Below are 144,179 nucleotides of genomic sequence, written 5' to 3'. Positions count from 1 at the left end.
TCAGCTGATCTAATAGTAAGATGATCTTTGTCCTCAGAGCAAAATGTTGAGAATACGAGAAAGCATGTTCAAGAATTGCTTGAACATCTCAGTTTTCTGAAGCTCTCTGTTGCTTGCCCATACTCTAACATCACTGCTGTATTCTTCGTATTCTGTAAAAGGGTCTGGATTTTTTTTTTTTTCTCTGTGACCCTGACCAGGAGTTAGCAGAATGAAATCATGACCATAGACCCCAAAATGGATGACCTTAACAATGAGCTAGATGTAGACACCCAAAACAAGAGAAAAGGTAATGAGCTCTTATCTTCTAGTGCTTTGCTTTATCTCTTGTTCGTGGGTATCTACATCTGGCTGGTATTTTATATTTTTCCTCTTTCCTCCTGAAGGACATTTTTCATATTCTCTGCTTTCAGTTTGCCTTGAATTACTGACCTTTAATAGAAAAAAATATATTTCAAGAGGAATTTTCTGAAACCTAGATATTGAGAGAGAAGTCTTCTACTGTCAATGTCCTTGATGATGCAGAACTGAGACCCAGGTTATGAGAGTAAAACCTGCTTTTTATGGAGACAATAGCTTTTTTGACTGTATATCCAGTATTTAAACTTGGAGTAAGCTAATTTAAGGTCGCAACCTTTTTAAAAGAGTCTCTCAATGTCATGAGTTTCTCTATTCTTACTTGGGGCTGATGGGATGCTTTGGCCTGCTGTAGATTCCATGTCTGTTTTCAGAAATTCCATCGACCTTCAGTTATGTATTGTGGAAAAGAGGATGCCTCAGGAAGATACAGCACAGTGATCAACACCATTCATCATCATCAGTAATTACCACAAAACAGGCAAAATGTAAAAGAGGAAGAATACTTTTGCTTAGATTCTTGATAATTGAAGTTTCATTACTAAGCCTTTTAAAATTTATTCTCCCTGGAGAACTGATTATCTAAATGCTCTGTACTCCTTGTCTTCCTTTCTCTTGAATTTTTTCCCAGTTGTTACATGGCACTAAAAACTTGACTCACAGATTGAAATCTGGGAATTCCAAAGAACTGGGAATCTGTCTATGCATTATTAGGTATTTATAAGCTAACAGTAAACATTTTATATATATTTGGAGATTAGGAAAAGAGGAGGAATGCCCCGGGTTCCATCTCGTTATAATCCACATTTGAAGGCTTCTTTTGATATACATAAAGTTTTAGTAGATGTGTCTGAGTATAGAATTGGGCAACATATTTCACATTATTTTACACTCCTTTCCCCAGAAAAGTGAAAAAACACACTGAACCATCTTTGCATCTATAAAAAGACACTGAGGGAATCATTGATAAGGTTCCACTGCTAATGACTACACTGTATTAGGGAACAAACTTGGCAAGTTTGTTTTTTCAGTTTATGCAATGTTGCAAATTAGTGCATTTCTTAACTGTGCTGAGGAACATAATTATGAGAAAATGAAAAGAGAGAGAAGGATTTTAAAAGAGGATTCAGTAGCCCAAGTCCCTAGTCTATGCTGTACCCACTGGTGATATTAGAAAGCATCTAACCCAGAGTGGAACATTGATGAGGTTTTTAGCCTTGGATAATTTAGGCACTATTTGCAAATCCTATTATGGGAACCTTTCTACTTGCTTTGAGTCAACTGCAGGTTTAAGTTGCAGCTGTTCAACAAAAGAGTATGAAATATTCAATTCTTAAGAGTTTACAGAAAAACGTTCTAGCTTCTGTCCGTTGCTCGGGAAGTTTATAATTCAGATGATTCTTTTGTAAACATTATTGGAACATATATCAAATTTGAGTGTATCAAAGTTTTTGTTGGTACTTTTTTATTGAGGGATATGACTATAAGTTTTGAAATTATCACTTTTGATGAATAATGAAAATGTTCCCATGTTATTCATCATTGAACCATAAGTACTGCTGCAGTTTTTGCTGTGGTTGTGTAGTCACGGAGATGATCATAGCTGATCAGGCAGCTAAAATCTTTGGGTTGGATATGATCTTACACAGTGAAAGCACTAAATCTGGGAACACCTTACTTTTGCTTTCTGATTCATATTTAAAGCTGTGGGGTGTGATCAAAACCTGCACAGATTTTGACCCTTGGTACTGGACAGTGAGTTAAAAATCTGCCAATTTTGTTGGCAGATGGGGAATCCCTCTCCATTTGGGGGTACTGCGATCAAGTGGTTTTTTAACTGGTGCAGCACATCTTTATTTACAACTGTTATGTACTCAGCACAACTTGTAAAGTGTGTTTTTTCTAAAACTTTCCATGTGATACAGCTCTATATATTATATTACACTTATAAAATCCCACCAAACCCTTATGAATTAAAAGATAATTAGTGGTTCAAAACACATAAGACATTAGGCCAGAAGTGTCAAAAATGTCATGAAAGGCCATATATCATAGTATACTTGCATTGATCCCTTATATAGTTAGTTTTTAAATCATCTCTTTAACACCTTGTAAATGTACAAACAACTATGAACCCAAGGGAAACTTTAATATGTTTTTCATACATATTTTAATTTCATCTCAAAGTACTGGCTGCATAAAAATTAAGTCAGACTCACAAAAACTCATTGATTTCCTCTGGATAAAACCCATCTGTCCAAACTAATTTAGAACCTTTTTGAAGCTGTAAAGTTAGTCATGCAACACTGAGGTCATTATGGACATCCTGTACTGTAGGAACTCTAGTGTAATTTTAAGAAGGTAATTTTGTTATATTTACTGTATTTAAATACAGTGCTACTTTTAAGGAACAAAAGCCTTACTGTGTAACTGTATTGAAAGTAAACCAGAAGCTGTGAAAAGTGAGATCTGTTCTTTTCCTTGTGATTAATGCACCTTTCTGCCAAAATTGAAACTTCTTAACCGAGCTCATTTAATACAAAGTAAACGAATTCTGCTCTTTGGATTTGATCCGCTGGCTAAGCTCTATAGATAAGGGTCTAACAGTGAATAGCTTTCATTCTAAACAAAGGATGTTTTGATAGAAAGGTCAGAGCTAAGGTCTTTTATATTGTGATAACAGGAAAGGGAAATGACATATTAATGGCAATTCATGCCATGGTGGTCTGCTGAACATGGTGGATCCAAAAGAAAAAAAAAAGTCTGCAGTGTTATTTTTTTAAGGGCATCAGTTTTTAATTGGTCTTATTTTGAATGACAATTTCTTTCATTACAGTTGGCAAGACAGAGATGCCAAAATGTACAGCACTACTACCACAGGGAAGATTGAAAAAAAAAATTGTGTGTATTGATCTGGATTCTGCTCTCGAACATTTTGCTGCCAACCGGAATATTAAGCAGGCTTAGCCCCTGTGAGTCACTCTTGTAACAAATGGTGATCTGCAGCTAATTTTTATACAGCAATGGACTTTAATTACATTCTGAATCACTTGAATAGGGCAAATATGTTTAAATTAAGAGGTTCTCACTATGGTCTAGGACACATACATCATGTTGCGTGCTTTATGTGCAGTGTTTGTGATTTTGGGAACAGAATTTGTCATAGCAGAAGCTTCATAGCTTCTGCAATAGAAAGCACAGGGACTTTTAAAACATTTCTGCACATTATAAAAATAAAAGCTATCATGCAGTTGCAGGACTAATTCTACCACAGAAATCTTTATTCTGAGATAAACAAAACAATGTGATTAGGCGAGTCAGTCACTTCAGTGAAGATACACAAAACAGTTATTCCACTCCCCTTCCCAACCTCCCAACCCCTTCCCTTGGGGCAGGCTGCTTTATCTAGAGCCAGCTGATGTTATCTATAATGCCAGCAGCTTCTTACATATCCACATTGAGTCCAACAGTTTCATGACATAGTATGATAGCGTAGATTCCCATGTTACCTAATGAAGTCTGAATTGAATAGCATTTCTTTTATCCTTAGTAGAGAATCAACACAGAAAACAGCAGGATCAAGTATTCCAGAAGCAGTGTAGGATGACAGGAGAACAGTACGCTTTTTCTGTTCATGTCTCGCATCTCCAGAGAAAACTTCCCCTTGCCTGCTTCCCTCCCTTCTCCGTTGAGATGCTTTCCCCAGTAGTCAGTCACTTTGCATGTCAGACAGCAACTGCTGAATTGGCGATGTTAACAGAAGATGCTATCCCTTGCTACTATATCCAAACACTGTAAGCTGCACTCTCCTTTTCTAAACTACCACAGCACAAATAATTCCATTATATTTGCTTATGAAGGCCTGCCAAGCACTTCGATGACACCAGATAAATCTGAAAAGCATCATGTAGGAAAGACACCAGAAAACAAACAACCCCCACCACACTCATGTCTGCTATTTAAATGACCTCCCACCCCCAGACAGATCAGAACCAAACTCATTACTTACAAATTGGGATATTGCATGCCATCTCTCTGGATAATCTTTGAGAGTACACATGCCCACCTTAGCAATGCTTTGTCATGCCATTTGGAAGCAGCTCTGGGAAAGAGTTCTTTTAAAAAAAATTAAAAATTAGCTGCACACAACTGATTTAAGCTCCAGCAGAGAGAAATGCAGGAACTCTAAAAATGCTGCTTACTCAGGAGAGAAGTGTGTGCCTCGAAGCCATGTAGTGTGAAGATAGTTACACACCTGAGGTGCACACCAGGTTGATATAAGCCAGCTGTTAAGCAAGAGGCAACAGGAATTCAAATAATTAAATCCCCCTTTCAGTACATTAGTATATCCCTTTGTCCAGTGTCCATTCCCTTGCCTTAGTGCAGTCCAGCAGGATGGCTGTGCTATTCCTGCAGGGAGTGAAAATGTAGGACCTAGAACCAATAGCTTTTCCTGAATCTTGATGGAATCCCAGATCAAACTCTAGTCATGATGAACCTCCTCTCCACATCTCCTCTCTTCCCAGTTAATAATTCTCAGAGATCTCAAATAGCAGGCACTACTATCTGTTCACACAATTTGCCAGCTATCCTGCTTATTCTACTATATTTCCTACTATTTGCCCATAGTACCTGGTGTCTCCCTCAGTCTTTCTTACTATACCCTCCAGTGGTGTGAAAAACTTATTTCAAATGGTTCTTACTTGGGTAGCCATACACTCTTATTTTACTAAAGTGTGATTGTAACATAAATGTTTATGTTTTTACTCAATCACATTAAATGGTATCTGAAAAAATAAGATATCAGCTAACATTTTGTTTTAGAGAAAGCTTTCAAATGAAGAACAATCTGCATAGTAGCAAAATATACGCTAGTGAAAAAATGTGATATCTGCAAATTTTTTTTAGTTATAAAATAATAAACAGCTCTTTATGAGATAGTTAAATTTTGTCAGATTTTAATCTAGTCATGGAATGAAAACCGTTTCCCATTTTGTAGTCTGTTACCAAGTAGTAGTAACTTCTTTCAAAATCGGATTTCTTCCTTTTAATAGGTAGCTATTTAAGCACCATAGGAACAAGGCAGTAGTGTTTTCTAAAATGTTTTAAGAGTCTTCTGGATTTTTTTTCAGCTCTCATTACAGATATGTAATTTAGCTCCTGCATCTGACCAATCATGCTACAAAAAAATAAACCTGATATGCAAAGTTTTTACTAGTGCCAAAGTTCATGAAAGTAAATGAAACTGCATTTATTTATTTGCTACTTAAAAAAATTAAGAGAACAGAATACTCAGGAAACATGATTTAAGATATGACTTGATTGTGAAATAACTTCTTGAATAACTGTCACAATTACAAATGATTGTGCAGTTGTAGGTGACATCAAAGATGAGATCGCTGTGAAAGTCAGTGTGTATGTGCATGCAGCACTTCTATAACTGTATTCTAGAAGACAGAAGAGGTATCTTTTGAAACCACACTCCTCTTGACTGAGCAACTAATTATACAAGACTGATTTGGATCAATATGCTTAAATGATGGACAATTTGTTCTTCCATGGTTCCCACTTCACTCTGTAAACTGGGAAGAGAGCAAGCAGAGCTCAAGGGATATGTAAGTAATATTGTGCTACATAGAAGGGTGAATTTAATCCTCAGAGCTGACCCTGTCACTTAGAGACAGCATTGCAATCTTCACTCATCAAATCACTTTGCAAGTACAAACTAAGTAGAATTTTCTTTAGCAGTCTTTTCCACTAGCAAAGATTTCACTCTTAAGCTCTAAAAAAAAAAAAAAATCCAGTAGTAAAATTAATAATGAAAGAGTAATGTGCTTGTAGCAAATGTGTCAAAAAATGCCAACATTTTTACTGAATGGTGAAAAAAAGGTGGATTCATTTACCCCATCTTATTTTTCCTGCTGTCATACTTTTTACAGCAGTCACAAAAATTCCTGCCTTATGCTGTCCTATTCAGTGTTTCTTTGTCTCTATCTTTAAGGGGATAGTTCATCATAAAAAAAGGGGAACAGATTGGAACAATACAATTGTTCCTTATATCTCCAAAAAGAGTCTTCTTATGCAAGGTCCTCTTTAAATGTGCATCTGTCACACTCTATGAAACGTTTTATATGACCTCTGTTTTCATATCTCATAGTCCTAACGTTTCCCAAGACATAACTGTGATATAAGAAGGTACTACTGTCTCTGTTACAGTGAGGGGAAATTAAAGTACAAAGTGGCTATGCGAATTGGCAAAATCACAAAAGAGGCCTATGGGGGAGCAGGAAATTGAATACCAGCCTTGTAGCTTAACCAGCATGTCAGCCTTCTCTTTGAAAAGAATAAATGGTCCTGGAACTACTGAATGGTTATTGAAATCAATATGCAAGAAATAAAAAATAGATGTTTGTTAGTTTTTGCAATATTTTTGCTCCCAAGCTAAGGTTTGTATTTCAAAATTGATGTACTTTGAAATGACAAAAATAGGCAGATCTTCAAGCAGAAAAAGCAAAAGATATTAAAACTATATAATTCCAAAGAAATCAATGTAAATCACAGTCAGATACATATATTTATGTAATTTGTATGTGTGTGTGTGTATACACGCAGATTCTATTCCATAAGAGTTGTCCTCCTTCCATCACTTCTGACTTTATTGTTAAAACCATTTTCTGTCAAGGCAAGATATGTTATTAAAAGTAACTTCAGAATTTTGTACAATGCCTTCATGACAAAATATGCCCTCTTGTTCCATGTTAGTCAATACTTCATGCGTATCTTACATAACTTTATTAATATTCATGACAGATTAATTTCTATTTTTGATGGATAGGATTATAACAATTGAAAAGTAACCATAGTTTTTAGAAACAGATTCAGTATCAAATATCTTTCTAGTTATAAATTCCAAATGTACACACTTGCTAATATTGCATGTTCTTCTGGATCTTAATTTAACAACCTTATTTTAGTACATCATGGTTCTGAAATGCCACGACTGAAACAGAAATCAAGAGGCCAGAACATGGCATATTTCTGTATGACATTCAATGCTAATTATTAGCTATGTCGAGGAGGTCTAGAGCTTTTTATAATACTGAAGTCATTAGCCTGACTGTTTATAACCTATTATTTAACTACAGCGTAGCATTAAAGAGTCAGCTAGCTACATTTGCTACTCGGGGAGAGACATTTATCACCAAACAGAAATTCATACACTGTGGTTTTCCTGATGTTTTGCTCAGCTGTTCGCTACATATTGGAAACCATGATTACTAAATAATTTGTTAAATTCAACATAAAGTTTAATGAATTAGAGAAATATACTTTACTAAGAATTATATTGAACAGGGATAAGCCTATGTTCTAACAGTAATATTTATGCTCAGAAGGAAAGAGAATTTAGCAGTAGACAGCTTCCTACTATGAAATGAAATGGCTAAATACAAAATAAAAGAAAAAACCTTCTACTTTTTCTTACCCTGATTTTATTTTTATGGCTAAAATCAGAAATACAGATAGATAAAATCTTAATGTCTTTGCAATGAAAATGTTTTGAAACTTTATTAGAATTTCATCTTCTTCTCTCTTTGGGCCATTTCTCATCCAGTTCATTTCAGAAAATGGCAGCCCTATAGTGATCTTCTGCTGACATTCAAAGAACTTTTTTCCATTGTCCTGTCATTCAATCCATCCATTTTTATGATTCCAAGGATTTGTTTACTAAAATCTAACAATTTTAAGGCTCTTCAAAAGAATTTGCATCTTTCTGAATCAATTTGTTCTGTTCTCATACATCTTCAGTTTTCAGACATTATGAGAAAATTTTACAATATGTCATGAGTTAAAGCTGTAAATTGAGGATTAGATTTCCATCTGAGCAGAACCATCTGGGTGTTGCAAAATACCAGTAAGTTTTGTAGCTACATTTATTTGATGTCAGGAAGAAGGAAGAAGGATTACAAGTTGCAATAATTAGTATTGGAAACTAATCTTCATGTTAAACTCTAATGGAAATGAATGGGGGAGTTTTTGAGAGAGACTTTTAATCACCACTTTTATAAATAGTGAGCCTCTTATCACTGTCTCTTAAACCCTTCATTATTTTTTCTTTTCAGACTTTGAACTGGTTCTTCTAGTACTAACAATGGACAGTTTAAACACACAAATAAAATCTAACATCTTTGAAAAAATAACTGGAAGGGAAAAGATCATACTTAGTACAATACACGTTAAACTCACTATAACCTTGAGAACAAAATTAGTATGTGCAATGGCCATCACCCCAGCCCAGTTACCAGTGAATGAACTGTAATCCCTGGAGTTAAACTCATGACTTTCTAAAGAACTTTAGCTAAGTGCTATTACAAATCGGTATCTTCTCTGAATTAGGGTTGTAAAGGATACATCAAAGTTGCCTGAAACTTAGAGCTCAGTAAGAAGTTCAGTTCCATGATAAGCCACTTTGGCAGAGGATAAGAAGAATATGATAGACCCTTGCAAATTTAAGTACCTTGAGAAGCTATCAAATTTGGATGAGTTAAAGTACATATTAATGCACCCCAGTGGTAGCTATTGAAGTAGGTATTATTTAGATATTCCATTCAATTACATTTTATCTTAAAAAGGTAACACATTTCTGATGCCAGAAACTTGGCATGATAACTGGTAATACATTGATCTATACAGAGTGAGAATTTAACACAAAAGATTTAATGCCTTTGACACAAACATGAGGAAGTATCAAAGCTTTTAGAAATGTATGTAAATTTTGTGCTACCCAATTTTTAATCTACAAACATTTTGATTTACAGGAATACTTGCGTCCTCCCATGTGTTAGAGGAATGGTTACTTTTTTTCTTCAGTGCTATTTATCTCATTGTAATAAAACAGTACATCCTCCCCTACTGATCAACATTGATATCATATCACTGGTAATAGAAGCTACTTCTGAAGTGTATGGAAGATCAGTATAATCGAAAATCAATGATCTAAACTGAGGCTGGTTGTTCTATAATGTGGTTTATGTAATTTGATAATGCCAATCCTAATGGAGTTAAATATAATCCATCGAAATTTCAGGATGCAAGGGTCAATAGGGAGTGCAATGCCTCACTTCCCAGCAATTACCACTTATTACTGGGGCAGTGCTTTTTCTTTGCTGTTCTGCTTGCCTCAATAAATAATATTTGGAGACCCTGCAGCTGCAGTCAATAGAGTACAGTTTTATTGTCACAGCTTCATAGTCAGATCAATACCAACTCTTCTGAGACACAGGAGAGAACCACCACACGCCAATCTAATGAAACCATGTGTTTTTATGATTCTGAAATTATACATTTTATTCATTGCTCATGCTTAATGTCACTGTTGCTTTTAATAGGGCCCTTTTGACTAAACTTTTATGTGCCCCTCACATGACATTTATGCGTACAAAGAAAGAGAATTTGTGTTCTGAAAGTGAGTTATAGTGAACCAAAATTACAAACATTTCCTGATTTTTTTCCTGATGCTGTCTTCAGTTACAAGATTTCTCTATGTTGCTGTTGCAGAGTTTGAGAATAAGCTAGAAAATAACCAAAGTGTCTAAGTGGACCTCATGCTGCAATTCAAAATCCATTAAAGAACAATGTAAGCTTCACTCTCTCAGGAGTGTGATGCTGGGCCTCAGAACAAAAACTGCTTAAAAAAAATTGATGATTTTCAAACATGTCCAAAAAGATATCTGCATCTTTATGAAATTTTACATGTGACAGCTTGCCCTGCAAACACTGGACTCAGAGGTTGGCTATACAACTCTAAAAGTTTACATAATTTAAAGGAACAAGTTCCATCAAAGAAAGCTGGTCTCAATTCAGGAACTGCTTTTAAGATGCAAGTTAAATTCTATTGTGCAAACATCAGTAGTGATGTGAATAAGCATCAAGGAGTGTGAGCTGGTGTAAGGAGTTCTGATTTAAATCAAGAAGGTATTGATTGTGAACTCATTCAAGAGTATGGAATCTTTTTCTTCTTAAGTAGGACGTAGACTTTCCTACTATGCTGTCTAAGTAGATATAAGTAGCAATGGACAATATTTATATTCTGACATTTGCACAAACAAGACAAGTTTTCTTTTTACCAGCCTCCTTTTTATCCTGCTTTTCACCACAATTGTGTATAAGGTGCACAAAAAAAAATGCATTGACAGCTCAAAATTAAGCCATCAAAGAGGTTCTGGAAGTATCAGAAGAAAAGTAGAGCCCTTCTAGGTTAATGACATATACAACATACAAAAAGAGTCAATACAAAAGGAAAGGTACAGAAAATATCTTTACATTGCAGCTGTTTTCACTACGTTTGCTTTTAAATTACATGACCATTTTCCAGGAAATACATTATACCATGGAAGCAATTTTCTTTACAATTATTTTTCAACTATTACTTGTATTTTTTACATCTCGTGCCAGTGATGATTCATCACAGGATTACAGAAATAAGGTGATCAGTCATTTCCATTGGGTTAACATAGACGTGCTTTCAGTGAATGCTTTGGGAACACCAAAAGCTCAATTTTTGCTGCTGGTAAAAATCCCACAAGATGTGTAGACACTGAAAGTCTGTTCGATGATTTAAAGTCAGGTAAAAAAGGTGAGGAAGGATTTCAGCATTTTTTTAAAACAGAGACCCTCTTTCCACCACCTTCAGGAGGGAGTTTTCCTTTGCAGTAGCATAAATATTTATAACACTCACCACCACCTGCACAATCATCCCCATAAACTGATATGCTCTCATAACTACTGGCAATGAAACGTGTTTTACGCTACAACCCTTTGGCAATGTGTCTATACAGTGCAGACGTTATCAAAACAAGAGCAGTAGCAAGCTTACTACTGTGGCACAGCTATCGGCTATTTTAAGGTGTTTTCTTTCCCAGACAGACATCTCACATGCACATATGTATGTATACAAAACTACAGGAAGCAGTGTTGCCTAGAAGCTAGGGCAGAGTCTTGGGATTCAGGTTCCATTCCCTTTTTTTTCTGCTGATTTACTGGTAAATTTGGGGGAATCTTTTCATAACTCAAGTGGCTACTTGTAAAATAGAATACTGATACCTGATTATTTTATGTGCTTTGAAATTAACGAATGAAAAATAGCATGTATGACTTAAAGACTCTATGAATAATGTATTTATATTTGTATGTAGCTAGGTTTTTAAATGACCAGTTTGGGGTAGACAAAATATAGTTACTTCATTGTAGAATAACTATGCCCATTCTCTTTGGGACACCTAGAATATAATTGTTACCAAAGCAAAGTTACTTTACTTCAGCAACAATTTGGGACAGCTAACAGTTTTTAAGGCATCTAGCATAATTTTGAGTTTGAATAGTAATGTCAAAACAGAAAAATGAAAATTAATAAATGTCTTAATTTCAAATCTTTCTAGAAGGTATCATTATTTAAAATCATGGCTAAGACTCAAAATTATCTCTGTAACATATGAGTGGTCTTTGCGGGTTTGTTAGTCATCAGCCAGTTTATATAGTTTCAAAATTTTTATAATAGAACAAGTAGGATAAAATTCCATGTTTGCAATAAAATTTTGGCAGAGCAGACATTCACCTTTATGTTCAACTGTAAAAATCTTCTCACTGTACACAAAAAATAAAAAGCAACTAGTTATGTACAATGAGAAAAGAATCTGGATAAAGACCATACAATAATAAAAGTTGATCCAAAGCTCACTGAAGACAATAGAAGTCTCTTCCACTGATTACAATGGATATTGGATAGGATCCTAAATGGGAAAGTTAAGGCATTCATCCAGTGAAGCACTTAAACATGAGAGTAATCTCACTTAAATCTCATTGAAAACCTCTTAGTTTTTATTTCAGCAGGATTAATTGCAGGGTGAGAAATGACTCAGTATGAGGAGGGGTAAGAGAACACAGGCTCTGGTGTCATATACCTAGACCAGATCTTTGTGTCAAGGAATGCAGAGTCTGTATCCACATCTTTAAATAGCCATAGAGGCTACTTTAGCCTAGCTGAAGTACAGTTGATGAAGTGTTGCCAAGCTGAAGAATGGAGTAAGTCTCGTAGCATGCCATTGCTGCCTTCACAGAAAGAGGTTGATCACTATCCTATGTCATGCACAAGGCATAGCTGTTCCCAGCCCTCCACTACCATGTTAATTCTGCTGCTAAGTTTGCTAGATCACTCATATAGATGTTTGTTTCATGATGAAGAGCAACCAAGAAATTTGCAGGGACTTTCCCCATGAGTAGACCTTTTGACCATCTTTGTACCTTATTTCTTCTCTGAGAATATGATAGGGAAGTTTTGTATGATAGAAAAAGTTGTATTTTAGCAAGATCACACGTGACGGCAGCAGGGAGGCTATTATTTAGATATGCATTACTGAAGGTGAACAAGAAAGCATGGCTTATTCCTACATAAAAATAATCTGTACCATAAAAACTGAGGCCAAGATTAGGATATTGCTGTAAATATAAAATCCTCCACTTACTAAAGAATATACCAGTGTAAGTTCACTCCTTGGTTGTCAACAGAAGTACACACAATACATGTAGACATTAGAGTTGTGTAGTATTTTCTCTTTAAACTGTCATATATAGGCATAGGTTATTCAGTGAAAACAGGACAGCTAGAAAAGCTCTGCTCTGCCAATCTTTGTATCTCTGACATGCAAAACTTAAAGGTGGAAGTAACATAAAATGAAGGGACTATACATTAATTGTTGAGAAAAGTAGAATCCAAGAGCAGAAGAGATACATTTTAGTGGTTTTTTTAATGAATCACAGGGCAAATGAGATTACTGTTGCATATGGAAGTGTTCTGTTGTACTGATACTTTTTCCTAACAAAAACATTTTTAGGTGGAGAAATGCTTGTATATTTTACAATGAAGTGTTATTGAAAATGTCTATGTCTTGGGAAATGAATGGGACCTTATATTGTCACTGAACATATTGAAAGGGACTAAAGACCATAAGTTAACTCCTTATGGTTCTCATTTTAAATGTTTCAAAGCATCACTAGAACTAGATAATTCATTACAATCCAGTGCAGTTAAGCACCTCATAAAGTTAATATTCAACACTTGTATTTACAGCACTTTCACTTAAGTAGGTTTTTAGGCATGTTGTTTAAACCAAACTAGTGTTGACACAATTATTTCATTTTGCCTTGTGTCAGTATGAGATAATCATATTTTTCTTTATTGAATGCTTTCCCAAAGTCAGACCAATTAGTCGTGTTATAACACAATAGAGCAACAACTGAAACACCCCATTCCCACTGGAGAGGACATGGCACATATGAAAGGACCAGAACTTTCCGTCCTCTTTCTTAGTCCTCCAAGAAATAATGTCTCCCTTCCACTTTATAAAAAAGCACAGTATGGGACTGGGGCACAATTCCTTTTTTTTCTTGAAAGTTATACAAATTCTGTTTTGCTATACAAGGGATTTAAAAATTTTCTATGCTTTTTATAATGAACACCAGAAAATAGGCTGCCGTTTTCATCTTCCTTACCCATGCAATACACAGAAGATGAGAAAATATAGTCACACCAGTAGATGTATAAAATATTTGCTATTGTCTTACCTTTCTCCCCCAAAATGAAAATATTTTGATAATGAAGTGATATCCAGGTTGCCTAGATTCATCTCTTAGTTATTCCAGAGTCCTACTGCAACCCACTTCATCATTTTGCCTGTAAAATTGTAAAAAAATATATATATTAAAAAATCTTCCTTGTAAAAACAGGCAATAGTTCTGATCTTTATACTGTTTTTTAATGATGTAAACATTCCAGAAAAAGAATATCTTGATATTCTTTAAAATGCTAGCACATTATCTTGGTTTGGATGCAAATAATAATTTTTTTTTAGTACTTTTTTTTTTTTAAACTACTCTGTTGTTTTCAACTTTATCCATTGGCCTAAGAAAAGATATTGCTACTCCTTAAATATCCTATTGTGAAAAATGAATAGTAATAATGATGATAAAGTATCATTGAAATGCTTCTATCTAGGATTGTGTAAAATTATGATGTCAGAAAAGAAATAGAATGAAAATATTATCTATAGTCCATTGCAATTGTCGCTCCAAACCACAGACAATTACATATGATTTGAGGGTGTGCAATTATACTAGTTCTGGAATTAATTCACGCGTTGGGTTTTTTTATGTATACTTTGTGATTCTGTTCAGTGTCACAAAATATATTGAAAACTCTTAACACCTTTTAAAACTCGATTCACTTCTGATGCAATAATAGAGATTGGTCCAATAAAGTAGAACGAAAATCCATTTGTGAACCTTTTCACTGAAGTATATTAAAAAAAATCTCCTGTTATTTGAGCTTACCTTATAAAATGTTTACATGCCATTAAATAGTACTAACATCTCCTGTGTAAATTAAATGGGCTGTGATGTTCCCTATGTCCTAAAGAGCGGTAGTACTTGAGGCTATAAAAATACCTTCATGTAATAAATCAAATGCTCTGCTCCTAAAACTGGAATTATAAAAATAAAAGGACATAATCCCTGCCTAATTAGCTTGTCTGTACCTGCATTGCTCTGCAAGCACTATAAACAAAAGCATGTTTAAACTACAGTAGCTCCTACAACTCAGCATATTTTAAGAGCTAGTACCTGGTGCAGGAGGAAGAATTTACTTTTCAGAATAATTTTGAGAAAAAATTTTAAAGTGTGTGTGCTAGTTAGTTAAAGATTTTTCCATCCGTATAAAAGGTAGCGAGTAGCACTGTTTGACAGCATGGAAGTCTGACACAACAGTATAAACTCAGAGAGGCAGGGAGTGAAGTAAGTTGATCCTTTTCATGCTCACTTAAAATATTTGCTTTCATCCATTTACTGATGTGTAAGTGGAAGGCAGCCTAACCTGGCATGAAGGCAGGTACAAATGTTAAGCTGAACTAGAAACCTTTTTTCCCCTCAGTTTACATGTTTCTGCATGCCCTGCTGGTTGCTTGCTTTGTTACATTCCTCTCCACTGAACCTTCTGCACATAAAGTTTGCCAATGTGAGAGTTTGCCAAACCTTTCTGTTTCCATTTAGTTTCGCGTTTGGAAATATTTTTTTCTCTAGTTGCATAGACAAGTAGTATCTTTAGATAAGCCTATTCTACAAAGAATAAAAAGTATGTTGTAGTGTCTGAGGGGAGCTTACCTGAGCCATTTTACCTGCTAGAGCCGCTTTTCTGTCTCTTACAAAATTGAGCGTTACTGAAATTTAGCTAAGAGCTGAAAGAATTACTCCTGTCAGGAAAAGTTTTTGTATAGTGCATATTTTTTACATTAAAATATAATTTGACATTAATTAGATCAATATACAGTAGTTACCCATGCCAGTGGGCACTATGGAGGCACCTGCAGCCCCACACACTGCCGGTGCTGTGCATGACTCTGACCCCAACCCTCCCTGTCCTTTCCATGGACTTCCCTCACAGGCCTTAAGTGTTTGGGGGGGGGGTTGTTTCCACAGAACAAACAATAAATTACAGACAAATAGAGCCTGAGCGAATGTTTTTGCCACCTAATCGCGTGAAGATGACATGGTGAAGATGACGGTCTTTTCGGTGACATTTTTGCAGTGTTTTCCTGACAGCATTAGTGAAGCTGTTCTGTGGTCAAACACCATCACAGCACTTCTCGGCCACTCATTTTTCTAAAGAGAGCTTTAAAACCGTTAGTGAGAGGCAGCTCACCTGATCTACCAGGTGCAGAGAAGAGAGGCAGGCCCACCTGCCATTAAAGTCTTGGGCAAGCCTCTTGGTGCCCCCCCCACCAGCTGCAGCTCCGCAAAGTGGTGAATTTGCCCTGCTGGGTGGTAGTTGGTGGTGTAGCTGGAGCGTGGAGGAGGAACGCAGCCTGAAAGAAGTAGCTTCTCTGCTACGGTGAGTGTGGGGCTAAGCTGGTTTTCTTCCCATTGAGGCTTCTGGTTTGAGCAGCTTAGGGGCTGCTGTTGTGGAGGTGGTATGTGATGGGGGCTGTCTGCTGGCTTTGCCCCTCCTTAGCACAAAAGCTGAAGGAAATGCTTTGGTGACAAGGTGGTCCCTTCTGTCCTCTGGCTGACCATGGTGTGCAGGGTGGCTGCTAGTTACTGGGGCTGGGCTTGGTGCTCCCAGTGGGGAAGCCTGAGGGAGCAGACAGGAGGGTGCAGCTGGAGGCTGTGGGAGGAAGCTCCTGGAACACCGCTGGCCTTGGGCAGAGCTGTGTCTGCCAGTGGTTACTCCTTTGTGCCGTAGTGAGAGAGAACCACCATGGTTATTTGCTGTGCTTGGTATTCTCTTCTTGCTGTGTTTTGTACCTCTCGGGCAGCCTGTCTGTGACAGGGTGTGTGGGCAGGGCCCCCGCGAGTCCTCCGCGGTGAGGCCTGAGGGGCCGTCCTACAGTCCGCCCTGGTGCACTGCTGTCAGGGCCCCATCCCTGCTGTGTGGCTGCCCTGGCGGGCCCTGTCCTGCTCCAGGTGATGTGCCCAGGGTTTTTTGTGTGTGTATTCAGTGTAGGAGTTCAACAGGGGAAGCAACCTGCCTTGAAGTTTGACAAGTGCCAGGTGAAAGTAGCTGGCTTGTTCCTGTTTGAAATGCATCATTTTGCATTTTGTTTGGTACGTAAACTTTGTGTGAGTTGTGCACTGCTGTTTACTTCCATGCCAAAAGGTGTCTGTGTTTCTAAAACAAAAAAAAAAGTGAATGGCCTTTTGGGGTCTGTGCTAACATGTTTTTACAAGGCAGTTACTAGTGTTTTTCTACTGCCAGCCCAGTTTGAAGGTCAAATTAATTCTATGACACTCCCTTCCCAAAATAGGGCGCAAGAACAGATATATATGTTTTTCAGATTTAATTTGCTGTTTCTATAAAAGGTACTGTTAATAACATACATGAATAAATGAATTTACAACTATAAATTAATACTAGGGTGCAATGGAAAGTTTGAGGCCTTAATATCTTTTACATGTAAAAAACCCTAATTTTACCAGCAACGAGTACTAATTTACTTGTAAGTAAGCTGTGTTTATCTTTGCATATTGATGTTATTTGTCAAATAGCCTGCAAAATGTATATCCTTGATGCCCTAGCCCAAATTTGCCTGTGAGACTGCAAGTGGCAGGAGGGGCTGCAGTGGTGTTTAGGTAGAAGCTTGTATGGGCAGGTAGGGAGAGAGGAAAAGGCCAGGCCTTTTGGCAGCAGATCAAGTCTGACTGGATTAATTGTATCATGAAACTTTAACACATAATTTAATTGTACCTTTGTAAGGGAACAAGAAAACTGCTGTAGCTATGTTCTGAGTAGTACTCTTGGTGTGGCAGAACTTTGAATTCATTGATATTTTCAAAAAAATCTGAGAGGAATAATGTGCTCTTCTAAGATATTTAAGTTCCTTTTAGCTTAGAAATCATTATATGAGAAAAGAGATAGTCTTAACTACTGAGGTAACTTCAGAACTGCTTTCTTGCCCTGCGTGGCCTGATGTACGTGTGTATAATGATAAATACAGTTGGTGAAAGGCATTATTAAATTTCAGAAATGAAATCTGTGTCTTGGATTACCTGCATAACAGAAAACAGAGGAATTGGCATGTAGAAAAGCATGGGAGAAGTTCAAGAGGCCTTTGAGTATGAAAGAGGTGGAGAAGAGGCAGAGGCATGGTTCTCTGTGTTATGACTTGGCAGCAGCTGGGTATCTGAGAGCAAAGCTAGGCTCTGTGGCAGCACACTTCTGCTGCTGTACGTTGATAATGTTTTTGCTGTCTGCCTGGATATACAGTGATAATTTTAATGACTTGTTACATGATGCTTCAAACGTGATTCTTGATTAACTTACATGCCCCAGAGTTGAGTTGTTGTTACAGTCTTTCCTGCATGTTTTCCATTGGAGCAAAGCTGAGTATTTGGGTTGAATTATGGATGAGATGTTAGTAGCCAGTTCATTTCTAGTTCACTATAGGAAACCTGAGATGTCATCAAATTTGTATTTCTTAATGGGAAGTCATGTATTATTTTCAGGCAGATTTAATTTTTATGTTGCTGAAAAACTTGACCTGTCCTCTATAGAAAGTTATAGTATTGTATCACTGAGTGGATTGTGGAAATGTGTATTGATGCATGGATCACAATTATTTTAATTCCATAACGTTATCAGCAACAGACATATGACTATAATAATGCAATTCTCTTTAACGCAGTCTGTAAAAACACATTGATTTTTATAGCTCCCCAAACTGATTACATTAATATCTGTGCATAATTAGTTTACACATTACTAAATTACTGACAGATTAAAAGTGAAATAGTGCAGTTCATACATGGCTGCATAACTGCCAGAAAGGAAATTAATATGGATTCAAATGGTCCTTGGAGACCTGCACTGAAATAGCAGAAATCTATAAAGACTGCTTGCGTTAGGAAATTTCCATCACCAACATGTTTGTGGTTGATGCTTTGCTAAGTCTGTTAATATGGGTAAAATTTAGTACAGGAAATGATGTTTGAATGATGCTTTTACTGTTACCAGCTCAAGAATGTGTTTATTAAAAGTAAATTCCTGACTTAAATGGCAATTACATTGGATGTGAATATGAATTTTTAAATACCTTTTTAAGTGTTCCTAATGAAGTGGTAGTAGCATAAAGTAGCTACTACTTAAGATGCATTTGAAAATTATATTGTTTTTAGATACCATAAAAATTGAGAACTTACTATTGGTGCTTCTCTCTCAGGCCAAACACACATTATTAGAGATCACCCCATACCAAAACTTGATCTGTTTATACAACCTCAAATGCTTCCAGACAATTTTCTATCTTTAGAAGAATTTTGACATAAACTATTGTCGTGGTTTAACCCCAGCCAGCAACTAAACACCACGCAGCCGCTCACTCACTCCCCCCCACCCAGTGGGATGGGGGAGAAAATCGGGAAAAGAAGCAAAACCCGTGGGTTGAGATAAGAACGGTTTAATAGAACAGAAAAGAAGAAACTAATAATGATAACGATAACACTCATAAAATGACAACAGCAATAATGAAAGGATTGGAATGTACAAATGATGCGCAGTGCAATTGCTCACCACCCGCCGACCGACACCCAGCCAGTCCCCGAGCCGCGAATCCCTGCCCCCCACTTCCCCATTCCTATACTGGATGGGATGTCACATGGTATGGAATACCCTGTTGGCCAGTTTGGGTCAGGTGCCCTGGCTGTGTCCTGTGCCAACTTCTTGTGCCCCTCCAGCTTTCTCACTGGCTGGGCATGAGAAGCTGAAAAATCCTTGACTTTAGTCTAAACACTACTGAGCAACAACTGAAAACATCAGTGTTATCAACATTCTTCGCTCTGAACTCAAAACATAGCACTGTGCCAGCTACTAGGAAGACAGTTAACTCTATCCCAGCTGAAACCAGGACAACTATATGAACCAACTTTATGCACAATTCATCAACTGTCTTATATGGCTTTCGCATACTGGATACATCTTGATAAAGACTGGGCTATTTGGATCACCAGTCCAAGCTATCATTAAGGAAAGCATTGTAAAAGGAATTGGTTGTTGTTCTTACAGGTTGGTTGTAGCAGAAAGTTGTGCTAATGTATTTATTTTCTTTTTTTTTTCTTTTTTTTTTTCCTTCTTAATCTCATTAGACCTATGTGGACCATGTCATTGAAAGAAAAATTAGAAGAGAATTGAGAGGCGATGCAGCCAATACTTCTTGCTATAGGCTTTGGTGAAGGCTGGAGGATGTGATCTCAGTGAGTGGGTAGTGTTGGTTAGTTGAACACGACGGCAAGTGTGAATTGTGTTAAGCAAAGAGCCGCATCCAGATTTGCTATTCATAACTGAATACAAAATGGAAATGTTAGCTGAATTTAGTCTCAGTTGTGTCTCTTGAGGCAAAATACCCTCCGAGGTCAACCGGTGTGATGTGCATAAGGATCTGGTTTCTTGGAAGTCTCAGTATTTATAGCTCCCATCGCCTCTAGCAGAAGCTGTGGATGTTGGTGGCTGACAGCTCTAAAAGTCATATTACAAAAGCAGAGCAAATCTTTTATTTTGGGGAAAGATTGCTGCTGCTTACCTACCTTACTCCTTTATGCTAGTTCTAGTTAACCCTTTCTTACTAAGCCTCAAAAAAAAAAAATTTGTCTATATATAAAACATTTGGGAAGACTCATAGTACTAAATATGCCTCTTTTTTAGCATTCCTGTAGTTCTTCAAGCAGATTCATTTTTTTTCTTTTAGAGAGGGCTTGTTGGTTCTTTTAGAAATGTGCTTTCTTTAAAATTAAACTTATAGAATTGTGGAATGGTTTGGGTTGGAAGGGACTTTCAAGATCATGTAGTTCCAACCCCCCTGCCATGAGCAGGGACACCTTCCACTAGACCAGGTTGCTCAAAGTCCCATCCAACCTGGCCTTGAACACTTCCAGGGATGGGGCAACCACAACCTCTCTGGGCAACCTGTTCCAGTGCCTCACTGCCCTCTCAGTGAAGAACTTTTTCCTTACACTAATCTAAATCTACCCTCTCTCAGTTTAAAGCCATTACCCCTTGTCCTATCGCTACATGCCCTTGTAAAAAGTCCCTCTCTGGCTTTCCTGTAGGCCCCCTTTAGGTACTGGAAGGCTGCTGTAAGGTGTCCCCAGAGCCTTCTCTTCTCCAGGCTGAACAACCCCAACTCTCTCAGCCTGTCTTTATAGGAGAGGTGCTTCAGCCCCCTGATCATCTTCATGGCCCTCCTTTGGACTCTCTCCAACAGGTCCATGTCCTTCTTATGTCAGGGGCCACAGAGCTCAGTGCAGTACTCCAGGTGGGGTCTTACAAGAGCAGAGCAGAGGGGGAGAATCACCTCCCTTGACCTGCTGGTCATGCTTCTTTTGACATGGCCCAGGGTATGGTTGGCTATCTGGGCTGCAAATGCCCATTGCTGGGTCACGTTGAGCTTCTCGTCAACCAACACCCCCAAGTCATCCTCCTCAGGGCTGCTCTCAATCCACTCATCACCCAACCTGTATTTGTGCTTGGGATTCCCCCAAACCATGTGCAGGACCTTGCACTTGGCCTTGTTGAACTTCATGAGGTTCACACAGGCCCACCTCTCAAGTCTCTCCAGGTCCCTCTGGATGGCATCCCTTCCCTCCAGCTCATTGACTGCATCACACAGCTTGGTGTCATCAACAAACCTGCTGAGGGTGCACTCAATCCACTGTTTGTGTCACCAACAAAGATGTTAAACAGTGCCGGTCCCAATACCAACCCCTGAGCAACACCACTTGTCACTAGTCTCCACTTGAACATTGAGCTGTTGACCACGACTCTTTGAGTGTGACCATCCAGCCAATTCCTTATCCACCGAGTGGTCCATCCATCAAATCCATGTATTGTGGCTTAACCCCAGCTGGCAACTAAGACCTACACAGCTGCTCACTCACTCCCCCCTGGTGGGATAGGGGAGAGATTTAGAAGGGTAAAAGTGAGAAAACTCATGGGGTCAGATAAAGACAGTTTAATAGGTAAAGCAAAACAAGGAATTCATTCACCACTTCCCACGGACAGGCAGGTTTTCAGCCATCTCCAGAAAAGCAGGGGTCCATCACACGTAACGGTTACCTGGGAAGACAAATACCATCACTCCAAATGTCCCTCCCTTCCTTCTCTTTCCCCCAGCTTTATATGCTGAGCATGATGTCATATGGTCTGGAATATCCCTTGGGTCAGTTGGGGTCAGCTGTCCCAGCTGTGTCCCCTCCCAAATTCTTGTGCCCCCTCCCAGCCTACTTGCTGGTGGGGTGGGGTGAGGAGCAGAAAAGGCCTTGGCTCTGTGTGAGCACTGCTCAGCAGTAACGAAAACATCCCTGTTATTATCAACACAGTTTTCAGCACAAATCCAAAACATAGCCCCATACTAGCTACTATGAAGAAAATTAACTCAATCCCAGCCAAAACCAGCATACCATGTCCCTCCAATTTAGAGACAAGGTTGATGTCTCTAAATTGTGTGTGACAGTGTCAAATGCTTTGTACAAGTCCAGGTAGATGACATCAGCTGGTCTTCCCTTATCCGCTTCAATAGAGGGGACAAACTTGTTGAGCTTACTTTCTGGATGTCAGATTCAGCATGTGACCTTTTTTACTATGAGCTTAGAGTAAAAATAAAGGTCTGAAGAAAAGTTGTTAATGTGTATTTCACCTGTTTGTAGCTGGTGAGAAAATCAGTTTATTGGTCTGTTGTGAATGAAAAGGGAGAGAAAGGGAGAAGGGCTAAAAGTAGACTGTGCTGCGACTCTTCAAGTAGCAACATGGTAAAGAGGGTCACATTTCAGATGAAGCACAATAAAAACAAAGTTCAAATGACAGCCACTTAGGTATCAAAAGATTTCATTGTGGATGTGTTACTTTCTTTCACTTAAATGGTAACAAATATGTGGATTTGCTAGATAGGGATGATGTCTAGGTTCATAATTTCACATGGAATTGCCTGGACATTGCACTCTGGGAGGAGATAGGTTTCATGTTTAAGATAACAATTTTAACGTCAGGATCCATTTCACTGAAGTAGTCACTCTGACTCGTTAGAACTGTATTTATGATTGTATAATAAGTACTTCAAATTCAGTAGTCGTTGCTGGAATTAATCACATGTACATGCCAATTTACTTTCTGGATTTTGGAATTAAGATGGATCTGTGTGAAACATGACTATTTTGTTTGTAAGTATTTTTTTGTAAATGTTTCCATCAGTTATAACTCAAGCAGTGAAATGCCATATGGGAGGTCTGCCAGATTTCACATAGACCATATGAAATGTGATTGGCAGACCTGTTCTATATTACTGCTGGACTGTTATATGTCTAGCTGAACTATCATGAAGTGCTTCTCTTTTTGCTAGCCAATGGAAGCTACTGTTGCACTTATTGTCACATTGGCCTTGTGGAGAAAGCAGTAGCCAAAATTTCTAGGAGGAAGCAAGGACTGTACATGGACCTAAGCGAACCAAAGATATGGAGCTAGGTTTTTACTATTGGAGAGATATTAGGAAGCAGAATGAAGATGAACTGTAGTTTTGTTTGCTTCTTGATGTTTTTAAATTAGTTTAAAGAATAGTATCTTCAGCTTTCATGGATAGCAAACTTATGCAAGGTAGAGCTGTTATCATTTGCTGTATTAACAAATACAACGTTATTCACCTTTGCTATTGGCACCAAATCAGCACTGTATTCGCATGGTATTTCAAGTGGGAAGGGACAAACTATGTTACAAATGTTGTAACTTCCTTGTTTTAAGCAGAATTTTGAAACACCTGTAATGCTTAATGTGGTCTAGATATAGTTTGAATTATATTGTCAAATAAATGAAGATCTTTGTTCATGCAGGTGCACTTAATGCATAAAATATTTAATGTGACCAACTATCCTGTTTAAAACTACTTTGTGGGTTTTGAATGCTTTGTTTTGACAATGAGTATACCTTGGTAGTGTTACTAAGAATTGAGTAATTCCTACTTTGTGATCATGTCCAGTAAATCACTCTAAATGTTATGTTTGGTATATTTTTTCAGAGTTCCTTTGATTTTTAGTGATATGGGGCTCCTGGAATTATTTTTTTGGCAAAGAGGAAAGTTTTGTTTACATATATTACATATTTTAGTAGCAAGTATAGTGAAATAGGAGACAAGATCAGATTAGTAGCGTTTTGCTGCTTATGTTATCCATCTAAGGCTCTATAGGTCTGGAAGTTATATTTTTTGTACTAATAACATGGTTCTAAGAAGAAGGTATATAAAAAAAATAAAAACAGAACAGCCCCCCCTGCCCCCCCCCCCAAAAAAAAACCAAAATAATTTTCCACTTTTCATTTATTATGAGCTTTATGCTGCTAAAGCAGAGTTAAGCTTGCTCAGGAGCTGGTCACAAAGACTGTTTCTGTTTAATGAGGTATGTGAATGTTGGAAAAATTGTGAAACATTAGACTGCAGGTTCCATAGAAGTTAATCTGACATTTTTACAGGAGTATTCTCTTCACTTGTCTGTATCAAACAGGTCTGTAACTAAGTTATTATTTTGTTTTAGAATTTCATTTGCTTCAGTACATTCTTGTTTTCATATAGTCTCTTGCAGTTCTCCATGTAAAGCTCCCTGCATTCAGATAGTTTGAGCATCATTGTTTTACCAGCTCTGCTGGTTTATTCACAAGTCTTACAACTTTGTGGGTTTTCTTCCTTGTATTAACTCCAGGAAACCTAAGATCATGAAAGGAGTTTCTTGCCATAAGAGGGCAAATTAACTTGGCAAATCAGTATTTCCTGCTAAGGTTGCAAAACTTTCCCACATGAGATATGATTAACATTCTCATGGATGTCTTGGACTTCCAATTTTCTAATGTGCATGATCTTGAAAAGTGTGATGGTTAGCAATTGGATCAATAGTTGAACAATTTTTCCCATAAGAGTTAAGTCCATGCATATAGCCCCCATCTAATACATTAAGAAGTATGCACAGTTGAAATACATATGTGAAATGTATGCAGTGTGAAGGATGAAGGTGCAGTAGTAGACTGTCAGGCTTGTCAAGTGGAGGAGAGAGTTGCCTTTTAGTGGTTGAATTTTTGGTGCCTGGAGGTGCTGAATGCTTTCTAAAATAAAAATCAAGAGGTGATGTTCAATATTCTGTAAAATAATAATACAGAACCCTGAAATTTGGGTGGAGATAATGGTGGAAATTAGTGCTCTTTCATGAGAGCTGCTATTATAAAATGTATGAAATCTTGATTCTTGTTAAATTGTCACTGAATTCAACATAGTCAATTTGAAATACTGATTGCTCCTTTTGAAAATTTATCAACAAAATTTTTTTTCTTAATGACTTTTAGCCTTTTTTTTTTTTAAAAATGGGGGGGGTTGTTGTGTGGTTTGTGTGTGGTTTTTTTTTTTTTTTTTTTTTTAGAAAAAGCAATTCTGCTCCTTAGAAAATCTCTCGCACTGGCAGTAACTGTAGCTGCAGATCCACTTTAGTGGAAGCAATCTTGTTACATTGTAATAGCTGCATTTCATTGCTGCTATCTTCCTCAGGTGGCCTGAATGTGAAAATTCACCATTTTTGCCTAAATCACCTGCCACACTGCAAGATTCTTGAGCATGTTGTTAGTTCTAGGTGCTTTTTTTAAATATGGGAATGCAAATAGTCAGAAAGGAGCAATGCTTCTATTGGTATTGGCTTATCTTGCCTGGATAATTGTACATATAGGCTACTGGGCATTTTGGTCTTTTTGGAGACAGCCTTTTTTTCCTCTTTAACTATTGCTATTTGAAAGGAAGTCAAACTGGGAGATACCATTTGAAATGTGAATTCCTATATAATTTATTTGCCTTTCAGTAGTATTTTAGCTTTTTCATTACACATCCAAAATTCAAAAGTGCTAAAAGTTTACAGAATAGGAACATTTCTTCACTATTACACTATTTTGGGAGACAGCCATTGTACATAATAGCCTTGATGTGAAGATGTTAAGCAGGTGTGCGGTTGTTGTCATGAGTTGCGAAGTATTTTAAGGCTTTGTTTGTCTTCCATATTGGATATGGACAGAAACAAGGACCATCATTAAAACACTCAAAGCTCTCTAATTGGGCACCCATTGAATAATCTAAGAGTGTGAAGAGTTTTCCAAGGGGAGGTCAGAGGAAACACTTTTTACTAACACACTAACTAGAAGTTCATTTTTCCTAGGAAAGGACGTAGGAGGACATAGGCGTAAAAGGTTGATAGTGTGACTAAGATGATTCTTTGTTTTAAGTGGGATATAAAGTGGGACAATACTTTCTTAACCTGTTTTAGGAGAATGGTTATCTTTATTTTTTTTTCTTCTTGTTATGCTATAAAGAGCAAATGTTTGGTATTTACAGGTTTCTTTCCCCCCTGACTTGAAAAGAATTACATCAGTGATTTCACAGTCTCTTTGAAAGTTAATCTTCTAAGGCAAAGGAACAGTTCTAAAAAAAAAAAAGTTTTTCTTATTTCTGCTGTTACTTAAGAATGGTGAGAGTGGTTTTCTGGCTTCTATGAAATAAATGTAGAATATCCCTGCCTTACCAAATGTAGTTAATCTTTGTTACATGATAGTTTCATCATTTTTTGTTTATATTGGGGAAAGAGGACTTCTGATTAGAGAACTAAAAAAACTTATACGATGATGTCAGGATGGAAGCATGTTTTATGGATGAAAATTTTTAAAATTAAGTTGTAGGTACATTCTTATTTTTCAGGAATTTCTGAAAGGGATGAACACTGAATATCAGGAAGTCGTTATGTTTACAAGTAGTAAGTTTTCTTTAATTGTTGGAGTAAACTTTAAAAATCTATTTCACTTTTTTAAAAGTAATTACCAACTTACTGTTTGGATTCTTCAAAGAAGAAGGGTCAGGTGAAGATAGTAAAATAAATGTGACCCAAGGGTTAGCTGGTTGGCAAAGCTTTGACTTTAATGAGGAAATTTCATAACTTTATCTATGAATGGATTACTGGGTTGCCTGTAAATATTTGTATAGTTACATGCAAAAATAAATAAGGAGTAGGGGAAATGTTTTGGTTCCCCCCCCAGCCCCCTCTTGACCCTGCTTCATAATTGATACTTTGTGGGACTTATTTCAAAATTTCTTCTCTCTTGTATTATGTGTGAGATGAAGGGGCCTGATATTTTTCTTACCAAAAAAAAATTAACACAGAAGCGTGCTTCTGTTTATTCAGTTATCAAAATTGCATAATATGGTCTGTGTAGAAGTATATTGACAGCTGTTTGGCAAACAGATGAAGCAAGTTTGCAGCCTAAGTAACAAACTGCACAGACATAGCCCTCCATTAAGAATTGCTTGTGTAAGCATATCACATTTCCTGGAATGTAAACTACATTAAAAAAATATATTTTATATGCTGTAAATCTCATTAAAGCCCTGAAATTAACCCAGGTATTTTTTTATATTTGCTTCTACTTAGCAGCATTTGTAGCAGCACTTTCAAATATATAGTTGCTTTCCATGTGTTTCTGCATGGTAATGAGCAAACATGAATACTTGTTATTGTACTTTTTTTCTTGCAACAATGTACTTAAAAGTTGTTGTGCAATTCAGACTAGTTCTCCTAATTATGCTATATATGCATCAGTAAACAACCTGAAGATGCAAAATGTAATTTTAGGGGAACTAATTAAATTTTGAATGCAAAGCACAAAAATTATTTGAATGTTTTCAATAAAGTTGAAAATCCTACAAGCTGTTCCAGTTCTACTAAATCCCTACCCCTCTGAAACCAAGGAAATGAATATTCAATATTTTTTCCATTTGAGTCCCTTGACATGCTATTGATTCACTTTATTTTCCCAACAATTTCTGACAGATTTCCCAATGTGGATTACTTATGTGCTTTGATATTCATTTTGTGACTGCCTTTGAAAAGCACATAAAAATTAAAGCTGCAGCAAACTGTTCACTACAGCTAGAAACTAGTGAACATGACCCTTGGAATTAGTGTGTTCGCTGCTCCTGGCATGTCCAGTATACTATTTTCAGCATCCAACATACTGAGTATTAACTGAAGGTAGAAAGTGTCAAGGACGTAGGAATTAAAGACTGTTTCATTGGCCCATGACAACATTACTGAAAGAAGTTTAACATTCCGAAAGGCATGTTCCTTCCATGTTCTGTCTCTGCATGGTATATTTCAGTTATGTTTAGTCAATACACTTTATGTAAGTTTTAGGTACGTAAAAGATAAATGAGAGAGTAGTAATAGACTTTCGGGTAATAGAGTGGTACTCACATGAATGCAGGCTGAAAAACATAGCATAAATCTGAAAGCAAAGACCTAATGCTGAATGAGTTGCTTGTAGAATTTCTGTGTTTAGAAGGTGGCTTTCTGAAGCATATTTGTTGTTCTCAGTAACTGGTCTGAACAACCTTGTTAAGTGACATTGAAGGGGACAGAGTGCATTTTTGTTTTACTGTATGAGCACACACATGTCTAAGATGTTTTAAAAAACAAACAAACAAATCCCCCAAATCTCCCAAAATACCCACGAAGTTTGGAACTACAACTCTCTCGACCCTGGGGTTAAGAGGGAGAATGCATGGTCTAGGCAAAATTTGAGGGTCACTGTTCCCTTCTCACAAAGTCTAAACACCTTTTTTTCTGCTGTGGGCTGTCCATAGCTTTATGTTCCCATTTGCTAAGGGATCCCTTTCATGTGGAAGTAGGTCTTTTGCTGGCTCACTTTGCTAGTCATTGAAAGGTGCAGCAGCACATAAATTCTTAAAATTCATGAAGCTGGCCTGTTCTTGTCTTGCTACCAATGCTGGGGGTGGGGGAGAAGGTTGACCTCAACACGTATGGTAACCTTACAAATGTCTGTCTTGAAATTTCTGCTGCTGGAGATTATTAGGTTTACTATAATAAAGGCCTGGACTAGATACTTGGTGTTTTCTGCTCTGGGTTCAAATAAAATGGCTTTTTACCAAGAGAATTCTGACTCTTAGACCCAACCCTGTTTTTACTTAAGATCTCTGGAAATAAATGATGCAGTTAATCGCCAAGAACAGTCAAATCCCATACCTCCACAACAACTGGCAGCACTTGAATTGTTTGTAATTTTTTTTTACCTGGGTGACTTCATAAACCTTTAGCAATTTTCTTAATCTGAGATTAGCCTGGTATGATGCATGACATTTTGCTTGATTGGATAAATGTGTGCAAGCAGTTGAGGTAAGAATGAGATTTAAGAACTGAGATAATTTCTACTTATATGCTTTTTGAGTTATTTTTCAAACTATTTTTTTACAGATATGGTAGTGTTTGTGAAACCACTGGAAAGGAAAGATGCTCTGAAGTTGAAGAACACTTATTAAGAAGATAGCAAAGCAGTAAGTCATGTACTTAATTTGTAGTGTTTTAATAACCACATCAAATTAGCATGCCTAAAGTAGTACCTGATGACCCAGGTCCACAGTTCTGGGTGTACACATTAAAGGAACACCATTTCAAATACAAACCAAGATTTAATACCTGCAGCATTGTACTAGTTAAAAAACAAACAAACAAAAAGAAAGGCCCCAAAATACACAATAAAACCAATCACAGAATGTGAAGACAGTGTTTGTGTGAATATCAGGCTAGAATAACATTAAGCAGTTCTGTTTGATCCTTATTTCTTTAAGGCTTTTTAAGCTTCATCCTTACTGGGTTTGTGAACTTGGATTTTTAAAAATCTTTTTCTAGGTAGTTCCTTCAATTTTGGAACCAAACTCATTGAAGCAAATTAGGCCTTTGAAACTTGCTAATTCTCTTTAAGCTTCTTTATGAAGGAGGATCCAAACTGCATTCATTCAAATTATTACCTTGGCAATATCTAAGAACCTAATAGTAGTGTCACTATTGAGAGTTCTACCTTGCATGTAATCTGTATCACAGTTATGCTTAGGTAAAATTTAGCTCCCAAGATATCATGATGATCATCTTGCTATATTCTCCATTTAGTATTCTAATTCATGACATATTCTAAATCAAAGAAGGAATAGTTTAACAACAGACACTTAGGTTTTAATCTATAAAATACACTGTTATTAAATTGAGAAAAGGGGAAGACCTGTAGGAATTCAAGGAGGGGAAGCAAATCAATTAGGATTGATATTTAATTTTGAAATTGAAATACCATTTCTTTTCTGAAGAAATACATTGAATAATTCCATTTTTACAGTTTCTGGACTAGATCAGGAAAACAATCTCTTAATTTAATAAAGTTCCTTAAAACATTCACTTCACTTAACAGTTTCATAGAAACAAACTCTTTGTCCTCTTTATAATAAGACTTTTCTGATTCATGATGAGAATTTTCTGGCAAGCCATCCTTTAAAGTCGTTTTAGTTTTCTAGACATCTAGATCAACTGATATTGACCAATAGCAGTTACTACTCTGAACTGGAAATTACTAAAAATGCATACAGAACTTCCAAGTTACATGGCTCATTAATATTTTCTAGATTGAAGACATAGTGATGACTTCTTTTGGGCTGCCATGTTGATTGTGTGTGAGGGTGTCTGTGCATCTACTCCTAAATACATTTTGAGTTTGGTCATTCCAGAGTAAATGTGATGGAGAGCTAGAAATCTTAAAGATATTTCAGTTCTGTGAGTCCTAGGAAAATAAGCAATGATTAGAATAAAAAGGTTGTATTCCACTGAGAGGAAAGGGTATAATGTAATGTCAGCCATTATTAGAAATCAGGGAAGACACATGAGCTATAAACCTTGGGACAAAACTCTGCAGGAAAGGAGGATTCATTAGTTTTGCTCCTCCAGAAACTGGTTGGCTTGGTCTGGAGTCACATTTACCTAAAGCAAAACCTCCTATTACTGTGGGAAAAGCCCACACAAGCAGCACAGAAACTGACCAGTTCATTTAGAAAACTTGACTATAAATAATACTGTCAAATGTGCATGCTATTTTGGAAAAAAGATGAAAATATTTTGTCTAGCGTTTCTCTCTCTCACCTGTATGTTCACAACTGGTTATTCACAAACAAGCTACACTTTTGGGGAGTAAATTCCTCATTGATGGTGTCAGAAAGTAGTTCACTTCCATGAATCCTGTGCTGGTGCTGTTGGGTTATATCTGAGAAAGTTTATCTAGTCCAACCTCCTGCTCAGGGCAGGAGTGATTTCCCAGTTAGATGAGGTTGCTCAGGGCTTATCCAATTGAATTCAGTAAATCTCAGAAGCTGAGATAACAATCTCTTTGAGTGGCTGTTCTAATGATTAAAAACTTACTTCTTCTAAGGCCTTCGAGACTTTTTTTCTGCAGAACTGCTACCTACCTACTTGGTCCTTAGCCTGCACTCCTGCATGGAACTGTTGTATTCCAAAAGAGGTCCTTTTCTCTGTGAGGGTTCTGTTGTCCCATTTTTCTGGCTTGATGAAATCCATTTGAATATAAACTGCTTCCATCCATGAGCAATCTAGCATCGTCTGCAAACTTTCTGAAGGTACGTTACACCATGCAGGTCATAGATGACATTGTTAGTTTTTTGAACCACTTCACATTCCTCACCAGTTTCAACCCTAGTCAAACTTTGGTCATCCCAGTTCCATTCCTGCTCGCTCAGATGAAATATCACTTGGATATATCACTTTATTTGAGAACTATTAATACTAAATTATTTTTGTGTGCTGATCTAAAACCAGAAAAATATTCAAAACCATATTATTATTTCTGTATTTATACCAAAGCATTTTGCTGGCATGCTGTCAGAATTTTCTTTGAAGAAAATATTTTGAAAAGGCAAAGGTCTTTAGAGGCACTAACATGGATGGAACTGTTAAGCCTCTTATTTTCATGAAATAAAGTATCTTCAGAGCTCTTGCAGTAATAATCTTCGATTAGGTGAAAGCTTAAAATAGGCAAGGCATGAATGCTTTAAAATGCTGTTCCATCAAATGACTAAACAATGTAATATATTTATCCTAAAAATGTCATTAGATTACCTAATAAGTTATTGCAGTTTATGCCTGCTTATGATTGTTTGCATAGATTTTGGTAGGCCTGCTAATATGCTTAGACAACTGCTCATATATAACCTTTGCACAATTGTGGCAGTAGTTACATGAAAAATCAATATACTATGCTAAGATATTGAAAAATAGGATTTTCTACCAGTTAGATGCACACCATTAAGGTATAGTAAGAATTTAAGCTATTGAGCTTGCTGGGTAGGCCTCCAAGTGCAATCCTTGTTACTTTGCCAGGTTTTTCACTTTGTAATAAATGCTCATAGAAACTTGTGACAATTCTTCTAGTTCTCTATGTAAATCTATTTTTCAATTTGAGGGGCTTTGGTTTTGTGAGTGTTTGTGTGGTTTTGGGGGGTTGGTTTTTTTGTTTGTTTGTTTTTATAAAAGAAGGTAGGGATGTAATGAGTCCTATGGCTTGATCCTTTCAGGATGCTTTAGTAGCAAATTTTGCTGACTCTGTGGCCTGTAATGGCAGCTCCTTCTGCAAACAGGCAAGGTGTCTGTAAACTTGAGGGCATAGAACAGAAATAACAAGTATAGCAGCAGATATCACAGTGTTATTAATACTGTAAAATATAGTAGTGCAGTAGTGCTAACCAAGAGTAACGCCCTGTTGAGTGGAGACATGTTCAAAGTGAAACATGAATTATCACCTGAAGTCCATCCTAGTCCCTAACTTCTGTGACCAGTGCTGAGTGCTTTGGAAACTGCAGCGAGTGCTGTAAAACATGCTGTGGTGGAACTACCTGTGGACTTCAGAATTCTAGATTTTCTTTTCCTATACCCTTTTATCTAATAATTGCACTGTGTGTCAGCTCTAAGTTTGCGTTTATAATGATTATGCAAATTTAGTATATGAAAATCAAGGCATTCTCAAAAATTTCTAAGCTGCAGGCACAATACACATGTATTAGTTGAGGTTATTCTTGCAAATTCTTTAATTGGTTGCAGAAGTCAGTATTCATAGTACTGTGTTAGTGGAAAAATTACATGTCGCTATTTTGAAACAACAAAGATCTGTTTGTGTTTATCTGTGATAGATATTTACATCTGTAGCTGTCCATAAGCAAGCAATGATTCAAACTCATTCTATATCAGGATGCAGTGATCTCAAATATTCAATAGTCCTTGGGCAATCATATTCATGCACTAATATGCTTGAACCAGAATTTTGAATTGTTTTTGTCATCTCCAGTTTTAACTTCAGTTTCTTGTGGCCATGGGTGGTAGCTTGAAAATTTTCTGTTGTAGAATGTTAATCTTTGATAAATGCATGTTATGGGTAAGTACTTCCACATTAGTTCAAAGCATATGTATCTAATTTCCATGCAATTAAATGATACTTGGATCCTAATAAGTGATACCTTGCTGTGCATGTATCATAGTGCAGGTATCTTGTTTTCAGTGAAGCTGTTAAAGAACTGGGATTTCTCTACTGGTTTAGCCTGAATAGTATTTAATTAAAATAGTTTGTGACAGGACTGTCTTGGCTACCACTAAGATTTTTTTAAGTGCCCTGTTTGTTAGGGCAAATATGTGGAAGAAATGTTTCCTGTCCCACAGATTCTGTAAAACAAATGTCTAATCCAAATTCCCTTGAGATTAGTGAAAAATAATCTCTTTTCTGGTTAGTTATTTATATGAGAGGTTTCATGTTGTTTTCAGATGTTGTGTTGAAATTTAAAAAAAAAAAAAAACCATTGAAAAATGAAGTTATATTTAAAGGTGATTGAAAGTAAAGTCAGTTATCCCTGCAACATTATGCCTTTATTGAACTCGGGAGAAAGTATCCAACTCTACTGTTATCTGTGATCCTTGAGATTTCATCTGGGTTACTGGATTCTTGGCACATTGATATTCAGTGTATTTGCAAGATGGTAGGTATATAGAAGTGTCTACTTACAAGTTTAAGCTGATGTGTTTTGTATAGTTTAAAACCTCTATGAATGCTAGGAATTAGCAAGAATGCAGACATTTTGATAAGAACAAAAGTCAACTGTAAGTAAGGCTTGAAATAGCTAGCTGGACATCTCTTGGTATTGGTGACTCAATATTTTGTAGTTTTCTGATATATTAAACTTATTCCTTTACAATGTTAGGAAGGAATTAAAATAAAAAGTTGTGCTATGTGTCGATGTGGTAAAGATGCTGACACAAGAATTGGGCTTTAGGTAGGCTGTGCCAAGTAGGTAATATAGTTCAGCTGGAGATACCACTTTGGATCACTTTTTCTCATCCTTTTTTGTTGTTGTTTTGTTTCTTTCTTTTCTTTGTTGTTGTTTAACAACTATTGTCGTCTTAAAACTGGTGCAAGAAACTTTCATGTGACATCACACCGAGGAGATTGCATATCACTACAGTGACAAATAAAATTATGCTTAGTACATACTAACTACCGAGTCACTGAAGTTTAGCAACAGTTTTCTGTTATAATTTGAAATAGAAGCATATTGTGGGATGAACAATACCAAATAAAGCTTTTTATAAATATACTTAATGGGTAGAGAGTATTCTAAACTAAAGGCATTTTGTATTTTTGAGGTTAGACTGTTCTGACACATGGTGCTGCTGCCAGAGGAATCTGATAATCCTGCTCAAGGCTTTTTCTTATCTGTTACTGGACCACCTTAATCTTTTCCTATTTATACCAATGCTAACCAGGATTATTGTATGTCTCCATATCTTCAGTTCTATGGTATAGAGAAGGTAGTGATGCATTGTCCTTTGGATTTGCAGAGCCTCATAGAATCTTATGCTAGCTGCAGGAGAAGACAGTCACACTAGTTTGATTCCTAGTTCACTGAATGGAAAAATAGGCTGCTCTGAATATTTTTTTTTATCTCAAATGTTACACTGGCTTAAATATGAAGTACTAAATCTGCTAATTGGAGTTATTTGTAGATGTAACAAAGGCATTTGACTACGAGTAGTTGGGAGGAAGAGGGAGAGGGATTCTTCTGACTCTTAATTTTTTTTCCCTTGAAGATGTGAGCTAGCTCTTGCTGAATTTGGTAAGAGTATACTTATTTTACCAGGCATTGAACTGAGTTCTAACCACACTCTTAGCTTGGACAGCTCAGCAATAGGATTTCAAAGTAGCCTGTCCTATTATTTTGAAATGTGAGTTCTGCTAACATTGCTTACCTGTTTCTTGCTCATGTTGCCCAGTGTGCTCTGCATGTTTCACAAGCAGGCCAGCTGTTTATCGTCAAGCTGTCACAGAGCACACTGTGGCCAGGACCCCACAGTGGGTACTAAATGTGTAATATTTTTGGTATGCACATGTACCAGCTAAGGCCTCTACGCACCTCATGAAACAGGCATCAAGTAAACAAATTAATTTACAGGGAGCAGTCAGAGGTGTGAGCAGAATCTGGGTTTCCCATCTATAGAATCCTGCTACCACAGTTTGAGTGGTGTCACTGAGGAAGGACTGTCAGACCTAGTCCTATCGTTTGTACTCTTACAGTGTGAGGGTGGTGCTTATACAAGCAGCTCTGCTAATGCTACAGTATTTGTCTTTAATTTTTACATCAGGTCTATGGCTAATGCTCATACATTAACTGCGTAGGAAAAAAGTTAACAATTCGGAGGTCTGGATAGTCCCATTTTTGGGGGGAAAAAAATGTTATTTTTTTGTGTTGATGTGGTAAACAATTCCAGTTAAAGTGAGACTGGTTGTATTTTCCTTTTAAATAGCAATAAAAGAATAAAAAAGTAAATTTAAACAGCTTCCCGACTTGCTCACCAGTCATTTCTCAGAAAATATTCCTAAGGCTGTTTTAGCTTGTAACGACAGCATTCCAAATAAAATTTCTTTTTAATCTGCTTGCATATATGAAGCCTGGACAAAATAAAAATATATTCTTCATCAGTTATGTTTATACAATTTTTAATGTCCTTATTCATTATAACCTAAACTAAAATAACTGTTTCTGAATTTAGCATTTATTAAGTAAGGATTAATCTAGGATAGAAACTGTTGTGATGTTCTTGCTTAAGAAAAAAATTATTTCTACATCCAACAACCTCCTAAATTTCCTTCCAAAAGGAAAGGTATCTGGATTGAAGCAAGAAAATAATGTCCATGAAGCAGTTTAAAATAAGCGCTTCCCTGGACTGGGACAAAGGAAATTCAGCTTTCTCTTTTTTCTTTTGAATAAGGCCCTCCTGCTCAGATTTCATCTCTGTATGATTTTCAGATGTCTTTAAGTACACATCTGATTCTCTCTGTGTGTGTGTCTCATTCTCTTTCAGTTTGTACAGTGAATCTATGCAGAATTCTACAAATCCTGTGGAACTAAGGTGAGTGGAATGTCGTCTTTTTAGATTTCAGATAAGAGGAAGAATAGTTGGACATGCTGTCTCCAAAGCCCATTGTTGACACCAGCAGATGGTGCTATGCAGCATCTTATGACTCCACATATCAACTAGAGTAATTTTTGAACAAGAAAACTACTTAAAGTTTCTAGTGCAATTCCTGAGCTGAGACAAATGTTTGTGGAATTAAGTAGTGATTTCCTTTAAGTCTGGGGGCCTATTTTACTGGGTATGTTTTCAGTCTTTAGATGTTAACATATGCCATATATTGTTTTGGTTTTTTCCTGATGGAATCAGGGGTACCCAACCACACTTAAACCAACTGTAACTGTTCATGTCACTTAGTAAAGGTTTGAATTTTCTGACAGAATAACTAATAAAACTTACATATTAAGACCTAAAATGGTTTAGAAGAGAAGGAAATTCTGGGAACTGTAAGTAAAAACAGCAGCTAAGCATTTTATTTATGGAATACAGATGAGGGAAAGTTTGGAGTTTTTTTTTCTTTCAACAATAACCCTAGCTGTGTGAATAGCACAAAACAGTTGAAATATTCAATTCAATTATATACTGCATACTAACTGAGAGCCTAAAAAATATACAGTGAGGTAATGTACTCTGGATGTATCTTTTAGATAAAAAGTATTTGTAACAAATGAAATTATCTTGTATTTAGTTTTAAACTGTAGTATAGCTGTACATTGCTCTGAGATTCAGTTATTTAACAAAAGGGTTAAGCAAAAATTCTGATGCAAGAATCAAATATGGAGCACTTGAATTGTAAATAAGATCGTTCTAAGGTTTCAATTTGTTATATTAGTCAGTGACAAGTACAACATTTTTAATGCATGCCATAAGATTAGTCTAGCCAAAGCAAACAAGCAGTAGTCTGTGTGCATCTCCAGCAATTGGTTAGGGTTATATGTATGCAGCTTTGTTTCTGATAATGGATTCAAGTTCACCATAAATAAAAACAGTGTACATTAAGGAGGATAAATATCTAATTGCCATAATCTGCATCTAGAATTGAATGGATGTAAACATGCGAACCATAGAAACAATTCCTCAGAACAGAAAATAGCTAGTTGGATGATTGTTAGCAAAGTATCTGTACTACTTTTGTCTATTAAGCCTTTCCTCTTCAAAGATGGAAAATGTAATTTTTAGAACACTTTTTGGAAGTCATAGCGTTTGAGCCTTTTAAATATGAGATGGAATTGTATTATGTGGGCTATATACATTTTGTGACTCTGTAGTAAAATTCATCCTTTGTAGATTTTAAGATCAGTAGAGAGCAGACCTACACTGTTAAAAGTTTTGATATAATTTAAAATAGTTTTCATATGCAGAATTTAATTTTAGTTCAGAAACTATATTGCTTTTTATCTTAACACTTTAAAGAATGAAATAATATTTTTGTATCAATATGCATGAACAAGGTACAAATAGTATTTTATATTTTTTTTGGTTATAAGCGATGTTTAAAAATGTACTGTACTTGCTTAGTTTGAGGGAAAAAAAAAAAAAGCAGAGTATTTGCTTTCAAAGTACATGATGCAGACCCAGGCAGAATTATGTTTCTGCAGAGGATCCTGATTATTGAAACATATCTAACAGAATTCAAAACTATTAATATTTGGGCAAGCTGTTTGTAGGTGAATATATTGGTTTAGAAAACTACTAGGAAAATGTGACTTTGATTTGACTAACACAGACTGTTTTCTCAAGAACCAGGGGTTTTTTTTAGATAACTGGATTACACATTTAAGTAGCTGCACTAACCTGTTTACTTTTTTTTTTTAAAAAAAGCTGTTTGACAAAAAAATTCGCTAATGATTTTTTTAAACAGCTTATACTGAAATGTATTTGGCTTTCAATAAATATACTGAAACATGTTTCTACCTTCTAAAAATGTGGGAGTCTTAGATTTACTTTGAAACATGTAAGACACTGAAACTATGTGTCTTGTGTATTGAAAAGAATGAATGTGATAAGAAGAATGTATTATTGATAAGTTACCAAAGACAAGTATAGATTTGAAAAGACAGTTAAGCATAGTGAAAATGTTCAGATTTAGTATCTTCATGTCAGTGCTTTAATTGTCTCTTATGAAGCTGATAATTTTTTTTAAAGAAAATCTATCATTTAAACAGACATTTCAGAATTTGCAGCCTCTTTTTGAAATTACTGTAAAACTGTGATATTCACCACAAGTTTTAACAGTTTAAAAACTTCTAAAAGAAGAAAATGCTGACAAGTATATGGGTTAAGTTACTTTTGTCAGCTGAGTTATGTTTCTGTATAATTAAGCACTAGATTTTAAAAAATTAACAGTAGGTTTGCAGTATTATTGCTGTGAGATTAATGGATGAAAAATTGTAGTTAGGAGCTAAGAATCAGTATCACATCTTCAACATTGTAGTGATGCAGATGAAAATGTATTTCCAATATACTAATATAGGCCTGCTATCACTGGACTGGAAAAATATATTTGCTGCCCACATGAAATTAAAACTGTCCATAGGGAGTGTTAAACCTTGTAAAGATTTCACTGCATTTATAAAAGAGAGATATTTCTAATGTTTCTTTTAGGGGAAGTAAACTATCTTCCATAAGGCAAACTTTTTAGTACATCTTTAAAACATTAATATTTCAGGAATATGTATAAATAACTTGTAAATATAAATTATTATTTTTGTGATAAACTCTGGTCTCATTTCTTCGTGTATTTCCTATTTAATATCTTGAAAATGAGTATTGAAATGACTAACTTGCTTGTCCTTGAACTCATTGCATTACTACACTTCATCTCACTTCATCATTTAGTTTGTATCGTTTCCAAATCGTAGTGATTATCATCTATTAGTACCCCTGGTGACAGAGGGCAGGACACTCTTGTATCAGAGTTAATAAAGCAGAAACACAAGCCTAATTACTATGGGAGGTAAGCCATGCTGGCAAGATTTACCTTTCACATAAGGTTTATATGTGATTAATACTTACAAATAAAGATGGATAGATGGGCATCTATGTGTGTGTGTTTCTTTCTCAGGTTGAAATAATTCATTTTTGTATTACAATTTTTGATATATTATCCTTTTTTTGTAGGCTTCTGTGCATGTATTACCGTAATAGTTTTCAGATGCTTTATGTTCAGTTTTGAAAACTTAGCTATATATGGAACCTTTCATCTGAGTTAACTTAAATGATTATGCAAATACAGTGTAGATGCTCTCAGGCATTGCTTCTACCTCTGCAAATTTATATTAAAAAGTATGCATACTGTATATATTAGCTTAAGATTTATTCAAAACTGGTTGGTTCATAACAAACTGAAAATACTTGTCATGATAGTATTAAATATAATGTGTACAGAATATTAAACATCATTTTATATGGATTTTTGATAGAGGGGTCTGTATGTATATATTTAAATACAAGTATGTGCATGCACATATATGTAGAGAAATCAGTGTTGCAAACACTTTTTTTATTTTGCTGCCATTGTCTTATTACTCATCACTCAGATATACAGTGTTGGCCCACAGCTCTTATAAATCATAGTGATTTTAAAGATGAAATGGTTTAATCAGGTACTTCAAATCTCTACAGCTAATACACATATTTTTAAAGAGAAATAAATCTCACATCTGCAAATATAGGTGTATTTAATTTGCTGGATATTATGTGAATCTGGAAACTTTTAAGTCTTTTGTCCGAGTGGTATTTATGGTGATTTGTTCTGAAGTGATGCAGTCTTTATTCAATAAAAAGAAATACTCAGTCAGGTTTTTATGCTATGAGATTGAAAAATGTTGTGGTAGTTTATACAAGACTTTATATAAAATGTTTTATTGATTGACTGTATGTCAATTTTAATTTAAGCTTTATGATTCAATCTGTGTCTATTTTTAATTTAAGTGGATTACATTCCGTAAAGATCCTTTTACTGTATTGACTTGGATGTACCATATTATTAGGTACTATGAGTTCAGCTTCTACAAATCTGTTAATACATAAAACCATAAGAAGCCTCTTATGTTCAAACCAGGTTAGAGTGAAGACATCAGATTATATTTGATCATGTAGAAGTGCCCTTAATCAGATTTACTTATTTCTCAGAGTGTTTCTGCAATTATCATAATTGTTGTGCTAAATATGTTTGTCTTTATATCTGGCTTTGGGCATAATCTTCTCTCTTGAAACCCTCTCATTGTGGGACTCAGATTCCTGCACAAAACCCAATTAATATTAAGATGACAGTCCCTGATGAGTTCCCAAGGAGCCAGCAGCTGAGCAGACTCTGTAACGTTCTTAAGTACAGACTACTTGAATGATCAAGAGCATCTGAGGGAGACATACAATTCAATAATCCCTTTCTCAGGAAAGTCAAGAGTCCTGTGAGATAAGAGTGAAATCAAAGGAACACATCAGAAAGAAAATGACTGGTATAGTCTTGTAGTGTCTCTATTAAAATGCAAAAGTTATGGATTTTTTTAGGGGTGATGGGAACCTTTTCTGTTTTATTGATTTCTTTTTATAGTTTGATGATTTCTCTAAGATTATCTTAAAAGCTTAAAGAAAAAAGAGACTTCATCAAAAGGTATTTTGTGTGACAGAAGCATACATACTTTTTGTTTCCATTATATTAACTAATACAACACATTTCAATGGTTCTTGTTTTTGAGACTTAAACTTATGCACTTTATGTATATGATATATTTGTTGTGGTTTTTATTCTGATGGTGACCCACAAATGATAAACAGGCATCATGTGACATACTCTGTAAGAATTGTTCCTTGGAAAAATGGAGTTGCAGAAAAGCAATACCGTTTACTGGGTTTTGTATGCATCAGAATGGCAACATGTGGTCTTTCCTGATGTTCTCTTCTATGGTCTCATATCAACATCTAAATTTACTATCTGATGGTAGCATGCTAACCTATTGATTTGTAATCAGAAATTGGTTTCCTGTCACTTTAAAAGGGAAGCACTAAGGGGCAGTAAAAACAAGCCTGTCAGTTCTAGATGGAGCTCTGGTTCAGGCTCCATGATGTACATTTTCTTTTAAAGAGTTCACATTTTTTTGAAAAGAAGATTCTACAGTTAGGCTGAAAAGGCCTATTACTTCTTATTTTATTATATTGTGTAGGGTTTGTGTTTAAATTGTTTTTGAAGTCCTTCTTAAATACCTGTAATTAAGAGGGGGGGTTTTGTTTTTGTTTTTTTTATGATTATATGGCTGAAGCTGATATTTCTAGAGGTAAAAAACACAAAACCAAACAAAACATCTCAATGCTGGTAAGTGTTCTTTCACTATAGATTTACATCATTAACAAAGTTTCATTATCTGAAACTTGTTAGACAGTAAGATAGTAAATGTTACTAAGTGATCAAAAATGCTCTTCTGTTCAAAAATGCTCTTTTATATCTTTGTTAGTGTTCCTGCATTGTCCCTTAGGTTTAAGTCTTATGTATTTCACTGAATAGACTTATTCAAATAGTTACATAAAGATATTATTCAAAACCAGTGAGACTGTAATGGAATGCAGCACAAGCGCTTTCTAAATGCAGATTTTTTAAGTCTTGCTCATCCTCTGTTTTTAGTTCAGTTTATTGTAAATTATGGTAAACTTTGCAGCTGAGGACGTTATCCTAAGAAAGTCTGATATTACACTAGAAGTACGACCTGCCAACATAAGCATTTTTGTTCGCTTTCCCATGCCAAACTAGACTAAATGATGAAGGATGTGGAATAAAATGTGCCTTCTAGTTTTTTTTCTACCTAATTAATATTCAAAAGAATCAAAGAGGAAAAAAATGAATACCTAAATCATACATATGTATACGCCTTTTGAGCTTTATAAGAAAGGCAAAATAACCCCTTACTTGGTTAAAATCCAACTTAAGAGTCAACATACAAAGGTGACTGCTGTATATTATTAGACATATCTGTATTATGTGGGCATGTTACTGCTCCACCAGAATCTCTCAATAGTAATTATTATGCCAAGCACCCTGTTGGCACAATTACACTAAAGCTTTAATTAGTAGCAGTAAGATTAGAACCCCTACATGTTAAATCTGCAGAAGCAAAGCTGAGTGAAGGATTTAAAACAGTTTCAAAACATTGTATTGTCTTTATTACAGTCTTTATATTTCAGTAAAGAAGGGTTTTCTGTAAAATGCACTTAAAATAATCTGGTCCTGTCACTAAAAATAGGAAAGATAAGGTAATTGCAGTCAAACCTCAGTACTCTGCTTCTATCTAGGTGCTTTATATCTGAAGAGACAAATCCAGTGAACTCTAGTGGAAGTTGTATGCTTCGAAGTTTTTCCTTCCATGAACTGATGTTTTTTTGGATGGATGAAAGTTTCCTGATGCCTTCAGTTAGTTATTAGTGACCATTGAGTATTCTGTGCCGGAACTTTCCGTCATGTGGCAAGTCTTATGTCAGAACTTTATCGGTAGCTAAACATGATCCTTGTTAATTCTCGCCTTTCTCAATTACACTCTTCACCGTTCTTCCTGTAAAGTAATGAAAACACAAAGTTCATTCTCCGGCTATAGCTTTCTGGACAGTACACAAACACTGGGCAATGCCAGTGTGAATCTGTTCCCTTAGCAGGGAAGAAACAGTCAGAAGCCAGCAAAAACAATGTCAAAGGATTGACTTCACTATTTTAAAAGTTGTGGTCTTGCCACCTGTTCAATAGAAAGGAGATTTTAGCAGTTTTGAAATGACTAATGATGCATCTTCACCTAGATTTAGTATCTACTAAAATAGAGTTAAAAATATCTGCTTCTGTAGAACACTTTGTATATAAGATAAGATTTCCCCCCCACACCCCCAGTGTTGGATCTTAGATACAGTATATTCAAGTAATGCATCAACCATTCACACTTAAAATAAGAAGAGAAGATTTGCATGCCTAAGGTTTTTTCCTCTACTTCTGGTTCTTAGTATACTTTGTGTTTGAGGGGGGAAAAAGCTGATATTTTCTGGATTCTCTGTTTTAGGAACAATTTTTTTAACTGTACTGAATTGTAATAATGACTCCTCTCATCAATTTAATTATTCTTATTTATACCATATGCCAATTTCTCACTGAGAAAATGATTGTATGATTGCTTTGTCTTAATGTTTATTGATTGTATAGTGCCACTGCCATTAATGAAGAAAGCTGGATGCAAAGCTAACTGAACCTGGTAAATATATTCCCACTGGTTCCAGTGAGATTTGAATTATGCCTCCAGTGGAAACAGATTTTATGGAGCTCTCCTCAGGCTTCTCCTGAGGGAAGGAGCACACCTTTTGTGGTTCTTATCTAGGTTACTTTAGAGGCAGAGTTATAAGCAAAACAGGAAGGTGGGGACCCAGGTATTAATTTTGAGGGATTTTGCACTTCAGCCCTTCTTTTTTAGGATACTCTATTACTATTGCACATCTCACTAATTTGGTCTGACAAAAAAAGCATAAAGACAAAATTGGGAGAGAAGGGGTTGCCTACATTTAAAGGTTTCTACTACTGTGTTTTTCCACAGTAGAAGAGGGAGTCTTACATGACAGTACTATTGTGTTTTGTCAGCCCAGGAAGAGACATTAAGGTAGTTTTCAGGATAGCTTCAGGCTGGTTCAGTGACTTGTGCTGCTGCAGAGAGAAGCACAGTCTCCATTACATTGCACTAACTCAGACAGTCTCATATAATCAATCTAGTTAAATACCTTTCTTTGTAAATGCCTAGATGTTGAGGGCACAGGTGAAAATCATCAGTGCTCCAAAGGTATTGGGTTTTTATATGCATTATTCAGACTTAATTTATATACAGTCATTGCTATCTAAAATATGTGGCAGACTCAAGAGCCTGCTGTCTTAGTTTCAATATTTACCCTGATTTTTTTTTTTTTTTCATTTTTAGTCTCAACTTCAGGGAATAAAGCTTGTAATGAAAAATGAAAGTTATTTATGAATAATAAAATAGCTGTCATGAAATAACAAGTTTCATGATTTTAAAGAATTTTAAAACTGTTGAAGTTCATGTTTTTCGCATTGTTAGTACTATTAAATGCATATTAGCATGGTCATTTTTGTTTAATGGAAACAAATAACAGTTAATCTTATTGGGAGGTTAAGTGGGTTTACTCTGTAAAGGGCAAATCCCAGATGAATGTTTTCTTTTTTAAAGAATAGCTTTAGTCACTGACAGATGGTCTCTGTCTGAGTCTGCTTGTAGACAGACACAGTTTCTTTTTACACGTTTATGAAAGTTGTAGATACAGATATTCAGTAGTATGCTGTTGTGTAGGACAAAGAGCAAACCTGGTGGATTGATAGGATTAGATTTCAGCACAGTGACATATGGTTGGTTTACCAAAGTGGACAAAATTTGAAAGGAAAAAAAATCTACAGTTGCATCTACTCACGTAATGGAAGAATTTATATTTGGCCAATTGCCTCTTACAAAAGGCAGTATGATAGCTCTTATTTAACTCTGCACAGAGTTGGGTCTATCATTATTATGTCCCGAATGTGTGCATTTCTGGCTTTCAGATAACTCTACAAACAAATTGCCATGTGATCTTAAGTGCAGAAAAACAGTGATGCCCTAATTTAGAATATTGATTTTTTGGTCCCTGACCCTAACCAATCAGATGTCAATATCACTTACATCTGTATTGCAAATTTATTTTATAAATACAACAAACAGCCTCCATAATCCTGCATGATAAGCCTGCATTTTGCTTACCCTGTATGCTACATGTAAAGTTATAACATCATTATAAACTTAGTCAAATAACTATACGACATATTTAGTGGTAATTTGTCACACTAAAATTATTCATAGGTGTCTTGAGTAAGTCCGGTTATATTTATGTGTTATGCCATACCATGTTTTTTGGCAATAGAGTTTGCTGGATTTCATAGATTTACTGTGTCTGCTTTTTTTTTTATGACTGACACAGCAATAACCAGATTGCAAGGATATTTATGTTGTTTGTGGCTTAGCAAGATAATTAAAGGATATAAATTAATCAAGTGCAATTAATTAGAAACTTTATGTTCACAGCAGTCCTTCTTTGCATGTATAATTTATATGTATTGATTTCCTGGCTTTCATTAGCCTATAAGATAACAGCAAAAATGCATTAGAGAAGAAAATGTACAATTAGTGTGAGAGTGAACCCTGGCATAATTGATAGATCAGCACATGTTTGGGGCAAATATAAAGCTTTGTTAACTGTCATAAGCAGTTAGAATTGATAAGTGGTATTTCACTACATATCTCTCAGCTGATTAATGGTGTTTTTAAAGAGTCCTCTTAATGGGAAGCTGATAGGTTGGTTGAATTTACATTTTAATCAGAGTATTTATGATGGAGGCAGCCATAAGAAATTCATTGGCACAGTGGTAAGGACCTTCCCCTGAGGGATTCGGGGGAAGTGAAAGCATTTTAATATGGCTACTCACCTTCCCCTTCTTTGTGTGACCTGGTCAGCACATAGGAAGGGCAAGCTTATTTGCTATCAACTAAACTTGTTGTCATTAAGGAGAATTTCAGTTTCTAATGTGCTAGGTAGTAAGGTAAAATGAGAAAGACAACCTACAGAATACTTGCAAACTTATTCAGGAAAGACTAGCTCTGTTATCAACAGAAATCTTTAACGACTACTTGTGGATCCTTGCTGTGTGAGCTGCTGTGTTTTAGTTGCACTTTTGTTTAAACAACACATTTCTTCTAGACCTCTAGGCCCTTCTACTGTAGTAGAACTCTTGATCGAAACTTGTCTCTGATTATCTGTTGAACAAAGATTTAGAGTAGGTAGGTATGTTGGAATAGCCTCAGCCAATTTACAAGTGGGGCTTATGCTTCATTGTTCAGGTGTCCTTTGTTAAAACAGCTGTTTATATGTTCCTTAAAAAACCCACGTACATTTGTTACTTGCAGATATTTCATTGCTTGAAACTAGAAGCTTTCATATAAAAATGTTTTCAAGCCATACTTTCTATTTTAGATTATTTTCTGTTTTATGTATGCACAAATTGCTTTAATACAAATATCTAGCTAATGCACATATTCTCATTGTACCAAGCTTCTGTCTGGCAAATAAGCTGTTTATCTCACCTAGTTAAACTAGTCATTCATATGGAATAGGAGAGCTAGACTACAAAGTATCTTGCTTTACTGTTTTTATTGACATGTCTCAGAAGTGAATTGGCTTACACACCACCTTCTGTCTTGATTAATTCTATTTGATATTATTTTGTACACCTGTTCCACAAAATGAACAGTAGCTGGGTCTATTTTGTTCATAGTACGTTAAATAAAGTTTTGTAGTTTAGGTGTTTGGTGGGGGTTTTTTTGTTTGTTTAACACTGCTAAATTAGAGTAACTGATCGATAAGACTAATTCATAGAATATTAAATATTTGGTACAAAAAAGGAAATGACATCTAACAGTGAAAATAAATTAAGCAACCCATGCTAAAAATGCTAACTTATTTGTATGTCACATTAGCCATATTGGATAAGAATTTTAGGCCATATATAGACGCATTAGGTTTGTGTTATAAATGTCTTAATTATTCAGAGTTCATTACTTTCCTTTTTTTCACAACTCAAAATAAATGAACGTTGGATGGGTTTTGCTATTCAGTAGCAGTAGCTATGCAGCATCACCGAATGACTGTTTCACAGACAGGGTGGAAATGGCTTATTCCTTTAGAAAGAAGGAGACAAAGTGATTATTATATCACTTATTATTTTAATACAGAAATGAGGGTTTCCTACATTTGTGATTTAGATTGCCACCTGAATGCAAAGTTGTCTTTTTCATTGCGTCCTTGCTCAAGTCACATTGTGCCTGTTGCTTTACACTGTGTTAGGTTGGCTTTGGCATTGCAAAGGTGAGAACTATTGTTTCATATCTCTGGTGGCCACCAGGGAAGAGTAGTAGCAAGCACTGCCTACAAAATAATTCCTTTTTTTTTTTTTTTTTATATTTCTAGCAACTAGAAATCTAAAACTGGAACAAAATTACTTTTATATAATTTGGAATGAATAACATTTCTAAACTAAAGTGACTTGGTTGTAACCCTGCAGGTTTCTTTGTCCACAATCAGGAAAATGAATGCATTTGAGAGAGAGATCTAAACAGTACTCACGTGATCTATGCTTGCTTTCATTTAAACTAGAGATTTCTTGTACTGGAACAATTCTCTTCCCTTCACCTCTTTGCCATTTTCTTTGATACATTCCATGCCCTTGTACCCATTAGTGACTGGTAGCAGTCTGAAATGGCAGGTGCTTGCTCCAGATTTTTGTATACTAGCCCTTTTCTCACATGTTTACCACTTGCCAGTTGTTCAGGGTCTAGGCAGCTCCTCTGCCATCCCTTGGTGGAAGCAGACCTCTGCAATGGCTGCCTGAGCCCACTCATAGTGGCCCCAAGAAAGACTCTTTCTGGAAGACCACATGCTGGAGACTCTTGTTTCCCTTTTTTCCTCTTAAGAAACATTCTGCATATGAAATTTGTGGACGTTGCAGTGTAGAATTGCACGCTTCATACTGAGAACTCGCTTCCAAATGAACCAGGTTTATATGTAAAATATAAGTTACTATGGTAGTTAAAACTGAAGGTAAAAAAATATTTAAATCTCTCTATATGTAATTCTAAAATGAGTCAAATGAAAAAACTAAGCTATGGAATCTTATGGGGAATAATAAATGTTGCTTTGATTCTCAGTTTACTTTGAAAGTCAGATGTAAAATAAGATGGTTGTTGCATGGCAGGTATGTTGAATACATAATGATGTAATCTTGTTTGTTTTGGTATACTCCATGTCATCTTAAGAATAAAAACAAAATCTACTCAGAAAAAATATTCTAAGATTTTTGTACCAAACTACGATGACATGTTCTTTTGAAAATGTTTGACTGGATAGTTTTCCAGCTACATATGTATCTGTTTTATTTAAAATATTAGACAGGTAAGCTATGAGTAGACAGCTCCAGAAATACAATTATCTGTTCACAACTGCTATGTTGTCAATGGATTGAATAAGCAAAGGTGGGGATAATAACTTTACTTGAGCAAAATACAGAAAATATCTATAATTCCCACTAAGTTGTTGCACATGTACTTTAGCATTTTTAACTGAAAGGTCAGGCACCTTCATTTTATAATGGTTCAGGTTCTCTCCAGTTTAATGCCAAGAACTCTCTGCAAGTGAAAATGTGACAGTATTCCAATAGAAAAGATGGAGTGGCAGTGGTGTGATAAGGATGTGGTATATAAGTTGTTGATGTGAATGTATTAAATTAGTTTATATACACCAGGAGAAGAGCTATTTGAGCAAGGTATTACTGTCTACTAACCACTATAAATTCTCCAGTCAATGGGAGCATGCTCAGGATTTTACATGAGATTTTTTGTTGTAGGATCTCCATCAGTGGCTGACTCAAGTGCAGCTTTATTCAGAGCCTTATACTGTAAAAGCAGTTTGAGAATGCTGCACTAGGCAGTTTGTTAGGTATGGGATACTGCAAGCAGTACCTAAAGAAATATCTACCCGAATGTGATGGCTATATTACGAATGTTGGTGGTGTTTTTTGCACAGACCAAAATTTGCTAAAATCTGTCTCCTATGCGGTAAATAGCAGCCTAACACTCATTTCTGAGACGCCGGACATTGTTCTAGAAGTTTTACTGGAATTTCAGTGTAGAATATGCTTCTGCTATGCCCTCTGCAAATAAACATATTTTGCCCAGAATTAACTGTCCAGTTTAATAGCTTACATAGGTGTTGGCTTCCTCAGAGTTTTTATGTAAAGTCTGTGTTCTCTCTAAAACAAAATATAATGAATGTTTCTGATCAAAGCTGCTTCCCGCACCTTTTATTTTTATGATAGCTGATTTAAATTCACAGGTTAAAGGAAGTAATAAGGATAGCACAACTCCATTGCTCAGGAAAACAGGCCATTTATTCTCAAAGAAAGAGGGATGCTCCGTTATAAATACCTAATGTTTTTGTAATACAGAATTTGGTAAGTGAAAAAGCAGCCAATCTAATTGGCCTGAATGATTGATTGAGCCAAACTTTCTGAGATTTTGGAAGACAAGGAAAAAAACAACCAAAAAACCCAAAACCAAACATGCAAAAGAGAAAAGTATGTACTAACATGCAATGGAAAGGGATGTGGTATTTCAGGAAAACAGAAATATTAAGATGCACACTTAAAAAAAATCATAATTACTATTAGCTTTTTGTAAACAACCCTCTTCTAATACTGATTAGTTCTACAGATCTTGGTGAGATTGCTGGCAGTGGGCTTATGCTTTTATTTCTGCATATTAAGCTGTCACTTTAATACCACCTGGCCATTTTCATCACACAAGAACAATAAAACATTTTGTTTGAAAAATATGACATGAAATGCAAAGTTGTTCTATTCTTCAGTTTGGATGTGTATGAAATGCATTGTCATGAGACAAAAATAGCAAAGTTTCCATGTGTATTTAGCTTACGTTTCTCTCATCTTGGTTAGTTCCAGTTCACAATGGAAAGTAAGAAATGGACAGTACTTACTTGAAATACCCAAGTATGAACTTAATCCCATTAAGGAGGTTCCTTAATTCATCAGGGTGCCTGTGAGTGCTTCCGTGTGTGACTACTACTTGAATATGTTTGATGAGGTTATGAAATTTTTGGCTTCAGTGAACTTTACAGCATTGGAATTCAAGTGTTGAATGCTTTATATAAAACTGTAATGTTTTAAAGAAAATTGTCAAGTATTGTGCAAGTTAGGACTGTGTGTTTTGCCCTTTAATGTGAATATCATTAAGTTTTAATTTTTTTGTAGAATATGTTGAACATGACTGCAAGAGAAGATAATATCAAGATCTGCTTGTGCAAAGGTGAAATCCAAAATCTATTTGCCTTTGGATGATGAACTCAAATTTTGAAGAAATATCTGCAAAATGCTTGGCTATCATTATCAGATGTGGTAATTACATCTTAATTTCTTTTTTGCAATGGTCATTCCCCTTTAATAAGGACGGAATTTTTTTTTTTTAGCAACAGTTTTGTCTGGCTTGCTTTATATTTCCATCTATTTTTGTTTCTGGATTGCACCTGCTCAGTAGTTATCTAATCTTTCTTAGAAGTTTACACTCTCAAGTAAAAGCTTTGAAGTTTACACTGATTAGTGTTTTATGGCATAAGAGATATGTATAGATCCTTCTTTTGCAGTGTTAAATCTATTATGCACCTGGTGAAAAGATAGGCATTAAAGTGCAGATGACAAACCTTTAAAATATTTAGTAGATTAAAATACTGAATTACTCCCTGCTCCTTGTTCAAGGTCCTTAATATTACAAAAAAATTCTGCTAGTTTGGGTTTTGAAGACAAAGGCCTTTCATTTGTAGTTGTATGCTGGCAGACATCAGACATTTTGCAAAAAGGTAGCAGATAGCTATAGAAAACCACTTTTTGACGAGAACTGTATTAAAATATTGCTGATTCTAGTTCTCTACCATAGTATTGCTTTCTGCCTTTTTTTAACAATTTGCATGACCATTATTCATCAGATACTCAGGGGGTTTTGTTGGCAGAGAGCACTGTATTCAACAAACATCTTTGCAAGGTAGATCTGGTGTAATTTTGAATGTATAAGTCTGTGGAAGGGAGATGCTGTTTAAGCAGTTATTTGCATGCACTGAGAAAATAGAGAAATACAGAAATATAGGTTACCTGAAAACAACCGTTTTTTCCTAATATTTAAAGGTTGAGAGAGATATATATATATATATATAAAAGCAAGCATCTTACTAGTACATAAGTTTGATTTTTGTTGTGCTGCCTCCTCTGACAGCTAAGAATAATGAACTGCTTTTGTGGAGAACTGGGTATAACAAATACGAAAAACAAAATTATTATGTGTAAAAAGCATTAGGAAACTTAGTATTTGTTGTCATGAGACTTAGAATATACTAGAGGACAGCAAGTGTGCTATTTTAAAGAATCAGTGCTGACTTTTTAGAACTCGGATTTATGTTACTAGAAGAAGAATGTGAGGGGGAAGTAGATAAATATTTTCAGGTGCAAAAAAGGTCTTGAATGTATGTGAAATTAAAGGTGTGGAAAAAATTATCTGTGAAATTGGGATTCATTAATCACTAGAATCCATTGGAGAAAGATAGGTAATTTAAACATCAAAACATTCACTGTAAAGATTTTTTTTACTCTATTTTATTTATGTTTTAGGATAGCACAAAAATTGTATCCTTACCAAAGAAAAGATGACAAAAAGGCTGCAAAGACTCCACAGTTAATAAAGAATAACACGCCCTTAGAAAAGCTTGTTGTTAAAAATCAGGTGAATTTAAAAATAGATATGGATCTATATGCAATCATTTCATTGGCTACATTTGACTATTATTTATCACATTTTAATTATAGGATGCATAATTAAGTTGCGAATTTGAAAGATGTGCAGATGTTAGAATTCTCCTTTCATTAAGAAAAACTCAGTAAGCCAGCCCTGACTGTATGGAGCACTTCAGAACCTGGTCTATTTTACGTTAAGCTGAATACAGTTCTACAAGCTTCTACCTGTTCCCACGAGGTATGTTTGCTTCAGAAGTTGAGAGCATTGTGCTGAGAGTACTCCAGAGAACATTGTGGTTAAGTGAGTGCTTTTAGTGGAATCAGTCTAGATACCACCTTAGATTCCTTTTTAAATCATTCTGTCTTCATTACACTACTTTTTTTCTTTTCTGCCAGACAGGTAATTCTAAAATCACTTTCTTAGGCATCTTCTGAATTAAGAAGATTTGGTTTGAAAGCTGAGCTCTGTGTGATATTATAACAGTAGCTGGAAATGACAAGAATCTTTTTGTTATTCAACATAGCAACAATGAAGCTCTAGTAAACAGTGAATGAGCAATACTAATTGTGTTCACTCTAAAAATCCTAGTCCTTTCCAACCCAAATGTAACATTTGAAACTTGTATCCTTTACCTGCTTTGTTCTGGAGATGAAGACAGATGTATTATTTTTTAACTTTTTTTTTTTCCCCCAGCACAAGCATTTTTTCTGCACTTTTTCAGTACATCATTTGAAATGGTTTGATCAGACCACCTCAGATCAGAGCTTTTCTTTTTTTAGTCCTAAATTTATGTGTACCTATATGTGCCTTGGAACTGTCAGCACTGCAATGATTGTATAGTTGTTTTCTATGAATTTTGTAACATCTTATGCAAAATAGTAATAATGTTTTAGAATGATAAAATAGTTTTTCCTTGTATCCAGAGGCACACTTTATTACAGAGGATGATCAGTCACTGATGCCTGCAGACCTAAGTTTTCTTATGAAAGTCCCAGAAGAACAAGAAAAGCCTCTTAAAAAAACCAAACCAAAACAACCAAAAAAAAACCAAACAAAAAACCCCAACCAACTCAAAACAAAACCACCACCCCCAAAAAAACCAAAACACCCCCCCCCCCAAACCAACAACAAAACATGACCACCACCCCCTGCCCCCCCAAAAAACCCCACCAACCAGACAACAAAACCCCACCCCCAAACTCCCCACCATGTTTTCACATAATCTGGCAATCTGTGGAGATGAAGTTTTAGGGAAAACATCAAATACTGGGAAAGTGTTTGAACTCAGGATATCAGCAAGAAGAGATTTTTAGTCCTGAGGCACTTAATTGGCCAAGAAGAATGAGAATGAAACAGGCTAGTGAGTTTTCATCAGGCTGGAGCTCTTGTGGAGCTAACTCTGATGGAAAAGGAGGATGACTGGCTCATGGGGGTCAGATAGCAGTGAGAAGCTCAGTTAAAAAAGCTAAGAATTAAATGAGTTCAGGAAAGTAGCAAAGATTAAAGTCAAAGTAAAAGCTAAGATACTGTTCTATGAATGCCAGCTACCATAAGATTAAAGAAGAGATGAAGCAGCTGAAAACCTGCATATTGTTATGCTAGTGGGTGGTAAAAAGTGAAATAATCATATTGTTCTCGAAAAGTTCATAACAGGAGAAGGGCTTGAGGGAAGGGGTTCCTGTGGTGTGAAATGAGAAACCTTTTCAGGTCACTTGAATAAGAGATTTACCCTAGTGATGGGAATTCTGAAATATTTTTGATACTCTCTTGAGTTTATTAGTAAAGATGCTCTTAACTTAAAATGCAGTTTTGGGCTTCCTTAACCAAGTCTAAACCGAAGGCCACAAATTTCTGTGGAATCTTGAAGCCCAGCACGCTGAGCTCACAGAGTCTAGGTGCACAGACACAGGTTGTCCTTTGTACTTTAGTTGGGGTCCCACATATTTTGTTTTTCTTGTTTCTCAAACAGGACTTTAAGAACTGTTGCTTCTTTAGAGTCTCCTGTGCTTTGCTTTAAAAATTGAGAATCTGTCTCAATGTTTGTGCTATTGTAGAAACAGTAAGGAATGTTAATGTGCCTTCTGGAATAAGCAGAGCAGGGCTTTCTGGAAACACTTGAATAGCATTAATTTGCAGTAATAAACAGACTAGAAACCAATGTGGAATTGTTGACTGTTTCCTGTCAATCCTGGAATATGTTTTGGAGGTAAATAAATTTTGTTGCTGAAAGTATTGCTTGATAGTATTGCTATGAATATTTGTGGCAAAACCACAGGAAGCTGTATTATTACGAGATTAAAAAAAAAATCTGAAAAAATACTATTGTATGTGATAGCTTATACATTTAAAAGACTCAGTACCTTGGTATGTTTTCTTTGAATTATATTACTATTTTGATAATTCATTTAGAATAGAAAATACTCTCTATATCTGATGATTAAATTCACATTTATGTCTTCTGTAATAGGGGCAGCAGCAACAGATCAGTAGAAATTTTAGATGATACCACTGTTCCATATATTTCAATGTAGAAAGCATATATATGGATATAAACTGTTTAGAATTCTGTCATGGAAGTCTGTGTAAGTTGTCAGCTTCTCAAAACAGCTTGTTTATGACAGTTTTCCTGGTCTTGATTGTCATCTCTACCGTGGTGCTTTAGTAGTTATGGAAGTGGGGTATTGTGTTTTCTATCATAGTTGCTGAAAGTGCTTGAAATAATTAAGCTCAATGGAATGATGTTTTGAAAGCAACTTTGACCTTTGCATGTACATTGTAGCTGGGCAAATATTTATATTAGCTTATTTGTGATGGCCTAAGACTGACTGAAATCTGACATTGATGTTAATGGAAGCATTCATATGCTCAAGGTAGAAAAACTCCAGATATTTTGCTGAGTTGAAATGGGGGGGAGGGCAGAAGTCACATCTACAATATCTATGCAATTCAGTGTGAAAAAGTAATTTTTTTTGCACAAATCTTCAAATTTGCATGAAGAAATATTTTGGTACATTAAACTTGTGCAGGTGTTTTTTAAAGATCACATTGGTTTCTTTGTAGATTGACTTTTAAAGGTGATCTGTATCTTGAAAAGCTTAGCTGATAACTTAAATGTACAGTCTCTTTGGAAGCAATTTATATATGCATGGCAAAGTGAAAATGGGTGTTTGATCTTCAGTATTAGGAAAGTGGGCTAAAATTAGGATGTAGGTCAGATTTCACTGCAAAGTCTCTCTAACTTGCAAATAAATCCATATCAGTGAAAATATTTAGTAGACAAATTAAGACCTAAATGCAATAATTTCTATTTTAAGACCATGTATACAATTTTTGCTTAATAAAGCTAATAAAATTCAAATGTGAAAACATCCAAAATGCCTGGGATTAAATGGAAGAAATTGAGACAGTTCACTGAAATACATGATTCCTGCCTTCTGTTTTGGGGTGTTACTATTAGATGTCATTTTGTATCTCAATTCCATTTATCCTAACATTAGTGGAGTGAGATTTTTCACTGACTTCAGAGCTTTACTGATGCTTGGAATTCCTCCAAATTCCACTAGTTTAAGGTAAGACTTTCTAGGAAAAATCCCATAGGTAAATATTCTTAAGTAATGGATTTTCTGTTGGGGTAGAACACCTTTCCCTAAGTATTGACAAATCAGGAGACAAACATGCTTTGAAAAGGAATGTACTGGAGAAACTTAGTTTCGTGTTTTGGGGTGAGGGTGGTTCTGATTTTGTTTTGGGTTTGGGGTTTTTTTTATATATGATAGTGTTCACTGGAAATTGAAGTGAGGTATATTCAGTGTGCTCAGAAAGACTGCAGTTTGATCTAATCAGGGCTTGGACTAAGAATGTAGTAAATTGTCAATGCAGGACTTTTGCTTTCATTTACACTAATATAGAGTGTCTCATTTCTGAGAAGTAAATCACAGTGGCTTCAATACTTTATTTTCCATCTTGTATGTAAGTAAACTGCAGGATCAACTGGGAGGTTGAATCAATCTGCTATTTATTACCTCGAAATGTGACACCCTATTTTAAGTGCCTTATTCCCTTATGATTTAGACCAAGTAGTGCATTACGTTTAAACAATATAGAAACCAGCTTTACTGTTAGGGGATTTTTCACTGTAGATGTGATGGATTTACATTTGTAGAAAACTTTCAGTGCATCATTATGTTATTACATAAAATGGAGTTTCAGACTGATATAGAGAGAACAAGGAAAGTAATTTCAATTACTTTTTCCTGTCATCTAATAAGTATTAATAATTCTATAGGGTTTTTTCTAGGACTTTATTTAAATACACAACTATTGATCAGTTGTTTCATTTTCATTTTTTTGTCTAGAACAGTTAGACATTTCTTAGGTAATTATTTTCCAAGAAAGCCGTGGCTTCTTGCAGAGCATAGGGCATTTCAAACACCTTCCCCCAACTGGTTCTTGTGTTTTAATACCACTTTTCTCCATTAATTTATGCAAGTAAAAAGGTAAGGTTTTTTGAATTATTATTGTTTTTCATGGAGGTTATGCAATGAGAACCAACACTTTCCTGTTCTTCCAACATTATATTCTGGGGCCATATACTGCTGTGATATCTAATAATGTTAACTTGACTTTTTCATTATATCTTTAAACTGAATTTTCACGTGTTGACCTACTTTTTAAGGTACTGATGGCAACAGATAGGGAGATTATTGTCACATTAAAAATCTTACAGATTTATACAGAATAAGAAGAGAGTAAAACCCATAGTAATGAATGGCTGAAGAATTTTGACTTCTTGGTCAAAATCCACGTGACTTAGTTGGGATGAAAGTCTTTCTAATTTTTTTTTAATGTCTCTGCTCTGATTTTTCCACTAGCAAATTCTATTTAAGTTCCATCAGGTCTTGCTTACAAAATCAGTGTTATATCTTTGAAAATATTAAACTGGTCAAATTAAGGAAAGATGTTGAGAATCTCATGCAAATGGAAAAATAACCCATTTTTTCAACTTAAGCCTTGGGACCCCAAGTCACAATAACACTTGAACATATACTTTTTATTTCAGCATGTTAATGTGAAGTTTTAGTGAAGTTTTGACAAGTCACAATGACCTTTTTTTTTACTACGTACTACTTAAGAATAACTTCTTTCTTATGCTTTCCATTTGTAAACCTTAAGAAAGTTCTTATGCATGCACTGTTTGCAGCTGTGATCTTTGGTGGCCTCTGTTGTCTTGGAAGTATATCTTATTATGTGGAGTAGAAATTTAATGTAAGGAGGAAATATACCCCCACTACCAATTTCTTTCATGTATTTAGCACTCAAGAAATACCTGCTATATGGGAATAGTGGCAAAGGGCTAACTATTTTATTCTACAAATGACCACAGCTGATTAAAATTTTAGCATAGAGGTCAAATGACTAGATAAACTATATTCAGGCACACAAAATTGTAAAGGTATCTTGAATCATTACCTGGTACTTGAATCGGTTTGCTTTGACTAGCTTTTTTCCCCTCCCTGTTTTATTACAGGCATACTGTATGCTCAATAGTAAAGAGAGAGGAAAGCATATGGCCTCCTGTTTGAACTTCTGTAATTAATCCTTCCAAATACTATTTCCTTGGAAAGTTATTTTTAATTTTATTACAGTCTGTTCTTGTATTCTCCCACACAATCACTTGGGCAACATTTGTATCGATGAAAACGACATAAAGCAGCTCTTAACTAAAAGGAGACTGCTGTTTTACACAACATGTAAATGATTAAGTGATAGATTTTTATTACTGTTTGTGTGTAGAGTGCACTACAGCATTTGAGCATTAACCCTCCCCCCTGCCCCAAATCTGTGCAGTCCTGCAGGATGTGTTTAGGATTTTTTTTTCTGTTTAAATTCTGATGGCTTTTTTTTTTTTATAAAGCCTTTTAAAATGCTAGTTATTCCCTTAGAGGTATATTCATATTTCTGTATATGTTGTGTGGGTTCTTGCATTCATGCAAAATAAATTCCTGCAATGTGGAATTGGTAAGAAAGAAGCTAAATGAAAATTATAGACATGTGATGGAGAAATACTGGCAAATGTCGTAATAAAAGCTGATCAGGTTGGTTCCATCCCAGTCAGCAGCTTATATAAGAAAAAGAATAAAAGAAAAAAAAGTCTGTCCATTCTTAAAGCTTCCATTGTTGCTTGCCTACTTACAGAATTACAGATGTGTGCACTGAGCATGGTGCTCTATTTATGGGCAAGATAGTGGATGCTGCAACCCTTTAAGGCAATGTAGGGGAGTAACATTGCAAATGAGACCATATGATGAGAGAGAGCAGCAAGGATTATACTTCTGAATATCTTAAAATATTTTCTAGAAGTGCATGCAATGCAACCAAGTTGAATTCTGTGGTATTTTTTCATGTAACAGAGAACGTATCAAATAATCTTGATTACAAATACCTATGAAGCATGGAATGGTGACAAATTAATAATTCACTTTACAATGCTTTCTAGATATTTTCTGAGATTGTCTTTAAATGCAGGTTGAGAGTAAATATTCCTTCAATTTAGTCTTGAAAATAATTAGTGTTATTCTAAATTTCATGCTTTTGGAAAACTTATAGTAAAAATCCACCCTTTTAAGATATCCCACTGAATGTTCCTTTTGTCTCTTCCCTTCCTCATCCCTATTCATTTCTCATAAGATTAAGTAAGGGAGCTTTCTACAGCTCTATTTGCTTGAATGCTGTTGATTTTAAAAGTTGTAATTTGGAGCATAATTTCAGTTAAGAGGTCTACTGGCAAAAAATAAGACTGAGTAGAAACAGTGGACATAAAATGTGGTTTTATTCAGATAAACTAAAGGGTGAAAGCAATGTTTAAAAGATACCTCTTAGCAACTTAATTCTTATTCAAGGATCACAGTAAGATCACATTTCCAGAAGTGTGATCAAGGTCTGCCTCTTGGGAATGTCCAGTTGTTTTTGTTCCTTGAAACTGAAATTGCTGCATTGTACCAGAGAGGACAACACAAGCTTGATTTACATAGGCACAGTCCTCGTTAATTCAGGTGGAGTATTAGGTCAGCAGCTCTGCAAAACCAGGATTAGATAGTGCCATGTCTGCAAATTCAGTTACTGTTTTTCTTCGAAGATACGCTTTTCAATTCTGTCACATATAAACACTAGGTTTAAGTGGAGCACTTCTTTGTGGCTAAAAGAAGTTATGCTTTTGCTGAATAGTAACACTTTTTTTTAGCCTACATATATGAATTATAGATGTGAAATGGAGCTATCTAAATGTCAACTTTAAAGTCATGTGCTTAAATAATATTAGTTAGCAAGATTAGTTCATATATTTTTAAGTAACATTGATTAAATTGCATAATAGTTTTACAAAATTATTATAACTACTTTTCTATAAAATATCCATGTGAACTAGCTAAGAAATTTTATCTTCCTTAGTTATGGAAAAATAATTCTTTTAGCTTTAGTTTTGCATCGTTCCACAAGATTGTGGTGTCCTTGCAAAAGTCTGTTAAATGTCTGCCATAGCAGAAAACTTTACAGCATTTCAAAGCAATATTCCATTTATTTAGGATACACAGATGTCCCCAATTATCACACTTACTGAGAGCCCTAGTCTTTGATGTCATTCATGTCAAAGCATATGATGTTGTCACAGTCTGTACTCTAACCAGAAGTAGATATCAAGTTAGCTTCTGGAATTGTCAGGCAATAGTAAGATTTTGTTAACGCTCTAAACTGTCTAAATTCTTTTCATTACATTTCATGAATATTCCTTTAAAATGGGATTCATTATAGCTATAGTGTTGTAGATTTATGGTACATTCGCTTGTCAAACAGCAAGCTAGATCTTATTGCCCCAAGAGAGGTGATCTGAAGGGCATTGAGGAGAAATGTTCTAGATCTTATAAATTATCAACTGCTTGATCCCTTAGACAAAGGAAGCACTGCTAATTCTCTGCACTATTAAATAAGTGAGAGTCTCAAACTTTTAGAGAATGCGAAGTGTAACTGGGGACTTCATTACTACTGTGGATACTAAAACTCTACAAAAACTCAGAAGACAAATAGATAAATTTGCAGAAGAAAAAACACTCCCCCATCAAGGAGTGCTGATGGAATTAAATTGATTTTGAAGATTACTGGCATTAAAAAAAAAAAATGTATCTTTTTATGCTTTCCAAGAGACAGTCCTCATTGAATGCTTTCTGCTGGTAACTGTTGCAGAAAGGATCAGTCATTTTTTTGGGTGGCAATTTGTATGTGGTAGCTGATTTATTTGGATGGAAACAAAACCCAAGCAAACAAAAACCCCATGGCTCTTCAGCTTGTATAGGATCAGTGCTTGTCTTTCAGTGAAACAAAAGTACATACATAAAACTAGAAAAGAGTTTCTTAGCATTAGCATTCCCTTTGTGTTTGAAGTGCAGATGGGTAAATATTCGTCAGCTCTGAGGCCTGACCTCAAAACTAGTTTAATAACTAACTATAACTTTAGTAAATTCCATCACAGTGATCTCTCTAGCCTGCTATGTCACAGAAGCAAGTCTAGCATTTCTTTATTATCTGTCCTTCAGGATAACTTTGTTATTGCTCTCCATGACACTTCTGTCTCTTGAAAAGGTTTTTTCTTTTCTTGTGCTTGGATTCAGTTTAACTCGCACCTAATTTTCACACTTCAAGAATAAGAAAGAGATAATCTTCATACACTAGTTGCCTTCTGTGACTTGTAATTTGCTAGAGAAATTAGATGAAGGGAAATAAGTCTTTAGATTCAGATCTTGAGAAGCTATGTGCCCCGTTCCTAACACTCACCAAGAAGATTTTTAACTGACAGCAGAAATAGAAGACAGCACTGCATAACCTTTCATGCATATGTGTTTTGCTTGTGCTCTCACAAATTTAATCTACCTACAAAATAGATGATGAATCTGGCTCTAGTTACAAGCAGTGGGAGGCTTTACCTTTAGCAGGTGAGTCATTACAACATAACATTCCACTTTAATGCTGTTATGCACAACCTTTTTTGATGTTTTCTTATGATGTATGGATTGTGCAGAATTTATGAAAGAAGCAATTAAGTGTGTCATACCTGTGAATCAGGATTATATTTAAAAGCATGCTTGTTTACTGGAGTAGTACTATAATTATTTTGAGCACTCCCACCTCTAAGACCTTAACATATAGATAGAAGATGTTCTTTTGCCTTTTAATAGTTCTTTGCCCTTTCTTTCTGCTAGTAAACTTTTTCTTTCTATTATAAGCTAGCAGGAGTAAAACACTGAATTCAGCTGACTCTTGTAGCCTGAGACAATGTTGCAGGATGACACTTCTTTACCCGTCTTAATATTGATTCTTTAATATGCTTAGGTTAAAGTGAACTGATTACAGGAAGCTGATGGGTGCTCATTGGTGAGATATTTTAGTAGTAAAACAGCTTCAGTGGCTTGTGAGCTAACAACCTTACAGGAGATAAGGCATAGGTATATATTGAATGCAAAAATGTAATCCTGTATTAAAGCATTCTGGAGACAGAGGATTCTTGTGGCTTTGCTTTTAAAATACTTCCTCCAGCCCACCTAATACACTTAGTGTTGTTCTGTATCGAAAGACTGTTTTCTGTAAATTGTGGGTTGTACTATGCCATCTTGAAATGAGCTGTCAAGTGTATGATATAGAAACTTATTGTCATTCAGGGAATAGTGCTTAACTTGTTTAATAAAAAATGACCATTGTTGGTTGAAGAGCACAATATATTTCTTAATCATTTACTCTAAAATATTATAATTTGTAGCTCTAGTCTGCAGTGCAGTTGCAAGATTTGCATTATAAAGTAAAACATTCCAGTTAAAATAAGATTTGCTCATAAATGATTCATTTGGCAGTTATTAAATCACATTCGAACTCCCACCTGCCGTAAGGAGTTTATCAGAGTACTTTAATGGCATGGCAAACAGCTGGCTGTCTATTAGCCATTCAAAGTTGGAAAGCCACTGGCCAGTTTTACTATGTTAGATTTGTTCTTTACAGGGAGTTATTTTACAAGCTGGATGGTGTTGGAAGGCATTTTGTTTTTAGTTTATGAATACTTTATTTCTGTGGTAAAGGAAGGATAAACGAGGTTTGCATACCAGGAAAAGTTTTAGTACCACATAACTAGATGAAGTGGCAGTTAGATGGCCAAAGGCCACTTCAGAATTAATGTGCTGTTTGCTCTTGCCGTAAACAAAATCCTAATCTGCTTGTCCTTCCAAAGCTAAAAAAATGAGTTTTTTACTTGGGAGTTCAGCATAGGATTGGAAGGTTGCTCTGAAGCCATCAGATGTGAATCCCCCTAGAACTATGCTTTGTCCTCCTTTAGTCTGGTGCATATGGTGCATAGTTATGTCTACACTACCACTGTGGGGGTTTTTTTTTTACATATGTCTGAGTACAAACTGAATGTCAACAACAATTTTGAGAAGTACATGAAGCATGTGCACTAGCATCTCTGTATAGTGCATGTAGATGTCCCGTGATAAGACAACAGTATCTTTGCCACTGAAATGAAGAGTAAAGTAATTGTCCTAAAAAGCAGTCTGTAGCTGAATAATGCAGCGTATTTTGGTTTAGGAGTTGTTGCTTTCCTGGATAAAAGACAGACAGGAGCACATATCTAAATGTTGGTTCTGATCAGTACCAGGGTTGATCATATGGTTAAACAGAGCAAAGATGTAGAGTATTTCCTAACACTTCAGCTCTTGGTTGGCTTGTAACTGGATGTTTTTTCTCTTTATGCATAATGTCTGGGGTTTTTTTATGGGAACGCCAGAAAATTGGTGGGTATGTGTGCCATCAAGGCAGTTCACAGAGCCCTGGGATTATAACTGTACTGCTTGTAATTTTGCAGGTGTTTAAGAAATGGAGTTTACCTCAGTGTACTTTGCAGGTAATTTGTATTGGTCTGGAGTTCACAATATACTATAAATAAGAGATCTAGCTTATATATTAATTCCTCAGATAGTATCTGCACATGTGATTTACATTGTTGCTCCCCTGGGTGCAGGCAGAGTCCCTAAAGAAATTGCTAGGGCTCTGCAGGGATGCAATGTGCTATGTAAAGAGATTTAGATTAAAAAGTAGATTCCAAACAGACTGAAGAAAACAGATGCTTGATAAAGTTGAAATAGTTTTTAGATAATACAGATTTTCAAGTGTTATAGAAATATAGACATTTATGTTTGCATTTCTGGGACAATTCTTCAATGCTATTCTGAACTAAGAATTTTTCAGAACAACAGGAGAGCTGTATATGACCAACTCTTAACTTTTCTTCCTTGATGAAATTCTTTGATATCAGGAAGAATGTATTGCTGCTTCTCTCTGTCCCTATATATAGATATTGTGCTTCATTCCATTGTGGATTATTTTGACTTTTTTTGTGCTCAGACAAGTATTTTTTTCTTTTTTGTCTTTTGGGTTTGCTGTTTTACTACTTGTTATATTCTTGAGGGGAACTTGATCTGAATTCTGGAATACTGTTTACATAAGCATGCAGTCAAAACTACGTACCTGTATGTCAGGCATGTGGCTTTTAAGTATATGTTAGGTAATAAATAGCATGAATACAATAAACAATTTGAGATAGATTGAGATACTGTCTTTATAATCATGATCCTTTCCAGATGTAATCCTTAGGTAAGATTCACACTTCTGTGACTTGACCACTGATAAGATAATAAGGAGAATTACACTCAAAGGGCCTACCAATGTCACTTAAATCAGTCACTTGTTTTTAGCATAAGCTCTGTGGAAACAGAAACAGAAGGACTCTTACATAAGAGTCATTGCTAAACACAGTATTTAGTTATACATGAGACACATTCAGGGAAAATCTCAGGTGACAAAGGAAGATGCTTCAGAGCATTAATCCCAATATAGTAACATGCCATATACTGACAAATATATCCAAGCTTAAGTAATTAAATCTTTTTTTGAAGACACACTATGATAAGGAGTAAGTGTCCTGCGCAGATTAAATTTCTTTTTCCTCTCACATACTACAGTTCAGCAGTGATCATTTGAAAGCTGGTCTTTCCTTTCCCCCTTCTGCTGCTTTTTTCTTTTAAGACCACTGGGGATTGCTTGAACACTTATAGTGCCCTGGGTATAAAAAATAGACACTACATTCTCTGTTCTCTTAAATACAAATTTAGCACCTACCATTACTTGTATGCCACATTATCACCATTATTTAATCTTGTTATCTTGTTTTCCTTTCTGTATATCCAGTTTCTTCAGGATGACAGTCTAAATATACCTTTATTTAAAACAATAGTATCCCATCCCCTATATCCAAAATCTTTAGTTCAAAGAAATTAAAAGGAATTATCACTGAAACTGTTGAATGCCTCTGTCTCACCAATGGAATAATTCCATCAGTATTTGTATTTAAAAGAGTACTGAGACTAGTTTAAAACCCAGGAAGTTCTGTTTCATTCCATCTAATTCATTTTGGTTTACTCTTGTATAAGTCAAAAGATCAAGCCCAGATCAGTGTCAGTGCAGCTCTGACGTTTTGTGTCTAGCTGTGTTCATGCATTTATTACAGGACAGACTTTCAGTTGAGCCAAGCAGGCTCTGGAGAATTCTTGTTGCATTGACTTTGTGAGAAAGAGTTAGCTATGGGGTTTGGGGTTTTTTCTACTCTTTTTTCCTACTTCTGGGTAATGGCTTCTTCTCCTCTGCCTGAAAAAGTAGTTGCTTCCATTTTTAAGAGGTGCTTAAGGGCAAAACTCTGCATCTGATTGCACATACACATTTGTGTTCAATTTAGTGTTCCTTGCTTTTTACATCCTGCATTAGACAGGTGAAGGAATACTGAAAGGCAGCAATTCTGTACTGCTAAAAGAAATCTGATTTTTAACACAGGCATTGATGTCTTTATGGAGAAATAGTCAATAGTTTAGATTCCACTCCTTTTCTGTAAAGATTGTGAAATGATTGCTGGAAGCATTGGTGTTTAAATATTCTTAAAAGTGTTGTTTCTCAGTCCTTACAAGTAACTGGGAAATGACAATGTTTTAACACAAGCCTCTGCTTAACCTGCAAGCTGAAATGTAAATTTAATGAAGAGATGAAAATGGGGGACTGTTTCCCTTTTAAGTGGTGTAAGGTATCCTACCAATTGCACCTGCTTAAATCGCTTCTTTTCAAGGTGGACACCAGATGAAGTAGAGTACAGTCTAAATTTGGGGGGGGTGGGAGAAAGTGTTGCAAAATGTGTGATAGGCTTTTCACGAAGGTGCATAACCTGGTTCATGAGGTTTTCAAACTTTTTTGTTATTTCTGTCAGATGAATAAATGTTAAAACCACTATGTGATACAAGTAACATAATACTTGTCATTATTCCCAACTGTTTGGCTAGGTTAGCTCTACACAAAACTAAAAGGTGAGAAAAGACTTTTTAATTTATCCATTGAAGGTCATGCTTCTTTGAGACCTTGCATGTATCATGCTATCTAATATATTGCTAATTGCCACATGTAATATGGTGAATTAAATTCTACTTACGCTTGTATTGGGGTTTTTTTGTGTGTTAAAATTGTAATTTTAGTATGTTGTTTCTATAGCTTTCCCAGAACGAGACAAATACTGGAGATTGTGGAGTCTGCCTCCTTGGAGATATTCAAAAGCAGTCTAGACATTATCCTGGGCAGCTAGGTCTGCATGGCCCTGCTTGAGCTAGGGGACCAGATGACCTCCAGAGGTCCCTTCCAAACTCAGCCATTCTGTGATTCTGTCATTTACCTTGAAAGTTAGTTAGATGGAGCTAGAGTATACAACTATAAGCTGCTGTATATAGGTACATGGCTGTTTACAGTATAGCTTTATTTTTTTTCTGTGCACTGTGGGGGGAAGTAGTGTTCAGTGGTCATAAAGAAGCTCATAAAAGGCAGTACTGCAGTTGATCCTCAATACAGTTGAATGATTTGATACTACTATGAGTTTCTCCTACTGAGAAGTAGGAGAAAATATCACAGATGAAGACATTGATTTTTAAAGATGGAATGGCATGCTTAGAGCTGTTACAGGTAAGAGATCAAAAATAGCCCCAGTTGAAGATGCTCCACTGGATGCATGAAACTCTTTTTCTTCAGTTTTAATAGCATGGAACCTAGATTGTCAAAAAAGATCTCAATCAAAACTAGAAGTAATGTATTGTCATGTTTTGAAACAGGACATTAGACAGGACCTATTTTAAAAACAAACCCACAACAATTCTGCGATGCGTAATGCTATTTTCAAATGCACCTTTTTTTTTTCCTTTCTTCTGCTAGCTAAGATCTCATGTCTCCTAATAATTTCCCATGATGTAGTCAAAGAACAGATTTAATCCAAAATCGTAGCTAGCACAAATAATTTCTCAATTTGAAACCAGTACATTACTACTGTGGAATGGAAAAATAAAATATCTAATTGAATTAATGTAGGCACTGTGTCAATGATACAGCCATTGTGATTAATGAAGATTAATTTCCTTCAGAATGATTAGTCTATGTAACAGCCTACTCTTATCAAAGATGAAAAATATCAATAAATTCAGATTTTGTAGAGCAATATACAGTCTGAATAAAGTACTTGAAAGTGTAAATTGCCATTTGTTATTTACATTTTTGCTACTTGGCTTAGGTTGTACCTCTAAATGCCCTTCTGCATAGGCTGCTGTAACTGTGGTTCTAGGTATGCAAGACTGAATTAAGCTATTACTCAAATTATTCCACTGTAATTGAAGGAAATGACTGATGAAAATGACTGATGAAATGGGAGGGATGTCCCATCTCTTCCTGTTTGTGAACACAAATGTATGCTCCTTGTCAGAACACTCTGCATGCTTTTGGGAAGGCAGCCAACAGTGTGTTCCTTTGCTAAAAAGAGCTATTCTACCACTACAGACTGATTTCAAAGTGTATTATCAGTTAGGCTGAGATGTTGTTGAGAAAGCAGTGAGAAGACTGATTTATGTTTTATGCTAACATAAATGATAGGAAATGGACGTAAGTTATTTGCCTCAGTGTATTGTGCTATGAAGGTATTTGAGCAAATGTTTCTATAAAATACATATTTGTGCCAAGTAAAAAGCAGCAAATGTTTATAAAAAGAACTTTATAAACACTTTATCTTATTTTTAAATTTTAATTTCTCATTGTAGTTTATCATATAATTATATAGTAAAAAAATTCTTCCGTAAGGGTCTTGCAAACTTTTTGAGTCAATGATATTAACCTTTAATTAAGAAAACCTAACAGATTATTAGATTAAGTATAAGATACTAAACATTTATTATATATATTTATAAACCCTTTTATAAACATTTTGAGATTATTTTTTTGAAGAGACAGTCACACTATGCAAGTTGGTACTTTAAATTATACCTTTTTAATTTATCTTTCATCACTATTAATAGCTGCAAAAGGAAGAGTATGTCTAATAAGATGACCCGCTTCCCATTCTTGCACAACAGTACTCCATAGAATTTCACAACAAAAATCAGTCAATGTATTACTGAATTTGACTTACTACATTAAAGAAATGATGAGCATGTTAAGAAGCTTAAAGATTTAGAACCTGTATCTTGAGATACTTTGTTTTCCATCTAAAATTTCTTAATCAAATATGAAGTTGCTATCTGCAGCTAACTAGATTTAGATTGCTAGTTGCTGAAGAGCCATTAAAGGAAAACAACTTTGGTATCAATTTTAACTTCCTGGGTTTGCAAAAGGTGATGAAACAGTACCTGTTCTTCCTGCTAGTTTCAGCAAGAATAAGCAATTATCCTGTTCTGCATTAAGAATATTATTAAATCCATCGATCCTCTTAGCGATTCAATAATCTGGATAATCATTTTGAATTTAATCTTTCATGTCATAAAGAGATGTCTAAGCTTTCCAGGTAATATCAGTATACAAGGTTTTTCTCTGATATACTGACGTAAGATGCAAAGGGAGATGGATGTTGAGCTTGCATAACCAAAAGGATTATTTTGCAAAACAACAACAACAACAAAATCACCTTGGAAAATAATTAGGACTTGCTGCTGGGTATTTGTAGGATTCTTTTCCTTTCCCCTCATCCCTCTACATACCATTCAAAAATAAACTTTGGAACTTAAAATACAAAGAAAACAGTCAACAACAACAAACCCCCCCGTTATGCTATACATTACCATATGCAGTCTTAGTCATGGTGCTAAAATGAAGAACTGCTTATCTTTCCATAAATACTTCATTGTTGTTATATTTTTTTTTTTAAAGGTGCAATTAGGAAATATTTTTTTAAAATATTCAATTTGTATTTAATGGATGAAATTACTTCCATCTAAAATATGTTTTGTTTGTATCTTTAGCTGAAAGGAATACCCAGAGTGCTCCTACTGTATCTTCTAGCCTACAGATTGTCCAATTTAAATAAATTCATTAGTTAGAAATAATAATAAAAAAGTTGATATATTATTCATAGCAGTTTCCATTGCTGTTCTATGATGCCAGAAATTATAAATGTTTGAAAATTGCTGGGGGAAAAAAAAATCTGACAAGGATTAGAATGATAAATTCTCTTGTCTTAGTTAATGTTGTCTACATTAGGTATACATACATGGATTAAAATGCTCTGTATGAATTTATGTCTCTGTGTTGGGAAACCTAGGCTTATTTTGCACATCAAACAGTATATACTCACAGGGTGAAAAAGATGTTGATGATCCTAATCCTGTTTTATGGCTTGTTAACTGGAAGACTTAATATGATTAGCTCAGGGGTTTCCATAAGGATTCAGTGGTGAAGGAGCCATTTTATGTATACAATGTTAGAAAATAATGCCTCACTTCTGCTAGGAAAAGGCTTAAGAGTAGAACAAAAGCAGTATTGTGAGACAAAGTATTGGGAAAAATAATAAGAGACTAAAATTTATGCTGATAAATGTAGAGAAATTATATGCACTGGACCAGGTTCAGACTATGGGTCCAGTTCTCATGTGCTGCTCTCAAGTGTGAAGGGGCTGTACCGGCATGGAGCTAAGGGCAGGTTAAGAATAAAAGTGTTTACTCTCTCCAGAAGTCCTAGAGCATAGGTTGTACTCACACCAGGCTGTTCTGAGACAAGGCATAGGAGCAAAGCTTTTGGCAGTGGGAAAGGCTCACTGAATTCAATGGTATGGGAATTCAGTAGTGTTACTGAATGATACTTAAAAAAAAATTGGTTAGGAAGCTCATCAATTACAATTGTAAACAACTGAAAAATGTTGTAAAATCAGCAGTGAAAGCTGCCTGGTTCTTTTATCTATACTTGAAACATGGGTATGAAAGAAGAATCTTCTCTCCTGTGCTTCAGGACTTCAGTACCACAACTCAACCTGGGTTGGTTTGTTTTCCTCCAAGAATCTATTGCAAGCGCTGCTGCAAAAGAGCTTTAATTTTGGAATTGTCTTCTCATGTTGTTCTGAAAGAGTGTCTCCTTCCCAGAACATCAAAATGCACATTGACTTTCCAATGGCCTTGTTCTTGAGGCGTGTAATCTAGTTTCTTTTGTGCAAATCTCACTTTTGACTGTTCGCTTCACAAGCTGTGCTTGTCTTTTTTAAAGTATGTCTTTTTTATTAAAAAGATAAAAAGCTCAGATGAGACAGTGGTTATTTCATGTGTAATGAGAGGAGGGATGAAAGGCCTGTGCTTTTATCTTGAAAAAAATTAGCAGATAAATTTTTGGTTTTTCAGCTCTTTTGCAGATACAATGAAATCCAGAGCTCAGTTAAGAGTTCGTGTTACCTTATGGAGAAAATATCTTGTCTTCTTTCTCTGATGAGTTAACTGGAAATAGATTTTGTTGTGTGAATACCTTAGCATTCAAAGGGTTGCTTTATTTTTAATCCAAAGCCAGGAATATGTTGTTGATATGGAAAACGTTATCCAAACTACAAAATATGGTCACCAAAATTGCAGTTTTTTTCTAATTAAATTGTAGATGAAGTAGAGAATAATACCATGAAAATGTTTGGAACGCTAGAAAAGAATGTTCAGTTTCAGAATGAGGGACAGAGTGGGAACAGAAAGAATGAAGAAGTGAAAGTAAGTGAAGTTGCCTCAAAAAAGGCAAACGTCTTTTCTGTACTAATTGTGTTTGGGTATTGAGGAGATGGAATTTTGTGGCTCTCTGTTGACTTCCACTATTAGGTGAAAGGGAGCCAGGGATTTTTTTTAATAGAGACTCTCCTGTAAAGAAAGAGTGAAACAATAGCTAGCTGTCACAACAAGCTGATATATACCTTTGATCAGCCAAATGAATGTTGCAGGCATTTCTTATAGAAAGGAGATTGCTTATCGATCTATATCAAAATATGCATGCTAATCCCAGGCAGCAGAGAGTATTTTCAAGTGGAGTTAATAATCTGATTGCTGTCCTGTCTGGTGCAATTCACTGAACTCGGAGCTCTAATCAGTCTGGGGTCTTGCAGTCAAATGTATTTTGCTGTTTAAATTTGGATTTGTGACATTGATTGAGGAGTCCTTGTAAAGGTGTTGACAAATCAAATTGTTTGTTCCAGTAGTGTTTTGCTAGAGATCAAGTCCAAAGTAATAAGCAGTGAATTTGTTCATTACTAGTAGGGTGAAAGGAATGATAAAATTCACCTGCATCATTATCACAGACACAGTATCAATAAAAGATATGTTTTGAGTGAAGAAAAAGTACTAGTATTTGTGGTTAAATGTGATGAATGATGAAAACTAAAATACAGCACTGTAATTCAAGAGTTAATAATAGCTTGGAGGAAAATAATACTTTTTTATAACAGCTTTTATAAAAGGAGAAGAGATAAGAAAATAACAAATTTTAAAACTTTTTTTTGTTTGGTATTTAAATGAGTTTCTCAGATTAAAAAAAAGAATTAGTGAAAATATACAGTTTACAATGCAAGTGTTTGAATCAGTCTTATTCATGTACTGTAGCTGTGACTATTCTCCATGCATGTTAATCTTGGTTTAGTTCAAATACTGAGATGTATACACTGAGATTTGTACAGCGTTCATTCAAAATGTAAGATTTTGCACAACATTCCTTGAAAAAGGATTTTGGAGCAAAGGATAACAAACTTGTCCTTTTTGCCAAGTCATTAAGTGGGATTCTCAAATACTATATCATTCAGTTAATTTATATAGTATTAATTGTGCTTTGTTATTTGATTATTTTCTTCAACAGTTTCTGCAAAAACATGTTTGCCTAAAATATTATTCCTATGGCTATTAGATTTTCTTATCTTCTAAAAACTGAAATTCACTTCAAAGAAGGGAAACCATTTAAGCTTCACATCTTCCATGTGTATGTGGCAAATACCCAATTAATTTGGTTATTTTGATTCTTATTTTGAGTAATGTGAATTAAGTTTACATGTGACACTTCTGGGTTGTTCTATATTAAGTATCAAACAAGTGAATCTAGACAGCGCAATAAAATTAATGTTCACGAACTTAAGCATCAGAACTTGTGAGTATGAGAATAGCTTCACATGTTCTGTATTTGTCCCAATCAACTGTAATACCTCATGCATGGAAACTGAGTTTGTGTCTTCCTGCTTAGGTCTTGGCAAAAAGAATATCTAAATGAACATTTTTCTGGCAGTGGTAAAGCACTGCAGTTTCCCGAATGTGTCCTTTTTGTCTCCACTTGGAGCTTTTGTCTGAGCAAAATATAAGGTGTTTTAGATTAGTCCAGATTTGATCACTTGACCAAACCAGAGCTGACGTAATAGTTCTCACTATGTTCAATTGGATGGTCTCTATCTGCAAATCCCGGCATGTGTGCACTTAGTTCTCCATTGTACACATCCTTGGATGCCCTACACTTGCTATGCATTTGTGGTTTACTTGTGTGGAGCATTGTCTCTATTGTAATGCCTTATAACTAAGATGTATGATGTGCAACAGCCTTACTGGAATTACATATTTCTTTCTAGTATAGCCTAGACAAAAGAATAGTAATGCTTTTTTCAGTGAAATAAAATATTTATAAAGCTTAGTGAAATGGTTAATTTTACCAAAGGTGAAGGGGGAAAAAGGTAGATTTTGCTAGGAAAAAAGATGTGAAAATGTTTTAAACTTTTTTTATAAGAAGAATTTTTTTAATTGGCTCTTTAAGTTTTTATCTTTGACATTAGAATTAAACATTGTCATATAAACATTAAAGTAACTCACTAAAACTTGCTAAAGAAACCTGATGGGAGATTTTTTATTTCATATCATCAACATAAAAATGTTTCTTAATTCTTATTTTAAAAGAAATTTTGAACTAGAGTTGTTCAGAAATTTTCCTTTGGTGGCAGATTTGGAGTGTTGAGATTTATCCATGTTCTGTGATGGAAAAAAAAAAAGTCAAAACTTTTTTTTTTAATTGGGTTTATATACACTAAAATAAAAACTAACCTTTTGAGAAAGTAAAGGATTTGTGCTTTAGAGATGGTGGAAGCCAAGCTCAAGGTTTGCTTTTCTAGAGCAAAAGTCTCTGGTACAGAATTGGATTGAAAAGTATTTAAATGTTGCTCACGTCTGACCAGGTTCTTAGTGTGTCAGTCTGTCTGTGCCATGAACCTTTTTAGCTAAACATTTTGTCAAAATATCTGCCAAATACTCATGCTCTGATTAAAGAAAAAAAAAAAATAAAACACCAACAAAAAACCCCAACCCAAACATCACACTGTGTTTCAGCTTATTTTAATCAAATTGTTTCATCCACATGTTTGTTAGCTGTCCAGTAGGCCATCTGCTGATGGTGTCACAAAAATAGACTGGCTTAAGAAATTAGTGTTATTGGGAACTTTTATGGTGTCTGAGTAATCACAGGATCATCCAGGTTGGAAGGGACCTCCAGGGTCTCTATGCCAACCTCCTGTTCAAAGGAGAATCAGCTACAAGGTCAGGCCAGGTTACTCTGGGCTTTGTCCTATGCATCTTAAACTTTCAAGGATGGAGACTGCACAACCCCTCTAGGCACTGTCCTCATGGGAACAATATTTTCCTTATATTCAGTCAGAAGCACCCCTGTTTCTATGCATGTTCACTGTCTCTTGTTCTTCCACCACATGTGCTGGCTAAGTGCCTGGCTTGTAATCTCAGCAACCTCCAGTGTCAGACTTGGTATAAATTTGTGTCAGTGTCAGGTGGGTTATTAGCAGCTTAGAAGCAGACTGTATAAGCAAGGGTATACCACAGGACTGGCACTGGGGTTTTTTAAGGTGGGGGTGGTGTATAACCAGAATCCCCAGGTGAGGGAGAGACAGAGAGGCATACTGGGATGTGGTTATAAAAGAATGCTGGCACCTGGCTTGCATGTCCCCCTTGCTAGGTCAGGAAGATTGGCCATCCCAATCCCAGAGGCTATCCAAGTTCTCAACTGCCTCTTTTTCTCTATGAAAACAGTGTCCTAGGAATGAAATACTTTAAAAATATCTTTTTTTTCTGCTCCAAACCAAAAGACCATGATAGAAAATGGCATGACAAACAGCAAATATACAAAATACTGGAGTTAGTAATGGATTATTTTTCTTGCATTTTCTAATCTTCCCTGTAATTGGGCTTTGAGCCCTTTTTATATTTGGGCTTTTCTCCTACTGTGCATTGATTTAATGACTAGCCAAATGTTATTAAACATATTTTCTTTTGGAATATGATTACGTTCAGTTTGATAGACTGACCTTTTTCTTTTTTCCTATTGACATGCATGTAATTCATCCCATCAAACATATTTCTTCTGATGTTTCACTATTCTTTCTGTTCCCCTATTTAATTTCAGTGTCTAGGGCCCCCTTCTGTTTCAGAGAATGGCAGTGAAATGCTGAAGACTCTGCAGTCTGAAAGCATTTTTTTTCTTTATAGTGGTAACTTTTATTTTTGTTGTTGTAGCCAAAATGTTTCTCTTCTCTTATATGAAGGTCTCCTAGTTTCAGTGACATGGCTAATTTTGTTTTCTTTTTGTATCTTCAAGTAGTCCCTCACTCTCCCACCCACATACCCCTTGTGGTTTTTTTTTTTTTTAGGCGTTTTGTGTCTGAGAATCATGCCACATCCCACACAGTCCTTTATGAAAAAGAAAAAATGTAAACCTATAACCCTTCCAGAACATGTTTCAAAACCACAGCAGCCATCTGGTTTTCCAGAAGGCCTGCTGTTCTTTTCATGTTTGGAGGAATAGTTTGATAACAAACTTGTCTAATAAATATAGAGCTGAAAGACAACAAATAAGTGTTTGCTGTCTCCTGACATTTTTGATGTTTTCCTAATTTATAACATTAAAAACTGTTAAAACAGATGGGGTTTAATATATTCCCCTGTACAAACACATGGCTTAAGTTGTGTACAATATCAGCGTGTTGGATTATGCATACTCTATCAGATTTCACTTCATCCGTTTATTCTGAGTTTCTCTACAAGAACAATGTTTAACTACTAGCAAGCATTTTTTTGTAAAGGTAATCTGTTAACCGTCATAAAAAAGATGAATTTGCATGTAGTGTAGTGTAATCATTAATCATCTGCATAAGCAAATTGGTTTATGATTGAATTAATGCTAGAAGATAACTTTGATCAAGTTGCAAATATTTCTTTGATGGTATTTTGTATTAACTGGATTGTAGGAACTTCTCCTTAAATCCAACATTGCCTGATCTGATTAAATGCTGAGCTGAAATTTGTTTTGAAATTAACAATAGTGCATCAGTTTGAAAGCCCATATCCGTCACTGGGGAGTAGGAATATGTTAAAAGATGTGGCTAGTTCACAAAACTAATTTGGTGCAAATTCCATATGTGCCTATGCACCTTACTGTTCTCCTCAACTTCGACTCATTGAATGCATGGTTTTCCTAACAGCTCACAAAATGTTGGAATGAGGAGATTCATCATCTATTAGTCTGAGTGAAGGCTGCTGTCAGAGATAAAGGGAAAAGAGTAGATGTTATGAAATTAAATTCAAATAGTCTTTCCAGCCATTAAGATAACAACATTCACCTATATTTTTATGAACGTTCCACCCATATAATATTGTGGCTTATAATGTTGGAGAGCTATTAACATATTTAATAGTTCTAAGCAAACTTGAGATCAGCAGTGGAACACAAGAAAAGGTGTCTATGCCTCCCTACTGAACTTCATGTTAAAACATGGGGTAGGTGCTCTCCTAATTTGAAAATATCAATGTGTAGAGTCATACTGTAGCTTGCTTTATTTCTGCATAGGAAAAAACCAATAAAATCTCTGATTCTTGAATTTGCCTCATTTTTTAGTTTTACCATGGGTAGAGCATTTTAAATGACTGCTACCTTCTAGAAGGTGATCTGTTAAGTTCTGTAAATATGAAAAGAATTTTCCTACTTTAGGGTGAGGGGCGGCACTCCTATGGTGCTGAAAATTCTGGCTGTGATCCAGCAAGACACTTAAACCACCTGCCTAACTGCTTGTATGTTTAATGTTAATGAAGTACTGAGTGAGTTTGTGATCAGAGCAGTCAGCATCTATTGAAATCATCAGAAGGTTTGTGTAATCTAAAATAATAATTAATCTAGTCTGATTTTTTCAAAAAGATGTGTTCTAGATCAACTTTGCAAAAATTAGGACTATATAAAATGGCTGTTTTCAGCCTCATTTATTTTGCCTAAAAATGAGGTTTTCAAACAATTTGCTCTCTTAACTTTAGCAGTTTGACTCTTTTGTGTGCTAACAAAAAGAAATATGCAAATGAACTACCACTTTGCTTTCTAACAAAATATATTTCTGCAAACACTTGACTTTATAATGTACTTCACAGTTTGTTCTTGTAATTAGATGTTAGATCTGTATTTCACTTTGACTTAATTGTTGGATTGTGTGAGGCTGTTTATATTTGCATTTCCATTTAATATATCTCTGTGTCCACCTAGATATTCACTTACTGTACATTAAAATTAGTGTGGTTTATTTTACAGGAAGAAAAGTTTTCATATATATAAAAACTTGACCTTCTTCCAGTATCCTTAAAAATCTGTATGTACAGATATTATTTTGTTACTTAGATGATGATTAAAGAATGGTAGGTAAGAAATTTGCCTATGTAGCCTAAAGAATCAGAGTTTATGGAACTTCTGTTATTCCTGATCTCAAGTTGGTTTAGTGAATTAACTTTGAATGCACCAAAATGCCTTTCAGAAGGAGAATACCCAGGATTGTACTTGTAATTTTCTTTTCTGAATTATTTTGTTTTTATTTAAAGCTCCTGTGGAAGGCCTGATTTAAGGAAAGTGCTTAAATATGTGTTACTAAATCTTAACTATAAAACAATTCCAAAGGAACTGTGGTTTATGGGTATGTAGATGGCTTTTTTTGGAACAAAACTGCATCAAGATTTTTCAGTCACAGTAGGCACCTCATGTAGTTAATGCTTGTCAGGAGAGTTTGAGAGTTTGGGATTAGCACTGACATAATCTCTGACATGGAGTTTCTAGCTGTGGAGGGTTGGAGAGGGACTTCCCATATGACACATTTAATGTGCTTAAGTATTTTGCTCTATTGTGTCTATAGTACGATGGACACAACTGAAGTCTGCAAAGTGAAAGGTGCCTAATTTTTGAAGGTAAACTTTGACATAACAATTTATGCAAGATGTAGATTGTATTGGAATTTAATTTTTCATGACATTGGCGCACAACTCAGTTATCTACTTATGCTTATGCGTGTTTTAAAAAGTCTTGTCACTTCTAAGACCTTGTCCCTCAGCCTGTACCCATGCAAAATTGCAGTAAGTATCAAAAGGAAGCTTCTCAGGACTGCAAGTTTTGTGATCTTAAACTTTATTTTCTCTCTTCTGCTATACTCTTTAAAAAAAAAAACAAAAAACCACACAACCACAACCAAAAAAACAACCAAACAAACAAACAAAAAAAACCCCAAACACCAAACAAACACAAACAACCAAAAAACCCAAACCCAAGCAAATGAACACCCCACCCACCCACCCACCCAACAAAAAGGTGCACATATTTAAATCATGCGTTGGGGTTGAAATAGGTCAAGCTGTGAAAGTTTGAGTTTTAATTTGCCTTCTAACCTTAAATGTAACATTAATATTTAAATGTTACATGATTGGATACCTATTCATATTCACGTATGGGAAACTGTGGATTGATACTAAATTTCAGATTCTGAATGTTTGGGAAAAGGTAATGCTTATGTTTTCATTGTGATGGGAGGGGTTTTAATTTTCTTGTGTGCCTTTTTTTCTCTCATGTTTTGAAATATTGTCAACTGCACAGTCCAATGGATGCTTAAAGTTATGCTGTGGGTTGGAGTTTTGCTAGGTCTGTGTTTACCACATTTATACTTAATGTGACCATATCTTTTGTGTGCACAAAGGTCTGGTTTGTATGTTCTTTGCACATTTTCTTTTTTTTGTGGGAAAATGTGTAATTATCAATCCATAAGTAGCAGAAAGAATATATTAATTCCTAAGCAGTGTAGCTTTGATTTTAAATTATTCTGTAAGTTTTCATAGTTTGCTTTGAAATAAACTGTGAATGTTTTTCTCAAATCTTACTCTTTACTTTCAGTTGAGTACAAAATTGTAACTGTTCTTAATTGTTGTATGCAGAACAACAAATCTATAAGCTGTAAGCTGGCTCAACTGGGGTTTACATTATGGACCACCAGCAAATGTAATTGTATGCTGTACACTTGATGAAAAGTACAATATATATCCTCTCAGTAAGGGTTCTTTATTATAAAAGGGCTAGGTATTGCTTGGGTATTAACTATACTGTACTAAAACCTATAAACACCTTTTTACACATAGAGTGCACACTTCAATGCAACAATCAAATGCTTTTCTATAAATAACAAACTTATGGAAAAAGAGGCCTTTGATTGCTTTCCAAGAATGCATTGAAACCTTAGAAGGACTTTATTTGATTCCAGGAGTTGAGTGCTAGTTGGTGTGTATCAATATCAGATCTCTCATAATTATTAAAAAATAAGCTTTTATTTTAATATTGGAATCAGTATCGCTTACAAATGGGAGTTTATCATACTCTGAAAAACTTGAATAATTTTCAGGTAATGCTCAATATTTTAATATTGTTAGTACACCAGAGGCAAGTTTTTCTGAAAATGTAATATACCTACTAAACACACAACTAGAAGTAGTGTGTCAAATGAGGGGGTGAGGGTTGGAGGGCAACTTTTCTCTGGCAGTTACTTGAAGTCTCTTCTGTGCTGAGCTTTGGTGAAGTGTCAGACTTTTTCCTCTACAAATAATTACTGTGGAAAAAAGCCTGTTTTGTTTTATGCCTGGAACAGGTGATGCCTAAATGCTAAGTGCACATTTGGTTGAATGTTAGATGGTAGATGCCTGTGACATCAATCATTTAATTTCATTGTCAGTCTGAGTAAACAGCAGTTGTTTTGTCTAAAGGTGGGACTGAGTTATGTGTGGCCTAACTGCATGGCAGATGGAATGTGGTTGATAGTATGAATACTATCATCTAGCTATTAACATACATGGTACAGATGGTAATTTGTAACCAAGTACATAAAGCTGAAAACTACAGCAAAGTAGTGTAGTCCCTGAAAAGCAGTTTGCTTGCTTTGCACTGCCATATACATGCTCTTTGTGTTTATATGAATGAATGAAAGGTGGCTAGCAATGATACGTTTCTTTATAGGAATCCTACTCATACCCAAATTCTAAAGCTAAAGGAAAGTAGTGTAATTATTTCTTTAAAGGAGATGTAGAAATCTTTTGCATAGTAAAATATAAACTATTTATTTATCCTTGAGAGCTCACGTTTTTGAAAGAGCATCTGTTTTTCATTGAAAATGTATTTTTGCCAAACTGTACATCTGGGAAGCTTGAGGCACAAGGAAGTTAGCAACTCACATAAAATGATAGCTTGACTTAGATTAGGAGTCTTGATTTCATAGTCTTGGTGGTTTGCTCTGGTTAATCAATCACATTGCTTGCTTCTGGTTTTGTAAAGCATATAACTGAGAAATAAATTTATATTTTTGTGTTTCATATCCTTATTAAGGAGTACCACTGGCTGGAAGAACTAGTTTGGCTGATTTGTATTTTACAAAAACATACTGGCTTCCATGTACTTTTGGCTGACTACAGGAAAACCTTTATGGTTTTCCAGCAGCTGATTTGGAGGGTGAAGGAAGCATCAGCTTCTCTGCCTTTTCCTTGAGGAATGCCTTTGAGCATGGAAGATGTGGGATTTCTGTTTTCTGTGTTCTCAGAATTTCTTGTGTCCTTGTTGTAGTGTCTCAATAATGAAATAGGCTTTGGGGCATATATACATATATTGTATCACTACTTGGAAATGTGCAGGTTTCCAAATTGCTTCAAGGTAACGATTAGCTTCTTAAAAGCACCTATAGGCAGTCATTTTATTAAAGACCTAACTCCCCTGGGATACAAGATGTTGTTGTCAAAAATAGAATAAAATTGTTTTGTTACAGTGATTTCACTTCAAATTCTTTCGTTGTATGTACTGTGACTTCATTTGCAAAGAGCTGACCACGGTATTTATTTTAGTACACGAATCCATTCCCGAGAGAATTGGGTTTTTTAAGGTTTTTGTAGCTTCAACAGCTTTGCTAGATGTCTAACACTTGTTAAGATATTTGAATAGATGATTGATTTGCAGAGAATGACACTGGATTATGGTATTACTTTGGCCAAAGAAAATAACTTCCTGTCTGTCTCTCCTCTTACTATCTTCAATGTTCTATAGTGAGATTATAAACTCCTTCAAGCATAACGAACTCATTTGAAATCTGTTCTTGACTGGGACTTCTAATTGGTCAGTCTACTTTTCTGCATTATAGGAACTTTTCTAGAACCAAAATTCTGTTCTCAGGTCCATGGACTTCCATGGAAAAATTTTCTTTCTAAGGCCATTCTAATAAGGAGTGAGCATCTGAATGCTCATTTAGTACCTGAAGTAATTTGAAAGCTATGAATATACTGTATGGATTATTTGTAAGGAGGCAGCTGAGAAAAGCAAACTTTTTTTCTAATGGGCTTATGTTCATTACCCTGAAGGACAATAAAAGAAGTCTGAGAATCTAAAACAAAAGTGAAAATTCTTGATTGATAGGTAGATGTCCAAAAGAAGCCTTTAAACTCCAGAAGAAATATAAGGAGAATGGGGAAAAAAAAATACATATTATCTCTCAAATGTCTCAGTCCTTAAAATGAAAATATTGGTTTTAGGAAGCATAAGCATATTTAGTACTGTTTTTTCCTTGATAAGTAGGTGGAATCAGGCACACACACGATAAAGATTACAAAATCTTGTATATCTGAATTTAGCTTTTGTATTTGTTTCTAATAATGTTAAAAATTGTGAGTTTTCATAAGCTACCATAAACATCATTTGATGCAATCAAGTCAGGGTGGAGCTTTCTGATTTTCAGTCTTGTGTTACTGTAAATATTTAAGCAAGTTTTAAACATTAAAGGAGCACTTGGGCTTTTCTTATACTGTTTTCCCTGTAGAATTGCAGGTCTTATTAAAAACATTCGTTATGTTGGTAGGGCACTTTTAAATGAATCAGTCTTATTACCCTAGTTCTTCACCTTTGAAGGAATGGGTTCAAAAATCTAGCTCAGGTCACAAGGTAAATTAGCTTGGTAACCCTAGCACAGCCCCTTGTGGATGGACAAACTGCTCCTTGCAATTCTCACCCCCAATAAAAAAAAAAAGTCAGTGTTTTCATCTTTACCCAGCACTTAAAAAGACATTGGGTTTGCAAGGTACAGACATGTTTTGGCATTAAAGATAATTCTGTAATTGTATGTTCTGTCTTAAGGATCCAATTTTTATACAGGCTTTTTAAAAACAAAAACAGACTTGAAAGTTTTGCAAAATCCTGTAGTCATTCATGTTCTGCTTATAGCCTTATTTATTCTGATAGAATTCTCAGTCTTTATAGCAGACTGCAAATCTCTTCAGTCTGATGATAGCATAGGGTAGAGTATCATTGCAGTCAACCTCTATTAGTTTTTAATTTTTTAAGTTTCCTATACTTCTGGGTAGATAAACTTTAATTAAATCTAAAGTAAAAATAAAATGCTATGCAGAAAGCTATATAATTTTGCTTTTTTTTTTTTACACATTATTGCAGGTATATTTGTAAATGATCAAAACTCACCCACCTGGAAAAAGTAACTAGTAATTCATATGTTTTTGAAGACTTCAGTGAGGTTTTTTTCCCATATTAGCAGTTTACTCTAAATGCATTCTTTTGATTTATTTTAATCTTTCAGTCTTTATACTTTCTGCACTACTGCTGTTTAAACTCTCTGATCAGTTTTGTCATTTCCTGTTTGATTATTTTCAGTGGTAATTTTTTTTTTGTTTTGCATATTGGGTATATGTTGGTGTAGTCACGTAAGGGTTTTTTTCGTTTTTGGTTTTTTTTTTCTGTGGGTGTTGGGTTTTTTCCCCAAAATACTTTTTATAAATACATATACATACACACAAGCACACATACACACAAGCATGTAAATCCTTCATGTGGGTTCTAATAATAACAAATGTTGACTAGCCAACCTCCTGTCTGTGCTTGGTAAATCACAACTTGCCCTACTTCAAGTCATTCAAAATACTGCTATAAGCATAATTTTTCTGGCTCATAGCCTTAACATTGTGTTTGCCTGCACTTCTGTTTAACAGTATTCACACACCAATAACTGTTGTGTTCAACAGAAATTTCTTGTTTTTCTGTTGAAGGACCCCTTAAGTTTTTCTGCTTTACCAGTGGTTTCTTGTAGAGTTGTCATCCCTGACTTTATCAGGGAATGGTGATACCCTGTTTTGTTGCAAACTTGATGCCAATAAGTTCTTTTATCCTTTCCCTTAATTCTTCTTTTCATACTTCCTGTTTTTCTCAGAAAAATCTCCAAATACTAGCTACTATGTTGTCTGACTTTCCTCCTACCTGTAAAAAAAAGGAAGCTTTGAAGCTTTCTTCTATTATGAGATTGAGGGACAGTCAAAAGTGTGTTCCTCGGTTGGAAATTAAATGGTAGATAAAGGCATTAGGGGAGACTCAGTTCAGCTAACTGCACTGGAAAGTAAGTATTTCTGTCCTTGGCCCACTAAATAAAACTATGGAACCACCTCTGAAAATGATATTTTGAGATAAATTTTAATGGTCATCCTGTTACCTTTTGTGCTGTTATCCACAGTACACGCCTGTCATCCTGAAGTTTGAAAGCCCTCATAAGAAGGGGAAGTTCTCTTTGCTTGTTTCTACAGTGCTAAGCGCATGCGAGTTCTTGCCTATAGATTCTGCTCTAATACTTCATGCTAAGTTTTTATTCATTTGGAGTTTTCTTTGTTGCAAAACGGCTGTAAAATAAGCTATAATAAATGTGAGTTATTTGGATGGATTCTTGACCTTAACATCTAGTCATGGTCTCAAGAGAAAAACCATATGGAGAAAATGTAGGCATACCTGTAAAATTGTACCAATAACAGAAAATTAAACTGGTAGTATATTCATTTGCAGTTTATTTCTAGCTTTCTTTGAAGTTCTTAATTTTATGTAGTTGATGTAAAGACCTTTTTTTTTTTTTCCTTTTCAATTGTGTAACTCTTGAAGGAATGCAGAAGAAATAATTGGCTTGTATCTATTCTGTACTGTAAACCACAACAGGGTCTAATAATATTCACAGCCAATAAATAATGCGAGAGTGGCAGGCTGTACTGCCCTGTTTAACAGCAAAGATTTTGGGAAAGCACACAGAATCTTAAGTTCTTTCATTATTTTTGACATTGATTTGTCATTAAGAAAATATATTAGTTCAGGTTAAATTGATCTGAAACATCCATTAATATAGGTGATAGATTCCTTGTTTTTTTGTTTCACTTCCTTGATATCTCAAATTAAGCAATGCAGAAAAAGCTAATTGTACTGAATATTTTTCTGTGATAAATTTTCTTCTGAAAATAGGACTGGAGATCTACGGTGACACATAGATACAAGTCTGTATTAGGCTTGCTGCTAGTAAGGTTGGGTACAGTTGACATCATCTGTCTATAAAATGGATTAAACATTACTTACCAATATGTACTAGAATACAGTCACAACTATGTCTAGAGAATTAATGACCCCAAACTGCAGAGAGGTGCTTGGATGGAAGGGGATATTTCTTCTCATCCTTTTTGATATCCCACATAGATTTATTTCTTATACTGTTACTTATCCATATAATTTGTGCCAGCTAAAACTACTTTGTGTAGTTGAGAATCTTCAATCTTGAGTTTGTGTGGTTGAGAATCTTCAAATACCCTCATTTTTACAGCTGAAAGCAGTTTTGAAGTTCACCATTTTCCCAGAGTAGATTTCTTTCTCTGTCCTTTCACTGAACTCTTGTTCTGCTCCTTACCTGCTTTCCTCAAAGAAACAATTCAAAACAATCATGCTGTCCTGAGATACAAGACATGCTTAGCTCTTTCACATGGGGATGCAAGTCTTACATTTCATATGCTTCATTTTGTTCTTTGCAAAATGGTTATTTGGGGTTTTTATTTTTATTTTTAAGCTATTGTTAAAGCTATATTGGTCATTTATTTTGCTCCCCACAAGAAGTTGTCTCAATGAAATGGCACAGAAAGATGAGGCAGTAAGTTATAGTGAGTTATGTAAAATGTATGGTATTAGTGTTATATACAAGTATGTCTATATGCTGTCCAACATGTCTGTATTTGAGGTACAGATTTCTAAAAAGGGATTCTTTGAACAAGTCCTTTTCAGTGTCTACTTTTATATATAATTTGCCTGTTCTAGGTTCAGTTCTGTAGATGGCTTTGTTTTTTGCTGAATGTAAAGCAGACATGAGAAAGTGAGAAATATTCCTAATAACTATCAGTCTTGGAAGAATTCTGTACTAGCTGTGAACAAGAGCTCTGTCAACATCTGAAGAAAAAAATGGATACAATGAAAGTGAAGTAAAGGCAATAATATTTTCTGCTAAGGGTATTTTTCTATTGATACCTTTAGCCCTGCTTGTTTTGATTATAGTGTTATGGTTCAAGCATCAGCAGTAGAACACAGAGAGATACTGTAAGGGGCATTCTTTGGATCTTAATAACTTCCACACTTAATGGGTGGAAATCAAGATGGGAGAAGGAATATGCTTTTATCAACCCCAGGCAGGTTGTGCTTATCAGCCATAGTTAAGTTCAAAAAAACCCCAAAACCCCCAAAACAAACAAACAAAAACAACAAAAAACAACAACAACAACAAAACATGTAGGGCAATCTTTGTTACTCTTAACTGCTGTTCTTAGTAACCAGAGCTAGCAGTTCTTTTAGAGCTAAGAGCTGTGTCTTATTCAGTTGCATGGTAAATAACATCACACTCAAACATATATCTTCTTTCATTGTTTTATGGTTTTCTTAGTATATTTCTAGGTATAAATCTTCATTTGGTAGGAATCTTCTTGAGGTTTGTCCAATGGTTCTAAAGTAAATCTGTTGGCACTATTTTATTCAAGTATGTAAGGTAGACTTCCTGCAGAAAATATTCCTCCGTAAACCCAAAGATGTAAACAGGAGGATCTCAGACTCCAGTTATACCAAGCTAATGTTTGCATGTTGAATTTAGCTGTAGGTTAAAAATGGCTGCTTTTTATTTTACTCAGCTTAATGCATTCTAAAAGCCTCTAAGGAAAAAAAGTAAGGAAGGAAGCACCATGCTTACTAATAACTTCCCTTAAACTCTACCTGAGTGTTGAGAGGATACAGCCATGAATTTTGGACTGGGAGAGTGAAGTCCTATACTTGACATCCTGGACCATGTTATAAGCGGTTTTAATAGGCCTTTCATACTATGGAGGATATTTGTGCAATGTCAAAATTTCTAGATGTTTCATCGTAATTATTTAACATCTGGGCATAAAAAGCTATCAAACTTCATAGTTCATATTTCATGTTCATATTTCAAACTTATCAGACATGGAGATGATCCATATAAGCCTATTCAGATTCCTTGTACTTCTGCCAGGTAAGACATAGAAGGAGGAACACTCAGCAAGTTTAGAGTTCTTTCTGACACTCATCAACTACAGTTACAGTAAGACTGGAAGCATGGCATAGCAACTTATTAACTTTGATTTAAATTAATTTTGGTACCAGTAGGACTGTGTATGCATTATGCATATACTCAAGTTCCTCCCTGAATGAGTGGTTTTGATATTGCAAAGGTAGACAGGGAGTAACTAGTTACAGCAAGAAGAAAGAAGACAGAGAAAGAAGTGGTCTGTCAAAATAATGTAGCTGTTTAACTTATGGCAAAAATTTGCAGAATTTGTTGAATTTTCATTGGTATACAAAGATGTAGAAATTTGCTTAATCTTGACTAAACAGATCTTACTATACCAGTGCCGAATTTTTTTATGTTTTAGTGTGATTAGCAAAAAAAAAAACAAAACCAACCCAACCAAAACCCAAAATAAAACACCTCCCCCACCACCCCCCCAAATCCCTAAACCACCACCACCACTCCCCCACTCCCCCTGCAAAACCCCAACACACTTATACCTGGAAAGTGACCGTATTTCCTAATTATTTTTCTAGATAATACATAGAGGACTTTTTTGTACTAGAAAAAATTTCCAGTGGATTTTCAAGACGTTAGGAAATATTTGTAAAACCATCCATAGTACTGTAAAAGCTATGGAAAACATTTCCCAACATCAGCAAGCTTTCATAGAGCAGATTTTTCAAGTACACTTTTGAAATGAAATAATTAAAATGCATCTCTCCATTCTGTTACCATTTTATTTTAAATCAAAGAATGTCATATTGACACTTCATGATTTTTTTTTTAATAATCTACCATTTATAATGACCATGTTTAATTGCTCTAATTTAAAAAGGCGCTATCTGATTGCCTGCATGCATATAACAAAAAACGTAATTGTCTTGTGCAAACCACTGAATAGATTTAGGAATCTTCAATAACAAAATTACATTAATAGCATATGCTATTAAAGATGATTGATGGCAAAATTGGAAGCATACTGGTTTTACACCACACAAAAGAGTACCGTGCTTTGAAGATGGTTCTGAGAGTGTCAACAACAGTACAAAGAAGAAAAACAGTGTAATACTAAAAGTCCCACTTACTAAAAAACAAAATTGATTGGTAGTGGAGTAGATCAAGTTTTATTTTACTTGAGATGACAATATTTCTCTACTTTTTCTGAATTTTTCTTGTATATGGGAATACATATTTCAATATATATTGTGTTTAAACCTGTTTAAATACCTACTTTATCTCACAGAAGACTAAGAAGCTTAACTTATAGCCAGGTTTTCAGACCACCACCACTGCGCTTCCCCCCCCCCCCCCCCCCCCAAAAATATCTCAATTCCATATTACCTCTCAGTTGGTTTAATCCATCTTTTACTGCATTTCCTACTGTGAACATATAAGTGAATATGAGTTCCATTAATCAGTTTGCAACCTTCTGTGCTTTGAATGCCTGATTCTGAATTTAGAAGAAATCAAAACTCTTTAGAAAGAAGAATATGGGGAAAGTGACGAAGAATGTAACATTCTTAATGTGCAAGTTGGTTTGAGAATAGCTTCTGGTTTTATTGGTAGCATGGTTGTAATGTGAAGATCTCTAAAAACCTAAGGTTTAACAGCAGGCACATTTTTAATACATATATTACTTCTGCAAGGACATGAATATAAACTATATCTACCCTACTGCAGTTTCACATTATGCTTCTGATTTTTTTTTCTAATGCCTTTTAAAGTAGCATTTATTTTTCCATGTCCTTCTGAGATTTACACTGTACGTTTTAAAGGACATTCGATATCCATCAGTTTTCTAAACATTAGCACGTATTAATTTTATAATCATATCTAAAGTAATTCCTGGAAATGGAGATGGCTTATTTATCAGGTGCCTTAACCCCCCCTCTTTTTTTTTTAATCACTTTGCTTAGTAATAGTGTAGTCAGGAATACTACAACTCTGTGAATGGATTCCTTCATGATCACAATTATTCTTATATTGCTCATTTTTCAGATTAATAACTTTTGAAAATTATTTAACTAATCTCTTCTTGTTGTAAAAATATTTTGTATGTATCGTACATATACTCTTTGCATATGAAAATATGTTTATGTGGAGGGGGAACTATTAGAGAATGGCTGAAATGCATTTGTTTTTTTTTTTTTTCCAAAGCTGTATAAATATTTCCGCTTTCTCACACAATACTTATACTAGTGAAACATCCCTTTGCCAGTTTAGTGTTGGTATCTGCATCAATGGTGGTGGGAATATAAAGACAGTTTGAAAAAGAAGCACTATTGCGATAAAATATTCGTGTTAAAGCTTCTGAAGGGTTCTTTTGATGCCTTCTACAAACATTTTAGTTACAAACTTTTGTTCATGATTGCTAGAGGAAATTCCTCAGGGTTTCTAGTTCTGACATATAAAAGTTGTGGGAAGTGGCAATATAGGTCAGAGCCACACTAAAACCAACTTCAATACAACTGACTACCTAAAGCTACCTCCAAGTTCCTCCTCTAAGGATTATATCATCTTTCAACTTTGCAGACATCTCTTCCTCTCTGCCCATCTCTTGTGTCTGGAGTTTATCGATGAGAGAATTTATCTTGTTCCCTTGTGGGCCATCCTTATGGGGAAGTCCACCCTGACTTCTCTCTTTTTCTGCCTACTTGAACTGATTAATAACTGGTTAATGGTATCTTGATAAACACAGAGTATGGTTATTAAGGATATCTGATTCCTATTATATACTGGCTGTTTGTCATACTATATTGTCAAAACAGAGATTTATATTTTTCTTTTACTGTACCTTTCATGTGTAAATGCAGAAATTAGGTTTGCTGAGTTCAGGTTACTTTTTGTACAATAATTTGCACAATGTATCATGTTTTAAATGATAGTTAAACCTAAAACTGAGTCTAAGTAGTTTATTTTTTAAATTTCCAGTGTTTCATATTGACAATTTCAGGCTAATGAAATTCTGTTACAAACATCTAATTAAGAATGCTACTGTTTGTTTTTCATATGTAATGCATACCATTGTACTACTTGGAAAATAGTTAGAATTAATAATTGGATTTGTACTGGTGGATACTTCTAGGGGCACAGATTTAAAGTGACTCCTTTGTTTTTGTCTGTTTTATTGCTTTGTTTTGTTTCTTACACTCTTAGATAATTCTGTGTGTGAATCAAATATTTTGCATGTAACAATGCATAATGTTTATGAATATGATAGTCCTTTATCAGAGCTTAGCCTGCTGCAGTTCTCCATTTTAAGACTGCTTTTGTCCAATCATGAGGAAAATGAGCAAGTATTCTTACTTTGGTCCATGTGAGTTGGATTCTTTGTCTTAGTTTCTTTGTGCTTTATTTCTGTATCTTATAATGTACTTAACAGTTTAATAAAAATTATTTGGGAGGATTCAGTTGATATTGTGACATCGCTCATCATGAATATTATTAATACATCCTCAAGAGAATTTTCCATCTGTTGTAATTACTGCTGAAAAATATTATTTTTGGTTTCTTCAGAAAATTGTTTTGTTCTGTAAAAGACTTATTGGTGATCTCAAAGACACACAGAATCCTTTCCGTTTACCTATACAGTTGTAGCTATATTTTAATATCTCATTAAAAGATCTTAAAATATTTTGAAATAGAGGATTTTTCTTTCTCTGGCAGGCAGGTGGAGGGGTACTGCCTGCAGAACCCGCTTTGTCAGCATGAAACAGTGTCATAAACTTTTATTGAAATGAGCTCATTACTTTTAAATTTATTGTCTCTTTAGTGATTCAAGGGATAGTTTTCAGTTTTGAAAAACAACCATTCAATCACTTAAATATATGCATTATTATTAGATGTGTGAGTTGGCCTTTCCAAGGATGGTATTAAACAAAAATATATTGTTGACATTTAGACTACTGTTGGAGCATAGTTTCTGTGATTAATTAGGACCAAGAACATTTAGGCACATGTTTTGTCTGCTGATTGGCTAGCTGTTCCCTCTTCCACCCTGCTTCTTCCATCAAAGTATAAACTTTATTCAGGACATGCCAAGCATCTCTTACCTATAATTAGCATTTCTCTGAATGTAACAGATTCAGTTATCAACTTCGAGGAAATATACCTTCAGGTGGTAGAGTTCATTAAATGTGTAACTTTTCCCATAGCTGCACAGTACGTAGCATTTTTTCAGCAATATGGTGAGAAAAGTACTTTTATACTAGTAACTTGCTGACAACATTCGAAGTGAAAATTGCCAGAGTTCTTGAATCTTTACACATTTCTGTGACTGATCATCATTTCCTTAGAATTCCGGAGACTTGTGTGAATCATGCCTACAGGGTACATATGTTAGACGTTAACGAGAAAATACTTCCCAGAAATCAAATGTAAGATTCTTAAAGCTTTTGAAGTGCACCTACAAGGTTGAATGATTAGAGCCTTGTAGAACAGAATGAAGAAATAATTCGAGAACTAAAAAGTCAAAATTACTTTAGTCATCAAAAAAGTACTTGTTATTTATCAAACAAAATAACTGTTACTGCATAAGTGTAAATCTGTTTTAGGTGATATCTACTCTAGAAATGCTTGGTCATTAATGTACGTAACTAATCTCTGGTGATATGTCCTTTCAGTAATTTATGTGGATACAACAATCATATGCTATTAAATGCAGCTTAGAATAATATATATGTGCAATAGCTACACAATCAGAAGAATCGCAGTATTACATGTTCATCTAAGTGCATCAGTGAAATGAAGGTCTCGTTTTATATTCAGTGCAGATAATTCCTATTGTACGTATTACTGAATTCTTCCCAGCTACAGGCAATCTTATAAACTTCTCAGTTGTAAATACTTTTATGAATTTCTTTGTCTCTGTGTTCCAGTCTCCAATTAGTATTTTGGTGGTCTGTCCTATGTTAATATTTAGTATCATTTTTTTTTTTGCTATAGGATTCAGTATAATACATTCAGTGTAGTATTTTAAACTTTCAAGCAGACCATTGAAATTAAAACAAAAAAATCCCCTAGTAAAATATGCATTCATATACGTATGTAAAATTAGATTTTATGATACTGACAATTTGTGCATTATGTTAGACTTTAAAGTAGGTCTGGTCCTTACCCAGGGCTATATTACTGCCCTTAATCATGCTTTGTAAGACTTTTCTTCCACAAGTGAACTAATTAAAATCAATACACACAAGAATTTACCTCATTAGTAGGAGTGGTGGAATAAGGCACTACCTTGTTATTCAAGCATGGGTATTTAACAGACTTGCAAGATTTGAGTGTGTTGAGCTTCTGGTGCAGTCACTCTAAGCATTGCTAGTATATGGCAGGACTACATTAAGCTGTTTTGTCACCGCTTATAATAAAGGAAGAAAATATGATGTTAAGGATATTATGGTCACTTTAAAAATGTACCTGTATGTTTTCTGGTTCCTACAAAATTCTTAATATGCAGAACTATATATTGCTTGTTTGAATGTTCTTGCATAAGTTTTGTGAACACTTAAGAATGCATTAAGACAAGCTGTCAAAGAGTAAGTGGGTTTAAATATAGATGCAGTTGAAAACTGAAAAAGAATTGTAAGCTTGCTGAAATGACACAGTTAAGATTTTCAAAACTTATCAGTCACTTTGGCTGTGTTTGTATTTGCAAACAGAGTTATAGTCTAAATTTTGGAAGAATGGTCAGCATGCAGTTAAAGTCTATTCAAAATGTCACTAAGAGGATTTGTTAGGTTAAAGGACTTAACTGAAGGTTGAGGTCTGATTTTTTTTTTTTAATTTTTTTTTTTAATATATAACAGTTGGCCACCGATCAGGACATCCCCCTAAACTGATGCTTTTTCCCTGTAATTAGGATGTCTTAGTGTTCGCAGGACTCTAGCTGGGAAAAGTGAAATCTTCAGATAACTGACTGTCTTTAACAGAAATTCTACAATACTAATAACTCAGAATTTCTGAATCTAAACAGTGGGGGAAAGCTACATGATTAATCCAAACTACTACTAACTTCCAATTTTTTTAATCAGTTGGGAACAGAAGACCACCTCTTACTGATACTTAAGCCACACAGTCTTTCAAAATCTAATTTTTCCTGCATTACTTTCAAAGTGTTCTACAAACATGACTGGGGTATTGGGGGTGGTATTTGTATACTTTTTAAAAATTTGTCTAAATCTGGTCATAGATATCCAGTATACTGGATATGACTAGGTTGTGATATGCTGTTACCTTTCACCTTGAGTAGTCATTTTTCAGCCAGCCAGCTGTTCACTGGTGAAAACATATGATGTTTTTGTTACTCAGGTTAAGGACACAAGCTAAGTGTTTTAGAAGTTCTCTGTCTCCAGCATTGGTATTCTGAATGGGTACGGAAGAGCAAGTTATCTGAATAGGTGCATAATTGCCATGTGTTCTTCATGTTTAAACCAAAACTCCAAAATGAGTTTGGAATCACTTTAATTCATTGCCAACCTATTTTCTTAATGAATAAATTCCATGATCTTTTCTTCTGTTTTTAATATTCTCATGACGAGAAGCATCTGTAGCTTCCTTGCTACTATGAATTGTTAAACTTGGTTAGGTGTCATGGGAATAGTAATTGCTACTAAAAAGTTGGATCAAATTTTAAGGCCAGTGGTAATATCTGGATATTTTTTTTTTTGGCCATGCATAGAAGACTGTTGAACAAAAACAAGAACAGGAATTCAATATTTATGTTTCTGCAGAAAAGATAAAGTAAAATCGCAATAGTCCTGAATTTAATTTCTTATACAAAAACGATCAGTACCTTGGCATGCTCAAGTATTACAGGATTATGTTACAATTCACAAAGTCATTCCTTTTCCCTAAATGATTCATAGTTTCACTAAAATGTTTTGTGAAAATTCTCTTACCTGCATCCTTCATCCCCCCCCCCCCCAATTTCTGGCACAATTAAAAGAGTTTGTCAGATACATTCTTTGAATGCAGTGTATAGGTAGATATGCCATATCAATTTAAATGCATAGTTGTTCCTACCAGAAATCAGATATAAAATATTTCTACTGAAGATGAATAACAGAAGCAGCTTTTGAAAAAATGGTGAAAAATACCTAACCAAAGAAAAAACCTGTTCAAAGCCAAACAATCTACAGAGTAAGATAAAATTATGAGTTTTTATAAAAAGGTATACAACACTTGTCTCAAATATGAGGCAATATACTATTAGATACAGAAAAATTAATTTTATATTGTATTACCAGACACAGCTATAATACAGTAGTTATGTAAGGAATAATAGTACTTTTACAGTGCAGTCATAAAGATGGGGAGCGTGAGCATTTCTGCTTAGGAAGGTACAGACTTTGCTCATTTACGATGTAGTCTGCATACATAAATAAATGCACAGACACACACATATATATATTTTAAAAATATATAAATAAAAATCTTTATGAACATACACCCTTTTTCATATTTGTCCTAAAATAAATGTTGTTAGTGTCACTTGCTAGTGCAAGAGGTGAAGACCTCCTGTAGTTACTTCTGATAAACCTTTCAAAACTTTTGTTTTCTTATTTCTTTGAAGACTTATTTTCTGATTCTAGTATTCCTAAATGAAGTTCACACTAAATTTGTCTTTAAAAGCACTGATGAAAGACTTCTAAGCAAGTTTATTTTGCTTTGAAACAAGCCAAAGTACTCCTGTAGTTACTCTTACTTACTCATCAAATAAAAGAACCTGTACTAGCTAAAGTTACATCCTTGAGTGATTCACAGGAAAAAAAAAAAAATTCAGACTAATTTCTGTAACTGCTTGGGAAAGCAAATATTTGTTTCATTTACCTATGGTTTTGGTATATTTTTACTATTACAGACATTTAAGGAGAAGGGGCATAGTGTAAATCAGCTGGTGTTGCTTAGATCAGTATCTTGAGTCACTGAAACTCATTTTATACAGTCTGTAATCTCTAATCTGGAGGTTGTTGAATTTGGTGGATGGGCTTAAAGACTTTAGTCATCTATTAAATCTGAAAGCTTTGTAGCAGATGATTGGTAGATTCTATATGTTCCCTACCAGTGATCATCTACTGCTATCGTAACTATTGTAAAATGCTCTAAAACTGCTCAGCTAGTTATAAGGTAGCTGCAGTGTTTATAAAGAGGAACCTGTAACATTAAATCATTTTAGAAGATAGGATTTCTATGAATGTCATTGTCCTTTGAAGAACAACAGTGAAGAACATCAGACTTTTGGAAGCATGGGCTTGCCTTACATGAAATGAAGGCTGACTTCTGTCTTAACACTCTAAATCACGTAAAGCTCTCTGCGGTGCAAAGGTGAATGTAGGTTGTCTCAGTCTTTGCACCAGCTCACTTCTTTTATGGAGTGGTGACAGGGAGATGGTTAATGCACTTTAGTCTCACTGTTTTGAGGAAAATAAATATTTGTATGATATTGTTAAACTGGTTTCTTCCTTTAAATTGTTCAGGAGACTAGAATGTGAGATTGAATAACACTGTTGTCTAAAAGTATTAGGGGAAGCCAACAAGGTATAACAAACTTTTGTCAGGACCTAACATGAAGATTAGTCTTTCATAAAATAATAATAAAAAAAGAGTCTTCTACTAAAAATCATATACAGTAAGGTTAGGTGGTCTGCATTATATAGGAGATCAAACCTTATCAAGACGTTTTCTTTCTTAGAAATGTGAGACACTGCTATGTATATAATGGAGGCACACCTGTACAGACAATGGCAATTCCCTTGAGAAGCATTAGCAAGCTTCTCAGTCTTTTTTATTTGAGCAATGATAATTCTTAGCCTACCCCCATCCTTTTAAAGGACCTGAAATCTTATGCTGAGTGTACAAATAAGACAGTGTTGATAGATAACTGGAGCATTAGAACCTTTTGAAAAGTGAGATTTCTATCCTTAAAATGGGATCTAGCACCACCTTCTATTGATGTTTCAATAACTTCTATTTTAGATTGAGATACAGATATTGTTGTGTTCTTGAATATCATTTTTATGCATTTAGAACTGTCATGTCATGGAATATATTTCACAGACATGTTGTAGTATTTCCGTCAAAATCACCCAGTGTGCAGCTACAAAAAAAAAAACCAACCAACCAAAAAACCCAACAAGTGGTACCTCTTCCACAGTGTCTTTCACACACACACACAAAAAAAGAAAAGCTTTGAACATCTTCATTATTGTAAAACTGTTGAACACCTTAGTGATTGTGGAAAGAATACCAGGCAGGAACATGCTCATTTCACACCTTCTGTTAAGCACATATATGAAAAAGTCATGAGACATTTGTGGGTGTGATCACTGTTGTTTAAAACTGGGGTCATAGAGTATAAGAAAATAAATCTTAAATAGACTTATTGTTTGGCTTACAGATACATTTCAAATGTTAAGAAAAATAGTGCAACTGTTGGTGCTCTGATCAAAGTGGATTCAAAAACATAAGGAGCTATAAGAAATACATATGTTTAAAGAGTCTGCAAAGTTGTTTAACTGAATAATGCCAACCCAGTTTCATTACATTTAAGACCAGCTGTTAGGCACAGTCATGATGCCAATATAAAATCAACATATGTAATCTTGGCCAAGTTGGATTTTTTTCCCCCTCAAAGAGGATATTTGTGCCAACAGCATATGCTGCAAAAGGACTAAAGTACAGTCCCATTACCACTGCAGGGTACATAATTACATGAATTTACCTAAATATGGAAAAATTGTAACAAATAAGGGAGGCTTGGCAGATATTTTGGTTTCACATTTGGTATTTGGCATAACACAGTGTCCTGTTTAATTCCCATTGCTGCTACTTAGTGTTTCCTTTAATTGTGGAGCACATGGCAGCTCTTGTTCTATTTAATTTTCTCATAGCTGCTTTCACATTTTGGCTACAAGCACATTACATGAAAAACCATGTAAGTATAGATTATACTGTACTACACCCTGAGGGTATAGTGTATAAAAATAGTCATCTGATGCATAAAAGCTTCTTGCGTATAGAAGTTAATCAGTATTTTAGAAAATAAGAACAAGATACAATTCATATGTATGCACATATTGAGAATAGTTCTAGTGTCCCAGATTGGTAGAGGTGAAGGAAGGAGGGAGAAGATCTGTTCCAAACCTCAACTAGTAGCTTTTGGTCTATCTGGCATCCTTTTGCATCTGCAGTCTGGGGACTAATGTTGCTTTCCTTTTCTATAACAAATCCCTTATTCCTGTTGTTTACTAAATATGACTTCCCATGGTTTAGAATGTTAACGAAAATCCTAAAATTTGTCTAAGGTTTTCAGTGACCTTGAGGATAGGGTCAGGGATCTCGTGAACATTTAAAGCAGAAAATTAAATACGCAGATCAGTGCTATATTGAATTTAAAACATATGCATTGTTACAAAGTGAGGTTTTTGTTTGTTTTGATTGAAAGGATTACCATATAGATATATTTTGCATGTTGCATTAAGCATGTTTTTATTTTTCTCCCAAAGTTCTCAGATGTCTATAAACATTACATCTTTCTCGGTGTTTAATACAGAAAAGGTCTTATGCCAACAGGTTACTTCCCCCCCCCCCCTTCTTTTATCTCCATATGTATCTCCATGCAATCCTAGTGAAAAGTTGTGCTGTAGTACTTACGGGATATAGCATGAAAGTATTCTCAATTGTAGGGTTCTGTGAGCCCCATTAACTGTTTTACCCTTTTACTGGTGTGTTCAGTAGCGCAGATCTGTTTTTAAAATAATTTTAAACTGTTGGGAACAATTTCTTGCCATTTCAGTTGCATGGCGAGGTTATCATGAATGATCTTTCAGCTTGTATGGACGATGCTACAAGTCCCTAAGCAACCAGCTAATAAAGCTTGTTAAAAACGTTCAAAACAGACTACATTATAACTCTTGGTTGTTTTTGGGGGGTTTGTATTTTGTTTGGTTGGGTTTTTATTATTTTTTTTTTAAAAACTATATTGCTTGATACAGTGATCAGGGCAGTCTTTCAAAGTAACAGAAAGCCACAGAATAGAAAATGCGATCATATACTTAAATTTCCTGTTTGAACCAATCTGAGCATTTACAAGACAAAAAGTTGACAGACCTCTGCAATAGTCTCATGTATTAGACTTTGTTTACTCACACATGAGGACTACAGCAGATTGTAGTGGTATAAGATTGCACTGCTCCTGAAATTAATGTCCAGTAGGCCCATCTTGTACAAAGCCTTGAAAGAATGAATGGAAAACAGGCATAATAACTGAATAATTATTACATCTGTTACTCCAGTACCTCTTAGTGAGAAATTAACTGAAGAAATAGCAGGTTCAAAGATGTGTTAATACTTCAGTAGCATATATAACTGAAATATGATGTGGGGGAAGGGTAATGGAGATGAAATTGAGCTCTCCAATAATCATTTGACACACAGGTAATTGAGCAGCTATCCAGTGCACTGACAAACACTTGTAAGGAAATGCATTCATTGCCACGTGAGATATTTTATGCAGAATTTATTTTTTGGTAGTTGAAATTAATAAGGGTAATTGGGAAATGAAAAGATTATTTTTTAAAATTTGAGAAATAATTCTCAAATATAATGCCACCCTACCTGATAAATAGAAAGAATCTCATATACATTTTGTCCTATAAATAGCTTGACAGGGGTGTAGGGATGTATAAGTAATCACATTAACTTTGAGGTGGCTTGTCAATTTGGAGATCTTGTGTGTTAAAAAAATTACCGGTCAAGTTCCCTATGTACTACTAGCAGCTTAATACATAAAGAGCCAAAGATATAATTTTCTTCATTATTTTGCTTTAAATAACTTGTGATCATAGTTACTGATTTTAGTTGGAGAATGTCTGCATGCATATCTTTCCAGAGTATAAGAAATATGAAGGAATATGTAATCTGTGAAAAAACAGTAAACCTCATTTAGAAAGGTTATTGCACCTATAACTTCTTCTCCCAGTGCTCATTGATTAGAGATTAAACATTATCCTTTGTGCTATTCAGATTGGGATTTTTAATTAGGATGTCTTTATTACACAGATATACTAAATGCTAAATTGATTTTTGAGACCTTTTGAAATAATGGCACTACTTCTGCAAAATGAAAATCATAATAGATTATTGACTTGTACTTGGCTTTTGGTTCAAGGGCACATCTCCAATGTCAACGTTTTCAATATCTTTAGTTTCATGCAAAGAGACACTCATAATTAGGCTTATATTAAAAGTTTGTGCCTATTGACTAAGTTTTTATTAATGACAGTAGCATAGCATTGAGTGTCCTTGAATTATAATAGCAAGCAATGATGCCTGTTGTTGATGTGTAAATGCAACATAAACTTTCTACTTGATTAGTTTATTTTATTTAAGAATTTGTATCCATGCAAACAGTATTATAAAAGCTATTGAAGTTTTTTAGCAGATGTTTACTTGAGTTGGAACTGCTCTTAGATAAATAAATTCTTGTTTCCGTACAGAATGTATTGGGTGCTTGGGTTTTATAATGGATGCCTAAAGTAACTTTCAGGGTAGACTTTCTAAACAGAACTGTAGCCTTTCTAAGCAGGCAAATAGCTTTGTGTATTACTGCCTATTTACTTAAATTAGGTCCAAATATAGTTCTTAATCCTACTTTCGTGATCAGACCCATTCAACCTTTGGTTTTTTGTAGACTTCCGCACAAGCTTATCTCTCTTGTTAAAGCCTTTTAAATTCTAGTATTCATGATAGCTTTTGTTTGTAGACAGGCTGCAAATATGAAGACTGCACCCTTTTCAGAATATTTTGAAAAGTCCAGCTCAGCAACTGCCAGAAGTATGTAGGAGTTGAGAGGAATCAGGAACAGAAAAAGTGATACATAGGAGGAATTTTCCATTTCTTTGAACTAATCCTTATGAAATTCAAAAATTTCAAAGGAGAAGTACGTATTTTGCTTCTTGTGACTTATTTTATTAATCTCCATTGAGTTGTGAAAATGTTTTATGACAAATTTTATTAGGATTGTTATCATCTGATTAAACTGAGATTAGACTGGACCCAGTTAACACTTGCTGGTTTCCCTAGATTTGGCTGGTTGCATGAGCAGGTTTACTTTAGCAGGGAAAAACTTTTCTACGTTCTTTCACACTTAAAATCAAAGAATCACTTTTAGAAAGCAAATCCTTTCTAACAGTTTGTTTGCCTTGTCAGAAAAGATGTTAAAAATATCTTAAAGAAAAGACCTCAGCGATTCCTTAGTTATGTCCTTTTAAAATATAAAAAATAATGTACATTTTTATTTTAAGCTATACATGTCTTATATACCATATTGCATTTGAGTACTTCTGATTAAATTATTTTTTGTTATGTTTATGTAACTTAGACTTTAGTCAGTGTTCTTCTGAATATCTTAACAAAATCTTCTGTTTTGGAGCAATCTAGTTGAATATTATCAAACTTTTCACACAATATTGAGGAAAGTCACAGGAAGCTAGCTTTAAAAATGTTCCAGATCAATGAAAGCCTCCTTTTATTTTTTTTTTTTTAAGTAGCAAAACCAAATGCCTCTTTATATGTCAAAGGCAAATGAAAATGTGAAAGGAAAGATTTATTATTCTTTTAATGATGCAAATGACCTTGGAGGATAGGTTGAGCCATTACATGCTATAATGACAGGTATCCATCCTACAACTGGAATAAGGGGAAAAGACATACTATTAGTAGTCTAACTAAAAATATGGAAAGCAAACTAAAATCAGCACAACTATGTTTAGTAAAGATCTCTGTCTTAATAAAGCTGTATTCCTTTTATGTAAAAGAATCAATAGAACCAACGAAGATCAGAAGACATAAGGGTACTAACAGGGGAGAAAGGTAGTTGAGAGCAGAAGTTCTGAGAAACTCAGAACATGGTACTAAGATGTAAAAGAACTCGGTCCTCATGTTGCTAACATGCTAGAAGAAATCATGTTATCGCTTAAATATGGCATCGGTGGCCAAAGATGGGCAGATACCATAGAATGGCATCAGTGTTTTCAATTTCTCAGTAGGATAAATTTGATTTCTTCTTGAAGCTAGTCTGCTATTAAATCATATCCAAATTTGGATGAACAAACGTGTTACTTGTCAAGTATTTACAAATCCAACAGAAGAGGTGATGTTGACAAATTTATGTAGTAAGATTGGAAATCCTCAGAATATGGACTGTATTTCCTAGTAATTTTTGATAGTTGTTTGGGGCATTTTGAAGTTTCAAAACAAGGAGAAAAGTCTCCCTGTAGCCAATGCTATCCAGTATCTGTTTTGAAAGAGATAATTAATCTGTGAGGTGGGACATGCACATGAACTTAACTTCTCCATGGCTATCCAAATCAGTCTGCTCTGGTTTTCAAAGCTTTTAACCAGGTAACGTAGTTCATTGTTCAGGGTATTCTTCTTCTGTCCCTGGAAGAGCTTCAAAGTGAGTTTGCCATGAATCCATTTTCTACCTACCTTCTTTTGACATTTAAATTTCTTGAGGCCTGCATTTTAGTTTTAGGGCTCAGTGTAACCTCCACATGTCTGGGGAAGATTAAGATGTTCATTCTTTGGGGATGTGTGTTGCAAGAATAGAAGGGGAGTTAACATGTCTGCTTACTTTTTTTGTATACTTTCCCTATGATCGATGTTGGAGACGGCATGTCAAGTGCAGGACGTCTGATCTGACTCAGTGCAAGCGTTCTCATGGAAATACCTTTAATTTAACTTGTTGCAGTCAGGCATGAAAACATCCAGTGAAACCCTAAAATGCTTCAAACATTACATAGCATGAAAGAAGTGTTCTCATATCCAATGGAGTCCTTGGTAGTTTAAATTCTAGTCATCCTTAGAACCTATGAATTGAGGCCACAGAATGGGCTCACATCTGAGACAGTTAATTTATTCCTGTTCATCTCATGGGTATCAATGCTTCCTGGCCAAGTGCTTCATTGGAATCCTGAAGAACTGGTCCTTGTTTGCTACCACTATTCCATGTTGGTTCCTTATAAATTTTGACATCAGAAAAATGCTAATAAATTATTCAGTCTATCTAAACCTGTAAGGAAGACAGGCATGGGGTGACAGGGACAATAAGTAGGTTTTGTTAATATTTAGCAGTTAAGGGCTCTCCCTCTCAATGTGCAATTGCTTAGGTAATGCCAAGATGGATTAAGACACTTTGCACAGTTACAGTTATCAATAATCAAAGGTAAACCCCATGATCAGGTAAATGGGAAGCTGGAAGAGAAACACTTTAAGTCTGATTTTTAATTAAAATTTTTGAAGTGCCTTCTTTCTGAAGTGAGATGTGTTCAAACTCTTAGAGATGTAGAAATCAAGGTTGAGGGGAAAATGTCACTTCTGTCAGTGTTACTAAAAGGTGTATAATTTCTGCCTCTGTCAAGGGTTAATAGTAAGTATAGCATCTAATGAGATACCTTGTTGCCCTAATAGCTCTTCTTGAAAAGGGATCTTTGTCATCTTAGAAAGAGACAGGCATGTAGGATAACAGTGATACCAGTTACCTTTCTGTGTAAGATAGCTTTCTGCCTATAAAATTTGTTGTTGTTGACACAGTCTTACATTTCTACTTAGGTGAAATTCTGTGTATACTGTTAACTTCTTACCTATTCAAGAGCCAGGAAGCATCCCTTCTACAACTGGGATTAAAATGCAGTGCATTGAAAGTGTATAGAAATGCTTTCCTTCACGTGGAACAATTTGTGTCTTCTCTTTGCTGGCCTAACGAAATCTAGCCTTCATGCACTGCTGCTCTGGGAGAGAGTGTCTGGAGAGAGAGTCCTGGCTTTAAACCAGCATTAGCTAGAATCACTGTACACCAGTCTTCTCCACAAACCAGAACAAAAATTGAATCTGACTTGGAAACGAAACCACAGAGAATATTTTCATCCTGCATGTGTTCTACAGTAGCCTTTCTGATTCAAACAGATACACTATTAAAATTAATTTCTAACATGCACCTGAAGTTTGAAGTTACAACCAAATGATTTCATATTTATAGTGGGACTCAAAGATCTTAAAGGTCTTTTCCAACCTAAATGATTCTGTGATTCTATATAGGTAGTGGTCTAAAACGTGAGTTCAGATCTACAGACAGTTGAAGATATATACAACTGTGTTAATGTGAAAAACTACACATTTCCCCTTACTAATACAGAAGCTGTATTCTATATTCCTTATTTTAATTAGAGTGTACTAAAGTAAAACAGTGGCCTAGAAAAGAGTGGAAAGTTTTGTTGCTTTTTTTTTTTATTAAACACTTAGAAAAAAGCATAATTTTTATTGGTAATAATTTAACCTGTGATGTCTTCTCCATGACTCAAGCACCAACAAATGGTTGATGTGTATTTTAGAAGGATTTATGATAACTTTGAGGGTAGTGGCTAAGTATTCTTGAATAAAGCTGTTTCATTTGTTAGGGATGGATTAAACTTGGTTTAGACACAGGGCTTTTAAGAGAGTTGCCTATTTACTTATTCTTTTACAACACACATTTCTTGAAGCAATTTAATCATATTTTGTATAGTATTTACCCTGAAATAACTACAAAAGCAGGAGACAGATCTTTGCTAGTTTGTCAATGCATTTCCATATTTGGTAATGGGAGTTGATGTGATTACATGACGCAAAAGTGGAAAAGATCCTAAAATACAAACCACAGAATCACAAACTAAAATGAGGGCACTGTTTACAGTTCTGTGGCTTTCTTAATCTATGACTAATAGTCATCTAGAAGAAAACTGGCATGTTTACTGATTGTCATTTACAGCATATCCTACCAACATAATTACGTCTAGTCTTCATCATAGATGACTAACATAACTGGAACTATCCCACAGCAGGTGTATTTCTCTGAAATAAAAGTACATGAATTCCATATGAATTCACTCACTGACAAATAAAGGCTTATATTACCTTTCTTCAGATTAAACCAATCTCTTTGCAGTTGCATAACTGTAAACAATTTGGAGGGGGGTGGTGTTATGTTTTTCATAGTTCCAGTAGAAGATGATTCCCTGAGTAATTTATGCATTTTCAAGCAGACTAATATTCAAGTTCCTTGCTGTCACTATTAATAATTTATTAGCATTTATTAATATGTAAGTACACAAAATATGTCTATCAATATAGAAAGACAAATCTATATGAGATGGGTATTTCTTAAAATAATTATGTATAACACAGTATTTTAATACCTACAACTCTGAAGAATTTAGCAATGATCCTGTGCACATTCATAGCTATTACTTCCTTATAATTGTGCACATGTAAAATTACAGAATGAGAGAGAGCTGATACCAAGGTTGATGTATTTTTCCACTTTGTATATAGAGAACTCAAGCCAAGATAAACCAGCTTTTTTAGAAGGTTCTGAAGAAGAAAATGCTGTAGTACTGTACTGGATGGTAAGTCATGGAAACACAGGGATGAAAAAGAGACTAACGTAATTTAAGGTATATTTGAAAAGGTACCACTAACAATAGAAATGAAGGGATAAAATAATTCATCACATGCTGTAAATCCAATCATGGCTACATAGAATAAAAACTTCCCAAATAACGTGTCAGTTTTATTGAAAGTAATATTACGTTATTTCATTTCACAAAGGTGCCTTGGTAGAGCAGATCAGCAGGTCAGAATGCTTCAACTATTCTACAAAGACAAAAACTTTGGAAAGAGGGAGGGTGATTCTTCCTGCTAGTGGAGTATGATATAGAGTTCAAGTCTGCTGGTTATCTTGGTAAAAACTTTCAAGTATTTAAGTATTTCAATTTTTATTGTTGGGCACCATTACAGCCTCTGAGATCAGAAGGGGGTCAAGGATGAGCTGCTGCATATGTGCTTATAGAACTTTCATGTACATTGCCAACTGTCAGTGACAAGGGACTCCAGCCATTTTACAGTTTAGACTAAAATCTTAGCAGCAGTTTCAGTAATTAAAATTAAAACCCCAAACAAACCACACCCCCCCCAAAAAACCAAAACAAACAAAAAAAACCCCACCACACCCCAAACCTGAAAAGAGACAATTAACTGCCCAAGCACTAGTATATGCCAATCTGTTGATAAAAGGTTAAAGATTGAGATTAAGCTGAAAGTGACATCAATGAGCTATTCATGTTTAATGAAGGTGTTCCCAAGTACTTATCTGAACTAGTGTTCAGACTTTAAATAGCACCCAAAACTTTTCATAGATGAGTGTTCATTTTTTATAATTATTGACCTTTGAAGTTGAAGGTGCAGCTTCATAAAGAATTATAAGACGTTATTGGTATATGAAAAGAATTTGCGGAAATGTTTCATTAATTCTTATAAAGAAACCCCTTTCCTTAATTTTTTCATTAACTTCAGCATTTACTTGCAATTACAGTTGTTCACTGAATACAATGGCAGAAATTAATAATTCATGGCTTTTGTGTAGGAATACAAAAAGGGATATTTATTCTATCAAATACAGATTTAAATGCATCATTTTTAGTTGAACAAGTATAAGTAGTGGGGTCTGTTTACTTTTTTTTTTTTTTTTACTATATTGGATGAGTGCTATACACATGAATGCAAAGTCTAGACCTGAGTGCATTGTCCACCAATGTGTTCAGAGCACATGAACGAAAAGTTCACATTCAGATTTTCTGACTTAACATGCGTGAAATATTCTGTTTAAGATTTATTTTGTAGAAAGCTGGTACAGATTATTTTAGGAATTTGAGGATGGCCAGGGGAGTTGTTGGAACAACCCTCCAACAAGTATATCACTGTAGGTGGTGTAAATTTGTATCTAGTTTACTGACATCTAACTTGTTTGATATTTTTTCATAGGCAAATAAACAGGTGAGAGAAAGCATTACTATATTGTCAACGATGAAAGGTCAAATTCTGAAATATCAGGAGGCACATACAAAACAGAAAATTGCAGTCTGAATATGCGATTTATGGGAAAGTGTGGGCAAACCATGCATTGTAGAACAGGAAAAAAGTTATGATCAGACTAATAAATAGCTCAAAGATTACTAAGTGTCCACTTTTCACTATCAGTTGTCCAAATCGAGGTATTTTTACCTAAAATAAGAATTTTTAAAACAAAATTCCTTAGAATACTCTAATACTAAATTTCTGATTTTGATTAGCATTTTTTATTTCCAGTAGATGCCTGGGTGCAGACCCACAAACATTTTTAGACATCTGACTCCTGCCTTTGGGCATTGCTTGCAATCAAATGTGTCTGCTTTTGTTTTCTTAAATAGTTCTGTGCATACCTATACAAAATAGTTTCTCAATCTGTCTTAATGGGAGTTCATAGGCACTCAGTGGGAGTTAGGTATCAAAACACTTGTATGCCATCTACACAAAGTCTTGCAATCCTTAACAGGATCTTAAAGAGGATGATGGAGAAGTATTTCCAAAGTCAATCACTTTATTTGGCCAATCTGACCAACCTGAATAGCAAAGACTGTCAATTTGTCTTCAAATAATTATAATATACATTTTTGTATAGAGAGTTTTAGTCTCTGTAACTATATTCTCAACTAATCTTGTTTTATGTTTTTCTGTAAAGTAATAATAAGCTTAGTTCATTGAAAAAAATTTGCTACACTTTATCTCTCAGAAGAAACAATACACAGTATTATGGGAACTGCATATGTTTGAATTCTGAATTAATTATATTAGATATAGCTGACTTTCACATTTTTTGTCAATGTTTAAGCTAAAAGTTTAAATGCAAGTCATAGCCAGAGAGCCTAGGTTTGAAATCTTAATGAAAATGCATCCGTAAATCCCTTTGAGCCAAATGCAATTTTTTTTTTTTTTAACAAATGTAATGTTAATTTATCTCTGTGAGTTGAAATAATTATTGAAATTGAAGGGGCGGGGGTATAAATCTGCACCAGTTCTATTTTAGAGAAGGTAAAGCAGGATATCCTCACATTTTCTTTCACCAAAGTCTTTGGTAACGTGTTTCTGCATTGTGCTGTATTATTGATATAATGGGCTTTAGATCAACATAAAAATATGTGAGTATAGAGAGCTACCTGCAGGATGGGGCTCTTAATTCGTTTGAAGTAAGCATACTTACTTAGGGGACAGCCTGTGAAGAACACACCAGTAAAAATAAGTGTAAAATTCAAATTCATATATTGGAGAAGATATAAGAAAATGTTTAGGAAGTCAATTTTACTAAAACTAGTTTTAAGTACTCAGAACAGGAAACCATTTGCCACAGATGTTAGATCTTTCTAATGACTGTCTAACTAGAAACAGGCTATCTTAATTCTCAGCCCCGAGCAAGTACAAATGGCCTTGCTTCCAGACTTCATTACAATATTTATTGCGATTTGGATGGAAGACTTTTGACACCATAGTCATAAAAATTACAGGGGACCACTTATCTGTGTTTGATATGAGACAGAACGTAGACCTGAAAGTTCCAGTCTCCAGTAGGCTTTAACATTACTCTTTAATGGCTTTGATGGCCAAAGACCTCTTCAATTCAAAAGCTAGTGGTAGTCCAGTACATTTCCTTCAACTGTATAATTTTTCCTCTCTTCTGAAGAAAACTAAATGTGTATTGTTCCTATTGATGGCAAGAGACATGTAGCTGAATCTAAGCATAACTAAGCAGGCAGCAAGTGCAGTTTGTAATTTCAGTTTAAAAACATTTCTGTAATATTTACTATGTGTTTTATTATTTAGTCCCACAAAACATTGCTGAGTATTATAACTTGTTCTAAAAAACAGAATTACAATTATTCTTTCATTAGCTTTAGAGGTTCCTAAATTTGTACTGTCTTTAGACGTGACCATAATACTTTCTCTTGTTGGACTTAAGTATGGTGAAATCTATCCAAATAATAAATAAAATTTAAAAAGTAACAATGTTCTGACCATAACATTTTATTTGACATCTTCCAATCAATATGAACTGACAAATTAATATATATGTAAATATATATTCTTTTCTAGTTCAAGAGAATACATCCATCTTCAGATGTATGTATATAGCTACAAATGTGTGTTCTTTTTGTATGCATATATGTAATAGCAATAGTGACGAAGCCAGTTTTTAGGGATGAGTAAGACATTGAGGTTTCTACCTATAATTCTGTAAGTCATGGCAAATTGTTTCCATTCTGCTAGTTTTAAGTAGTCAAAGGTATCATAAACCAAGAGGATGTTACTTTCAAAGCTCTCATACACAGAATATTTTCAATTTTGGTTTCTAGGCATCCTCCTTATTTTCTTTCTTTGTACCTCAAGACACATGCTTTGTAAGTAAGTGTATTCTTTTAAATACCTAGACTACTTAGACTAATATATGTTTATGATCTTTCACCACTACCATGAATCTCTGTGAGAGTTGATGTAATGCTGTGATACAAACAGAGAGAAAATATCTCAAGATAGGCCTGAGTTGTTCCTTTCTCTAACCATCCTTTTTTTTTTTTTTTTTTCCATATTATCTAGCTCTTGATTTACAAGAAGAGAGCTATTTATAGCGGTTTTCATACCATTTGGCTACAGATATGTTAACTATTACTTTCTAAGATATCCTAAAATTTTCAGATTTCCATAAAATTGAGAAGCATGCTGCCTTGCTTTTACATTCAGATTCCTGAGTGTTATTTGGGAAATTATTGTGGACCATCTACAGGATCATTACTAGGGATCTGCCAGAATGTAATTTTCTGTACTACAAATACTTTATAATTTTCAGACAAAACTGGTGTTTTTTACAAAATGTGATATGTAAAGAGACTGAGCAGGAAATTAATAACCACTTCTTTCATCATTATAATTTTTGAAATTTGCATTAATCTGGTTTTTACAAGTGTAAAAATTAGTTTTCGCAGGTACCTTGTCTGCCGTTCCATCTACACTACAAATTCTGACAGGTTTTTACAAAGTAAATATCTCTATTAAACTTCCATAGGAACATTTTCATAAGTTAAAATTTTTTGTATTTATAAACGTATACCAGATCTTGCATGAAATACCATATAAAGCGAAGACATTTTACTTCATTATACTTGTGTCATACCTGGTCATCAGTGCAAATGATGATTTTGTTGTTAAAATTTACTTATATGAGAATTAGGACAGCCGTGTGTCATTCAAACTATAAAAATAAATTACTGATTTTGGCCTATTGCACATTCTATTTCAACTTCGGTTTATACTGACTAAGAATAGAGGTGGTATAATGTCAGTAGAGAAAGCACAAACAAGTATGATAATAGAAAACAATGAATTAACTTTCCCTTTGTTTTGTTTTCTCTCACATTTTCCTACATCTCTCTATTACTTCATGTCTTTCAGATAGAGTTTAAGATTATGTTCTTTATACCTAGGCAACTTTAATGATAGTTTAACATGAGTTAATCAGGGACTATTTATTCAATCAATTTTGGAGAAATATTTTGTTTAAGTGCCCAAACCTTAAAAGCAATACATTTGCTGTTCACATAAAATTCAATTTAATGTTTTTCATTATTAAGATGACCTATATTAATAACAACTACAAATTTGGTGAAGAGCACATGTGATCAATTTCTAGTTTAAGGCTGGAAGTCACTAGTATATGTTCCACATATACATAAGACAATAAATATTTATTCACTTATACAAATGACTATTAAATAGCAGAGCCAGAACACTATGACTACTGGTGTGGTGAGGTTAAAAGTTTAAAGTTAAATTTTTTGACCGTACCAGATTAGCATCACAAAGTTTGGAGTTGTTGGACTTGGTGCTTGGCATTGATCCATCTCGTGTTTATCCAAACATCTCACGCTGACCAATAACACCAGATTTAGATTATTGAACAATGGGAACCGAATTATTTCATAGTTCATCTCTGAAGGGAATCCCTTGCTGTTTCTTTAGTTGAATTCCTGAGTTAATTCTCATCTTAAAAACAAACTAGCTAGGCAGTTGATACTATGTAAACTAGGCCTAGTCTCTATTCTGTAAGCATCTTTGGAAGCTTGTTATGCTTCATTTATACTCTGAATTTGGTGTTTACATATCCTGAATGTGCTGTTTTGCTGTTTCTGTTTTTTAAAACTACCACAAATATATTAACCTTACTTACCAAGTATTTTATTTCATCACTAAAGCTGATTTTTATTTCTGAATATAAGGAGATGTTATGTAGTGTTTTAATAGATCTCAGACTGCTCTATAAAGGAAAGTACATATTCTTTCTTCTTCCATGTGGAGCAACTGAAGTGAGAGGAAGTGGTATTAAAGGAATTTGGGAGTAACGCTGAGATCTAATTAATTCACACAGTTAAATTAGGAACTTAGAAATACTGTAGGAAGTTTAATTAGTGACAAGAAATGCTCTTTAAAGTAGGCATAAACAAGGTAGGTATTTCAACCAAGTTAAACATGCTTACAATGATTTTGAAAGACCCAGTGCATGGCATCAATTGTAGGCAAGCTCTGGAATTTCTGACATTTAAATAGAGTCTAAGTTAGTGTAATTTTAGTGGGAAATAAGGTCATATAGTATCCAAAGTAGAGAATCCTTTTGTTCAGAAATAGGCAGTAAAGTCAACGATGTAGTTTTTCTTGAAATAAATTTACTAATTTGGCTTGACTGGGATTTTAAAACTTAATATTCAGATTGCTCTGTTTTGAACTGGACTGCTCATTCTTCTTCTTTCCTCTAATGTGATTTGGAGAAGCATTCAAGAATTTGTCACTAAAGAAATATTTTCATCGAGTTAATAATTAACGTTCACATTTTATCGCATTGGCCATATCTGTCATTACAGTCAGCAACAGGACTACTACATATACTTACTTCAAGATGCCTTTTACTTAATTGGTCAGCAGGATTAAAAACATTCTGATGTAGTGAATGCATTTAATGGCCTCACACCTCACTTCCCATAAAGCTGTATTTCTATTCCTGTTCTGCATCCTTTTAAAGCACTCACCCAGCAATTTACTGATGTAACCAATTAGACTACAAAAGAGGTGAGATTTCAGAAGCTGTTTGAGAATTACTGGCCCCTTTCAGATCTACAGCAAAGGAAGCTTATTTACAATTTTAATTCTTATTATTTTTCTATGTTGTTTAAAAGTTTGGTTAAAATTAATTTCATTTGCAGTAATTTATTCCAAGATGAGAGTTTAAGTGCGGCTCAGGATGTACATAGATGTTTTGCCTAGACTTTTTGAGAACTGAATTTCACTCACACTAGTATTTGCCTTAAAACAGTAAATAAATATGTAGATTCTCTCTGTAGTTACATAGTAGGAAGACATTTTGTTGATGAAATAGTCAGTTGGATAACACTTCAGGGTCTGGAATATTTAATTCCAGTGATCATTTTCAGTTTTTTCCTTTATATTATTGATTACTGATTATCAACTTCATGAAGTAATTGCACGTGTCACTTATGTTAAAATCTTCCAGTGCATCTTTCAGCTATATCACATTTTAAAATGTATGAAGGTAACATAATGTAGTTCAGTGTCGTCCCTAACAAGCGAGCGAGAGAAACTCTGTTTCCTAAAAGTGGCAGTTTCTTCTCTCTAGGCTTTGCACTTGTAAGAGATTTTACCTTTGGCTAGTTCAGTCCCTTTCTTCAATTTTAGTGATAAAGTACTGCAAAGTACCTGCTGTTTTATAGAATAAGCATTATAATAGTGTTTAGAATAAATGGCTAGATAAGTGACATAACAGAATCTTCATGGTGCTTATGTATGACTGCTGAGATACAGTTGTTGTAACGTACCTTTCTTTAGGTACATTTATCATTAAATTGCCTAATCTTCCATATAAATTAGATTTCCTCAGAGATTTGAAGTGTATTTTTAGTAATGTATTTCTCTCCATACTTTGCTATGCACAGCTCTGATGTATATCTTAATTTTGCAATAAACTGTAATGCTTTTCCTTCACTAAACCAGGAAAATAATTCTGGGAAAAATATCTGATACATACAAACATCAGCAGAAATGGTTTAATAGCTGTGTTTTTTTCCCTTGTTGCTTGTGTTTAAAATAAAAACTTAGTATTAATTACACTTAAACTGACTCTAGTATTATATTCTAGAAGAATTTTAAGGACTAACAGAAGATCCTTTCTAATAGCCTGGGAAAGTAAAGGAAATGCAGGTGATTGAGTGATCATATTTCACCAATTCATTGAAAACTATTGAATATTATACTATGAAGAAAATAGTTTTCTCTAAAGAGAATTTTGAATGAAATATGAACATTCAATTTTGTGTGCAAACAAATGAACCTGAGACACTCTAAATTATGTAATCTACACCTTCTTTCTGCTTATTCATTGAAGGTCATTGAGTCACAAGGGGGATAAAATCAGGTGGTTTTATGCTGCAGTAGGCTGTTTATTTGTTTAATTTTAACTGACAAATCCAATAAAAAAATTCAAAAGTTTCATTAATAAGAGTAGGCCATAAAGGGTACCTAGCTATAGTCAGATGTTCAAAAAGTTTCTGATTACTAAGCACACGGCTGTCTATCCTACTAAGCTTGCAGCAGTTCTTGTTATCGCCCATGCAGCATTTTGGCAGTATGTACAATATCAAAGGCATCATCTTAGTTAAATTATGCATAACTGACATTGTGTTAACTACCAATTTTGTTTTCAGCAAGAGTAAAACTGGGATTTTAGTAGTAACTTTCTGTAGATCTCTCAGAATGAGCTACAGGCAGAATTACATTAATTGATAATATCTTTTGTTTCTGGTTAATATGAAGTGTGTATTATACCCAGACATTATGCTTTATCTTTGACTTGTGCTTCTCTGTGGTCTTGCTGTATGCATTGCATTTATATCATGTACTTTTCTTTCAGATCACATGAAATGCATAGTGAAATTTTAATGGGGTAGAGTGAAAACAGGTGTAATCTTAGCAAGAATTTTGAAAAGATATGTGTTTTTAAAAGGTGCAGTTTTGGGCGGGTACAAGGTGTGCAACATCTTTCTAATGTGTAAGAGGACTATTAACTGTCTCCTGTCTGCAGAATTGTCTCCTTTGGTTATCTGGTTCTAAATGTAGCCATCTTTTCGATGCTATTGCTTATGCCAGGGACTTGAATGGTGTCTGGCTATTCTCCAGGTCTGCCTTTCTTCTGATGTGCCTCCTATCAAATACGGTTGTGTGAAGTCCAGTAATATTTCAGTTAATTTAACTTGAACTCCTGTATAGACAAAATTGCCATTTAAAGGGCTGATGCTCTAGATAGTCTCTTAGTCCCAAATTCTGAAGCATGTCTTAAAAAGTTACCCTGACAGGTTCTAAGAATCTGTATCATGTTAATCTTTCTTGAAGTTGAAAGAGTATTTTGTACTTGTATTGTTTTATAGGGGGGGTGGGGGGTGGTGTTTTTGTTGTAATTTTTTTGTTTATTTCTATCATTTGCTACAAGCCAGTGTTGAGACAGGATGTGCCTAGGTGATGTGGATTGTGATCTGTGTTATGATCTGGATTAGTAAGACAGTTTCCATGTTGACAGTATCAAGAAGACATTTTCCTCTGTGTGCCATACATTATATTTTTCCCATCAGATCTCTATCAAGTTTTGTATCATTTTGTATTGCTCCTGTCAGTTGTTAGTTTTAGGTGTTTCTAAACCTGTGTTTGAAAGGTGTTGATCAAAGTATTCATGCAGGAACCTAAGCAGATGCTTTACTGCATTTTATTACAACTAATACCAATCAAGATCATCACAATAATATTGTAGACCCTTCATAAACAAAATCTGGAAAGAAGGCTAATTTTCTAAATAGGAATGTTTGTTGTGAGTGAATCAATATTTTTAAACCTGTGAATAAGTTCATATTGTCTTAAGCCATATGTACTTAATTGTATATTTTGTCTGTATATCCATTGCCATGGTAAAGAGCCTAGTCTTCAAGATAATTTTTTCTCAAGTTAGGTCATAAGCCAACAGTCTGACTTTTGAAAATGTGCCAAATTCAAAGAATAAATGTCATCTCTGATGTGATAGTTAAGGTCTGTCATGAAGCAGAAACCTGTAAGTAGTGATTCAGTTCTGTGTTTTCTTTTCATTCTCCAAACAGCCTCTGTTTCTAGTGGCAGATTTAATGGTATGATTTACAGCTCTAAAAGACCTTTATCAGGGCCAGAAAAATGACAAACAATAAATATATGGAGCATTATGTTAACAGCCACCACACAATACCTTGTCAGTTACAGCTTGATAGTGATACATTTTAATTTTGTCTTTCATAAAAAATCTTGGCATGTATGCCTCATTTGAACACAGACTTGGAAGTCAAGTGTGTCATCCAACTATGCAGTTTATCACCCTCTATATTTTTTGTCCTTTTCATTTAATGTCATCTCTATGGCAACAGGCATCACCCTGGAAATAATTTTCAAAACAGCTTATTTGTTTGAGGGGGACTGACTGAAGTTCAAAGATGTTTGTTTTAGAGGAGCAGGTTTAGTTTATGTTTAATAATAATTCTTAGGAGTTTCATGTAAGCAGTACCAAACTGGATACAGAGAGAGATTAGGAAGACATCCTTGCTAATAAGCTTATTATTTTTGCATGCTGCAGAAACTAATAGTAAGAAGAAAAATGTGAGCTTTGAACTTCCATTTACCCCAAAACAGGTATCCCTCTGAATAGAATGACATATGGGTCCTTTGTGGGAAGAACCTGGAGCCATTGCAATTGTGCTTGCAGAGTGTTAGAAGTGTTACTACCTACCTCAGAAAGGAACAGACTTCAGTCTTTCTGGAATTCTGTACATGGTCCCTGACCAGAAGTTTACCAAGAGCTAAACACAGAGGAAGAAATTACAGTTTGGTCCATTCTGCTTAGGAATGTGGTTAGGGTTTGACTTGGTGTTACTTATTTTGATTGGTACAGATCTAAATGTGTATTTCAGTAGAAACCATCAATACAAGTAATAGCAAAATTTAACCTTTCATGGACAACATCTGTTTGAATCTGCCAGTGGCCATATTTAGATGTCATAAGTTAAAATCCTAGTTAGATGATACTAACAGTGTTTATTTTCTTACATACATTAGTATATGTTGCAATTTTGTCAGTCTTTTAAATATCATGAATATTTAACTGGATGAATCCTGCAAATAGCATCTGCAAATGTTGAGTACCTACAAAGATTTAGAGACCAAGGTGTTTTCAGAAAATCAAGTGCAGAATATTTTGAAAGGAACAGTGGATTTTAGCAATTAGTGAGTAAAAGACAGCATGTAACCGGAAGATAAATAAGTCACAATAATTCATATAATACTTGCTGAATTTCACAACTTTCTTGTAACAATGTTTTTACAAGACAAGGGTTGTACCAAGTGATGCCAGGTTTGGTATATTAGATGATAGTGGTCTGCTTGTGGCAAGTACAATGCCTGTTTGGGGAAGGGCTGTGAGCCTCAGCTGCTGCTGGAAAGTTGGGGCTCCTCTGGTCCCATGGGCGTACAACTGGTACAGCCGAGTGCTGTGGCACACGACGGGCTTGTCCCCGGCTTACAACAATTGTCCTAGGAGCTGTATTGAAGAAGATGTCTTTGCACTGGAGGTGCATAGTTCTAGCTTACAGGAGCCACCAATGAGCCACGTACCTATCTATATTTTGCAGAAAACAGAATTTCATGAACTGTTCCAAGCCACAGATTGAGTTGCTGATAAGGGTGAAGAGGCCTTTGTGTTTTTAAATACTCTTCTTCCTAAAAGCTTCCTACTTTAATTAGGAATCTAGGACAATTTTAAGGACAGATAAATAGGTGTTGACCTATGAATTCTGCTTTGTTTCCCATCTTCTTTAGTGTACTGCTGTGAAGCAAAGTTAATTAGGAATATAAACCTTGGGGTTTTTTTTTTTTGTTTGGTGTTTTTTTGGTGGGGTTTTGAGGGGTTTTTGTTTGGTTTTTTTGTTTTGTTTTGGTTTTTTTTTTACAGAAGAGGTAATTTTGCTATAAGACTTTTAGTTTAGACTATACCCCAACTCTGAACATAGAAATCTATGTGATTTTTAGTTGAATTCTATAAAATGGCAGATGAATAATTATATTGCTTTTTGTTACTGGTTTATTAAACATTTTTTCACTTTAAGGTAAATTACACTGTTTCCTCTCAGATTTCTCTAAATTGCATGATGCAATAGTTGCATATATGATTTTTATTATTTCAAGGGCCAGACTAATTTATTTGTAAAACCTCTTTAAATAAGAAAATTCCATCTTAAGTGTAGCGTCGCTTTCTGTTTGCTTTAAATAAAGTGTTGGTGAGCGTATGACAGGTTTGCTTTATGTTTAGCAGTTATGGAAAAGCCTTAATTTTTAAAATCCTTTTTCTTTCACTGTGATCCTTTGCAGCTCACAGGGCAGTCCAATGTGAGCAATGTTTGCCATCTGCAATTTAACACTGAAGTCTTGTAAAGTATCAGATGTGCATAGTCACAGTTATGGGCACCTGAAGTAATGATTAAATCAGCCCCCAAACTTCTAAATGTTACATTAAAAAAAAAATTTTTAAAAAACCCTCAAGAAATTGAAAACAATTTCATTATCAATAGCTGTTGTTAGACTTTAATAAATAATTAAATAAAAAACTGAAAAAAACCTAAGAGCCTCATCAATACATTTGTTTCATTGATGTTCTGCCCTGGAAAAGATGTAGAAGAAAAGTTGGTCTTCAAAACTCATTCTTAGTGATGCTGCTCAAAGACTTAGAGGAAGGAAGTCTGTAATTCTCCTTCCAGTACCAAGCAGGTAAGTGCTCACAAATGCATATACAAATTTCCCTTTCTTAGCACCTGGTAAAGGGAACTTTCCTTCAAACCATACAGTGCATGAATTCAGGAAAAGAGCAGATGAAAGAAATTATAGCAACTTTCCACATCATCTGGGTTGATGGCTGTTACCACTAGCAGCTTGCTGTGGAGAACTGTTGCAAGAAAAGGATTATATGGAAAATGGACTAGGAAAGATATGGGATAAAAAGCAACCCCAAGGGAAGACCTCCTTTTTGGTATTTTGCCATTACATTAACTGATGGAGTTTAGTGGTTTCCTTCCTTCACCGTAAACAGACACACACGCATAAAGACACATGTATATTCAGACTTCTAAAGGAAGGGGAGGAGAAGTAAGTTTTCTTTGTAATAATTCAGAGCATATGGTAAAAAAATATTGTTTGTTATAGCTCATGGGCTTATGATGTTTAAATTAAAATAGATTTTCCTAAATAAAAATAGTCTTTATGACATATGGCTATTAAAATGGTACCATTCTGTTTCTCGGCATTGTTAAAAAGTAATGTTTTTTAAATGTTTTATACCACCTTGGATTTTTGGCTGGCATTCAATGGAACTGAAACTTGCCATTCAGAAATTTAAAAAAAAAAAAAAAAGGCAGCATAGATAATAGGGTATCTCTGTAGCCCAATTACAGCTTCTCAGTATTTCCATTTTGAGGATTTTTCTGCTTCCTTTATAATTGCTTAGAAGCTTTTCTTTGTTTTTTTAATTTTTCTTTGCATAAAAATTTTAACTCACTATTTAAAAAAAAAAGAAAAATCAGCAAAGAACAGCAAGTTGTGAAATGATGGCAGGGAATGTTCTTGATGATGTCAACTCTCGTTAAAATTGAGCAGATTGTTTCCACAGCAAACATCTAAGAAAGCAGAAATCCAGGTGCTTTCCTACTTTCCACTCACCTCTCCTTTTTTACTTCTAAGTTTGATTTTATTTTCCCCTAAAAAATTAATTATTCCTTCATTAATTTGCAGAATACAAAAGAATTGGATAGGTACTCTAACCTTGCCTACACATTTGGGAAGAATATAGTAAATAAAAATAAACCTAAGATTTTGTGTCCCTGTAAATGACAGTATGTGCTATAAAAGTACAATAAATAATGAATATAGCCTCTCTCAATGTTCTCAGGGCCAGAAGTTCAGATGGGCTGAATATCTGAAGTTCCTACTGATTTTAACAAGTGTTGAATGCAAAGCATTTCTGTTAAACAGATGCAGCTTTTAAATTTTTGTATGAATCAAGTTTTTTCTGTCCAACTTATTTTCTCTTTATAAGCAGAGTATTAAATATAATAATTGATTTAATAGCTTTATTTGAATGAGAAGATTCTTCATCTTACATTTTTATATGCAATGTGCACATACACAAAATTTTAACGCTTTGCAGTCTTAGCTTTGCTAACAGTAAAATTGCAACTGTATAGCAAAAAAAGAGCTGGTATACTTTTAATAAAAATTTTTGAAATTTGCATTTATGATGCTGGGACACAACTAGCACTCTAGCTAAACACTGTAACACTTGTGAAACGTTCTGTTATTAGAATAAGGCAGAAAAAAGAATGAATGTTAGGATTCCCAAGTAGTCATTAATCCTCTTTTGTTTGACTAATTGAAGAACACCACCTTTCCTGATGAAAATTTATCAGTGAAGGAGTGCTGAACCAGTAGTTTACAATGCATTCACCTCTCTAATTAGAAACCATACCTGGGCTCCCCTTTTTTTAGTATAGTATTCTAAATCACCTGGAAACCAATCAGGTGACCTAAAGCTTTGCATTACAGGTGTGCTTTTTGGATCGTGTTTTCTCCCAAAAAGCCTTCTGTGTGAGAGCTATGTGCCATGGAACAAACCTCAGAGACAGAGAAGTTGTTACTTTCTATCTTTATTCAGACAGATGGAAGCTCAGGTAAAGGGACAGACTAAGATGTTGGCCAAATACAGCCTTGGGAAAACTCTCTGTCTTGATCTCACAGGTAAGGTATTAGAGTTTCTCAGGCACAGATTTGGCAGGCATATTGGCTTATATAAAATCCAACGTTCATTCAAATGGATTTATAGTAAATTTTTACTCTGCACCTGCCTTTCTGGTTCTTCAATGTGGGAAACTGTTTTAAGAACTTAAAACAGGTTGGTCTTCAAAGCTAATTATTAGCATGCTGCCCTGAGCATTATAATTAGAGTTTGCTATAGAACAGGTGATTTTTGGAGACTAATCCCCAAAACTGCCTCTGGCAAATTTTCATTGAGTCTTTGATATCTTCTTGAAGTGTGAGTGCAAACAGATCTATTCTTCAATTTTGCAACTGCAGAACCTGATGACTACAATTTGCCTAAGCAGAAAGCAATGCAGCAAAACTGTACCAGTAAAAGGGAAGCTGGGATATGGCCATACTGAAAAGGTAGACTGAAGTGTTTGGTCAATGATGAAAACTGCAAAGGTGAAACTCTCAGCATGTACTTTTACCTTTCTTTTTTCATAAGAAGAAACAGTCTTTGAGACAGACTGCTTTGTGCACTGTACAAAAAACATATAGAAGGGATGCTAAACTTTAACAATGCTAGATGATAACCTGCCAGAGGGGGAAGAAAATGGGAGGAAAGAAACTGGATGAGCTTCAGAATAATTTCCCCTTTTCCCAGGGGACAGGTTCAAAACATGAGCTGTTGATGAGGAACTTAGAAAAATTAAAAAGTTTGGAATCTTGCTGGCAAACTGAGAAACCTGCAAAAACAATTTCCATTTTTACTGCTTTCTTTAATAATTTGTCTCTTTTTTAAAGCCATTTAAGGCATGTATTTTCTTAAAATGCTATTTGAATGGATTTCAAATTTTGAAATTTCTTTACTTTTGCTGTAGTGTATTTTCCATAATTTTTAAAAGCTGCTTAGGTTCACTGGAGAAGATATGTACAAGATGAGATGAGTCTGTTATGTAGAAAAAAAGAGGAGAAGGAAGTACACGGTGGTTTTTTAAGTGACTACAGACATACCCTAACCTAAAACAGTTTAGGTTGTAGGTTAGAAAAAAGTTGCTAGTCACACAGGGAAATAAGATTTTATTATGAGATTTCGCTTAAAACCAAGCTGTATTCTTCAGATTAACATAACATTTTAGAGCAAATTACACACAGCATACATTGTATTTTAGAACTCTTACTTGTAGAATTTTTTTTTTTTTCAACCTCGATCGCTGTAGGAGCTATTTTCATACAGAATCACAGTAAGCTGGAAGTAAGCACAGCTCTTTAAATAGTATGCGTCTTAGATCAAGATATTCAAGTAGTTAGCTGTGGTTTTAATCACAATGAGCTTGAGTCATCATTTATTATGTTTTTATGTTAATAATTTTGTTCCCTTAAAAAAACAGCCTGTATTTCCGTGAAATAGTGCTAAATAGTTACCATTTTTCCTTCATTGAAAAATGATAGCTTCTTGAAGATATGGCATGCATCAGGAATACCAATAGGAGGGAAAATGTCATTTTGGCTCTAGTTTTGTTTACAAAAATACATTGTAAAATAATGAAATTTGGCCTATTTTGACAGAAAAAAATTACGTTTTTAAAAAATGCTTTCTAAGTAAATAATCCGTTCTTAATTAAGTCTAGTTTAAAGTTAGTTCCTAATATTGCACTTGCACACAAACTTCTTTTTAATTGTCATAGTATTATACCAGCATAGCCTATTGATGAAAAAACACTTTATTGGTAAAAACATCCCATGCCTCTCATGTTGCTTGAATTTATATTAATACAGGTATTATGCTTTGTTAAAGGAGCAAAACAGAAATAACAATAACAAATTGTTCTATAAATGCCTTAAACCTCCAAAAGTATTAGGATTAAAAATTCAGTCAGGTGAAAAGGCTAATCAAACATTCCTATATAAGAGACCAGACCCTGTTTTAGCAGATGCTTAGGGTTTGTTGTTTTGGTTTGGTTTTTTTTTTTTTTTCCCCAGGCAAGTGCATAATATGTTTGTAAGTCCAACATTATAATGTTGTAAAATAATTTTTCAAGTATTTTTTATGTCAAAGTCAGTTTGAGCCTTAATCCATAACCAACCTGGATTAGTTTATAACATCTATATTTGTGTATCCATTTGTATTTTACAGCTAAGAACCTGGTTGTGGTCATATAACTAAGGACTTCACTATGTTATAGGTAGAAACTGGGGTTTTAATAAAGAACTATACTTGCATGTCTGCTTTCATAAAAAAAATTTAGCATGTTCAGAGAGATTATAACTTAATAGCTTGCAAGATTTCTGTTTCACAGAATGTTCTTTAACTTGCTTCTAACACGTGATGTGTGTATACTCATTCTCTGTGTGTGCACATATAAAAGTAGTCTTGGCATGAAAAAGAACATACAGAAATGTTCATAGAACAAGCTGTAGGGATTTTGTTGTAAGTATGAACAATTCCTCTTCTTTACATAGCTTAAAGAAAAACATACATTTACGTAGATGTAAATCATAGGAACAGATTAATGTCTTAATTCTCCTCTAAGTCAAAGCTGCTTTGCACAGCTTTACTTCCTACTGTTGCTGTAACTGAATGATTAAAACAGTTTACCTCCCACTATACCCAGTGAGGAGTGCTCCTGTGCTTAATGCACATGGTGATGGCACAGACAGTACCACTACTAAGAAAAGTGTGTGATGAGATCCTCCCTGCATCTCAATCATGGTAGCCTGCTGTAATGATACTGTGATTGATGGCTTCGCTAGTATACACTGGGAACTAGCCCAAATTTGTGGGCAAAGTAGTGAACAATGGGCATCTTTGTGCCCTTTTTTTTTTTTCTTTTTTGTTGAGCCGTGTTTAACTTTTTCTTGTGTAGCAAGTGGGCCTGGGAAATGCTGGACAGATTTAGGTGAAACAAAGTCTTTAATTTTAAATAGAATCATCTTGAATTTTTTTTCTCTCTCTCATAATAAAATCAAAGCTAAGATCAACATCATCTTTTGGAGCTGGGGGGAGAAAGGCAAAGCATTCTCTTGACTTAGTTTTTTGTGCTTGCCCTGGATTTTGCTCAGCAGTAATACTTCTGAAATATTGTGCAAGAATTTAGTTAGTCTTTAGATTGTCTTCTGACAATCCTGAACAATTGTAATTCAGCAAACTGCTTGATAGAAGACCATGAATAAGCCATTCCCAATGGCCATTTTTTTCTTTTGTTTATTTCGGTCTGTAAAAGAAAATCTACAAAATTGCATCAGAATATTATTTCATAATGTAGTGGACTGGTTGTAACCTCCCTGTTTCATGGTTTTCATTGTTTAATTCACTGCAGTGAAACATTAACCTAAAGACTTTGGGACTCTGTGTTTGGACTTGTGGAAGCTTCTGTCATTGCAGTATGACTATTAATAGTGGAAGTTTGGAATATTTTTCAGATAAAGAAGTGGGTTCTCTCACTGTCATTTAAGTGTTTTGATATAAAACAAAGTAAACCAAGGTGTGAAGCAGCACATGCAGTAACAGATTTGTATTCATCTATCAAAGTTTTTCAGTGAAGGGACTTCCAGAATAGAGTGGTTACATTATATTTCTAATGCCAGTATCATAGCAAATTGCTCTAGCAATAGTGAAAGAGGAAAAAATTGCTGTTTGTCAATCTATCCACAGGCTTTGTTTTAGCAGCTTCTGCCTCTGCATAGTAGGAAGGAAATAACATAGAATACGTATGTAATGTAGAGTTCTGAATAAGCAAGCTTAGGTCTGGAGACAAACTGCAGTATACTGTAGCAGTATGTTTTCCTTGAGGATAAAAGCACACGCATTGTGGTTTATACTGCTTCTTTTATCCAGGCTAGCTCGAGTATCTCTGCTCAGTACTGTCTTGTACTTGATAGACATAACCATTCCAAGGAAATGTAGAGCTCCTCTAAATATTTGGGTAGCTTATGATCAGCGGGATCCAGATCCTATTTTGGAAATACTTTTTAATGGTTTGAAGGACTTCTGACAGTCACTAGGATTTACTTCAAAATAAATAAGCTGTTTTGCAGGGTTGATAAATCAGAATTCAGATTCGAAGGAGAAATACTTCTCATTGTTCTCCATGGAAAAGGAAGGACAAATTAATTTCAAAGCATAACTTTATTCTACTTTTTCACTGTTGCCAAGTTTTACTACCAACATAACCAACAGGGCTCTTTAATCATGGTATCACTGTCTGTGGTAAAGTCCCAGGAGACTGCTGAACACAGGCTGTCTGGCTGCTTTCTGCTCTTTATTTAGAGCATATCTGTGTATGATTATTTTGCAGTGACTGTCATCTAATTTGAGGTTCAGAAAGGAAAATTCTTTTTAGCACTGAAATATTAATAGTGCAGCAATGACTGTAACTCAACTTGCAAGCATTTCCTGCTTTTTCTTGGATTTTTCTTAATGTATCATACACAGAGGAGAAAATCACAGTATCTTTAAGTGTCTTTCTAATGCTAACCTTATACTTTTCTATATTAGCTCCCGCCAGATGTTCCCCAACCTACCTTACAACTGTAAATTTAATAGGTGGAGAATTGTGAAAAATGTTAGTAATTACACTGTCTTGCATTTCATTTTTGTGTGTGACTTCTGTTCTCTTCCTCCTACTTCCTTTTTTTTCCCTCCACCTTGGGTTTTTTGTGTAATATGAACTTTCAAATGAGGGTAGTAGGTTATGATTCAGTTTGTTTCACTAGAATATGGATTTGTTCTAAAATCCTATGGACTCAGAGGCTCATGGGAGTTGCAACTCATACTTGCCAATCTGGATGCATACTTGTGGTAGACTTTTATTTACTAGTATGAAAAATATATTTCATGTACATAGATTTTTTCAATCACTGTTTTGTTCCATGAAGCAGTAGTTTTCCACCGTAACACTTGGCTCTGTACTCTATCTCCTTTATGCTGGATAATCTAGGTGATCTACATGAAATGTCTTTTCCTGTCCTCACTCAGCAAAATCCAGACCCAAATTTGAGATTTTGAGGCAGGTTCTACTGACATAAATTTGTATGGCTCTATTCACTTTTGAAATTTGCTGAAAGACACCACCTTAGGATCTTACCCACAGAAACCTGCATTACTTATGTCTTTATGCTGCACAGAAAGGCAATGGGCAGGTATATATTCATGGCACATATCAATTTGTTGAGTCATCAATGCTACTCTTTTTCAGGGGAGGCAAATGTCATGTTTCTTTAAAGGTGCATTTCTTAAAACACATCAGTTCTTTTGGGGAGTTCTGGTGGGCTTTGAACAGAGATGAAGTCTTGCTCTTTTAGGTATGTCTACAGAGAAACGGGTATAGAAGACATAAGACACTGTAGCTTAGTAATTTGGTTGAACATCTGCTATATAAATGATAATGAAGCCAAATAATTTTTCAGGTTAATGCAATATAACATTGAAAAGAGTGTCAGAGAGTGGAACACACTATCGGTGTATTTTTTTCATGGTGCTAGATCCTTTACAGTTCATCATAATTAACCTTTTATGTGCCTGCTTCCTTCCTGTAGGAGGATAAGGAATATAAAAGGAAAAGCTTTTAGGTTTTATAAATATGGGGGTGGATGGAGATGGAAGTGATTTTTTTATTAAGATGGATATTTTTTTGAATCACAGATATATGAAAAGGAAACCTAGGATGAAATGAAATTATCTGAAAACCCTCAGATATATCATGTTATATATATATATATAAGTTCTTATTCTCTGCACTTTTAGTCCATTTATAGTACTATAGCACTTTGTAGGAAGGTGTGTTTTGTTCTGTCAAGAAAGTTAGATGGTGCTGAAAACAGCCTACAGGTGCTTAATAAGTCTTCACTATGAATTAAAATTACACCTTGAGGTAAAGTATTTATTGCTTTTTAATTATGATTTCAATTTACATAAATTGTTGTCTCTTCAGAAAATATAGTCATGCTCAGACTACCGTCTGTGCTGTCTTCTGAGTATATTGTTAATGTGCTGAGTGGAGGTACACACGTTCCATGAACTGAAGTTTGCTTTGAAATACCTGTAATTAACCCATTCAAGTTTCGGTGCTCTGTGTATTACTGAAATTTAAAATATAGAGTTTTATTTTGGTTTTAGATGATTCATGAGTCCCTCCCTTTTCAACCCTAGATGTCTAAATTTCAGGGTTTTTTGAAAAGCTGCAGAATGGAAACTGGCATAAACAGATAGTGTAGGCCAAGAGTTAACATACAATGCTGCTAGTGCTTCCAATGGGACAGCAGTCATACCCCTCCTTCGGATAAGTGTGCTGTTAACAGTTGTTCATGCCCTGGTTTGCAAGAAAAGAAGAAGAGGTGGAGGAGAACATTTCAACCACCTCATATACTATAGTTCTTCTGAAGTACACATCTGAAAAGCCCATTTACCTTTCTGAGGAGCTCAAGTGGACAAAACAAAGGTATTTCGCCTTCCATTCCATAGCTGAAATAGTTAATTGTAACACTAAGGATCTAATCCTGCTGATATTAACAAAACTTGTAATTTCTCCATGCAAACAATCAGTATTCACTGCATAGTGTCTCACCTTCCTGTACAGAAACCATTAAGGATATACAAAAGATGGGGGTTTTTTTTTCATAGGCAGAGGCAATCCACCTTACTGTGTTTAATAGGAAATTTCCCAATAATGGTGTTTTGTCGGTGAATATAGTAGTTTGTTGTAACCTGATTTCTCATGTTTCTCACTTTTTGACCCATTTAAATATTCTAATAATTAAACCAAAATAATTTTTTTTTTATCTTTCTTTATAATTCCAACTGCAATGTAATGATGAGATTTGGTGTATAGATGTCAAAAGCCTATTAATGCTTCTGTGTTTAGAAGGTTGGGGTGCTAAGGATTAGATATATGCTGAGAGTAACCCCAGCAGACATTTGCGACCACTGCATTTGCTCATGTGCCCAAAACTCAGACATTAAAAAGAATTCTCTTTCACTGTTGGATTTAAAATCCATTGTGTTGCTTTGGACTGAAATGCAACAAAAATATATTTGATCTGCATATTAATTTCTGACTAGTTTATGAATGGCAGATTAATAGCTGGAAATTTAATTTCTTTTTCTTCGTAGAAGTATGTTGTGGAAATCTGAAGCATATTTTTTCATTAATTAATGAATTATGTTTGATAGGTTTTTTTCTTTGCATCTGTCAGATTGTAAACACTTTCAGATAAAGCATTGTTTACCACCTCCTCTGTCTTTTGTTTTCCATGTTGAAATAATACTTTGAGGAGCTTACAGAAGAAACTTTTACAGCTGGCAGAATGAATTATTGACAATAATCCATATATATGTGGCACAATTGGACAACAGCATGCTGCTGCTCAGAGCAAAACAATGACTAAGTAACACATTGCTAGGAAATACTACCATGATCACCTGATGAAGACATTTGGAGATTCATAAAACACCAAGCAAACAGATCTCTCGCTAGCCTTTTGACTAAGAGAAAGGAAAGAATAACTGAATAAGATCAGAAGCAGAAAGCTGAAGTCTCTTTCTTTCAGAAGGGACAAGGGCTCCTTAGTGATTCTGAGGGAAACTCAAGGAAATCTGAAGACCGCTGGTGAAAAACTGAGTCAGGGAATTGATTTTGGCTTCAAACATTTATTCAGGTTCTGTGTATTGTGCCAGCTAGAAAGGGTGGTCATCTGGAAACCTTTAAACATTACTTTATATTGCTTCCAAGTGTCAAAAAAAAAAGAAGCAAACAAAAAAACCAAACCCAAACCAACAAAACACCTTGCTTTCCTCGGGAGAGGGTTGTGAACCATCCTCTCTATTTCTGGAGGCTGAGATAGTCTATTTCTGTGAAATGACAACAAAAGAGACTTTATGGTCAGCGTGTAAACCAATGAGGCCAAGGAAAAATGGATTTGATTGTGATCTTTGCTGATTAGAGTGGGAGAGATCTAAATTTTGGGACCCATTTACAACAAGGATATTAGTATTTGGACTGTAGGAGAAATGCAGTAGTAATAATGGTTTCTTAGTATCACTGACACCTGTTTTGGAGAGTCCTTTAATTATTTCTCACCTAGAAGAGCACAGTGATATTACTTTCATGTGACTTTGTCTCTGTAAGCACTAGATTCTTCATCAAAGGCAGTACACAGTCTCCTTAAATTACTGTAACTTGAGTGTTCTTAAATTACTGGAGCTCATTCTGGAATCAAGCCACCAACTCTTGGGGCAGACAAAAAAAATTGCTGGCCAGAGGCAGGCATTACAATATGTAATATGTTAGTGTGCAACTGAAGGTGGTGTTGGGGCTCAGAGCCTTGATTCACTGTTTCCCAGTATCTGAGCAAAGTCAATCTCAGCTGGCCATTTACGTTTTGATGGTCTTAGAAAATGCTGCCCCAAACTGTCTATTCCAGACTTCTGCCTGAGATTACTCAAATCTCAAGGTGCGAAGGAAACGAAAAGTGTGAAGGCAGGAAGCAAATATGTATGGGTGTAAACCACCAGTTTTGGTTTGCACCAATGCAATTTATGTACTGGGAAATGTAAATTTGTTTCTACGGGCTGTACCACAGGCCAGAGGTTGGCTGTTTAGCTGGGCTGGTAAATTCAAAAGCATCCAGCACAGCTTACTAGAACTCACCTAACAATGCTGTTTGAGAAATCAAGACTTCCATAATGTCTGCTTTTGCGGCTAGTGGTGTATTTCTTGTATTTCATAATACAGCTGAGCAGAGAAGGTTCTTGCTGGCTCAAAACAGTAATTTAAGGTTGTGTGTTGGCATGCTATGGTTCTATACTGGTACAACCTCAAAGTACTACACTGTGTGAACCTGCTGGCTTTTGTGGCCAGTAGCTTTGGCATCTGTGTTGTCACACAGAGTTTAATATAAAGAACATGCCGGAGATTTAACTGCTGATAGAAACAGAGAAGGAATGATCCTTCTTAGATGCTTGTAGGAGGAAGCATAAAAGATATTTTTATGACCCCTCTCATCACCACCGTACTAGGCTTTTAATAAGAGGGTATAATTATTTCTTTTAAAATATTGTTTAATTCTATTTCAATTGAACATTTTTGTCATATCATCTCTGCTATTCCTCTATTATTTCATTTACATTCCTTTAGATTACAGTACAATTCTAGAATATCTAACAGCCAGTAAATGTTGTTCACGTTGTCATAAAATAGGATTTGAGCCATTAGCTTATTGCTTGGCAGCACAATATATTGTTATTCATAGCAGCTTATAGATGCATATACTAAATTTCAGCATTACTTGTTGGCTGCAAGTTGATTCTTGAAGATAAGGCCATTTGGTACTGAGTGCTTCAAGGCAATATGTTTTTAAGTTGACTGACCTCTGAGAAGATGAGTAAGCATGATCATTGTGAATTTCTTTTATCACTGTCAGTTTAATGAATGTAGATGAAACCTTCATCATTGATGCTGACATTGAGTCTCCAGAGAGATGAATCTAAGTCCATTTCAGATGACTGCTTACAACTGTGCTTTGTTAAGACTTACTGCATCTGCAAATTATTGTACTGGTCTACAAGTCTTCCTGCTTTAAGAGAAATCATTTTCTAATTTGTGATATTACAGAGATCATAGGGATAGCTTTTAAAAGGGTGCAGATTTTCAGTATATATATAATTTTTATTAATACCATGTTAGATTAAATCATCAATATACCAGATGAAGTCACCATTTACGCATTCAACAGGGTGAAATTATCAAAATGGAAGGATGAAAGAATTTCTAAAGGAATGTATAGGAGAGCAAATGTGGGATCAACAAACTCTAGTTACAGTGGTATTTAAAAAAGTTGTATAAAGGAGCAGTAGCAATGTGGTTAATTAAAATAGGGTGTAAATCAACAAGGAGATTTGATGTTTATATTTACCTGTTTTTGTAGCCTAGTCTAATTGTTCAATAAACAAAATGTGAAATGCAATTATTTTATTTTTTTTTAAATTTTGTGTGATTTGATGGTATTTAGTCAGATGAAACTGTGCAAGAAAGCAGTTAGACCCAACAAGTCAGCGCTTTTAAACAATACATTTTATCAATGTTTTTCAAAACAAAGTCAATATAATGTAATGTAATTGTACTCTGACAAAGAAGAGAAAGAGAATAAAGATGTATTGCAATTGCAAAGAAGTGCAAGCAAAAGAGGCAGTTTGGTGATTGGTAGATCTCATCCTGGCAATTCTTGCAGCTTTCAACTTGGTGGTGGGTAGATCCCATCCTGGCAATTCTTGCAGCTTTGTTTTGTTCCTGCAGTCCTAATAAAAAGGTCTGTCACTGTTCCATTCTCCATACACAGAGGAAAGGATTGTGCTAGGAAGAATTTCCTAATTCTGCAGTATCTATGTCTGAATTCTGCTGGATGTCTTACGACACACTTGGCTGGAGGTTTTTATGCAAAATGTATGATTACAGGCAAAGTTATTTACCCTAGTTTGCTGTGTTGATTATTATGTTGCTGTTCATTGGTGTTGTGTTTAGGCCTGGAGTCTAGACAGTGATATCTGCAAGTCCTGTTTTCTGCATTTACTGCTAAAGCTTAGAAAAAGAGACATTGAGAACATCTTAATATGTTAATTGTGTTACATGCATAGAGTTAGCAAAGGAGTTCAAAGAGCAAAAGGAAATTTACTTATACATCAGAAATTACAGTAACATCAGTTACTGTGGCTCTGTCCAGCAGTGTTTTGGGTTTTTTTTTCAGCTTTGTCTTGTTTGGTTTGTAAATGGCATTTTGAAGCTATGTTAACTCATTAGAAAAGGTCCTGTAGTAAAAGCAATGCACACGTTGCTATCAATATTGAGACCTAGGTAAATCCATTGTACTAAATCTGACCTGTATTTGAGTAAAAGCGATCTGAAGCCAATTTTGCAGTTTTACTGTGTCCCGTGTTAGCTGATGTGCCTCCTAAGTTCCAGTTTAATAAGGCAAATGATCATGGGATCTTACAAGCTTTCATTTGAGGAGAAACAAAGAATGGTCTTGTTGATCCATATGATTACAAAGAAAGAGTTGTGACCAGAATGGACCCTAAGTGCTCAAATATAGAAAGCAAACTAATAAAACAATTTATAACAGATTTCATAATTTTGGAGGTCTGATTAATTATTATCTTTTGAGTTGACAGTAGTATGCCTTTTGCATAGCAGTTAAACAAAATTCCTGTATAAACCAAAGATGTAGCTCACTAGTTCAATAACAGAAGTAGCAGGCTGTGAACAAATAGGAAATTTAACCCATTTTTATTTTGTATTGAAACATATCACAAAGAAAACTTTTATACAGAAGGGTTTGGGGACATTTCTATATGTTATGTACTAACTGTATATAAAAGTTCAGATTTTCTAGAGGTTTGTTTGGAACTGGGCTATTGGAAATTCTTCAGTGGGATTACATGTGCTTGTTTACTAAAGGTTTGCTAAATTAGACAACATTTTGGGGCATGCCTCAAGAGGTTTTTTCATTTGTGTTGGTTGGGTTTGTGCATATCAGTGGCACCTGTTCACATCTCTATGCGCACAATGGGATGTTGACATTTTGGAGGCATAGCTAGAGTACATTTCAAAGCATGTAAAAGCTAGGACAACACATTGACTAAAGCAAAGTAACAAAGTTCTTATTGTTTGTTTCAAGTATACTTCTGAAAGAAAGAATCTGTTGACATTAACAGGCTGAGGAATTTATAGTAAATCTCATAAAAAATCAGTAGCAGGTTTGGGCCAGTTTAGATTTTTCTGGGCAGGAGGGATGGTCTTGGAATGATTAATGGATCTGAGAAAAGTGCAGAGCAAGAGGCCTTCAAAAATATTTATTTGGAAATATTTCTCTGGACCAAAAGATGGGGGGGGGGGGGGGGAGGCAGGCAATTGGAGGCTCCAGGAGAAACCCCTGAGTGCAAGCTGTAATTATCCTGACCAGTTTCAACTTTTCTGGATGCTTTCCAGGATGAGTTTTAGCTCATGTTTAAGCTATACTGCTTAAAGACAATTTGAGTTAGTTCTGAGTTACTGTTGCTACAGTGAAAACAAATGGTTGATTAGTAGTATATTTGGAAGGCTATATTTTCTGTAAGAGTTGATAGAAGAATATCCTCTGCTTTGAATTGTTAGTTTGCTTTTATTTTGCACTATGTTAACTACATTGCTTTTTGAAATGTTGCAGTACATTTAGTTTAAATACGAATGCAGCTTCAAGTTGTTGGGGTTTTTTTTCCTATTTGAGGATAAGGATTTTTTGAAAAAAAAGAAGAGAAAACAACATTTCTTTTTTTTTTAATACAGGCTTTTTTAAGAGCTAAACTCCGTCATATTCTCCTGCCAAGAGTTACAAAACTAAAACTATTTATTGCTTTTTTCTGTTGCCCAGGTTCTGTGGCTTTTGAACTAGTCATTTCTCCTTATCTTATGGTGACTTTTTAGTGATTGTAAAAGTACTAAATAGTTGAGCAGTAGAATATTAGTTCTCAAGCACAATAGAAATGAGCTCTAATGATTCAAATTTAAAGTCTAAAAGAAATCAAAAGTAACGGTGCTTATATTAAATATGTATATAATTTCAAAATGACTGATTCCACCTCAAAATGAGGTGAACACATTAGGCAAGAAAGGCATTCAAAACAATAGACGAAAAGAAGAGACTCTTATCTAAATTTTCAGAGTTTCAACATCACTCTTATCAGAGTCCTTTCCTCTTCAACAGTGTTCCTGAGGACTTCATCATATCCTTTGTATTTGATGTATAATATTACACATTTCCTTAATGCCCACTTATACGTTGGAAATTCACAGCAAGGTCTACACTATTCTTCAGTCGATCAATGTCACGATGATTAGGAGCAGATAGTTTGCATTTTTTATATTGAATAAAAATATATATTATTGCCTTCAAAGTTTAGTGGCAGCCACTTCTTATACTTGTACTGTCATTTACCTTAATATTATTGTTGTCATTACAAGAAGAGTTCAGTGTATAATCTTTATTTCTTGCTGTAGTAGACAAATCTTCAAAAGGCTTTTATCGTAGGTGGGTTTTTCTTTTCATCTTGATCCTACCTTACCTTCACTTGTTATTTCCAATGCCACTTTCAATCAATTCAAAGCAAGTTTTGATGCAATCCAATTTTTGCTTGAACACAGGCAGTCAGATGTAGAGGTTGAGGGATTTTCTTGGTATCATCTTGTACCCTTAAAAAGTTCTTAAGGAAGATATTTGATCTGCTTGGCTGCTATATCTAGTGTTCTTCTTTCCAGAACTGTGCTTCACTTTGTCTTCAGTGTTCTTTGTCAGTGTATCAAAAAAACCCCACCATTACTGAGAATTCCTAGATTGATCCAATATATATATATATTTTTTTTTTACCAAAAAGTCACATGTTTCATTGAAATACTTTGAATGGTGATGACCTTGTTTATTTTGTTGCACAAAATAACCTTTTTAGCCTAGATTGTTTTTCATATGCCACCCTAAACTACCATTGAACTGAAACAGTCAAATATTAGACATATCTTATCCATTAGCAATTTATTTGCCAGATTTTTAGTCTTTCTCAAATTCAGTATCACGTTTATTTCTTCAAGCTGACTTCTTGTAGGCTGAGAAACTGTTTCCTCTGAGGGTTGGTATTACATTGCTAATCGTGACAGAGAACAAGTGACCTTTGTAATCTTACTTCTAAGAATGCATCTACCTTAAATGCTCAAATAATTCCAGTGATTTCATGTTATTTACTGACTTTAAGCATGTGAATACATGATTTTTCCCTGCAATATAGTAGTAAGAGTGTATTGTATGCCCTCCATAGTTTTTTCATGTACCTTATTCACATTTCCAGCTACAGAAACAGGGTGAAAACATGACATCTGTTTAGGGTTTGTCTGCAAAAGTTGGAATGGTTTGTTTTATCTGCAAATAGGTACCTCCTCCGATGCCTCTTCCTGTCAAGATTCAAGTGTCTCCTGTTTTCGAAAATAAGCTTGATTAAATATTATTTGACAGCTAATGCTTTTGCAAAGTGTTGTTGTTTTGTGGTGATAAGTGGTATTTTGAATATTCTAAGAAGTGAGCTCTATAATTTGTTTTAATCTTGTCTCCAAGGATATGTAAGAGTAATTCTGCAAAAACAGTTTTTATACTTTTAGGTCATAATGTGTAGCTGAAAGAAACATATATCTTAATTTCAAGAGAATCTAATTAATAAAACATTTTTAAAACAAAAAAATGTAACTAATCAAAATAATTAGAATGTGCAATAGCAAAGTGCAGTTGTTCAGTGATACATATTAGCTAGAAAAAGAATAATTATGTTTTTTCTGAAACTAACTGGCAAAACCCAACTGCGCTCATGTTTTATTAAAAGCCACTTTCATTGCACTGGCTGTTTTGCCTGAAAAGTAATTTACATTTCCATCTGCAAGTACTTACTTATAAAATTCTGTAGATAACTTCCAGTTGTCAGTACTTTTATACTATAAACTTTTCCTTGGTATGTGCTGAAAAATTGTATGTCGATTAAACATGCTTTAAATATCTATCTTTGTTAACTTACAAGATTGTAGCACAATGTGTTAATGAGATTTGCTAAATTATTTTCTGCCAACTTTATTTTGGCACTCCCTCTATGCCCTTTTACAACTAGATTTCTTCACATTTCTAGTATACTGCTTATTTATAGTTCCAGCTACAGCATAGCTTACAGTTAATGGGTGAAGTACAAAAATAAAAGTTCTAAAGCAGAAATACAAAATGGCAAAGCTGGGCCCAGTCCTGATCTATGCTAGATTTCAGCACAATTCAACAGCAGCAAACAAGCTATTTATCAAGCAGGTATAGAACAAAAATGGTTGAGTAACACAATGGATTACTCAGAGAAGCTGTGGAGTATCAAACTCTACAAACTTGCATCAAAGAAGGTCTTGTTCTCTTTTTTCTGTTTTGAAACAGTTGATCTGAATAAACCCTACTGAGCATACCCTCTACGAATAGTTTGGGAAGTCCCAGCATCCCTGGGATAGGACGCTATCATGTATAATTTTAGTTCAGGACTAGAATTTAGATCTTTGTAGGATGTTTAGACAATTCCAGTGGTTTTTGTAGCTAGGCAAGCTAACCATCTGTCATGATTTTTGTCCTTTGCACAGAGCAAAAATATTGAGGATCTTACCTGAAATTCATTAAAAGTTGATCAGTATGCTTACCGTAGGTGGCACCTATCTTACCTAGTTTCTCTATTTCTTCTGAGAGGCTGGGGAGAAGAAGAGGAAGCTCATTTTTTAGAGTTTATGTCCAGTAGTTTTTGCTCCCTTTGTTTGCCAGAAATATTTTCCTCAGATAAGTCACTGAACAGACTCAAGGCCACTAAATTTAAACACTTCCAGACATTTATCTCTGAAATTAAGACAAGATTTTAACTCATTCATTTAGAAACAACTTATGAAGTAGGCTTACTGAGGCATGAATATTATCATGAATATTAACATGAAAATGCTTCAAAAAAGTCTTATGCTGTTACATCATTGCTGGAGGTTTTTAAAGTCAGTGGCTTAGAGCATAACTGATCCTTATTTAGGCAGGAGGACAAATTGGATGAACCTGTAAAGACCTTCCAAGTTTCTGTTTTCTGCAAAAGTGCATAGAAGAGGTATTTGGACCCGGAGTATGTTGCAGGAACATAGATACATGAACATAGTATCATCATACATAATCGCCCATGAACAAAGGAGGGATTAGGCTAATAAAGTTATTTAAGCATGGAAAGCAAGAGACTGAGGTTCCTGTTATACATTAAAAAAGTGTATGATGGTGATATTACCATAAAAAGGAGGTGTCTTTCTATATAGGCTCTAGATGACAAACAGTACTCTTGTACATGTTAAATGTAATCTTAAGACTGTGTACCCTTTGTACAAAAATTTATTACTGTTATGGATTCTTTATCCGATGAGCAGTTTTTTAAGTGATGTTCTAGTAATTTAAATTGTTTACATTGGGAAACAGATAACTACAAAGTGCTAAATTATTTACAAAAATAAATTTATGAAAATAAATTTTTAAATGCTCTCTAAGGCACAAGATCAAAGTAACACAAGTGCCTTGAGCTTGTTTTTTCTTCAGCAGTATCTGTTTGCATAGATCACTGCTACCCAAAAGGGAATAATTTGCATTGTGCTGCTCATATGTGAGAACTTGGGTAAAGTTTGGCACATAAGCATCCCTTAACAGATTGAGGTCTTTGGGACCTTGAGAAGCTTGCCAGATCCATGTTTATTGCTCACAAATGTCACTGAAAACAGTTGTGATCTTATTATTAACCTCGCACACTTCTCAGTGAAGTGCTAACAGGAACGTTTGTGAATCATACGTAATGAACTATGTAACATGAGCTAAAGAGATTTTTTTTTTTTCATTTGGTTCTACAGAAATACCACTGATTCTAAAAACTGAAAAGTAATAAGGGATTTTTGAGTGCCCTGTGTCCCATTGGAGAATGAGGGAGAAGAAAAGCCATCTTCTCGCTCAAGTTGGTTTGAAAATCTTAGCTTAAAACAGAAGGCATAATCGTGAACTCTCCAAGACAAGCATTTGTTTTTGTCACATGGAAGTGTTCTGGATTCACAATTGCTGCTTTCTCTCTCTCTCTCTGTCTCTCTTTTTCCTCTTTTTTATTTATTTTTTTTTTCCTCTGAAGCATCTCTAAGAATCAACATTCTGTGAAATGCCTGGTCGTTTCTTGTTACAAATTTTAAATCCTGAAAGATTCAAGTTTGTTGTATTTATACATACTTAGCATTGAGATCTTTAATTTGGATAAGGTTTCTTTGCATTTTGGTGACACAGATGTTTGCTTCCAATACTACTACTATGGCAGGAAAAAATATCACTATTTGTTCCCCATGTTGTTGTTGTTTGTCAGACAAGGATAAATTTATTATATTTACTTACACTGAAATTTTTTTGCCCAGAGTAACATCTTTGTGGTTTTTAGTCATGCAGGTATTATATCATGTAGGGAGAATGAATGTTTGGAAAAATCCTTAGATTTATTCTGAGGAAACAAGGCTTGTATGGTTTCACTGCTGATAAATATTCTTAGTTCAGTCTGTCTCTGTCTTGCTCCTAAATTTGACTGGATTAAAGATTACAAAGATACTGGTTTAGTGAAAATTGGCAGGTTGGTGAATTAGCAGCTCCACAGAGGGAAAGGTGGGCAGATGGAGCATCTTATCATTTCTGAGTCTGCGAGTATTTTGATCTTTCATTGTGCATTTACTGGCCAACTCATCAGTACATGTGTAGCTTGTGGTTAAGTACAGTATGTGCTGCCACTTGCCCAGACAAATAGGTAACAGGTCTGTGGGAGGATATTGGGCTGGGGATGAGTACTACAGAAAGGAAAGTAGTGAAAATCAGACTGGATTCAGCTGGAAGTAGCAGGGGTAGGGAAGGGACAGATCAGGAAGTGGGTATTCAAATTCAGTCCACCTCCCTGTTTAAATAAAGTGAAAAGTAACTTTTAGTGAAAGTATAAGGACAACATACTGCACACTAGAAGCTCAGTGATATTCATAGTGGGGTCACAGCCAGAATAAGGTTGCCTTAGCTAAATAAGGCTAGATTGAATGTTCCCTTAATTTCTTTAATATAGTGAGATCTTTGGATGGTAAGAAGCCAGCTTTCCACTCATTGTCTCTGTATCATCTCTGGTATATCAGAACCCTTTCTAAAGGGAATGATGGAATCTCAGAGCATATTACTGGTTTGAGTTCATTAGTTGTATAGAAATAATTGTTTCAGGTCTTCATATGCAGCTGTAATGTAGATTAGTTGCAGAAAAATAATTTGGGGGAACAGCTTATACTTTTGGGTAGCCTTTCTTTCTGCAGGTAAAAAGTCATCTATTCTGTAAGCAGACACATTCTTTTGACTTAAGTGACTACACATACTCATACAATGAATAATTTTCCATATTAGGACTTAGGATTTCAAAGGATATAGAATCTAATTTTACCTAATAAGAAAACATAAACTTGAATAAGCAACTGAAATAAAATATCTGTTTTGAGAAGGGTACTGTACGTATGCTTTTGATACTCTATCAAACTGCATTTTTGGTGGTTTCATCTCTGTATTTTGTGGTTATGGCTTGCTGGTGGGCTGTTCATTTACACCATGAAACAGCTTATAAACTAGCTTTTCATTTTATTGCCTTAAATGAGCTGGGTTTCAAACTCTGCAGATAATTAGATGATCACTAGAAAAATATATTGTTTCTTTTCTGAGTTTTTAGTCACTTTTAAGATATGTAGTGTATACTCAAAAGTAAACATGTATCAATGTGTAAGCAGCACAGCTGCACTTTGTAGGCATAATACAATAAAATAAAATCTTTAAGTGGCTTTGAACCATTGTCCCTGTTTGGTTTACTCCAGTCCATCATGGGACCGGTATTGCTTCCCACAAAATAAGATAATTTTAGAAGCTATTTTCACAATGGGCAATCAAAAGTTGCTTAGCACAGGTGTTTCTATGGTTTTGATGGAAGGGAGGAATAAATAGCCTTGAAAACTGTACTTCCACCTGCTTACAATGTAGCTTTGGGATACAACACAAAACAGTATACATGCCTGGCTGAAGCTGTTCTAAAATGCTGGGGGTGGTTCTGACATTATTCGTGCCCCTTTGTTCATGTATGTGTGTATATATATGTTTCTGGACTCACGACGGAGAACTTCATTCCCTACCCAAACCCTGTGTTGTAAAAATAACTATATAATTAATAGAAAGCTGGTGGAAATTTTAGAAAAGCTGTCTCCCAAGATAAAGCTCAGCAAAGACAAGACTCCAAAAGATGAGTATAGATCAGATAGACATATTTTAAAAGTTGTGTAAGTAGTAAATTAGTTCTTATATAATTTTTCATAAGGAAGCTGCACTTTATTTAAGAATACAAATGCAAAGTGAGAGTACCTTTGCAGATGCATGTCATCTACATCAATATATATTTATGTTATGAAGCTATAGAAATGTATGATACTAAACATGTACATAAACCTTTTGTATGATTTAAAAAAAACCAAACCAAAACAAAGAAACAATTTCTCATTATGTTGTTTTGCTCTAAGTACTGTAGAATTTAGTAAGCATTTCTGTGGAATTATTAAACTGACTTAATGAATTCCATGGCATGAATTAGGTTTTGTGTATTTGCAAATAATTACTGTGGAACGGATTTATTTTCCTCTCTGCCTGCATCTACAGATACATAGTGAAGTATATCCTCTTCTGAATTCTTCTGTTGGAGCAGCTCTGTCTTGAAGTCAGATTGGGTACAAGTGTATTTTACTTTTGATTTGAGATCATACAAAATTTAAAAGATCATTAAACATGCAAGTTTATGCAAGCTGGGGGGGGGGTGTTGTTTATGAAGTTGGTGACTTGCTCCTACCATATGGGGACTTTCAAGCATGCGTTTCTCTGGGTACTTGAAGGCAGTAAATAAATGAAATCGTTGTCATATTGCATTTTCCAATCTTGATACTAATGGCAGTTATAAATGCCTATTGAAAGCCTGAACTTAACTTTTAAAATCCAACTTAAAAAATTTAGTTGTCTTTCAAACAATAATGTAGCAGGTTGGTTTTGGCTGTTTTTTTTTTTTCCCCTCCAAGCACATCAGATGCAGCATGAGACTGACAGACTTCTGATGAGTATTACTCCACTCTGTCACTTCTGCAAACATACTTGGATGGCCTGTTGCAATAGAAGTGGATTCTGGTTACAGCTCGGTTCCAGCGTATTTCCAACTTGTGAAAAGTGGATTTCCTGATATCAGCTAGATCATGTGCTTTGTGCTGCAGCAGGATTACACATGTGCTGCTGTGAAATGTGAAATCAGAGCAGAGCTAGACCTCCCCTGAGAAATACAGGCTATAAATTGTAAAACCTTTAAATGAAGGGCTAGAAGAAAAAGGCTTGCCTTAGGTTAGGGTTAATTGGTTTTGGTACAAAGAGTTTTATGTCCATAACTTACTGTCTGTCTATCTGTCCTCTTCCTGATTTCTCTAATGTTGTTTTGCTCTGGGGCAAGTTTGTATTTGTTTTTCCTGACAATGATATGGTTGAAGTCGAACTATTATTCAGCTGCTATGAACTTGAACTTCTTTACTCAGTATTTATCAGATCTTTGCCTTGAATGCAGATTCAGTTTTTTCTAAAAAGTTTACTTGCTGAATTAAATTTCTTCCCCTCTTCTAACTTTCTCTGTTTCAAAGAATAGTACTTTCTCCTTTCACATGAACAAGTTGCATTGTTTCATGAATTTCTTGCAAAGTTCAAGTACTGCAAATCTTATTAACACAAACCTTAAAATGACAGAAAAGTGCCTGAAAAATAGCAGTTTACTCAAATATTGATTAATACAAATAACTTTTAGGGACAGATCTGCTGGTAGTGTAAATCAGGACAGCTCTGTTTTCTTCAGTGTGGTAATACTTGACAATTGACTCTAAAGTATGGTTGAGTTAATTCTTTCCATGAACCCAAGAAACCTAGAAGTGTTTTTCAATCTAAAACATTCAACTGGTCTGAAACAAACAAATCAACAAATAGCCTTTTTTTTCCTTAAAACTTCAGTTGCCTTGGCAAAACTCTGCTCTCTGACAGGTCCACTTAAAAGCAACTCAAGCTTGCTGAGAAACATGAGCTCTTCTGTGTAAATTAGCAGGCTACTCCACAAAATTTAAATGAAATGGTGCCAAAAGATGGTTAGATCTCTCTTAGTAATGTACTGACAGTCCCATAATTTTTCAGAAAAGCACCAAAATGTAATATTTGGGAAATGTTACTGATAGGGCAGAAATCGGGTAAGTCACCATTACTTTGTGCTATGAGCCAGAATTATCCATTATCATCCCTTGAAGTCACTCTGTTTAATTAACACTGGCTGAAGCTGGCCCAACATATTAAAACTGCAACATGTTAAAAATGGAAAACATTCCTGAATACAGCTCCATATACAATAAAAATATATTTGTAACTACCCTGCATCTGATACCTCACTTTTATCGCACTTTAAGATGTTTTCTGATCTCACTTATGCCCATGTAGTCACAGGAGTCACTTCTGCTTAGTACAGATGAGACTGAGATCAGAAACAGACCATAAGTGGGTTGATGGCAAAGTGGGAATAAAATGCAGCAGGCTACAGTAGACTGGTTAATAAGGCTAGAAAGTAGATCACCTGTAGGAAGAAAATGGTTTTATGTTGCCCTGGAGAATTAGGATATATTTCTGCATCTGCCATACAGGCTACATGGTCATGTCTGTATAATGCTGTCAGATCATGTTCAAGACCATATTCAGAACCAAACTCATTGATTGTTCCCTGAGCTTGTATACATTCACTTTATGTCACATGGCTTGCCAGATGGAGAAAATTAGATGTGTGTTTGGGGACTGACTTAAGTTTAAATATCTGGTCATACAGGCAGTTTGAAGGCAATTAACTTGAACTAGATGAGGTGGTGTGCTTGAGTTCTTTTTTGGCAAAACTAATAGTCGTACTATAGGCATAGCCCGCAGTGCCACAGAATTATACTACAATGCTAGACAACTCAATTTATGAACATTTATTATTTAGTGTAAGCATCTTGCCATAGGATTTCACAGTGTTATCGAATGCTGAATGTCATTGTTGTTGCTTAGAGCCTATGGGCACACATGGTACTGTATACTGCAGAGCTATTTGAAGGAGTTAAGTCTCTAGGGTTTCCAAAGTGGGCACTTGGAATTACTGAAAACTTTTGACCTTGGCTTTCTCTGCTGCAGTTTCCTATCTTTAAAAGAGGTGTAATGATACCTCTGTATTTGAAACCATCATTATAAAAATAAATGCATGAATGCTTAGGAAGGACTCACAATACAGTGGGTGGTCATAGAAAAGCTGTTGAGAAATTAGCAGCTCGCTTGTCAGGCAGGAATTACAGAGTACATATTAAATAAAGCATCAATTCATATGTTGAAAAAGGAGGTAAAAAGTAGTATAGGCTAACATTCCATTTGGTGGTCCTCTTCCACTGTCCTGTGGAGGGAAAAAAAGGCAAAAACATTGAAGACAGTAAAGACTGTAGATATGGTTTAGATATTAAAGGTCTATTTTCAGCCTACCAGGACAATTCATCTATCCTGTGCATCAATTCCCCGTAGTCATTTCTGGTCGAGGCATCTTCCCCTCATTTCCGTGTTCCCTAGGATCAAACATAACTTTGTCTGGAGGACTCCCAAGCTCAGGAGAGATGAGTAGCTGTGTCCACAGTTAATCCCAGCCTGTTTGTGTAAAAGGCCATGACAAAAAGAAATGCTGTGACAACTGCTCTAACAGTTAGCATTCCAACCCTGACTGCCATACTGCCAGAGCACTCCCTAAAACTGGGCAAGAAGCAGGCTGCTGCCCAATCTCTAGCCCCAAAGCTGATCTGCATCTCTTCAATAAATCTCATGCTTCCAGGAAGCGTGTGCTTTACTGGCAAGTGCAGAATAAAGAGATGAGATGTGCAGTATATTTGGACAAGAATTAAGCCACAATATATGGTCTTTCCTCGCCATAGGCAGAAAGTACATAGCCTTCTCTTGTATAAAGGCTAGCTCTGTTGGCATAATGTATTGGAAATACAGACTTTCTGATTTTTTTACTTTGCTAATTTAGCTTAAATTTTTATATGCAACATGCCTTTAAAGATAACATGGATGTTTGCCCATAAGAAAAGTGCAAATGAAATTATGGAAGGAATAGAAAAAAAGTTTTGAAAACAGCAGATACTCTAATTCCCTCTGGGTTGTTATTACTGAATACTGTAATGTCTGTATTCTTTCATATTTGTTGCAGCAGATTGGATTTGTAAATACTCCCACTGTCTTTGATTGCAGTTAGATTGTTGTGTTGATTAGATGAATTTGGCAGGCACACTGCAATAAGCAAAGTACAAACTGAGCAATAAAATGGATAGCAGCATTTAATTTAAAAGATGTTTTTGACTAAAATCAGTAAATTAAACTTATGAAACATACGTGGATTATGTGCTGTGTAATTTGAACCATGTTGGTAATAGGCAAAGTAAAAAAAGTAATAATTTCTTGTAGATAACTAACAACACTACAAATTAAATTTATGTAGATGACAGAGGCTTAGAACTATTTCTAGAAAGGAATTTATTATTTATCTCAGATTACAAGTAAGGAAACTGAGGCATAAACTGTAGCATGAAATACGCCTAATGGTCACTTGATGAATCCAGCAGCTGAGAAAGACCATGAATCCTAAGAAATTTTATTTTTTCCCCTTCTGCTTTTGGCCTTATGTTTAGTGTCCAATGCAAATTACAGGAAGTGAGGCTATTATATTGTTAATTGAACACATAGTGGTAAAATCCTTATTAAGACCATTTCATTATTACATTCTATCATTATGAATATTTCTCAATTCTAAGGTTTATTTTAATAGGGCTTTTTTTGGTAGAGGGTTTACCTTTCTTATTACAGTGGAGTCAAATTATGACCTCAGTTTTATACTGATGTTGATATAGTGAACTTCCTTTGAATCAGCCATACCATTTCCAAAATTAGCACACTGTGTTTGCACCACATGAATGAAGAATGAAGCTCGTCTGTGATCAAATCCTCTGTCGTTAAAAGCATTAGACATTTCATACCAACTCAGATGAGAATTAGGTCTTGTGCATATATTAAAAGCCGTAAATTGCTCATCCTGCTTTCGGAAATGTTTGGGGAATTGCTCCCGCCTTGGAACATAATGTGTCTGTCCATTTGTCCTGGTTTCAGCTGGGATAGAGTTAATTTTCTTCCTAGTAGCTGGTAGTGTTGTCTTTTGGATTTAGAGTGGGAATAGTGTTGATAACACACTGATGTTTTAGTTGTTGCTAAGTTGCGCTTATCCCAAGTTAAGGATTTTTCAGTTTCCCATACTCTGCCAGCAAGGAGGTGCACAAGAAGCTGGGAGGGAGCATGGGCAGGACAGCTGACCCCAACTAGCCAAAGGGCTATTCCAGACCATAGGACGTCATGCTCAGTATATAAACTGGGGGGAGATGGCTGGGAGGGGTGGATCACTGCTTGGGCATCGGTCAGTGGGTGGTGAGCAACAGCATTGTGCATCATTTGTCTTTTTTTAGGTTATATTTCTCTCTCTTTTTTTTTCCTTTTCATTATAATTATGTTATTATTGTTATTATTATATCTTATTTTGCTTTAGTTATTAAACTGTTCTTATCTCAACCCATGTGTTTTACTTCTATTTTTTCAATTCTCCTCCCCATCCCACTGGGAACAAGGAAGAGTGAGCAAGTGGCCACGTGGTGCTTAGTTGCTGGCTGGGGTTAAACCATGTGACACCATTTTACAGTTTGATGAGTCTTTTTTGCTTGATCCTGGAAGGGATGTGCTGATACTGCCCTAGGCTGTGATTCTGTCTTCAACAGCAATCTCTTGCAGGAAAAAGGTTTTAGCTAGTGTAACAAAACCTAGAAACTTAAATATTTAGGACTTAAAAAGTTCTTTTAATGTGATACTGGTTTTTTGTGTTTGCTTTTTGGCAAATTCTTAGTGGAGCGTTGATATAACAAATGTGAGACAGACAGAAACACCATAGTGTGAAGAGAATTCAGAGGAAGTCAAAAGGTGTCTTCAATTTGTCATCAAAACAGATTGCACACACACACGGAAGAGGAATGGAAGGGGACAGGATGTCAGTCTTCCCGAACCATATCCAGAACTGGCTGGTATTCCACAGTCTGCTTAATTTTTTTTCTGCTACATATTGGTGCTGCATGGAGTGACCTCAAAACTAAGGAAGTGGTGAGGTAGTTGATGACATCTTTATTACATCTTGTTTTCCACTTCAGTTTTAGTATTTGAAAAGTCTGCAAAAGCTTGTGAAGCCTAAATTAAATTTAGAATAAGAGTAATTTTGCATCAAAATAGTGTTTTCTCTTCACATGTGAGATGGTTTACAACCAACCATTGGAAATCTTAAAACGTATGACTGTTAAAGTGAACAGAAGCTAAAAAATCATATCAAGCCTCAAACATTTGTACAGTGGTTTCCATTTACAGTCTGTCTGATCTAAATATTGATTGCTCTGGTGGTGACTGAAGTGGGAGCTTCCAGATCTGTAAATGTCCATATCTCTCAGTAGAGACTCAGCTTGTATCAGATTCACATCCTTTGTGGATTTGGCATAGAACATGCATCAAACGATAGGTTGAATTTGTCTGATAAAACCTCCCATTTTGACAATAATAGACTTGCACAGTATAAATTTAAACAAATGAAAAATCTCAGTAACTCAGGTTATGTGAAGTACCCTTCCTCATTTTGTCACTGTCTTAAGGAGAAATTCGACCATCAGCTCCAGCAAGCCTGAGTACAGCCTCCAGCATCAAAATATAGAATTTTGAGCTGTTGATATCACATCTGCCATGAGCGTTAATTTCACTTGAAAAAAAAGTATCAGTATTTTCTTATTAGTAACTGGAAATTTTATTATACAGAAATGTCTGGTTACTTCTCTGATGCTTAATAATTAAGTGGAGCTGTGATAACTTGGAATGTGAAACGTGCATTTCTTGGAGTGTGAGCCAAAGCCTGTTAAAGTAAATGGAAATGTTCCTGTTTATGTAAGTGGACTTTGGATCAGAGCCTGCACAAGCACCCGAGAAGCAATTTGCTACCTGACTTTTTCTCCGTATACTGAGACGACTGTTAAAAATGCAGTGTGTAGTGTGCTCAGCTGGCTACCTGACTGTATTGAGGGGATGCTTACAAGCATTGCAGTTTTGTGTTCAGGGCCCATTATTTTAAGTCATATTTTAACTATAAAGGAATGTGAAATAACTTTGTTTTGGGTGGAAGAGACACTACTTTAGGTGTTTAAAATACCATCTGATGGGATTAGAGCTCTATGAAGTATGCTACCATAAAAGTGATCATTAATTTCTGAGCTGATTCTTGATTACTAAGGCATTAAAGTGCCCATTCTTAAATCACTATTTAAAATTGCACTTTATAAATCATGACAGTATCTTGATAAAATTGCTCTAACTAGTGCTTCAGAAGAACATCAATTAGCTCATTTTCTGTGACACCTTTACATAACCTTTAATTCGTACACTCATGGAGTAGCGCACATTTCACAAATACTTCCCCTAAAATGAAGGTGTATGTTCACATAACAAGGTTGCATGCAAAATTTTACTATATTCCAAGAAACCTATGGTTTTAAGATCCCTTTAAGAATATAACTTAAATGGAGACCTAAAAATGCATATGTAGAATCTTAAGACTAAGAATTAGTTTTATCATCGTACCATTGGTTTGATAATCAGAGCAGTTTCATCTAGATCAGTGAGGGAGTCTACTATGGGAAAGGGATTTACCATTTGACTTTCAAAATTCATTTCATTTATCCTTATCAAAAATATATAGATAAAACTTGTGACCTAGGCAGTTTGAAAATGCTTCATGTGTCACTGTGTTTTCTGCCCTTCCAGTCTTTCATTAAAGCTTATTGTGACAAATTATACTGGGATCCTCAGTATGTTTGATCCTGAAGAGCAGGAGCCCCCTCAAACCTTTTGAACTTTTCCAGGTGAAGATATTTCCCTTGAAGCTCTTATCAGCGCTCAATTTAGCTATTGCACTACTTCCACCAAAATATAATCATACATATATCAGAGGATTCTCATGACAATTCAAAAGGCCAAATTAACTCTTAATTCAAAAAATCTGCCAAGGACAAACAATATATTTTAGCACTGACTAGTTTCTTCTTTCCTGATACTATATTTAGAGTCCTTGCTTAGGCAATTGGCCAGGTCAGGGATCTAAAGTACAGTTTTTCATTAAAATTTGCTTTTATTGGGAGGCTTATTTTAGAGGGGGAGAAAAAAAGGATTTATTTTTGGTTTTAATCACTTTGTTTTCTTATTAACACATTAGGTATTAAATACTAGAGTAAATATTAAGCTGAAGTGTGTCACATGCTGGATCCTACAAAGTGAGAAGACTTTAAGTACTTTGCCTAAGCAATATTAAAATCTAAATGTCCATCTCATTTTGGGCTAGTAGCAGTGAGGAAGGCTGTGCCAGTCATAGAAGAAAGTAAGTGAAGACAGACTTTTTCATTCTCCACCCCCCTCCCCTCTGTATTTTAGTTTAAGATCTTCAAGTCATGGTGTAGATTTCTAATAGCTTTAATACTGTGGGTTTAAAATGTTTTACTGTAGAAATGCAACTGTGTTAGTCTATTACTTTTAGTCGCCTTAAGCAGTAATCCTTCTGAATGCATAACTGAATCCCACCACAGTTTCATGGAATTAATAATTTATATCCATATTCAAGGAAAAAAATCAACAATCATGCAGCCTGATTGCAATCCAGAAAGAGCAGGCATGTTAAAATTTCATTAGAAATCTAGACTCTTGTCTGTCTACATCCCTTCCACTGTATTGATATTGATATTGATCTACTATGGTATCATTGCACTCTAGGT

General features: G+C 35.0%; 1 long non-coding RNA gene across 1 annotated transcript; it reads left to right on the top strand.

Annotated features, from left to right (window-relative positions):
• The first annotated feature begins 50,134 nt into the window (after window positions 1–50,134).
• LOC128146086 (uncharacterized) lies at window positions 50,135–135,017 on the top strand. The gene is made up of 2 exons (XR_008236677.1): window positions 50,135–50,269; window positions 133,035–135,017. It is a non-coding gene; the product is annotated as an uncharacterized LOC128146086 (long non-coding RNA).
• The last annotated feature ends 9,162 nt before the right edge of the window (window positions 135,018–144,179 follow it).

Source organism: Harpia harpyja, chromosome 9, assembly GCF_026419915.1.
Source record: "Harpia harpyja isolate bHarHar1 chromosome 9, bHarHar1 primary haplotype, whole genome shotgun sequence".
NCBI classification, from domain to species: Eukaryota; Metazoa; Chordata; class Aves; order Accipitriformes; family Accipitridae; genus Harpia; species Harpia harpyja.
Note: the sequence above shows the minus strand (reverse complement) of the source record. Positions and strands in the feature narration are given on the sequence as shown.